This window comes from Coenobita brevimanus, chromosome 96 (assembly GCF_032717465.1).
Source record: "Coenobita brevimanus isolate Jiangsu-jjx chromosome 96, ASM3271746v2, whole genome shotgun sequence".
NCBI classification, from domain to species: domain Eukaryota; kingdom Metazoa; phylum Arthropoda; class Malacostraca; order Decapoda; family Coenobitidae; genus Coenobita; species Coenobita brevimanus.
In genome coordinates this window covers 4,615,136-4,730,135 of record NC_137049.1, presented here as the reverse complement: position 1 = coordinate 4,730,135, position 115,000 = coordinate 4,615,136, and the positions used below count along the sequence as shown (strand labels likewise).

At 42.1% G+C, this 115,000-nt stretch overlaps 2 protein-coding genes across 2 annotated transcripts; one reads left to right on the top strand and one right to left on the bottom strand.

Moving 5' to 3' along the window:
* Positions 1-20,638: 20,638 nt before the first annotated feature.
* On the bottom strand, positions 20,639-21,253 carry LOC145413387 (ADP-ribosylation factor-like protein 4C). Its single transcript, XM_080283075.1, has one exon. It carries the CDS (start codon positions 21,251-21,253, stop codon positions 20,639-20,641), a length of 615 nt encoding a protein of 204 aa, XP_080139201.1.
* A 23,462-nt stretch (positions 21,254-44,715) lies between these two features.
* On the top strand, positions 44,716-102,528 carry LOC145413366 (leucine-rich PPR motif-containing protein, mitochondrial-like). The gene is made up of 16 exons (XM_080283045.1): positions 44,716-44,778; positions 52,636-52,826; positions 53,647-53,890; positions 62,761-62,958; positions 74,278-74,482; positions 76,865-77,083; positions 77,531-77,652; positions 78,046-78,168; positions 82,991-83,158; positions 87,507-87,668; positions 87,866-88,061; positions 89,965-90,199; positions 90,624-90,740; positions 91,353-91,500; positions 97,786-97,948; positions 101,966-102,528. Exons 2-16 carry the CDS (start codon positions 52,717-52,719, stop codon positions 102,106-102,108), a joined length of 2,553 nt encoding a protein of 850 aa, XP_080139171.1. The 5' UTR covers positions 44,716-44,778; positions 52,636-52,716; the 3' UTR covers positions 102,109-102,528.
* The last annotated feature ends 12,472 nt before the right edge of the window (positions 102,529-115,000 follow it).

The following is a 115,000-nucleotide window of genomic DNA, read 5'->3' as shown; positions in this document are numbered from 1 at the left end:
TTGGGATTAGAAAATGATGCTTGCGAGTATATAGGTTTAAGTGGTAGGTATTAGTGGTGTCTTGGTTTTCAATGAACGTGCAATGAGAAGGATTGTGTCTAAGATAAAAGGAACTATAGGTAAACAGGTGTGTTCAACTACCTGGGCCTTGAGACGTGCCGGTAAGAACAATCACCAGTATCAAGGTCTAATCATACTTTACGATCTTTAGACAATGAACCGTATAACCAAAGCCGACATGATCATCTGCTAACACAACAGTCATAAAAATAAGTCAGAATGGATGATGATTTTCCAGTGTGACCTGAAAACAAACTGGTCCAATAATCAAATCAGGTTTTATAAGATAACAGTTACATCGCTTCTTTGAGGTCATCAGAGCAGTCACGCCAAGTTTTTATTACTCCAAGTCTAATCAGCTTAATTTTTATGCATTAAGCTCAGTACAAGTCCGTCAAAGACTTACTGGGTTCATCTGTGTCAGGTGTGGTTCACTAAGGTAGGTTAAGGGACGTCCAGGTTCTGTTGGGTTCATTCAGGTCGTCATGTTCATCCAGGTCTTTCATATTCAAGCATACTGGGTCAGATAAGGTTCAGAGTCATTCAGGAATAACTACATCCATTTAGATTTAAGAGCACATCAGCTGCTCTATAGGGTTTTAGGTTACTTCAGGTCTGTCAGGCAATTTAGGTCGACGATGATCGAGTCGGGCCATTGCTCGTGAAGGTGTGTGCCAAATGCAGTAGGTGTAATATTAGTGCTGGTGTTCTTGAGATACGAGTCTTCAAGCCTTTAATTTCCCGTTAGATCCATCAGTTTAATTCATAGGTCATGCTTATGGATGTGTGTGTGCCTAATATCAGTCCCACCAGTGCAATGGGTCTTGGGGTAGAGTGTCAGTTCAGGTCTTTCAGTGTAGGTGGAGTGGATGGAGAAGAGTGGGCAAAATGGGTCGGGATGATGGTATGTAGTTTGGTATGCTGGGGGAAATAATTTGTTTTGAAGATGGGTGTTGTAGGTAGTCTGGCAGGGTGCAAGTCAAAGGTGTGGGTGGGAGAAAAGTGGGTGGGAGAGGCGGAAAGGAGTGGGTGAGGTGGGTGGGATGGGCTAAAATGGGGTGGGTGGTTTAACGACGGAATGACGGTACCCGGAATGGGCATTGTATGAGCAGTGGTGTTGGTGGTGGAAACAGACTTCTTTCAATGGAATGATGTGGAGGAGAAGGGAAGGGTGAAGTGGGTGGAATGGAAAGGGTAAAAAGGGTGAAATAGGAAAAATGAGGTGTGTTGAATGAGAAGGGTGAGATGGGTGGAAAGAGAAGGGTGGGATAGGTGGAAATAAAGATGGAGGGGACGAACTCAGCCTGTAAAGATGGACGTTATGTAAGGGGTAGCTTTGGCGATGAGGGTGGGATGGGTGGAGGGTGGTGAAGGGTGGGTGGAATGGGTGGAGGGTGGAGAGAGGTTGATGGAGATGATGAAAAGAGAGGAGGGATTAATACAAGAAGCTAAGCACGCGTAGCTCTCACACTCCTGGCTTTTTACAATGCAGGTAAAATCAATAACGCTACCGGCACACTCTGAATGAATACTTGTGGATTGTTATTTTTTTACTGGGTGATAAACTTGACTGAGAGGCACCTGCTCTTCTCCTGCACCTGAGCTTTGACTTCAATACCCAAGTCAACTAGAAGATCGTAAAATATCGATGGAAAATGACAGTGACGTTGAAGGACTAAAATGGTTATGCCATTTTTTTTTTTTAACTTTTCACTAGCTGTTGTAGTTACGTATATTTTTCTGCTTGCATGCCAGTATACAACGAAGCTCCTTTGGCCAGTTCACATTAGTTTCTCACAAAATTTTATCTGTGTTAATGAATCAAGCTGTATGGTCACGAGGTGTTATTTATTCCCGCCAAAAATAAAACTGAGAATCGGAGCAAACGCAAGATATAAACCCCACTGAAAAGACGGTTTCCAAATATACATCATTTATCATTAATTAAAATCTCACGGTGTCTGAAATGGATGTATTAAAACCCATAACCCTCGAAGTATAATAGGAAAGAGCAAGCATTACGAAAACAGCTGAAAAAAAATTAATGTCTTTCATGAAATTAAGTTCACTGTGTCTACTCATATTAAGCGATGCAATACCACCTTTCAGTAAAGATTTGTATGAATAATTAATTTCTAAAATGCTTAACAAATACATATATACACCTTATGGGAAGATTCTTAGGAAATTAATGGAACGAAATCGTCTTAATCGATGTTTCTACGTCATAGCGAAGAAACTCTGAGATTATCTTGCCTAGCGATTAACTGAAGTTCCTATTGCCCCGTCACCTCTAGAGACTGACCAAATTGGTGTGCGAGTTGGTGCGAGCGAGGATAACAGAAACTCGCAATTCCTGTAAAATATCTGTCCTTTACTTCTAGTCACTGTTTCACTTGTATTATGAGTTACGTGATAAAATTAATTTCCCCTAAACACCGTGCCAATGTAAGTGTCGGTAGTTGAGGTGGGAGGATAGGAGGGTAGTGAGGCGGGTGGCAATGGTTCAAGGGTGAGGTGACGGGACAAGCCCGACACAGGAAGACACAACACAGGTATGAGGAGATTTAACACCTTCAGAAAGAGGAAGTTGTTTACTGTTTCTTCCTGCTGGTGCTAGAGGTTTCATTCAGTTTCAAAAGAGCACCAAAGGAGGGGAATTAATGAAGATGACACCAAAACCCTTTAATTCGAAAACAAAAATAAAATAATAATAATAATAATAATAATAATAATAATAATGATAATAATAATAATAAATATAATAATAATAATAATAATAATAATAATAATAATTATAATAATGAAAATACTACTACTACTAGACTAAGCTGAATAGATTTGTCAGGTGGTAGCAAGAAAAAAAAAAAGATCATTCTGAAGGAAAGGTTATAGAGAAAGATGGAAGGAAGAGAGATGAAGATGGGAAAATTGTGAAGGAATTATAGAGAGGAGAGAGAAGAGAGAAGAGGAAAAGGGAGAAGAAAAGAGGCTGACAGAATTTAAGGGGGGGGGAGAGAGAGAGAGAGAGAGAGAGAGAGAGAGAGGAGGGAGTTAGGGAGTGAGAATGGAAAGAGGGTAGGAGGGGGAGGGAAGGAGAAGGAGGGGAGTATGGAGGGGGAGGAAAGGAGGGGGAGGTAAGAGCCGTGACAGAACCAGCACCGGAAAAACAAAAGACTAGCGCCCCCTCCCTCCCCCTACCTCTACTTCTTCCCTCCCCTCCCCCTCCCTCACCTTACCTCTACCCACCTCCCTCCCTTCTCCCTTCATACCCCTTCCCCTCCCCTCCCCCTCCCCCCTCTCCCTCCCGCTTTGCGTTCCCCATGACCCTCCCTCACACACCCCCTCCCTTCATGCTGGTACGCTCCCTTCCCCCCTCCCCATCTCACATGCCGGGAGGAGAAGGAGAAGGGAGAAAATGGGGGGAAGAGGGTTAGAAAAAAAAGAGAGAGAGAGAGAAATATAAAGAAACATGAAGTAAAAGAAGAGAGCAAAAAGGAAGAAGAAGAAGAAGAAGAAGATGTAAGAAGGAAAGAGGAAGATGGGAAGGAGAAGAAAATACGAGAAAGGAAGAGGAAGAAGGGAAGGAGAAGATGAGAAGAGAGGAAAAACAGAGAAAAAGGAAGGAAATAGAGAGGAAATGAAGAGAAGGCAGGAAGGACAGGAAGAAGGAAGAGTGAAGAAAAGAAGGAAGAGGAGGACAGAGAAGAGTGGAGGGCAAGAAGATGAGCTCAAAGGGGAAGAAAAGAAAACAAGAAAGAAGAGAGGAAAGAAGAAGAGGAGGAAACAGATGAGGTGCGGAAAGAAGAGGAGGCGAAAGAAGAGTGATTAAAGGAAGAGAGGAAAAATGAGGAGGTGACAGAGGAGACAAGATTGAAGAAGAGGAAGAGGATTAGAGGAGAGAGGAAGAGGAAACACGAAGGAAGAGGAAGGGAAGGGGAATGGAGAGAGAAAAGCATGGAGGAATGGAAGAGAGGATTGGAAAGATGACACACGAAGAAGAGAAAGTACAATGGAGAGGAGAAGAGCAAGGAAAAGAGGTGAAAAGAGAGATGAGAGGAGGAAGGAGGAGAAAGGAAGAGAGAGAGAGGGAGGGGGGGGATAAGAAATATGAGGAGGAAGGAAAACAATGGAGAAATGCTGTTCCTGTTGCCTTATTTAATACGCTGAGGGTTTCTCTCTCTCTCTCTCTCTCTCTCTCTCTCTCCCTCTCTCTTTCTCTCTCTCTCTCTCTCTCTCTCTCTCTCTCTCTCTTCTACTTTGCTGTATAAATCTAACTTCTGGGAATGAGATCATCAGGTCTGCATGGTCTATGTATCTCGCTCTTTCTCTCCCCCCCCCTCTCTCTCTCTCTCTCTCTCTCTCTCTCAGACTAGGAAGGGAAGAGAGCAATCAGAGAGCTAAAAGGGTGAGGGGGTCAGAGGGTTGGGTTAGGGAGCAAGGTGAGAAGAAAAGGAAGGTGAGAGGGGAAGGGAGAGGGAGGAGAGAGAGGAGGGAGGAGGAAAAAGAGGGAATGAGGTTGGAAAAGGAGGAAAAAAGGAAGGAGTAAGATGGAAGGAAGAAAAGGAAAAAGGAAAGAAAGAGGAGGAAAAGGGGTGAAATGAATGGAAAGTGAGGAGCAGGAGGGATAGAGATGGAAGGAAAATGAAGGAAAAAGGAAGGAGTGGGATGGAAAGGAGGGTGAGAAAAAAGACGGAAGAGAGACGGAAGGAGAAGGTGAGAGAGAGACGGAAGGAAAATGGAGGGAAAAAAAGGAGCGAGAGAGAAGAAAGAGGGATGAGAAAAATGGGAGGTATGGAAGGAAAGATGAAGCAAAAATTGGGAGAGATGGAAGTAGGATGAAAAACAAAGGAAACAATACGAGAAGAGAGATGAAGGAAGTAAGGATAAAGGAGGGAGGGTGATGGAAGAGAGAAGAAAAATGGAGGGAGCGAGAAGGAAGGAAGGGGAAGGGAAAAGAAGGGAGCGAGGTGGAAGGAAAAAAAGAGTAAAAAAAGAACGGAATTACTGTATATCAGAGGAAGAAAGGAAAGTAAGAGAGAGTGAGATAGCAGGGGAGGGAGGAATATGAGACGCTGGAGACAATGAAAGGAGATGGAGAAAAGGGAGGGAAGAGGGAGGGGATGGAGGGAGAATAACGGGACAGAAGGATGAAGGAAGATAGACAGAGGGAGAAAGGAAGGTGATATATATGGAGATAGGGAGGGTGAGATGATGGAAAGTTTAAAGAGAAATGAAGGGGAGGAAGACGATAGAGGAGAAAGAGGAGATGGAATGAGAAGGAAAGGAGAGGAAAGGTGAGGAGGTGAAGTAGAAGGGAGTCAGGGAGGGTAAAGGGCGCAAGGGAAAGGGGAGGGGGATAGGGAGAGGGGGGAGACAGGTGAAGGGAAGGGGAGGGAGAAGAGGGAAGGTAAAGGTCACGGAAGGGTAGAGTTGAGGAAGGTACGAAGATGGAAAGGAAAGAATGATGAGAGGGAGAGAGAAGCAGATGAGCAACTGACAAGAAAAAAAAAAAAAACTAGAAGGACTGCAAAGATAAAACAAAATTAGGTGAAGAAGGAAGGAGGGTGTGAGGGAGGTAATGAAGCGAGAAATATGAAAAGAAAATAAACTTAGGGGGTTCAAGTCGGGCTGAAACAGTTGCATTCTCACAATAAGCACTTCTTCAAAATATTTAAATTTTTTTTTTAATAGACAGACAGAAGAAAGACTGAAAAATATTAACGAAAGGAAAAAAAAATGTTAGAACGAGAGGGAAGGCAAAATTAGATAGGAGCAAAAAAAATCTAGAGATAATAAAACGGTATAAATTGGTCAATATGGGAAGAAAAATAATTACCTTGGATAAGACAAAGAGGGAGAGAGAGAGAGAGAGAGAGAGAGAGAGAAACATAACCTTTATCCCATTTGTACACGAGGTCTCTGCTAAATTAAGTAACATCGTCTACACATACCAAGATTAGATTAAAATACATCATCGGACGGAAGGGGCTAGTCTCTCTCTCTCTCTCTCTCTCTCTCTCTCTCTCTCTCGCTCTCTCTCTCATCCAGTGACGTGTTCTGCCCTAGCGGTCTTCCTATCTCCAGAAAATTTTGGCGATTTTGGCGATTTTTTACAGTTTACAAGAGACAGCGTGGAGGAAAAGAGGTAATGGGGGCTGGCCCTAATTCCTATCGCTCAAAATGTCTCTCCTTTGTTTAATAAAATAATGTGGCAGAAAAAATAATCGGACTGAAGGGGTTAAGTGTCCGCAGCTATCAATACCAACCCCAATTTAGTTGTGGCCAAAGTAGGGTCAATGAAGAACCAAGAACCAGTGAAAATATTTGCTCCTTCCAACTCCAGTACGTCATTTATGTAATATACTTGCCATCTCCTACAGATTTTACTAAGCTCAGACTAGATTCCTTAAACTATATGGGTTATATTCAGCCTTCATTAACTCCTTCACCAACAGGGGTCTTCCTCGAGTTGAAGAAATGGTGAGGTAGTTGCACTGATAAACAAAAATGAAAGTAGTTTGATTTGAATGGTGAAGATCTGATTTCGTAATGTGATCTGCTTTCGTCCTGTGATCCGCTTTCGTACTGCCCGTTATGGCCGTAAGAGATGACACATTGCGGTAAGTTTTCGCTTTGTTATGGGTAAGTTCACATGTTTGGCCAAAGACTGCAAAAAGCAAGTTTTGAGAAATGGTCCCAAAGGCGGCATTTCTGTGGGACAGTGGGGTGCTCTTCTGGCACTGGAGGCGCTGCGGACGAAGGAGTTTTAGTGGAGTGCAGTGTCTCTTGGTGATAGGTTACGATTACGGCCAAACTTTTCTTCCTGTAATCTGGTGGACAATCAAGAGGCGCAGTATTTTTCGAAGATTTGGAAACCCGGCTGCCGTGCGAGGCTTTACCGCCATCGGGGTGGGGGTGGTGTGAGGTGAAACAGTCTTTATTGTAGATGTTTAACTTTTGTCGTTATTACATTTGCTTGGCCATAGTTTTTTTTTTTTTTTTTTTTCAATATTGAAAGGAAAAAGAAAAAGAAAAAACGTTTTCGCAAGGGCTTACTGCTCACGACGAAGGTATCATCTGCTGAAGGCTCGGCTGGCCTCGGGGAGATCGTACCTTGGCAGTAGCGTAGCCAAGCTTCCATAAATGGTGAGCCAAGCCATACTGGAGAGTCTGCTGGGGGGGAAGGGGAGGGGCCTCCCCATGACCACGCCAGTGAACCTTGTATTTCTTTTTTCCTCTGACTAATGTCATCGTCGACATGGGACGGCCGTGCTGTAAATTTCTCCATCCCTTGTACATGGAGGAAATAATTATAAGTTATGATGGTGACGACGGTGCAGGGGACTGGTGCAGCAGAGGAGACGGTACTGAGGGGTTCTCTCCACTGCAACTCCTGCTTGTAAATGACAGAGCGGGTGCCGAGTGCCCCAGCCTACTCAGTTTTATTCCACTCACAGCCTCCCTACACCAGTCCATATTATTCTGTCTTACCCTATCTTACTCCATCCTATACCCTCCCTTATATTATGTTCCACCCTATCCTATCCCACTCTATCCTCTCTCATCCCACTCTGTCCTATCCCATTCCCTACTGTTCTCGCTTACCCTATCTTACCCCAACCCATACCATCCCTCACACTAAGTCCCATTATATCTTGTACTATCCTATCCCAGACTATCCCACTCTATTGCACCTAACCCCACCTATTCCCGTCCTACGTTACCCCCATCCAGTCCTGTCCCGTCCCAATCTATTTAATCCCATCCCATCATAACAGACAGGGCAGTTTCCTAGAGAATATGTGGTCGCAGGTTCGATTCCGACTGCTGCAGGGAACAGATAGTAGGTATATTTTCCATATCACTCTGTTCATTTTTCATATGACCACACGGACAAAAAAAAAAAAAAAAAAATATTATATATATATATATATAGAGAGAGAGAGAGAGAGAGAGAGAGAGATGGGGAGGTATGGCTTAGAGGAAAGTGAAGGTGAGGACATTGAGTGAGAGTGATGAAGAGAGACTGGAGGGAGGGGTGATGGAGGGAGGGATGATGGAGGAAGAGGTGAAGAAGGGAGGGGTGATGGAGGGAAGGGTGATGGAGGGAGGGATGATGGAGGGAGAGGAGAAGAAGGGAGGGGTGATGGAGGGAAGGGTGATGGAGGGATTGATGTAGAAGGGAGGGTGATAGAGGGAGGGGTGATGGAGAGAGGGGTGAAAGAGGGAGGGGTGATGGAGGGAGGGGTGATGGAGGGAGGGGTGAAGGAGGGAGGGGTGATGGAGGGAGGGGTGATGGAGGGAGGGGTGAAGAAGGGAGGGGTGATGGAGGGACGGGTGATGGAGGGAGGGGTGGAGGAGGGAGGGGTGATGGAGGGAGGGGTGGAGGAAGCAGAGATGATAGAGGAAGAGATAATGCAGGGAGAGAGGAGGAGGGAGGGAGGGAGGAGGGAGGGAAGGGACAGGTAATGGTGTTGAGAGGGAGGACCATGATAAAAGGTAAACAAAAAGGATAACGAGAGAGAGAGAGAGAGAGAGAGAGAGAGAGAGAGAGAGAGAGAGAGAGAGAGAGAGAGAGAGAGAGAGAGAGAGAGAGAGAGAGAGAGAGAGAGAGAGGGGAAAGATGAGAGGTAGGAGAGAAGCTGAGAAGTGGAGATGGAGGTAGAGAAGACATGTACGTGTGGAGGAAGGAAACAGGTGTGGATGTAATTGTGGGAACGACTCGTAAAAACTGACACACACACACACACACACACACACACACACACACACACACACGCACACACACATGACTACATCCTCTGTGACTCTACTATACTGTGACTCTACATCCTCTTCTGCAGCACTTCTTCGTGACTAGCAAAATACTCCAGGCTTAATCTAATGCTACAGCTCAATATTCAAGATAGAGATGAGAATTTGAGAAGAAATTAGATTATAAGGAATACAGTAATTAGTATAGCAATTAAGGCATTTTAATTGGTATAAACTGTATCGTTTATTACTGTAATTGTCTGAGGCCCGTTTTCTCTTCAGGTAAGGAAGTCCCTAGCACCGTTTCCTTAGCGATTTATTTTTGGAGGTGGCTGGTTAATATCCTTTTGTACGATATTTGTGAGAGTATGGTGATATTGGGAGGATTTGCGTAACACAGAAGAAGCCAGTAAAATGTAATAAACAAAATAAATCGCTTAGGAATAGGTGTTAGGGAGCTTCCTTTACCGACGAGAATACCGGCCTAAGTTATTTTCAGGACTAGGGAGACTTTTTAAACTGGAGGGATCAAGGAAGCTCCGTAACACCTTTTCCTAATCGATTTATTCTGTTTATAATACCTTACTCTCCTTCTTCGTGTTACATAAATCCTTCTAATATCACTATACTCTGCACTGACAACGTACAAAAGGATATTATCTAGCAGTATCCAGAAATAAATAGCTAAGGAAGAAGTGTTAGGGAGCTTCCTTATCTGACGAGATTACGGACCATAGTCTTAATTATCCCCATCATTGCAAAGAAATCTGCTTCAAGGTGAGAAAAATTGTCTGAAGAAAGCAATATTTATTTATCTATCTGTCTGTCTATCTATCTATCTGTCAATCTGTCTACCTGTCTATTTATCTATCCATCTATCTATGTTTATTTATCCATCTATCTATCTATCTATCTATCTTTCTGTCTATCTGTCTGTCCACCTATCCATCTGTCTATCTATCCATCAGTCAATCTATCCATCCACATATCTATCTATCTATCAATCAATCTGTCCATCCATCTATCTATCTATCCATCCATCTATCTGTCTAAACTTCCTCTGAGTGACCGAATTAATATTGTAAATGCTTTTAAATGCTGAATGGCATGTATCGTTCTCTTTGGTGCAGTCATGGTTGAAGACAATAGTTTGCCCTGTCGAACCCCCCCCCCAAAAAAAAAAAAAAAATATGGTAGCGATACTGAATTTGATGATGATGATGATGATGGTGGTGGTGGTGGTGGTGGTGGTGGTGGTGGTGGTGATGATGATGATGATGATGATGGTGGTGATGGCGATGGTTATGATGATGATGATGATGATAATGACGATGTAGTTGTGAGTGATGTGATTATGATGATGATATTGTGGTTATGAATGATGATGATGATGATAATGATGATGATGATGATGATGATGATGATGATGACGATAATGGTGATGATGATGCAGTTACTGTCATTGTGGTGTGTGATATTTTTTTCTGTGGTCGCGTGTGAGATGTTATTGTGGTAATGAATGATGCTGTTGTTGTTGTTGTTGTTGCAGTGCCAGCCCTATTGTTGCTAAATTGCACTGATTGTTGCACTGTTATTGCTCTCAGTGTTTTGCCTGTCGGGAGTTCAGTGTCGCTGTGTCCTTGTCTGAGTTTTTGCCCGGGATGCTTTGTTGCTCAAGGTTTATTGCGTAAGGTGTGCAGAGTAGCAGAGAGAGAGAGAGAGAGAGAATGTGATGAGGTGACAAGTGAAATGAAGTAAACGAGAAAAATGAAAAAAAAGGGTTAATAGAAAGAATGGAGAGAGAAAGTGAGGAAAGGAAGAAATAAGTGAAGTGAAGACGAAGTGGGGAGGCTGGAAGTGAAAAGAGGAAAGGAAAGGAAAGGAAAGGAAAGGAAAGGAGAGGAAAGGTAGAAAGGAGGGACACGGAAGGTAAGGGAAGGAGACAAAACAAGTGAACTATCACGAGGAAAGATGTGAAAAGGGGTGAACAGAAGTGAAAAATGACAGAGGAAGAGGGAGAGATGAGGTGAGGAGGAAAGTGAAATACGGAAGTGATGAAGGGAGAAAGGGGAGATGAGGTGACAGAAATGGAGAAGTGAAAGTGGAAACAAAGGAAGTGAAAGAGGTAGAGAAAGTGGAGGTGAGATAGAGAGGAGAGGAAAAGATTAAGTGAAGAGAAGAGAGAGGTTAAATGAAGCAATGAAAGAGAGAGGAAGGGAACTGGAAGAAGTGAAGGAAGGGAAAGTAGGACTGATAAATGAAAAGAGAAAGAGGTGAGAAAAATAGATAGATACTGATAAGGCTGAAAAAAGCGATAGTGAATGGAGAAGAGTAAAGGAGAGATGAAGAAGGAGAGAAGAGAAAAGTGGAATAAAGAATATGAGAAGAGAGAGGAGAGGAAAGGAGCAAAGAGAAATGGGAGAGAGGAGAAGCGATGGGAAAGGAGAAGAGGAGAGAAGATTGATAGTGGAGAGAATAGAAAAGACTGATGGAGGGGTGAGGGAGAGAAAGGAGGAGAGAGAAGAAAGACGTGAAGTGGAACAGCTAAAGAAGTGGATGTGAGAGGAGAGTGAAAGAGGAGCTTAAAAGGACGGGAGACAGAGGAGAGAGGGAGAGGAGTGAGAATTGGAGAGAAACGAAGTGTGGAAAGAGGTTGAATTGAGAGAGAGAGAGAGAGAGAGAGAGAGAGAGAGAGAGAGAGAGAGAGAGAGAGAGAGAGAGAGAGAGAGAGAGAGAGAGAGAGAACCACCTGCTCAGTAAGGATTTTCAGCCTAAACACCCAAAACTCGATACACCATAACACACCTCTGAACACTGTCTACATAAAACGGTGCTTGAACATTTCTGAACACATCTATTCCCAGGCATGCGAGGCCTTGAAGTGCTCTCTAACGCCATACACACAAAACCTCAGTCATTCATTTCGTCCCGTGACCTATTCTTCATTTATTCAGGTTACGACCAGACGATTTTACTTAGCTGCAAGGGGATGGCTTTTGGAGAAGGGGTAATGGAGAATGCACATAACCTCCCCACCACGAAAAATATCCCCTAAACGGAGTAATATTGACTGCAAATAGAAAGAATTAAATGAAAATAAAAATAAGAATTAAATGAAAATTAAAAAAGGCACAGGATTGAAATAGGTTGATGGTAAAAATGAAGTGGAAATAATACGACATATGTTGAAATTTGGTGAAAAAAAGGACAGATGGTGAAAATTAAATGAAAAAAATACGACAGATGGTAAAAATTAAGAAAAAAATACGACAGATGGTGAAAATTAATTGAAAAAAATACGACAGATGGTGAAATTGTGAAAAATACAACAGATGGTAAAAACTGAGTGAAAAAAATAAGTTGATGAAAATTAAGTGAAAAAAAAAACGACAGATGGTGAGTATGAAGTGAAAAAATACAACAGATCGTAAATACTGAGTGAAAAAATACGACAGATGGTGAAAATTAAGTGAAAAACTACGACAGAGGGTGAAAATTAAGTGGAAATAACGCGGCATTAGACTGAAATGAGTTGATGGTGAAAATGAAAGGGAAAAACAAAATACATGGTGAAAAAGAAGTGGAAAAAATATGCACAGGACTGAAGAGGTTAATAGTGGAAATCTTACTTGCCATAAAAAACGACTAACGATAGCTTTTTTTTTTTTTTTTCATTAACCTGGCCTAAAACTGCAGTCACTCCATCTTAAATACTGAGCTTTAATAGCAGATAAACACTAGAGTATGGTGCTAGTCACGATGAAGTGCTACGTAAAGGATGTAAGGTCTTGGTATTGTCTTATTCTGCCAATGAGATGCCTGAAATATGCTACAAAGGGACGAAAAATCTGGGTCAAGTTAACGTAAAAATCCCAATACTTGTTATAAATTGATAGACGAAATTACAATGGTAATTCTTTAAGACGAAGTGAGACACACTTCAGTTGTATTTTGGCTTAGCAGTGAAAGGGGTCAGTGCTTTTCCCTGTCAACCCCCTCACGTAATCATCATCTTTTTCGTGCTGATGAGAGTCGATTTTATGTAGCCTAGGAGAGAATTTCTGAAGTGGAGGGGAGTACTACTGAGAGCTACATCTAACCTCCAATGATTTTAAGTCTCCCGAGGTTGAATGAACTGTTTGATGGTAGGAAATAAAGGTAACAGCCTAGTAGGAGTTAAGAGATTTGTCAAGTTATTACATTTTCTATACTCTGTCATCATCATCATTTTGGCAAGTTATCAACTGAATTCTTATATCAGTTATTATTATCTTCATCATCATCATCATTTTGTCGAGTTTTTAATTAAATTTTATATAGACTATCATCATTATCATCATCCTAACCCAATTTCCCACGTTCGTTTGGGGTGGGAAGATCCAAATCACGGCTCTTTCATCTTAATGGGGACGTGACTTAGCGGGTGCCTCACACGCAGCCTTTCTCCCTCCTCCAGTGTAATATCATCAAACTTAAGGTCTAATGAATAGCCAGAACGAGGCACAAAGAAATTGAGTTTTCTTCTTCAAACTTTTAATTCTATCTACAACCCCCTCCACTTCCAAGCAGTACATGGATGACGTAGCAGAGGTCTTTGGTGTCACAAATGTACAGTCGGCATCAAAAGTTCTGTCGCCAGTCCTGACTTTCTACCCTTGAACTTTAAAAATCAATTTGGTGAAATCGCAGCAATGGACACTGATCTGTGGCCGAATAAAACCATCACTGTCAGTTGCTGCGGATTACCCACACTGATTTTCAAAGTCCAAGGAGGAGAAAGCAGGAGAGGCGGCAGGAATTTTGATGTTGAGTACGTTTTATATTTACTGTGTTGGAAGAAGCCTGCTATGGCAATCGGATCACAGCTGTTGTAAGACGTAAACAAATACACTGGTGCCACGTAGACTCACAACACACCACCCCCTGTACTACAAAGAAGTGGAGGCGACTGGACAGTTTACGTTCGAGTGTGTCCGATTTCGTTCTCAGTGTGGCACGGCTCTGAGAGACATGAGGCTCCGTGCAACATAAGTGCTGGGAGGTGAAGTCGGCCACTTCCCTACGCCAGTATAAAGAGGTCAGGTTTTCAGTCCTAACCCCATGCAACCTTATATTTTATTTTTACGAACAGCAGGGAATACGTGGGTAGCATGCATCCCTTGCCCCTAGGGATATCATAAACAACCCTTTTATCCTTATGACGTATATCTGATTTATTCCCTCAATTTGCAGACGATTACATTCATTTTAAGTCTGGGCGTTTGGAGCTGGGGGGTTAAATATAGCCTCCCCTGACGTCAGCAGTTTAATAAGTCTCTCCTGGGGTGAATATAATTGTTTATTGGTAAGAATAATTGACTGAAAAATACGTCCTGGGATTACAGAGGCAAAACACAATTAGGAGTTAATGACCATCGCCTCCAATTATGTTCTCTCTTCGATATTCCATTTTTACAATATATAAACAAAACACACACACACACACACACACACACACACACACACACACACACACACACACACACACACACACACACCGATCAAAGGAGGTTAATGATCTTGGCAAACAGTAAAAAAGAAAAAAAAAATAATAACACTTCCTTAAATTTTTCCTTGTCCATCAGCCATTTTCACACATCTTATAACATCCTCACTATGGGTCGTATTCTGAGTGATGGAAGATATTTATTCCTGAGCTATTTATTCTGTACATTACGTCGTCGTCATCATCATCATCATCATCATCACCCAGGACTCCTTTCCAAGATAAAATGGGGGTGAGGTAGGGTCAATAAAGAAAAAGAAAAAAATAAAAAGAAATGAAATAAAAAGATTAAAAAATTGATGTAAAATTATATCGAGGCTAAAATGATATAAAGAAAATACAAGAGAATGCTATGGTGTAATAAACAAAAATAAATCGCTAAGGATGAAGAGCAAAGAAACCTCCCCTGACACTTAGAAAACGGATGTACACAGGCATGAGCAAAAGTCCCCCGGCACTTCCCTGCATTATTTTTTTTTTCCTTAATGTGATAACAATAAGAGGCGCAGAGAGAGAGAGAGAGAGAGAGAGAGAGAGAGAGAGAGAGAGAGAGAGAGAGAGAGAGAGAGAGAAAGAGAGAGAGAGAGAGAGTCGATAAGATTTTGCACCTGTAACTGGTCAGGAAGAAGTTATGCTTGGGATCATCGTCGTCTTGTAAGCTATTGTCAACTTCTTTGTCTCTCTGTTTATTTATGTATTTATTTATTTATATATTTATTTATTTATATTTTTTGCAAACAGGGATAATCGTATGTAAAACTTTTGCGACCCTAATGTATAGTACAATGAATAATAAGTCGAAAATATATATACAGTACAATATCCCTGTTAACGATGACACACAGTAAGTAAAAGTTTGAGGTGTGTGATATACATCCCTGGGAGAGCGAGAGGCACATGGCCAGTATATATGAAAGTTCTCTCGCCAGCACATAATATAAATCACTTCTACTATAACTTATTACTCCTATTTCCTACACATTGTTCTGATGAACTAAGCATAAAATTGACATCTCTCCGTCTTGACTGCTGAGATATAACATGGGATTAACGCTACAGTATGATATCCTACTAGTGACGAAGAAGTGCAGTGGAAAAGATGTAGAGCCGTAGTATTGTCTTATTCTGCTGTTTATCTACGGAAATAAATTACAAAATGAAAATCGCCTTCAAGTTAAGATGAAACAAGCATTTATTCATTAACTGTGTATTTCAAAGTTAAATATACCTTTGACCTCAAGAAAAGTGGGCAAGGGTATGAAATGGAGAGAAGTTTTGGAGTTAACACCTTCAGTATGTTGACGGCTTTTGTAGTTTATGATTACCTACATACGATTTGCTTTAATTGGAAACATCCCTGGTACAGAAGGGGTATTGAAGGTTGTATAAATCACCTCAGTTGCCTATGTTAAGCTGCTTAGAATCCTGTGAAAGTAGACAGAATTGAATAAGAGCTTGTGATAGTACAGTAGTAGTAGTTGTTGTTGTAGCACCAGGTTCTTCTGAAATGTAAACCCAGTAGACTGCAGGCTGAAGCTGCTTCTTTCATCCAGTTCACAATTCTCCTTGTGGGGGATAGGGAAGTGGATGCAGGTCGTTTGTATAACCAGGCAGTTGTGCCAGCCGGTTTATCAGTGCCACCACATGAAGGCGTCCCTCTCCAGTACAGGTTATCATAGAGAAATGGTTAAATTAATAAAACCATGATAACAGACAACCAAAGATGTTACCCAAACCAAATTCAAACGGTCCTACTGCTAACCACGAGAACCACATCCTTCGGGGTCTCGGCCTGTAACAGTCTTGGCAATCAGGCCACACTCCTGGTGGTTTCGCAAATTCCACAGCGCCTTCTCTCCAGCGATTTGTTTTGCATATCACACCTTGATAAATCCTCTTGTATGTTACTGATGCCAAGGGTATCTACGTAAATTTCTTCAATCTGATGACGTGCTTTACATTCCTGTCATCTCCAGACGATTTTATTCAATTTCGGAAGGAATTGCCAGACGCCTTAATCCCGTAAGGGGTGGCCACAAACAAATCGCCTCTATGTCGCCCTGTCCCCTGTCATTTCACTGCCTTCCTCCCAGCTCACCCCCCCCCCCTGTCATATACCTCTCCACTTCATCCCTCCATTTCATCCTCGGCCTCCCCCTCCTTCTCCCCCGCTCCACCTCCCTCTCTCTCTCTCTCTCTCTCTCATTAAGAGGGGTAGTTTAGGCTTTCTTTCATCTCTCGTTCGAAAAGCCTCTCCAGCAATTATTATAACCGACTTGAGTTGGCTGGAAAAACAGGGTCAGCTGAGTGAACTGAACTGAAAAATAAACTCTTGGTCCCAGACAAGACCATATGGCACACACAAAAAAAGAGACATAAATATGAAACGGCAATAAAATAAAGAAAAGAAATAGCAGTAAGAGGAACTGTATAAAAGGGAAGCAGTGGTAGAAAGAGAGAGAGAGAGAGAGAGAGAGAGAGAGAGAGAGAGAGAGAGAGAGAGAGAGAGAGAGAGAGAGAGAGAGACACGGGACTAAAAAGATAAAATGAACAAGAGAAAAAGTTACAAATCAGGAAGAAGCTGGATGGAGGCAAGAATCATGGGACTGAAGCGGTTAAATAAATACATGTTATACCAGTACAAGAGAAAGTATGGTGTGAGGTAGAAAATAAGTCGCTGATTAAATGTCATCACGAAGTTTCCTGTAAAAGTGAAAACACGACCATCATTCCCCGTGGATATAAAACTGTGGTCTGTTTCAACTTTATCTATTATTATTATTATTATTATTATTATTATTTTATTCTATTTTTTAGGGGAGTCTTTTACTGTTTCCTGTATGGTCCCCTTCTTCAACTTGCAATCCATATTTTCGTTGGCATAACTGACTTCGTTGCATTTCTTTCTATGAGATTTATTTTGCATACTACACCTCGATATTCCCATGCCTATTACTTGTATCTTCTTATTGTCGACATAGTTTGCATCAGTCCCATACTAAGAAATCTTTAGGTGCGATATGCAAACTTTATCTCCAGGGAAGGAGTACTGCCAAATCTGCTGTGGCAACGAGAATGTGAATGCATTAATCACAAACTTGAAGAAAAATAAGAAATGAGGGATACAGGACGTGAAGAGTGGTTTCACAGACTTACGGATTTCTTATAATCACTCTGACCTCTTTCCCACCTAAGGATGGGGCGCCGAAGGTTATTTCCTAGATGAGCAGCGCCTTTTCTTACACTTTCCTCTTCCTTATAATCAGGTTTACTCTTGGGTTAAGATGGGTTGGGTTGGTTAGGACAGGTTTGGCTGGGTTGGGTTGGGTTGGTTAGGTTAGGTCACAGCCGGTCAGGGCAGGTTTGTTTTGATGATATTTTATTACTTTTACATCAAACGTATGCATAGGAAAACAAATAGGCCTACAGTATAGCACCTAGTTTTCTAAGCAACGTTTCTTTTATAAGCATCCGTCGCAGGTCAGTTTTGATTTTCTTCGATTATAGTGTTTGTTTACAATGAGAACTGCATCTCACACAGAAGCCACCAAAGCTGTGTCAATCTGACCCCTTGGAAATTTGACCGTCAGATCACTTTTTTTTTTAATCCCGTAAGGGGTGGCCACAAACAAATCGCCTCTATGTCGCCCTGTCCCCTGTCATTTCACTGCCTTCCTCCCAGCTCACCCCCCCCCCTGTCATATACCTCTCCACTTCATCCCTCCATTTCATCCTCGGCCTCCCCCTCCTTCTCCCCCGCTCCACCTCCCTCTCTCTCTCTCTCTCTCTCTCATTAAGAGGGGTAGTTTAGGCTTTCTTTCATCTCTCGTTCGAAAAGCCTCTCCAGCAATTATTATAACCGACTTGAGTTGGCTGGAAAAACAGGGTCAGCTGAGTGAACTGAACTGAAAAATAAACTCTTGGTCCCAGACAAGACCATATGGCACACACAAAAAAAGAGACATAAATATGAAACGGCAATAAAATAAAGAAAAGAAATAGCAGTAAGAGGAACTGTATAAAAGGGAAGCAGTGGTAGAAAGAGAGAGAGAGAGAGAGAGAGAGAGAGAGAGAGAGAGAGAGAGAGAGAGAGAGAGAGAGAGAGAGACACGGGACTAAAAAGATAAAATGAACAAGAGAAAAAGTTACAAATCAGGAAGAAGCTGGATGGAGGCAAGAATCATGGGACTGAAGCGGTTAAATAAATACATGTTATACCAGTACAAGAGAAAGTATGGTGTGAGGTAGAAAATAAGTCGCTGATTAAATGTCATCACGAAGTTTCCTGTAAAAGTGAAAACACGACCATCATTCCCCGTGGATATAAAACTGTGGTCTGTTTCAACTTTATCTATTATTATTATTATTATTATTATTATTATTTTATTCTATTTTTTAGGGGAGTCTTTTACTGTTTCCTGTATGGTCCCCTTCTTCAACTTGCAATCCATATTTTCGTTGGCATAACTGACTTCGTTGCATTTCTTTCTATGAGATTTATTTTGCATACTACACCTCGATATTCCCATGCCTATTACTTGTATCTTCTTATTGTCGACATAGTTTGCATCAGTCCCATACTAAGAAATCTTTAGGTGCGATATGCAAACTTTATCTCCAGGGAAGGAGTACTGCCAAATCTGCTGTGGCAACGAGAATGTGAATGCATTAATCACAAACTTGAAGAAAAATAAGAAATGAGGGATACAGGACGTGAAGAGTGGTTTCACAGACTTACGGATTTCTTATAATCACTCTGACCTCTTTCCCACCTAAGGATGGGGCGCCGAAGGTTATTTCCTAGATGAGCAGCGCCTTTTCTTACACTTTCCTCTTCCTTATAATCAGGTTTACTCTTGGGTTAAGATGGGTTGGGTTGGTTAGGACAGGTTTGGCTGGGTTGGGTTGGGTTGGTTAGGTTAGGTCACAGCCGGTCAGGGCAGGTTTGTTTTGATGATATTTTATTACTTTTACATCAAACGTATGCATAGGAAAACAAATAGGCCTACAGTATAGCACCTAGTTTTCTAAGCAACGTTTCTTTTATAAGCATCCGTCGCAGGTCAGTTTTGATTTTCTTCGATTATAGTGTTTGTTTACAATGAGAACTGCATCTCACACAGAAGCCACCAAAGCTGTGCCAATCTGACCCCTTGGAAATTTGACCGTCAGATCACTTTTTTTTTTTTTTTTTTAGCTGACGCACTGGACAGAAAATTGACCCCTCATGTAAGCATTTCAGACCTGAAGTTAGGTTAGGCAAGGCTAGGCTAGATTAGGTAGGTCACTTAAGGAGGATCAGTACAGGCTGATGTTAGGTTAGGTTTAGATTTACATATGTATTGCGGCGGAAATGGATGTCAGAATCTCATGCATAGCATAAATGAAAAATAGTGAAACAACTTTAATCCTGGAAGGGAGTTTGGTGTACAGGTAAATGTTTGCCGATTTGGTTTGTTTAGGCTAAGCTTGACTGGGTCATTATTTTACCTCCACAGTTTATTTTCATCAACGCTGCCCCTTTCCATGTAGTACAGATGAAATAAACAGCTTCATAATCGAGCTACCCAACTCAAATCCATATAAACAGAGGTCAATGCCTTTTACACTGAAACCAATATGCACATCCATTAACCTCTGTTTGGTATTGTTATAATAGGAGTTATTATTATTTATAATTTATTATTATATAACTCCCACCATCTTGTCTGTAATAATTTATCTACTTCGTTTTTCCTTTTTTTTTCCTAGCACGATGACTGGCATGTATCATGGTTTTAAGTACTGTGCCTGTTTTGGCTTATCAACTTTGTCCTCAGGAAATGAGTACCGGTATTACCAACATGTAGATGAAAAACTTGTCCGGGCTGGTATTATTAGAATGCAATTTTCGTGACATCTTCTCCATCATTATGCTATAACGCTGACATCATAAGCATAAAAAAATGCAGAACAAGTCACTTGTGATACTAATTAATAGTATGTTATCTTTTATCAGAAAGACAAACAAACTTCATCAAACAAATATGAAACTGAAGACTACTTAGAGACAGACCTTTTGTGTACATCGTGGCGAGCAGCAGCACTTGACCTGAAGCTGCGGCAGCGTCACCATCATATACAGGCAGCAGGAGTCAGGTGAGGCGAGGACAGGTGAAGGGTGAGACTAGCGTGTCGTGCCGGGGTGAGGCAGGAGTGAGGGTGAGGGTGTGGGTGCGAGTGTGTCCTGGGGTGCCACTGTGTGATGTGATGTGGGTGATGCTGGGGGTGGTTTCATTACTGGCGGTGTCCCTGGCGCTGCTTGTCCAGCAGCGCCTTTAGGGTGGCCATGGCCTCCTCCAGGCCCTCGCCCGTTACAGCGCACGCAGGTGCCACGGCCCAGGGCTGGGCTTCAGGGAGGTCCGGGAGGCCGAGCGCCTTGGCGAGGTGGGCGGGGTCGCGTGCGGCGGGCAGGTCCTGTTTGTTGGCCACCACCAGCAGGGGTGGGCGGGGACGGCGCAGGGCCAGGCTGGAGGCACCACTCTCTCGGCACACCCTGGCCATCTCCACTCGAGCCTCCTCTACCCGTTCCTCGCCCGCGCTGGCGTCCACCACGAAGACAAGGGCGTCCGTGGCGCGTGTGTAGGAGCGCCACAGCGGCCTCACGCGCTCCGCCCCGCCCACATCCCACACCACCCACCGCCCACCGCCCGCCACCACCCGCTCAGTGTTGAAGCCTGCGGTGGGCACGGCGTTGACGTAGTGGCCGTAGCGCAGCCGCAGCAGGAGTGTGGTCTTACCTGCGGAGTCCAGCCCCACCACCACCACGTGTGCCGCGGGTCGCACCAGAGTGGCCGCCGCCCACATTACCTCCTGCACCGCCCCCGCCATGCCCTCCCAGCACCAGCACATACCGCTGGCGGGCGGGGTACGCGCCCCCCGCCCTGCCAGCCAACACTCCTGCCCAAGATCACTATCTCACCCCCTGTACAGCTCACCCTGCCGCCCACTATGCTCTACGCCTCACGCCCACACGACGCCCTCATGTCCTTACACACCGCCCTGCCAGGCTGCCGCAGTGCTGCCACGCACACTCCTTTTGTCCCTCACCTTCTCGTTACTGACTTGCACCACACCCTGCCACACCAACAGTGTCAACGTGCACAACACAGGCCCCGGAGCAGCACTTCCACACCCAACCTCAACGACAGCCAGGCACACACTGAGCCTGGCCCTGGGCCTGGGGGCCTGGGTCCAGGAGGACGAGGGACGGAAGGGAGTGAGGGACGAGCAGGGCCGGGGATGGTCGGGTGGGGGTGGGGGACGGGGAGGAAACAACACCTTGCCACACGCAACCATACCTTTATTTACCCAGTCCACATTCTCTTGCCCAAAATTACACTTGCCCATGCCACCTGATACCAGTGCTTGCAGACGACCCTCTCTTCTGCATTAAATCATCCATATTTACAGAACATAACAATGGAGGCAAAGTAAGAAAGAGTGAACAAGGACAGGTATCAATGATTAAGTTTCCAAGTGCCAATTTTCTCAGGGGCTTTTATCATAACTGTTTTAATTGCGTTATATTCTGTTAAATGAGTGTGAGGGAGGAGGCGCGAAGAGAGAGAAGGAAGGAAGAAGGAACACAAGACGCCAATTTCACGCTCGTCAGATACGGAAGGAGGTAATTACGCGAAATATCGAAAGCGCGAAATGAAGTCCTGAAAAGTTTCCCCCGCCACCCCGGAAATTCAGAATGATATCGGCAAATTGGCTTTATTTTCCCTCCAAATCGGCCAGCTGTCCCTGATTCCCAACGCCAAGTCTTAATTAGAACCGCATTAGTTTGGGAAATTTGCTATAGCTTTAGATAATGAAACCTCCTCTAATCTAACCGACATTGAGGGGATTGACAGAGATCGAGCTGGTGGGGTGAATTAAGTAAGAAGTAACACATGATAAGAGCTTGTTATTCTTTTCTTTTTTCTTGATAGTAGACCAGTTGACTATTTAGTAGGTAATCTGAAGCGAAATCTGTAAGGAAAAATCATCAAAAATAATGCTGATGGTTGGCTTTGTGAGGTAGATTCTGGATGTCGAAGGCATGAATGATGAGTGAATGGTGTCTGGTCCACGTCATTGGCTGTATTTTATATTGTTCTCTCTCTCTCTCTCTCTCTCTCATTATTATTATTATTATTATTATTTGCTGTTGTTGTTATACTTCTTTTGTTATCATCATTTCTGCAAAAATAATAATAATAATAACAATAATAAACATTTCTTCAAATTCTTCTTCTTCATCCTTTTTTATTGTCATCATTATTATTATTATTATTATTATTATTATTATACGTCTGGAGTCCCGTTAAAAAGCCCATCCAGATCTTTCTAAATTGTACTGGCCTGTGCCTACTCCTTACCGTTTTTCTTATTCACGGCAAACGAGGGTATTTTACAACACATTCCTTCGTCAGTATGATCTTTGTAAATTTATGAGTAAGAAACAAGACCCCAAACTAAATTCTCTTGTTCTTTTTTGCACCATTCATCCAGTCTGATTCTTTCCCGCTAAATGCGACTCTTTCTTTACATTCCGTTAGCCAATTATCGATCCACCTGAGAGCTTTGCCACTGAACCTATGGCCTTTAGGTTTACCAAGAAGTTGTTTATTGGGAATTATATAAAACGCTTCCTGGAAATCAAGATGGGAAAGGAAAGAGAAATTGCAGGAGAAGAGGGAAAGAAAATGGAAGCGAAAACGGGAAGAGGTGTGAAAGAAGTAGGGGAAAACGATGAAGGGGAGGGAAAAATAAGATGTGGAAGGGCGAGGAAAAATGAGGCCAAGAGATGCAAATAAGAAAAAGAAATGAGTGGAGATCGGAAAGAGACGAAGAAGGAAACACACACACACACACACACACACACACACACACACACACACACACACACACACACACACACACACACACGCACGCACGCACGCGCGCGCAGTGGTAACGTTCGCTTGCCATCTGGTAGACGGGAGTTCGCGCCTCGCTCAGGTTGCGAAAAGTTTCACTGAAGAAGTAGGTGGTTACTGTCCCCCTTAAGCAAGGGGACGGGTGTGTGGGTGTGTGAAGGTCACAGTCTTGCCCTTAGATCGGACTATATGAGCTCTCAGCTCCCTTCTGGGAGGGTAAAATGCTGACGATCACAACCATCAAGTGATCCTGACCGACCCGGTGAATTACCCGGTGAATTACACACACACACACACACACACACACACACACACACACACAGGCGGGATGCTGGGACGGGTATGAAATGAGAAAGGAAGTGAGTGGATGGAGGGGAAGAACACAGCACCTCAGTGATGGAACTACCGATGAAAACTTTGAAGGAGAAAATGATTAACTCCTTGGCAACGATGACGAAGTGCAGGAGAGGGATGCCTTCATGCGGTGGCATTGATATATACAGCACAAACATCCCTCAACTCCCTCCCAGTCCCCGCAAAGGAAGATGGTGGTCTTTAGGAGGAGGTGACTTCAGCCTGCAGTCCACCGGGGTCACGTTCAGATTAGCTCAAGGCCACAGCAATGGCAAAACTACCACGGCATATTTTGTCATTTACTTCTACTAATCCTACACAATTTCACCAAGCTTAAGCCATTACCACCGCGACTTTTTCGAGCCATTCTTGCCTCCCGAGCTGTTACTACATTATATATGGGAGAATTTCAGAGTTTTAGGACAATTATTCAGGCAATAATTCAAGATGATTGTGTACGTCCTCACACTGAAGATTTCATGCAATATTCGAGGATGAAATGCATCCTGGTGTTGTATAAATTATAAAGTGAAACGAAATTTTTTGGAAAAGTATTACATTTTATGTTATTATTATTATTATTATTATTATTATTATTATTATTATTATTATTATTGATAAAATATTCAAGATATTTCAAAAGCGCAGGGGTAGCACACAGTGGATGTTGGGCCACCTTTTGTTTACCGACAAGCAACCCAGAGATCAAAGCCCATCCACCAAGATCAAGCCAGTTCAACGAAGACACGCGTGCCATGTAAAGGCAGCCATGAACGAAGATGAAAGGTCAAAAGCCAAAAGGGAAGCAGCCTCATCAGTCTTTTTCTTCACTTTTGTTATTGTTATGGTAGTCTAGCGTGTATTATACCTATTTTACTCTAACTTGGCCTAAAATTGCTGTCTCTCCACCGTGAATGTTAAGCTGTAACAATAGATTAACAGTAGAATATGATGCTAGTTACGAAGAAGGGTTATGGGAAACATGAAGGGCTGTACCATTGTCTTACTCCACTACTGAGCTACGGGAAGTAAGCTGCAAAAGGACGAAGATCTGGGGCAAGCTGAGGTGAAAGAACTACATAGAGATTCACTTCTTTTTCTCTTGCTGGGAAATACAGGACGAAATGACTAGTGTGACCAGCTTTGTAAGAATTTCACTGCTTTTCGGAATGACCCTTGACTGGTACTGCTCAAAAATGCCCTAGTTGCATGGCTTCAGGGCGGGGACAATTCTAGAGCTGGAGGCTTTAAACTGAGCCTTCATTAACCCTTTCACGACCAAAGCGATTTCCCAAGCTAAATTTATTCGTGTGGCAGACGGAGGAATTAAAATATATAAAAGTACGTTATTGTAATGGGGTCCCTCTTTACCTGGAATTATATGACGGGAGAAGAGAGAGTGAGAAGAAAAAAGTTCTTATCGTATGGATTGGCCTTATGGAAATCTCTGTCAACCCCTTCACTACGAGGCCTCTCCTAGTATAAAAAAATAATCTAGTTGCAATATAAAAAAATAATCTAGTTGCAGTATAAAAAAATAAAGAACTGGACAATTAAGCTGAATAATGGATTTCTAGAGCCAGATATCAAAGACCATATGGCGCTAATTAAGGGTAAAGATATATAATTAGCAACGGAACAGAAATGGGGAAGGAGATACAGAAGCGTGGAGTTGGCGTTGAAGTGGTGTTGGCGTTGAAGTGGTGTTGGCGTTGAAGTGGTGTTGGCGTTGAAGTGGTGTTGGCGTTGAAGTGGTGTTGGCGTTGAAGTGGTGTTGACGTTGAAGTGGTGTTGACGTTGAAGTGGTGTTGGCGTTGAAGTGGTGTTGGCGTTGAAGTGGTGTTGACGTTGAAGTGGTGTTGGCGTTGAAGTGGTGTTGGCGTTGAAGTGGTGTTGGCGTTGAAGTGGTGTTGGCGTTGAAGTGGTGTTGGCGTTGAGGTGGCGTTGGCGTTGAAGTGGTGTTGGCGTTGAAGTGGTGTTGACGTTGAAGTGGTGTTGGCGTTGAAGTGGTGTTGGCGTTGAAGTAGTGTTGGTGTTGAAGTGGTTTTGACGTTGAAGTGGTGTTGGCGTTGAAGTGGTGTTGGCGTTGAGGTGGCGTTGGCGTTGAGGTGGCGTTGGCGTTGAAGTGGTGTTGGCGTTGAAGTGGTGTTGGCGTTGAAGTGGTGTTGGCGTTGAAGTGGTGTTGGCGTTGAAGTAGTGTTGGCGTTGAAGTGGTTTTGACGTTGAAGTGGTCAGGGGTTGGCCATGTTATTGATCCCTTGACTCCGACGGTATTATTACAGTATCATTATTATTATTATTATTATTATTATTATTATCATTATTATTATTATTATTATTATTCTAACTGGAGGGATTAGAAATAATCCTCATCAACACCCTCCATTACAAGGATTTTTTTTTTTAAGCCGAATAAAATCGTCTGATAATAGGCATGAAGCACAACATTATGTCCAAGGGCTGAAAGGGTCAATAGTCAAAATATATAGCCACAGAGAGGGTGTTAAGAGCTCTAAGCGGGCGGGAATACGGCCAGCAAATCTTTGTTTACACTGGAACACCAACTGAGCTTTGGCGTATGACTCACCATCCAGGGAGAGAGGGAGAGAGAGAGAGAGAGAGAGAGAGAGAGAGAGAGAGAGAGAGAGAGAGAGAGAGAGAACAGGTTAAAGGGAAGAGAGTAAGAAAGAGTGAATGGGGGAGGGGAGGAATGGAAAGTGAGAGTAAGGGAGGGAATGAAGGGAAGGGGAGAGGAGAGGAAGAACTAGGAGGGGAGGGAAAGGAAGGAGAGGGAAGGGAAAGGAAGGAGAGGGAAGGGAAAGGAAGTGGAGGGAAAGGGAAGGAAGGGGAGGGGAAGAATTCCGGGAAGAGTGCGGGAGTTTGTGGTAGAGTGGAGAAATCTGAGAGAGGGGTAACAGAGGAATTCTGGTTACTGCCAATACAGGGAAGAAAAATATTACACGCGTGTAGATAACAGTGTCTGAGTTACGTATGGAGAGCTGAGTGTAGAAAAGCAGGAAGCGGCGAATAAAGGAAAGGAAAAAAAGTTAAGGAAGAAGTGACGAATGAAAATGCAAGGAAAAAAATCATATTTATCAAAAAGGAAAGAAAATACAAGCGACGATAGCAACAGTATTGACATCAGTAGAAAAAAAACAATAGCAGCAACAACAGCAGAAAAGCTTTAGGAAACAAAGTATGCATAATGAAGAAAAATAATAGAGAAAATGGAGTAATGAACAGCAAAAGGACGAAGGAAAACTGAAAAGAAGAAAACAAACAAGGAGGGAAGAAAGGCAAAGAGAAGGCGGGAAACGGGATTGCTTGCGTGTCTGTAGGTCATTCTGTTTTCCACTCTCTGTCTCTGCTACACGTATATCTCATCCTTGTTCACTCTTCGTCTGTTATTTACTCTCTTCATGCCATTCCTTCTCCTTTCACCCTTTTCTCTTATCGTCCTTCTCCTGCTCTCTCTAGCTGACTTTCATAACACAAAACATTTCTTTCCTACTGACAGTGTGAAGGAATGGAACAAGACCCTAGATGATGTTTGTAGTTCAAAGGCAGGTTACTCTCTTTCGTCACTTGTCCGTTCTTAAAATTATATAATCATTCTCTCTCAAAACAGCTGGTACAGAAAAAGTCAAAATCAATGTAATGAAGTTGACATATGCAAAATACATGATGTCAGCTTCAGGTTATTTGAAAAGGAAGAGCGAAACAACAAACTGGATATAAAAAAACACACACACACAAGAGGAACAGAGTTGACATGAAAATACATACTACTAATTTTGAGCTATCTGAGAAGGCAAAAAAAAAAAAAAAAAAAAAAAAACCCTAACAAAATCGTAAACATTAAAAGTATATTCATTCTAATAAATTTCTCCTTAGTTTAACCGTGCATGGACTCATACTTATTTCGCTTTTTTTTTTTTTTTTTTTTTTAGCGTTAATATGGAATTCCCTCTGGATATTTTTACCCTTTTTCTTTTTCCTCTATAGTTTAAGACCGGAGGGTGTGGAGGCTGAGGAAGAGCTGTATTGTTTGCTATCCTTTTCATTTACCTCTGTGAATAGAGTAAGACCATATATTAAAGCCGGACCACCTCGCTGGGACCATAAAGTCTCTCTCTCTCTCTCTCTCTCTTTCTCTCTCTCTCTCTCTCTCTCTCTCTCTCTCTCTCTCTCTCAAGTGCTGTATGAGTGAGCGAAACGAGCAAGAACATTAAGCTGATAGTAGGATGCGAATGGGTAAATCACAAACAGCATCAAACGTATGTAATTTCTGATACCATTAAAGCTACAGTGGATTTATGCCCACCAGAGGAAAGTTTATGTAAAAAAGTAATGGGTGTTACATACTGTACGTGACTTTCAACACAATTTGCCACCAATACTGATATAAAAATCCAAAAAGCGAGAAACCTGAGTACTAGAACTGTTTTATTTCGGGGACTTTATTAAACTTCGGAATTAATCACATTGTTGAAAACCTAAAAAAATTATAATAGTTTTTTCCTTCTCTTCTTTTACCAAAATTCGCCACCATGATGCTCATAAAAGTTCCTCCCCGTTAAAAAAAAAAAATAAAAAATCATCAGACCTGTATTATCTCGGAAAATTTTAAAGCTTCATAGGACCTACAGACGCTCTCAGAAACCCCATGAAAAATAATCGGTGTTACTGAAGTAGCTTTTGTCAAATTTCGCCACCATAGTGCTGCTGAGTTCAACAACGCTAAATTGAACGCCAAGACCATATATAAAAAATAAAATTCATAAGATACAGTGGACCTACGCTCATCGATGGAAAGCGTATGAAAGACTAAGAGGTGTTACTTGAGTGTCTTCTAGAAATTCGCCAATGTAATGGTGAAAAGCGTTAGACTGTGCATAAGTATTAGTAGATATTTAAGCGTGAGACTCCGCAGGTATCTAAGCATGAGACTGAGCATTAGTATTGGCAGGTATCTAAGCGTCAGAATAAGTACTTATATGTATCTAAGTCACTCTGCTTCGGTAAGAGCAAGTTCAAGGCCACTGATAATATGCACATTGTGTAATAAGACCGATAATTTCAAAATGTGTAATAATATCAGGGAAATGGGATGGCACGCTTTTTTTCATTTTCTTTCATTTCTCTCTCTCTCTCTCTCTCTCCGCAGTTTTCCTGCCGTTATTATATTTTTTCTTTCTTTCATCCCCCTACATATTTTTTAAACTTTTTTCCTGCTACCCCCATTTCCCCTTTCTCCTTTTTTTCCTTCCTAACCCCTCCCCCCCCTCTCTCTCTCTCTCCTATTATCAGTGGAGCCCCGCTTTTGAAGTTTCCTTCCTTTGTCTGAGAGAGAGAGAGAGAGAGAGAGAGAGAGAGAGAGAGAGAAACTTCTCCCTTCAGGTTATTCTCCCCTCTCCCCTCTCTTCTCTTCCCCTCCCCTTCCTCTCTCTTTTTCCTCCACGCATCACCAGCTGCAACACGAGCTGGCATGAAACTGGTTGTGGTAGCTGTGGTTGTGTCTGGTAGTTGTGGTTATGGTTGAGATGGCTGCTGTGGTAGTTGTGGTAGCGACGGTTACTGCAGTTGTGGTAGTTATGGCTAATGTGGTAGTTGTGGTAGCGATGATGGTAGTGATTGTGTTATCAGTGTATGTAGAATGCATGGAGGTGATGGTAGTGCTTTGTGTGTTAATGGTGGACGTGGTAGTGGTGGTAGCGATGGTGTTGGGAATGGTAGCACTGATACTGGTGCGTATGGTAGTGGTGGTAGTCTTAGTGACGGTGGTGGGAGTGGTAGGGAAGCTGCTTGTGTGGTGGTTATGGTGGTGGTGGAAGTGGTAGGGATGATGGTAGTAGAGGAAATGGTGGTGGTGGTAATGATGGTAGTTGTGTGGAGGTGATGGTGGTGGTAGTGATAGTGATGGTGTTTATGTAGTGGTGATGACGAGGTAGTAGTGGTAATGATGATGATGGTGGTGGTAGTGGTGGTGATTGTGGTTGTGTGGTGATGGTAGTGGTAGTGATAATGATAGTGATGACAATAGTAGTGATGATGATGGTAGTGACAGAAAAAAGCAATACTACGGCTCTTCATCCTTCCCACAGCACTTCTTCGTGACTGGCATCATATTCTAGAGTTAATCTATTGTTACAGCTCAGCAGTCAAGATGGAGGGATGGCAAGTTTAGGCCAAGTTAGAGTAAAAAGAGTATAGCTAATTAGAGGCGAGTGTTAGGACAAGGTGTGAATGCACGAACAAGTTAGGTGGCGCGAAGGGAGGAAGGTGGATAGTTGTGGTCATAGTCCTTTCACCTCAACTTGGCCCAGATTTTCCTATTTTTTTAACGGCTTATTTCATACAACTCAGTGGCAGAAAAAGACAATGCTATGGTCCTGCGATCTTTCCATAGCAGTTCTTCGTGACCAACATGATATTCTTGCGTTAATCTCTCGCTAAAACTCAGCGTTCTAGATGGAGATGATAATTTTAGGCCGGTTTAAGGAAAATGGGGTACAGTTGTGGTGACTGTGGTAGAGATGGTTGCAGGGATGATGGTGGTGACTGTGGTGGTGGTAGGGATGATGGTGGTGACTGTGGTGGTGGTAAGGATGATGGTGGTGACTGTGGTGGTGGTAGGGATGATGGTGGTGACTGTGGTGGTGGTAGGGATGATTGTGGTGGCTGTGGTGGTGGTAAGAATGATGGTGGTGACTGTGGTGGTGGAAAGGATGATTGTAGTGATTGTGGTGGTGGTAAAGATGATGATGGAGACTGGTGGTGGTAAGGATGATGGTGGTGACTGTGGTGGTAGGGATGATGGTGGTGACTGTGGTGGTGGTAAGGATGATGGTAGTAATGATATTAATGGTGGTGGTAATGATGCTGGTGGTAAAGTGGTGGTGGTGATCCTTTGTTTGGTAGTAAGAGGACTGATGGTACCTTAATTCGTAGTGGTAGTAGTAATGATGGTGACAATGGCAGTAGTACAGATGGTGACAGTGGCAGTAGTACAGATGGTGACAGTGGCAGTAGTACAGATGGTGACAATGGCAGTAGTACAGATGGTGACAGTGGCAGTAGTACAGATGGTGACAATGGCAGTAGTACAGATGGTGACAGTGGCAGTAGTACAGATGGTGACAGTGGCAGTAGTACAGATGGTGACAGTGGCAGTAGTACAGATGGTGACAGTGGCAGTAGTACAGATGGTGACAATGGCAGTAGAACAGACGGTGGCAGTGGTAGTGGTGGTGGTTATAACGGTGCTTGTTTAAGTTTTCCTTCTGCGGGTTTTTTTTAATAGCTTCATTACTGGCCCATGCCATTAATTAGATCGTTATCCTTAACTATTTTTAACAGAAAAATTTCCACTAGATTAACCTAAACCCTCATAATGACCAACTGATTTCTTTTTCTTTTTCTTTTTCTTCCTTCATTTCCCTTGTAAACTTCCACAGTAAAATAAATTTGTCCGATAAACAAAGACTATACATAAATCAGCCACAGAAGATTTTCTGTAAGTATATGCATGCAACAGAATGCTAATGAAATAATCATCACTGTAGCAATGAGACATCCTAGGGAGTCACTGAGGCGGCAAAGGGAGATCAAGCTGGGATGAGTAGTAGTAGTAGTAATAGTAGTAGTAGTAGTAGTAGTAGCAGCAGCAGTAGTAGCAGTAGTAGTAGTAGTAGTAGCAGTAGTAGTAGTAGTAGTAGTATTAGTAGTAGTAGTAGTAGTAGTAGTAGTAGTAGAAGGTGTTGTAGCCCGAGGCTCAAATGAAAAGCGAACTTGTTGGACTGTAGGCCGAAGTTACCCGCCTGCCGCAGTCCACCATCCTCCTCTCAGGGGAATAGGGAGGGGAGGTGAGGGATGTTTGTTTAGCGGGGCAGAGGAGTCGTTCAATCATACCAGTACCACTACATGAAGGCGTCTCTCTTCAATATCGGCAGGGTAAAGTAAAACAGATTTGCTCTACCTTCCTTTTTCATTTTCTTTCCATGGAGTTAATATGGCGGGTGATTTTGCGTATGACAAGTTAGGATTATGCTAAAAAGTCATGTTCAAATGTATAGTTAAAATGGTTAGTTTGGTAATTAGCTTAAAGTTAATAATTACTTTTAGGTCACGTTCATGGGATCTGATTAACTAAGACTATGTTAGGCCATGTTAGGGTGTTGGCACTGCAGGTGGGTAGGCCTGAATAAAGGACTAGGACCTAGGAGAAATTTTTGACTTACATAAGGCTTATATTATGTTAGAATATATGAATTAAATCAAGTGGTTAGGGTAATTGTTAGGTGATGATTTTGTGTTTAAGTCAGAGTTACAAAATATAGGCCACGGTAAGTTTGGTTAGAAAGTTAAACACAATAATGAGGCTGGGAATATAAGTAATGGAAGGGGAAGGGGTAATTTCCTCTGGGAGAATATTTTACTTCTTCACCTCTCTCCTTACCTCCCTACTCCCTGCCTTCCATTCCCCTTCATACCCCTCCATCCCTCTGCTTACCTCCCCACTTTCCTACTCCAACTCCTCCCCTGCTTCCTACTCTGCTCCTCACCTCTCCGGTCTTCTTACTTCCCCCTCTCTCCCCTTTTCTCACTCCCTTCCCAGTCTCCCTCATCTCTCCCAGCTACCCTCTCTCCTCCCAGCCTCCCTCTTCCTTCCTTCTCTTCCCTTCCCTCCTCACGCTTCCTGCGCCCACCACTCCCCTCCCTGCCTCTCCTTTCCCTCCTTATCCCTCTGCCCCTCACTTCTCTCCCTCCCCCTCCAGCTCCCTGTCTCCCCAGCCCGCCTCCCCAGCTGGTGTAGGAGTGACAGGGTTGTGGCTTAGGGGTATTGATGTTCCAAGAGTTTCTGTCTCAGGATCAATGTCTCATGAGGATTTTCACAGTACTCATCTCTCTTAAATACGACATTATATGTGTTTCCATCTCGGTCTGCCCTTTTCATCATCATCATCATCATCATCACCATCATAATCATCATCATAATCATCATCATCATCATCTTCCTCATCATCACCATCACCTTTTACTCCCTCGTTAGAACTTGCCGTATCCGTATAACGTTTTCTTAAAAATCCATAACTGACACACCTTCAGAACTCACCAGTCACACATACTGCACATCGGAACTCATTTACTGGTTTCTGGGACTTCCCCTTCTAACAACTAGAGCAATTTTAGTAAACTATTAATTGTATATTTGATTCTGGCCGTCTCAGGAAAGTCTGATCGTATGAATATTGTTAAATTAGGACTTCTTAACACTCTTGTTTCTTTTGTGAAATTAGTGCCAATAATTTTCCATAATGCCTACTGAAATGTCAAAGAACTTTCCCTCTAAAATCATTATACACTATTCCTCCATGAGACAACTGAGAATATTCAATTTCCAATACGGACTTAAAAAAAAAAAAAAATCAACAGTCCACGCCCATGTAAATTATAAACTAGGCATCCTTGACACAGTGGCCGCTAAGTGGTGTAAAGGTTGCAAAGCTTAAAATTAATCTATACTCAATAAACTTGTGTGAAATTAACAAGTAGGAACGTCCGGTCAAAGAAACAACCATCTTCGCAGTTCCGTCTGAAGAAAACTTACAACTGGAGAAATACATAGAAAATCTTACCTCTGCTAAGTCCATGTTTCATATGGCTCCATTCTTCCGCTATCTAATCATCAGACTTTGGGAAGATAGTTGTACAGTGTATCTGTCTGTACATACTTTTCACATAATAAATTGCACCCTTCACATGATTCAGTGTCATACATACTAACACATAAGCCAGTTTCCATCTACAGTACATCTCCTAGGGTTTTCTTCCCACTCACCTGTTATCCCCACGGTCCTATTTCACTCCTTGGATCCATGTTATGCTGTGGAACTACTGTATTTTCCTCCATGGACTTATTTTCGCCCTTGACCCAATTTTCCTCAATGGACCTATTATCATACAATGGCCTATTTCCCTCCTGAACCTACTTTACCCATGGACTTTTTTTTTTTTTTAACCCCATGGATGTATTTTTTCTTTCCTATGGACTTATTCTCCCCTCGTGGAACCGTAATCCCAAATCGAAGTAATATCCTCAGGGTCGTATTTTCCTCAATATTCTATTTATCCAATGGACCTATTTTCCCACCATGGACCCAATTTCCCCAAGTTACCTATTTTCCCATGGACCTATTTCTCTTCCATGAACCTTCTCTCTCCATGGACCTATTCTCACCATGGAACTATTCTTTCCAATGGACTTTTCTTCTCATGGGGAAACACCGAAATGCCTACATGAACTTTTTTTTTTTTTTTTTTTTTTTTTATGGACCTGCTCCTCATGGACCTTTGCTTCCACTTAGGCCAATTTTCTCCAATGTATCAGTTCCATCCAAAGATCTACATATCCCATGGAGTTATTTATCAGTGGACATATTTTCCCGCATCCATCCACTTACCCTATGTAGTAAGCCGGTCTCCTGCCTTGTCCTCCGGGAAGCCACACATCAACCCACACACCCACAAAGCCCTCCCACGAACCCACAAAGCTCTCCTCACCTACACAACTAGCCCACCCACCTACCTATTCAACTTGCCCACCCACCCACCAAAGCTAACCTCTGCTCACCAAACCCACCTATCCACCCACTCACCCATCCCACTTGCCCACTAACCCACTCACCCTTCCCAGCCCTCCCTCCCCACCGGCACCACTCACAAAAGTTCTAAGCAATCAGTACATATTTATACCCCCAGCAGAGTACCTATATGGTAGTAGGCCGAGGATGAGGTGGAGGGCTGGGGTGAAGTATATGAGCGAGGTGTAAGTTGGAGAGACGGCAGTCTGACAGCAGAGGAAAGAATGACGACGTTCTTCGTTTGTGGCCACTCCTTCTAGGATAAGGCGTCTCGCTATAAGACAGGCAGGTAGAGAAATCATGAATTAAAACAATAATATTGCATTTCATACGTATTTGCTGTTACATATATTCAACATAACTTACTCTACTGTACTATACATTAATAGGCTAGGAAGCAAGTCAACGTTTAGGAAATTTTTCTGACGGAGAAGAATATTCATAGAGAAATGTCCCCCAAAAGATACTTGCTGGGGGTCCCGGGTGTTATTTAGGATGTTATTATCACTTTGGACCGGGAGATAAAATATTGGTGTTTATGATGCGGTATTTCCACGGATATTAATTTCAGGTGTGGAGCTGTGCAAGATGGTGACACCTTCACAGTTGTTACAGGCAACTGTATAGTTGCTTCTACATGATAATATCTAATAGCTTTTGGATTAGGCTGGAGAGGCTGGAGTAAGTTAACACTCATGCTGTTGTTTATATTAACTTTAACCGGGTCATATACATTAAAGAGGCATGATTTCTTCATCAGTTTTATGTAGGCTATTATATTTAAGTTACTTTTAGAAATTACAGTTAATTAGTTGATGTTAATGTATGCGGTGAAACTTCAGGAGGGCTCCCATGCATAAATTTTAGTATTGTATTTTTTTTCTTAATAAATTATGAAATAATTATCATTGAAATAGCTTCAGAAAGTTGCAGAAAGTCGTAATTTTGAAGATAGCAAAAAACCCATTTTGATACGCAAATCATGGCAAATGACCACTTTTGTGTCGCAACTCTACTGTCAACCTTCACACCTCTCACTTTCCACAGCCAGTTGTTATTTCATAGACAGAATAATACAGTGTGATGTTAGCCAGACTATAAGTAGATGTCATCGTACTGAAGAAGTTAATAGGTATTTTTCCCCATCCTTTCAGTCAGGCAGATCTCTCCTGAGCGCAAGTAAATCATCTGGCTAACTGTCATTGTGCTGAAAAGGTAAACTTGTGGCAGTGATAGAGCAGTGATTAGAGATAAAAGAGTCCTAAATAAATTTCTTGGTAAATTTTTAGAAGTAACCAACATTTTCTTTTATTATTATTTTTATGTTTTCCAATGCAGAATACTGTGTTTTAATTAGTTTTTACCTTCATTTTGGGGGGAAAATCCCCCTTTTGGAATTTTGAGTAAGATTTCCAAAAGAGGGTTTATCCCCCAAAATCAAGATCAAAAATTAATTAAAAACACACTATTTTGCATTAAATGAACCCAAACTAACAACCTAACCTAGGCCTAACCTAGGGCCTGACATAAGACCGAGTGCACACGCCTGCACCAGCCAATATGGCGCGACATTCATCCACTACTGAGCGATAGCCTAACCTAAGTTACTACATGAGTACCCCTACAGAATTTGCTCCCCCAACTCAAACTAGGCTTAAAAGGTATGTCTTAGTTAGAATAGTTCAGGGATGTATTATAATGAAAATTGGTAACATTTGTTACTTCTAAAGTTATACCAATTCCTTTAGACTACTACTCATGATTATGGTCTTTGCCTGTAATTTTTGTAGTAGCTGAAGTTATTTATTTACCTTTTTTTTTTTTTTTTTTTTCAGACATTCTCACCATTAGCAGCTTACTACAGGAGCAGCCATGGAATCATGGGTCAGGCTTTTAAAAGTCACTAACAAATTTGCAAAGTATTCTGTCCTTGCAATGGCTTCAGCCACTGTGGTGGAAAGCAGCAATAACGTTCACCATGTATGTTGTTCAAGGAGCCTCACAAGGTCAGTATAGAAAGACAACCATTTTTTTAATACTAAGACTGAGGAGTAGTCTTAAATTAAAATCCATTTTTCTTCTGAAAGAAGGCCATGATTTCACCTGACTTGCACATTTAATGCCCATTACATTATGGTGAAGCTACAGTTTGTTTCACTGTCATCTGTTTATCAGGTAACTAACAGAACTAAGATAAAGTGAACTCATCAGAGCCTTAGCTTAATATACTGTCTTTTTAGATCATACAGTATTCCACTTGATCTTGTAGGTTTATGGCTTATATACTGTACAGTATATATAACAATTAATTTTATATTGTATATTTTCAGATTGTGTCATATGGGATCTGTATTTACAGTAGAGAAAAGGCCAGAAAGGAGATTACTTAGGGTGAATATAACAAGCGAATTCACTGGTAGTTCCTTGTTATTACCCTGTCTTGCCATACCCTGCTACATCTCTGCCTTTGCTAACCCATACTGCTCTGTAACACCTATCCAGTCCTCAGTAGACAAAACCCTAAACAATTTAATGTTAAAACATGAACGCCTGGGTCAGCTGAACCGGAATGATTTGAGCAGAGCTGTGAGCAAATTGGAGCAACAGAGGGACCATTTGAGTGATGACCACTGTTGTCAGCTGTTAGAAGCTGGGGTGAGGGTTGCTCAAATGGACTTCAGACCCTGCAGCAAGCTTATCCAACGCATTTGGCACCTGACCATAAACAGACCTTGTAAGTGATTCATGTATATGGTACAGGCATTAGCAGGTCATATTTAGCCAAATTTCTGAGTAGATGAATTAGTGGGAGACTGGCTGCCCCTCACCCTGGCAGATACTACATTAGAAGTGGTATTTAACTACAGAGATACTGTAACTAAATAGTCACATATTCTGCCACCATTATGCAGGGAATGCAACCAGAAATGTTCAGTTTAGCATCCCAAAGTCACATTTTTCCAAACAGAAATGAACATTTGCAAGGCATACCAGATGTTTCTTATTCAGAATTGATAGCTCTCTTCTGGTTTTGTCATTGTACAATGAATGGGACATTACTATGTTGATATTGGTAACTGACACTTCATTTGACTGTGCCATCAGAATCAACAAATTCCACCCTGAATCTATGGACACTCTCTTCTGCAGCTGATTTATGCAAATTGCAGATTATGTTAACAAGCAGCACTTGATTTTGGCCAGCCATTTCATTAGTTGAATAATTATTGATGAAGCTTTGATACCTACAGATAGAATTGACATTAAATCCTACAGTATTTAAACATAAATGTGCACGGTTGCATAGGTTTATGTACTACAATACTGGAAATGCTAGACAAGTGGTGTGTGTCATTAAGTTAAACAATACTGGATATGAGAGCTTAAGGTACCGTACATAGAAATGATAATTTGCTAAGTGGGAGCATGTGCCATCGGCTCAACTGATGTAGTACTACCTATAAGTGATGCTGTATAAACTGAGTGACAATGGAAGTGATTTTTCTGTATGTCAGGAAACAACTTTATGGATGGTCATCATGTCTTTTTTTTTTTTTTTTTTTTTTTTTTTTTTTAATGCGAGAAGAAGGAACCAAAGGCAAGGAGCCCACATTACAGTTCCTTCCAAGAAAATCAAAAAAACAAAAACAAAAAAGAGCCAAATTCAAGATTTGTTCATTTCAAGATGCCTGGACACTGCATTTGAAAGACTGGAGGTCATAGGAAGTAGGAAATACAGACAGAGGGAGACAGTTCCAGAGTTGACCTGTTGAATAAATGAAGGACTGGGAGTAATGGTTAACTCTTGCTTTAGAGAGCTGGACAGAAAAGGGATGAGAGTTTGTTTCTAGGCGGGTGTTACGCACCCATTGAAGAGGTGGAGGGATGCAAGCAAACAGTTCAGAGGAACAGTGACCATGGAAGTAATGATAGGAAAGAGATAAAGATGCAACAGTGTGGCAAAGAGACAAAGGTTGAAGGGAGCTAGTAAGAGGAGGAGAGTTAATGAGACAAAAAGCCTTTGACTCCACCCCATTGAGAAGAGCTGTATGTGGGGAGCCTCCCCACACATGAGAGTTGTACTCCACACAGGGGTGAATAAAACTTGTGTATGAAGTCAACAACTGTGCAGGGGTAAAGAAGGTACAGAGTCGGCTTAGCACACCCAGTCTCTTGGAAGCAGATTTTACAAGAGATGTAATATGATCTTTCCAAGATAAATCCCGAGTGAATGAAACCCTAAGCATGTTGAAGGATGATGCAGGATTGAGCTGGATATTATTAAAGATTAGAGGGTACTCCTGTGGAAGATTTTGTCGGGTTGATTGGTGTAAGAACTGAGTCTTTGATGCATTAAAAACAACAAGATTACTTTTACCCCAGTTAGAGATATGAGCCAAGTCAGACATTAGGTGTGTCATAGCCTCATCCCTTGTTTGTTGAAGTAACTGCTGAGCTGAACATTGTGGGAACTGAATGAAAAGGTGAAGGGTGGACTCATCAGCGTACGAGTGGATAGGGTTAGAAGTACAGCTTAGAAGATCATTGATGAATAAAAGGAAGAGAGCTGGTGATAGGACAGAGCTCTGAGGACTGTTGATAGATCTAGGAGGAGAATGATGGCTGTCTACAACAGCAGCTATAGAATGACCAGAAAGGAAGCTGTAGATGAAGGCACAGAGAGAAGGATAGAAACTGTAAGATGGCAATTTGGAAATTAAAGATTTATGCCAGCCTCGATCGAAAGCCTTTGTGTTGTCAAGTGCAATGGCAAAGCTTTCATCAAAGTCCCGGAAGGAGGATGACCAGGTGTCTGAAAGGTAGATGAGAATATCACCAGTGGAGCGTCCCTGACGGAATCTATACTGACGATCAGAAAGAAGGTTGTGATAGGAAAGATGCTTTAAAATTTTTCTGTTAAGAATAGACTCGAAAACTTTTGAGATACAGGATGTTAGAGCAGTTGGACGATAGTTAGAGGGGTGGGGATGGTCACAGTTCTTTGGGACCGGCTGAATGAGAGCAAACTTCCAGCAAGAAGGAAAGGTACAAGTTGATAGACAAAGGCGAAAGAGTTTGCCTAGGCAGGGTGTAAGCACAGAAGCACAGTTCTTGAGAACAACAGGAGGGACTCCATCAGGCCCATATACCTTGTTAGTATTAAGGCCAGTGATGGCAGAAAATACATCAGCTGAGGAAATTTTAATGTCAGCCATGACGAAGTCAGAGGGGGGAAATGATGGAGGAACAGCACCGGAATCGTCTAAGGTGGAATTGGAGGAGAAAGTCTGTGCGAAGAGATCTGCTTTATCAGTAGAAGAAATAGCTACAGAGCCATCAGAGTAGAAAAGAGGTGGGAAGGATGATGAGGTAAAGTTGTTAGAAAGATTTTTGGCAAGGTGCCAGAAGGAGCGGGAAGAATTCGAGCTGGAGAGTAGAGAGCATTTAGTACGGATGAAATTATTTTTAGCAGAGCGAAGAACAGACTTAGCTCGATTCTGGGCAGAAACATAAAAAAGATGTGATTCAGGGGTGGGTTGGCTCCGGTATATTTTACAGGCCCCCTCCTTGTTGTGGACAGCATTAGAACAAGCGTGATTAAACCAAGGCTTTCTTGCATTAGTCAGAGGATATGAGAAAGGATTGTATGCCTCCGTACCAGAGAGAATAACCTCTGTAATGCACAAGGCACACTCAGATGGCTCCCGGCCATGGAAGCAATAATCATTCCAGGGAAAATCAAAGAAGTACTGCCAGAGGGCCTCCCAATCCACGGCTCCAAAGTGCCACAGACGACGTTTCTTTGGAGGGTCCACAGGCCGTACTGGAGTGATAGGACAGGTTAAGGTAATAAGGTTGTGATCAGAGGAGCCCAACGGGGAGAAAAGATTAAGAGTGAAAGTAGAAGGATTGGTTGTAAGGAAGAGGTTAAGTATGTTGGAGCTCTCTCTAAGGTGGTCAGGGATATGGGTACGGTGTTGTACAAGCTGCCCTAGGTCATTAGGGATAGAAAAGATGTAGGCTTGTTCACCAGGTGGATCAGTGAAAGGAGAGGAGAGCCAAAGGTGGTGGTGAACATTGAAATCTCGTAGAATGGAGATTTCAGAGAATGGAGAAATGGATAGAATGTGTTCCATCATAGAAGTAAGATAGTTGAAGAATTTTTGATAGTAGACTTAGGGGATAAGTAAACAGCACAGATATATTTAGTCAGAGAATGACAGGAGAGCCGAAGCCAGAGTGTAGAGAATTCAGAAGAAACAAGTTCAGGAACACGAGAGCAAGATAAGTCGTTGTATACGTATACACAACAGTCACCTTTTGCTTATTATAACCATTAATTAGCTTTCTGATGGTCTAGTAAGTTAAATTGCTCCTTTAGGATGTAGCTCAAGGACTATATCTGATTGGGCCAATAGACAGCCACTGTAGTCGAGGATTGATAACCTAAATCTCTTGATACTGAGTACCTCTAATCATGTACCATCTTGAAATAAGGAGTGTATAAATATAAGTCAACAGTGGCAAGTCTAAAGCCTTTGTGTGACATTACAGTATTTGAACAACACACCCCAGTCCTAACAAGGCCATTGACCGTTTCGGTCACATCTGGTTGGAGCAACACCCCTCTACACCTCCAGGCCACAAGTTAATGGATAAATAGTTACCATCCCACGTGCAGCATTACTGTAAGTGATTTTTTGAAGCACAAGAAATGATTTGGCATGTTACTCACTGTAGTCATCTGAAGATAGTACAATACTGCATGTAGTGAGTGAATAGTGGATGCTCCCACTTACGAATTTGTCATATTCTGTGTGTACCATGAGCTCTCATATTTAGTATTATGTAACCTACTGACAAACACCATTCATCATGCATATCATATATTGTAATACATAAACTTATGCCAACTTACATTTAAATAATGTTGAAATTCATGTTAGTTCCATTTGCAAGTGCTGAAGCTCCAATTATAATTATTCAGTTGATGAGATGCCTTGCTGAAATAATTCTCCAGCCATTGACATCTGCAATTTGTCTAAACTAATTGCAGAAGTGGTGGTTTATATAGCCTGTGTGGGCTTCATTGAGTTTCATTGCATAAAGTCAAATCAAGTGCAGTTGTCAATATCTGAATGGAGCTATGTTGCAGTTGTTGCACAGTGATGAAACCTGAGGAAAACTATTGATACTGAATGAAAAATATCTATTGTGTCATACAATTTGTCATTTTTGTGTGGAAAAAATGTAATTTTAAGATGGAAAATGGTGTACAGTATTTTCCTTGTTTCTGAATCCTATTTCAGATAGGAGAATGGGTAAGGATGATGATGATGATGATGATGATGATGATGATGATAAGTGAGGAATGGGACTTCTAGGACATGTGTGGAAGTTGTGTAGGCATGAATCATTCCGTCTTTCTGTTTATTCTGTATCTGTCTATCTGTGTTTATCTATCTCTCTGTCTATCAGTGTATAGCTAGATGCACTCTGTCTATAAGGGGTGGCCACAAATAAATTGTCTCCATGTCACCCTGTTCTTAGCCATTTGGCTGACTTTCCTCCAACTCACACCCGACTCACATTTATTTCCCTACTTCATTCTTCCATTTCACCCCCAGTCCCTCCCTCCCCTCTTCCCCTTCACCTCACTTGCATTCACCTTTCTTGTCAGTCTTTTATTTTCCGTCCTCTCAACATGGTCAGCCATCTCAAAGCATTTCTTCTGTTGCTTTCTGTCAAATCAACATCAACACCGCAATGCTTCTTCAGTTCCTTATTTGTTTTTCTCTCCATATAACTTCACATGCCCCTCTCGGATAACTCCATTCTTCTGCATTTGGCCTAAATAATCAGTGATTGGGAAGACAGGAGGAAACAGCTCCTGTGAGAAGAGTGGAGAATTTGCAAGATAGTGTGAAAATGGCAGAATATAAGAGCATAGTGGAAGAAAGATTGGGAAGGTATGAGCTAGAGCAGATGGAAGGGGTGGAAGACGTATGTAAGATATTTACGGAAGAGATAGGCGCAGCGTGTGAGGTGGTTTGTGGAGTGAGGAGGAGGTGCAAGGGAGTGCAAGAGACAGCATGGTGGAATGATGAGGTGAAATGAGCTGTGGAACAAAAGAAGAAGGCATATAGTGAATGGCTAGTGAGTAGAGGTAGGGGAGAAGCTGAGAGAGAGAAGAGAGAGGTTTATGTGAGTAGGAGAAGGGAGGAGAAAAGACTGGTGATGGAGAGTAAGAAGAAAGTGGATGAAGAGTTTGGGAGGAATCTGAGCATGAAATGGAAGGAGAGTAAGAAATTGTTTTGGAAGGAGGTAAAGAAAGTAAGGCAGTGTGAAAGGGGAAATAGCAGGGGGGTGAAAGGAATAATAGATTGTTGGTGGAGAAGAGAGAAAAATTGAAGAGATGGAAGGAGCACTTTGAGGATTTGTTGAATATAGAGAGTGACAGCAGTGCAAGTATAAGTGGTTGGGGAATGGCTGGGAGAAGAAGAGATGAGAGGAGGGAGGAAGAGATCAGTAGGATGGAAGTAATGGAAGCAATGAAAAAGATCAAGTTGGGAAAGGCCCCAGGAATTGATGGAGTGTGTGGTGAAATGCTGAGGTATGGGGGTGAGATTGTTGTGGAGTGGATATGGAAGTTGTGTAGATTGGCTTGGGAAGAGGGAAGAGTTCCAGAGGACTGGAAATAAGATATAATTGTTACTTTATACAAAGGAAAAGGGGAGAGAGAAGTATGTGGTAACCATAGGGGTATTTGCCTTCTTAGTGTGACTGGTAAAATATAAGGTAGAATACTCATTGATAGGGTTAGGCATATGACAGAGGAGCTAGTTGGAGAAGAACAAGGGGGAATTAGGAAGGGAAAAAGGTGTGTAGATCAGATATTTGTTCTAAGATGTTTAGTGGAGAAGTATCTAGAGAAGGTAAAGAAAGTGTATGCTGCCTTCATGGACTTGGAGAAAGCTTATGACATAATAGATAGGCAAGGTATGTGGAAGGTATTAAGAATATATGGGGTGGATGGGAAATTGTTGAATGCTGTGGAGAGTATGTACGAAGGAGCTAGGGCTACGGTGCGAGTGGATGGTGAGCTGAGTGAGTTCTTGATCTCATTGTGGGACTGAAAGAGGTTTGTGTGATATCTCCATGGCTGTTTAATATATACATGGATGGGGTTGTAAAGAGGTGCAAGGTAAGGCAGTGGATGTGGGGGTGGCTCTAATGAATGAGAGTGAGATTTGGAAGATTCTGTTGTTGCTGTTTGCAGATGATACAGTATTGTTGAGTGAAGATGAATGGGAGTTGCAAGGTTTAGTGAATGAATTTGGGACAGTGTGTAGGAAGAGGAAGCTGAAAGTTAATGTAAACAAGAGTAAAGTTATGGTGTTTGAGAGGAATGAAGTCATAGAATGTACAGTGAGGTTGGATGGTGAGGATATGGAGAATGTGAGTGCATTCAAGTACTTGGGTAGTGTGATGAGTAAGGATGGAACTTTGTGGGATGAAGTGCGTGAAAGGGTACAGCAGGGAAGGAAGGTTGTTGGTTCACTGAAAGCAGTGATGAGAAATAGGGAGGTGAGTATGGAAGTTAAGAAGTCACTGCATAATAGTATTGTGATCCCAACCCTGACGTATGGAAGCGAGACATGGACCTTGCAAGAGGGGAACAAGTCAAGAGTGAGAGCAGTGGAAATGAGTTACTTGAGAGGAGCAAGTGGAGTGACATGGAGGGACAGGTTGACGAATGAAGAAGTGAAGGAACGTTGTGGGGTGGATGTGGATGTGGTTGAGATGATTAGGAGAAACACACTGAGGTGGTTTGGACATGTGGAGAATGAAAGACTGACTAAGAGGGTGTATGTAGGTGAGGTGGAGGGAGGGAGAGGGAGGGGTAGACTGAGGATGAGGTGGAGGGATGGAGTTGAGAGGTATATGAGGGAGGGGGGGGTGAGCTGGGGGGAGGGTAGTCAAATGGTGGGTGACAGAGCAACTTGGAGGCATTTTGTCTGCAGCTACCCTTTGCGGGATTAGGGCGTCGGGTTATAGATAGATAGATAGATAGGATTGTGGCTTATTTGACAGTTGACGAATCTACTACTGTATATTATCTCCTGCCTTTTTTTGTGGATCCTACTCCTCCGTATTCATATATATATTACAAAATGGATGTCATAGTCAGATTACTTATGTTGGCACCTTACCTGGAAAGTTTTTAAACATCCAGTCCCCTGTTTTGCAGTTCAGGTACAAAACATGGGAGTAATAATATGTTGCCATAATTTTAAGCCTTCTGGTTAACAAAGTTAATAATATGTTGCATTAATGTCTTACTGCAAAGTGTTCATGTTCACTATTGTAGGAGTAACTTACATGTTTTCTTTCAGATACAAAGCTCACACTTAAGCATTTTGAGCTTTATCTTGAGGCCTGCCTACTCACAGAAACCCCATGTACCATAGAGGTGAGCCGGTGTTACTTCGTTTCCCCCCTGAATTACTGGTATCCCTTATTTAATGCTTGTTGAAAATATGGTCAGTTAATTTTAACACTTTCTGTATTCCTGGGTTGCTGTTCCTGAACGCAGCGCCGATTCATCCTGGTTGTCATTTTGGAACACACATTTTTCCCCAGCATAATTTGAAAGCCAATATATGCTCTTTGTGATTCACTGTTGCTGTAATGCCGCATACCATATGCAGGTAGCATGAATGATACAGGCTACACTCAGTTGGTACTGTATTTTCCTTTGTAATTCTTGCTTACTTACTGCCTAAGGATAGGCTGAATGGCCGGTGTCATTTTCCTTACTTCTTTTTCATTATACAGTAATCCCTGTACTTTCCGGACGCCTACTTTCCGGACACCCCACTTACCGGACATGGGGGGCCTGGACCTTCAGATCCCAAAAATGGCCAAAAAAAGAAGAAAATCCCCCCCAAAAACGATTTTTTTTCCCTCCCATAATTTGAAATTGCCGTTCAGCGCTGAACAGCTGTTTACACCATGGCCCCTTCACCCCTTCCTTCCTCCCCCCTCCCCTGTCAAGGTTGCCAGTTGGTATTTTTCATTACCAAATGTGGGCCAATTTGGTAATGAAAAATTCATTTGGTAATGAATCAGAATAATGCATTACCAGATGGATTTATCACATGTATGAGGATACACAGGATGGAGATGGTGGATTGTCTGCTCTCTCTGATTATTATGCTAGCCTACATAGCGTGAAAATAATCAACATGCTGTTAATTATAAGGAGAGTACATGTATTTCCACTTGTACAGTATATATAATTAGTGAAGAATAAATGCTAGCTTTATGAATTTGGTAATGAAAAGTTAAATTTGGTAACGAAAATTGAGAACTTTGGTAATGTGGCTGTTGCGATCTGGCAACTCTGTTTCCCCATCACCAACACCAACAGTTACTGCTTAACTTCTATCACGAGTGGATGCTTATCGCAGTGGATGCCACACTTGCTCGTTTTTTTGTGAATAAACAGTGAATAAACTGCAATACCTCGCCAGTAGACCACACAGGAATTTACAGTGTTGTGCAGTGTTAAGAAATTAGAATTGAGAGTGTAAAGGATTAACTGTGGAGTGCAAACTGGTGGTTGAAACTGGCGGTTGAAACTGGCATTGTACAATGAATAACATGCAGTGTTAAACAATTATAACTCACAGTGCAAAGAATTACTGTAAGTGCAGCACAACACTGCATTACTGTACGTGGTTCAAGAGCATTTTCACCACTGCCTAAGCCTTAAGAAGGCTGCCACAGACATGCTGAAAGTACCCTGGCTGAGGTACAATCACTTCTAATTTCTCATTCTTTGGTTCCTTTTCATTTATTTCATGCTTTATGTCCATTATTGGTGTGAATAGGGGCTTAAATAGGTTTAAATAGGTACTATGCATGTCTGGTATGGAGTTATTTAGGTGGCTTTCAAAGTTAGGTTGGGTTAGGGCCTTAAGTACCAGTCCAGCAGGCAGGTGTCCACTTTCCGGACATGCCTTTGGCTCTATTACATCGGATAGTGGAGGGATTACTGTATTTTATTATTTTACAAGGTTAGAAATTTATTATTCCCATATGGAGGGAGGGATGTCACTCACTCCATAGCACGGAGCGTACATGTCAACTGCATTTTTACCCATTTTTATTTTGGTACCTTTCTGGTACCCTCCCTGGGGGTAGGGGATCCCCTGGGGGTAGGGTTTTTTTTCAAGAATACTCCCCCAGTATCCCTGCTTGTCGTAAAAGGCGACTAAAAGGGTTGGCGGAGGGTTAGTGCCCCTCCCCGGAAAACAACTAACTAAAAAAACAAACAAGAAGCCTCGGACAAGGACTGACCAAATGATGACGACCCAGGACCGGACAAAGGACTTGGTAATGGGTGCATGGAATGTAAAAGGAGTGAATGATGAGGTGAAAGAGAGAGAGATTGTCCAGGTGCTTGAGGGTGCGAAAGTGGATGTATGTGGAATAACTGAAACAAAATGGAGAGGAGAAAGTGTGAGAGAATGGGAGTATGGATGGGGTATATGTGCAGGAGTAGGTGAGAATGAGAGGGCAAAGGAAGGAGTATGTATAGTTGTGAGTAAAAGATGGAAGAAGAGCATAAGACAGTATGGATCAGTTGGGTCAAGGATTGTGTGGGTAAAGTTGAAAGTTGGAATACAAATGTGGGTGATTGTGTGTGTGTGTATGCGCCAACACAAGATCGTGCTAGAAGAGTGAGAGAAGAGTTCTGGACAAATGTAAAAGTGTGCATGGAAAAGTTTGGAAGGAATGAGAGAGTGTTTTTGATTGGTGATGTGAATGGTAAAGTTGGGAATGTGAAGGTGGATGGAATAGTTGGTGAGTGGGGTGTGCCTGCTGAGATAGATGAGAATGGGAGTGCATTAGTGGACATTTGTGCTGGGAGGGGGTTGGTGATAGCCAATACCCTCTTCAGGCATAAAATGATCCACAGGTATACATGGCGAGTGATGAGAAGGGTGGGTGGTGAACTGAATGAAAGGAAGGCAATGATTGATTATGTGTGTGTGGATGAAAGGATGCGAAGATGTGTAATGGATGCAAGAGCTTATAGAGGTTGGGGGAGTGGACTTTCTGACCACTACTTGGTGGTGGCCAGAATTAGGATTCAAGTAAGATGGAGGAATAGAAGAAGGGAAAGATGAGAGGAAGGAGTAGTTGCAAGGAGAGTGGAAGGTTAGAAGAGGATGAGAAAAAGGCAGAGTATAAGAGAGAAGTGGAGGAACGATTGGGCAAATATGAATTGGAGCAGATGGGAGACGTGGAAGGTGTGTGTAGGATATTTACAGAAGAAATATGTGCAGCATGTGATGTGGTGTGTGGAAGGAAGAGAAGACGGAGGGGGATGCAAGGAACAGCATGGTGGACTGAAGAGGTGAGACAGGCTGTGGCACAAAAGAAGAAAGCATACAATGAATGGATGAGAAATAGGGGCGTGGTAGAAGTTGAGAGGTGGAAGAGAGAGTTATATGTAGAAAGGAAGAGAGAGGTGAAAAGATTAGTAAGAGAGAGTAAGAAGAGAGTGGATGAGGGATTTGGAAGGAATTTGAGTGTAAAGTGGAGGTACTGTAAGAAAATGTTCTGGAAAGAGGTGAAAAGAGTAAGACAGGGTGGATGTGAAGTTAGCAGGGGAGTGAAAGATAAAAATGGTAGATTACTAGTGGAGAAGGGAGAAAAAGTGAGCAGATGGAGAGAACGCTTTAAGGAATTGTTGAACATAGAGGATGGAAGTAATGCGAATATAAGTGGCTGGGAGAAGGAGGGAGGCGAGAAGACAGGAAGAAATCGGTAGGATAGAAGTTGTGGAAGCAATGAAGAAAGTTAAATCCGGGAAAGCCCCAGGAATTGATGGAGTGTGTGGTGATATGCTGAAGCATGGGGGAGAGATAGTAGTAGAATGGATGTGGAAGATGTGCAGATTGGCCTGGGAGGAAGGTAGAGTCCCGGAGGATTTGAAGTCAGGTATAATTATTCCCTTGTACAAAGGAAAAGGGGGAAAAAGAAATGTGTGGTAATCACAGGGGCATTTGTCTTCTTAGTATAATAGGAAAAGTGTATGGTAGGATACTTATTGACAGAGTTAGAGAAAGAACAGAGAAATTAGTTGGAGAAGAACAGGGAGGCTTTAGGAAGGGAAGAGGTTGTGTAGATCAGATATTCATTCTTAGATCTTTAGTGGAAAAGTTTCTAGAGAAGGGAAAGAAGTTGTATGCAGCTTTCATGGATTTGGAGGAAGCATATGACAGGGTGGATAGACAAGGATTGTGGAAAGTATTAAGAATATATGGAGTAGATGGGAAGTTGTTGAATGCTGTGAAGAGTATGTACGATGGTGCGAAGGCTGCGGTGCGTGTGGGTGGTGAACTAAGTGAATTTTTCTCTTTGAAAGTTGGGTTGAAACAGGGATGTGACATGTTTCCATGGTTGTCCAATCTGTACATGGATGGGGTAATAAAAGAGGTACAAGGTAGGGTAGTGGATGTTGGAGTGGCCCTGGTGAGAGAGGATAGTGTTTGGAAACTCCCTGTACTGTTGTTTGCAGATGATACTGTGTTGTTGAGTGAAGACGAAGGGGAGCTGCAAGGCTTGGTGGATGAGTTTGGGAGAGTGTGTAAGAAACGGTATCCAAAGGTGAATTTAGGGAAGAGTAAAGACTTGATGGTCTTTGAGAGCTTTGAGAGAGGTGAAGTCAGTGAATGTACAACGAGGTTGGATGGTGAGGAATTGGAAAATGTGAGTACGTTTAAGTACTTGGGTAGTGTGATGAGTAAGGATGGAGGTTTGGAGGGTGAAGTGCTTGAAAGGGTACAGCAGGGAAGAAAGGTTGCTGGTTCCTTGAAAGCAGTGATAAGAAACAGGGAAGTGAGCATGGAAGTGAAAAAGTTACTACATGACAGTATTGTGATACCAACTCTAACATATGGAAGTGAAGCTTGGACGTTGTTGGAAGGACACAAGTCAAGAGTGAGAGCAGTGGAAATGAGTTATTTAAGAGGAGCCTGTGAAGTCATATGGAGAGACAGGCTGACGAATGAAGATGTAAAGGAGCGTTGTGGTGTGGATGTGGATGTGATGGGAAGCGTTATGAGGAACACACTGAGGTGGTTTGGCCATGTGGAGAGGATGGAGGGTGAAAGACTGACGAAGAGAGTGTATGTGAGTGAGGTGGAGGGAGGAAGAGGGAGGGGGAGGCCGAGGATGAGATGTAGGGATCGGGTGGAGAGGTATATGAGAGAGGGGTATGTGAGTTGGGAGCAGGGCAGTGAAATGGCGGGGGACAGGGCGACTTGGAGGAGATTTGTTTGTGGCCATCCCAAACGGGATTGAGGCATCTGGCAATAGATAGATAGATAGATAGAGTTTTCCTCCAATGCAGAAACTTATGAAGATCATTTCTTTCTGAGAAGCACTTATTGTTTCAGTGATATTATAGAAGACAGTAGTTACAAAGACTTAATGGTATTAATGATTACAATGGTATCAGTTGTATCGTATCTTATTGTTTGTAAAGGCTCCAACATGCATGCATTGGCCTTGGTCACCTAGTGGTGACTTTCCTCGCTGCTAATCTCTGGCAGCCTCCTTATTCAGTCCCTTATCCCTGAGACCACACTCTATGACATTGTCCCAAGTCTTATTCAGTCTGCCTCCCACAACCCTACCCTTCGAAGTTCGAAGTCTTATTCAGTCTGCCTCTCACAACCCTACCCTTCGAATTTCGCACTTCTCACTTTCCATACCCAATTGTTATCCTCCATCCTCTCCACATGCCCATACCATCTCAGTCTACCTCTCCTCATCAGACCACCAGTACACACTAGTCCTGTCCTTCTCACCTTAACTCCTCCGGGCCTCACATTCAAGGATGCACACATCCACCGAATCATTGTCATTTCTGTACATTTAAGCATATGAATATTTCTTCCTTTACTGCCCAAGTCTCGCCACTGTACAGCATTACACTCCTAACACATGCTGCATACGAAGATCCCTTAGCACTGAGGGAGAGCCCTTTCACTGTCAGGAGTGGCAACAGATCAGTGAACTAATTTGCCCAGAGTAGTAAAATAATCCCAAGCAGTTTACATATTGAGAAACGGAATCTAAAGGTGAATGTAGAGAAGAGTAAAGTGATGGTCTTTGAGAGAGGTGAAGTCAGTGAATGTACAGCGAGGGTGGATGGTGAGGAATTGGAAAATGTGAGTACGTTTAAGTACCTGGGTAGTGTGATGAGTAAGGATGGAGGTTTGGAGGGTGAAGTGCTTGAAAGGGTACAGCAGGGAAGAAAGGTTGCTGGTTCTTTGAAAGCAGTGATAAGAAACAGGGAAGTGAGCATGGAAGTGAAAAAGTTGCTACATGACAGTATTGTGATACCAGCTCTAAAGTACGGAAGTGAAGCTTGGACGTTGTTGGAAGGACACAAGTCAAGAGTGAGAGCAGTGGAAATGAGTTATTTAAGAGGAGCCTGTGGAGTCACATGGAGAGACAGGCTGACGAATGAGGATATAAAGGAGCGTTGTGGTGTGGATGTGGATGTGATAGGAAGCGTTATGAGGAACACATTGAGGTGGTTTGGCCATGTGGAGAGGATGGAGGGTGAGAGACTGACGAAGAGAGTGTATGTGAGTGAGGTGGAGGGGGGAAGAGAGAGGGGGAGGCCGAGGATGAGATGGAGGGATGGGGTGGAGAGGTATATGAGAGAGGGGGGTGTGAGTTGGGAGCAGGGGAGTGAAATGGCGGGGGACAGGGCGACTTGGAGGCGATTTGTTTGTGGCCATCCCAAACGGGATTGAGGCGTCTGGCAATAGATAGATAGATAGATAGTTAACATATTACAGTAAAAGTCCATTAATCCGAACGGGTGTGGACCGAGAATCATTTGGATTATCAGATTTTTCAGATTTTTGGGTGGGGCCCCTAAGACAATTTCATGTTTAAACTGAAATTTTACTGAATGGATCACTTTTCGTTCATTCATAATACAATATGGCACATATTAACATTATGTATTACACAAATTTTTTACTTAGTAATGTATTACTGAAGACACGAACTGTAATTGGTAAATTAAGAGATGTTATGGGTTGTTTACCTCACCAGTAATGCGTAGTGTTGAAAACAGCAGTTATAGGCAGGTAAATCCAATTAGAGAGAGCAAGTCCAGGGTTAATAATAATATGCACATATTGTAAAAGCACAATTTGCCGTCAGACAATTCGCCGTCAAAATATGGACAATTCCCTGTCAGGACGATTCCCCGTTGTTTATTTATATATCAATTTATTTAGCAAGTACACTAGTTTTTGAATACTTGTACCTCTTCAAAGTCATTTTAGAATATACCCAGGATGTTGTAGTACCAATGGAATTTAATGAAGACAGCTATGGGTGATGCTAGAATATAATTCAAAGTCCACTACAGCGAGGTAGAAGCAAGTTAATAATTGTCTAAGAGTACAACTTATAAATGATATCCAAAGCCTACGCTATTCAATGAACATAGACTTTGATAGATCCCCCTGAAAATTAGTTATTAAAGTACCATTTATATAATCAATAATGAGCATATTTAAAGAATGACGGGGAATCGTCCAGGGTGCGAAGTGTCCTGACGGCGAATTGTCTTGTTATTGTTGTGACGGCGAATTGACTTGATAGCGAATTGTCCTGAACCCATCAGTGGATATACCTACCTGGTTGCTCATGCACTTCAGGCAATCAAGGATATCAGCCTGCCTGACAGCCTGCGTATGTTTCTTGTAGAACACGTTTCGCAAGATATGGAAATTGATCACCTCAGCCCCACTGTAATGATTATTTTGTTCAACGAAATGCACCAGTTTATCAAAGTATACAGAAGCTTCCTTCCATGAAACTTCCATGACCACACTGCTCGGCACTTCGCCGCATTTGGCGCCCAGTTTGAATTTTTGAATTTTGATTTTTTTTTACTTTTGGAGATTTTGTCAGCCTTCTTAAAAAATTTGGATTGTTGGGGTTTTTGGATTATCAGAGTTCGGATTAATGGGCTTTTACTGTATATTACTGTAATGACAATATTGTGCAGTACATCAGTTATAAAGTACAGTAAGACAACAAAAATCTTTTGTCACGTGGTTAGTCACTTCGTCAACTTCATTCACTGTATAATAGGCCGACATACCATGTTTGGTGTATAGGGAGATTATTTGGTTGGCTTGGAGACTTTAAGCTGAAATTCAGAAAATTATGGTTCATTATGAGGAGGATTTACACTGTGTTCATTCTTTATCACCAGGACATTACTCCAATACTGAAAAAGCATGGACTTGTGGCAGATGGCCGGTTGTTTGGTTTGGTGTTGGGTGTAGCAGGTGTTATGAGGGATACTGATGCTGCTGTTGCCACTGTGATCACCATGAAGGAGAAGGGGATTCCTGCCACTCAAGATACCTTTGCTTCATTATTGATGGCATATGCAGCCTCAAGGTTAGTTGGGCTCAGCCACCTGAGGAGCATCCATATATACTCATTTTGCCCTTACTTGGCCAAAAATTGCCATCGCCTCATCGTGTATATGGACTTTTAACAATATATTAGCACTAGAAAATGATGAACAGAAGAACCTTGAAAATCATAAGATAATGTTTAAATTCTATTCCAGTTTTTACTGGCAACCAAGTTTCTTGGCGAGAGAGAGACCAAAAATGTGCCTTGTTGCCCTATTTAACACAGACTGAACCAATGTTAAGAGTTAACATCTGTTCAGAAATTGTGCAACTGAGAAGTGAGGTAGTAGGGTTCTTAGAGAGAGACCAGAGATATAACTTGCTGCCCTGTTTAACACAGACTGAGCCTTCTTTAATAGACTGCTGCATTTGCAAGGCCAATGCACAACACATTACAATCATCATTCTGAGACAAGACCATTGTGTGAACCAGTGTTGAGAGGCAACTTCTTTTCAGATATTGTTTCATGGAGCACTGGTTTCTGGTATTTAGGTTATGTGATTTTATGGTCTGATTAATGTGCTCCTTGTAATTATGTACTGATACATAAATTGAGCATTAGTAACGTAGCACAGTATATGCAAATACTGTACATGTATTACAAAAATAAGCAGTGAGGATACAAAGGAACAAATGGGTGCCCATGCATGAACAGTGTATGCTCCACAGAGTTACTCCACTACATTGTGTTATAATTTGTATCGTTGACACAACTGTGTTTCTTCATGCAGTACATACGTCATGCAGTATATATATATAGTGATTATATATTTATTAATGTTAATTGTTGATTTTCCAGTGACAAAGTTGGTGTAGAATCAGTAGAGGAGGCTATGAAGAATGCTAAGGTATCAGATAGTAGCAGTACACTTGCAGCTCTCATTATCGGGTATGCGTGGGCAGGCCAGATTGCAGCCATGAAGCAAGTGGCTGCTAGGGCCAGGCAATTAGGAGTGACTATCCCTCAGGCTCAACTGTCAGTCGTCTTACTGGCACTAGCCAGGGCGGGACACACAGGCCAGAATTACTGCCATCTTAACTGGGTTAGTAGCTTCAAATTGTTTTATACATAATAGTATGATCAAATGATCACAGTGATTATCCTCAATAAGTTTAATTTGTACTTTTGCCACAAGAACAGTTGAGTTTGCAACAAAATAAATGTCTCTGGAGCAAGTTTGATCTACTTCATAAGTACCATGTAGTAAGCATAGTATAAGGTGGTTATAAATAATTACAGACAACTTCGATTAAAAAAAAACTTTTTTAGATCTTAAGTAGTTCGTGGGGTCAAAGGTCAAACCATACTAACATACATATTTAGTGATGTATAGCAACACAGTTTCATAGAGTTTATCATCTTTTTTGAGGAAGTGTGGAGATGGTCATCTCTTTGAGTGGTAGAGATTTTTTTTCCCAGAGACTATCCCACATTCCCTTGGAAATGCTGTCAGTCTCTAATTTTTTAATGGTTTTACTACCTCATTGTGCACTGTATGTTATGATGTTGAGCTATATCCTCCATTGACTTGACACTGGTGTTTCATATAATCTGAATCTTCTTATGTTAATAACAACAATAAATGTACATTGATATACTGGTATAATTTTTGTCAGTTGGGCCTCTGAATTGCATGAATTTGGGTCAAGATTCACATGCATTTGTGAAATTGGCAAATGTTGTGTCATTACAATGTATGTAAGTTGGCAGTTTTGATTCAGATCTGTCCGTCAAAATTCACCATTAATCCACTAGTGCCATTTACCCCACACTTATTATAGACATATATGGTACTACACATAATTACACATCCTCACACACTATGTGCATCTCATAGACACTCTCTACAAGAACTGAGTGCTCTAGAAATCATTAAGCACTTGTTTGGAAGAGTGCATGACAAAGGTTTTAGTACCCTTTTTTTTTTACCTGACAGTCATCAGGTTGCCTCTGACTGATAGATAATATGAAGTAGATTTGTGCAGAAAGATGTGACTGTAAGGCAGGACTCTGGAGGCTTGAATGGTGAGTGAAAGTGCGTGACCCATGTTTTCGGCCGATCTGTTGATTAGTTCTCCCAATATCGTGTTTTTTCTTCTCCTTTGCTCTCTGGACTCTATGTCACCCCACCTGTGAGTTGGAAAAAGAGATGGGATGGTGTTTGATGTCTGCTGGTGGTGATGATGATGATGTTAATGGTGATGATGATGATCTGTCCAGCAGTCAGTATCGCCTCATCAGGACCATAGAAGCCTGGGGCCAGGCTGTGTAGTCTAGACACTGAAGGGGAGAATGACCAATTAAGTTGCCTCTTAGTGACATTACATGAATAATAAACCCCAATTACTTGATGGAATAATACCCTTATAGGTCACATTTGATTGGAACACCTTATCTTACAAGATTGCCAAGCTTCTAACAAGTGTTAAGAGGAATGGAATTAATGCTTAACTGTACTGTACAGTCAGCACCAAAAGTCTTGTCACTTATCTAGCTTTCCTCACCATGAACCTGCATTATCAGGCTTGTAAAACTCCAGCTATCTACTCTAATGACTTAGATCCATTGCTGAATAAAGTTAACAGTATCGATTGCTGCGGACTTGCTTGACTAATTTTTCAGTCCAAGGAGAAAGAAGCAGGAGAGGCAACAAGACTTTTGATGCTGACTGTACTATGGGTCACAAAAGTATTTTTGCACAATATGTGTGAAACATTTGGGAACACAGAATGAAGGTCACTGAAATCTTACAGTAGTGTCTGACCTACCACACATTGGTAGCCCTGATGTCGTGAGGTGTCATATATCACCAACTAACAATATCCTTTTGCAAACATATAGCAAATGTTATGTTTATGTAAGCAGCCATTTTTCATACAGAATGAGACGTTGGTATTGTACAGTGGTTGTTTGAATGTTTTCGGTAGGCATCGGACCCCCTGTGCACCGATACTTTTGTGACCCATAGTGCATCAGTACACAGCATGAAGACCAACACTTGATATCGCTATATGCAACAGAGAACTGTCTTGTAAAGGGGAAGTTACTCAAGAGTGAAAGGAGCAGACTGTTATTATTATTAATTATTATTTGGCACTTAGTGGTTTAGTGGGTAATTACGGCTCTCCAGTCGGATTGGAGAGGTAAAGGTTTATATCCAAGGGGTGATTGGGGTTTATTGCTCACGTAATGCCACTCAGGGATGAGTTGTTGTTGTTGCTGTTCGCTAGGCAGTCTGGCCGAACAGCCCCAAGTCCCTAAGGAAGGCCTTGGCCGAGACTGGGCTTTCCCACAGAGCTCTCAAGGAGTGTATGTTGTGTTGTTGGCATAGTTGATTGTGTGCAATGCAGTCTTCCAAAATGTGCTTAATCGTATGGGGTGCTGTGTTACATTCTGGACAGGCATCAGCGACGGAGTCGTCCAGCCTCTTCTGTTAACTTAAGAGGGCTGGATGATGCCCACATCTCAGCCTGGCCAGGTGGACCCTGTCCTTATGAGGGTGATAGGATTCAGAAGGGTAGATATCCAGAGGCTGTGCATGCAGCTGTGTGTTGTCTTTGAGTAACTGAATGGAGCGATGAGAGATTTGAGTGTGGATATGCTCCTGGAAGCTGGGCTAAAGGGGGCGAGGGAGGAGAGATGACAGTATTTGTGTATGATATCATGTGCTGGGTGTTGTTTTGATGGTTCTTGGTGTGTGTGGATGTGCTGTCATGTAGTGTAGTGGATGTTGTGGGTTTGTGAAGGCTGTAGCGAGAATTTAGGTGCTTCTCATGTCTAGGTGATCCTTGACTTTTAGGACTTTGGTTTCTTGATGTAGGTGGTCTTTGGGTGTAGTAGCTGTGCAGCCTGTCGTTATTTTTAGGGCCTCTTTCTGTGTGGTCTGTAGAGTGTTGTAGTGTGTTTTAGTGAGGTTAGAAGCCCAAGCAGGGCTTGCATAATTCATCACTGAACGTATATATTGTTCGTATACTGTGGTGGTGGTTTCTTTGTTGTGTCCAAATGTTTTATGGGCAAGTGACCTTAAGGCATTGAGTCTTGGTGTCATTTTATTTTTAATGTTTGTGATGTGTTGTTTAAATGACATTGATGTATTGTATGTTACACCAAGGATTTTGTGTGTGTGTGTGTGTGTGTGTGTGTGTGTGTGTGTGTGTGTGTGTGTGTGTGTGTGTGGTAGGGGAGTGTTATTTATTGTGAGGTGTGGAATGTGACTGTGTTCTGCTGTCCAGTTTGTGAGAAGGGTCACTGTGGATTTGGCTTGGGCTATTTTGAGCCTGTTTGTGGTGAACCATTTGTGTAGTGTGTTGAGGTAAGGTTGGAGGATGTGTGCAGCTGTGTTTGCATTTTGGTGTGTACATGTAAGTGTTATGTCATCTGCATAGGAAGCTATGTGTATCTGTGGTGTGTGGGGTGTGGGCATGTCATGCATGTATAGGTTAAAGAGTGTAGGGGACAAAACAGATCCTTGGGGGACACCATTAGTGAAGTTTCTGATGTTCGAAGACTGACCGGCAAATGTTACATGTGCACATCTGCCTGTTAAGTAGTTTGCCAGCCATCCTTTTGTGTTATTGTGTATGTTTGTGTTGAATATTTTGTTTGTGAGGTTATGGCGGGGAATGGCATCAAAAGCTTTGCTGATGTCTAGTGTGACTAGGAGTGTTCTGTGTGGTGGCCTCGCTGAATTCGTGCCATCAAAAATTCTCTGTGTAAGGTCTGTAAGAAGAGTGTTTGCGGAGTGTAGTGGCCTAAATCCATGTTGTGATTGGGCGAGGGGTGTGTGATGTGTAACTGTTTGTAGTACCATTCGTTCAGTGACTTTAGAGGGGGTGCAGAGGAGTATGATGGGGCGGTGTGAGGAAGGTAATGTGGGGTCTTTGTTGGGTTTAGGGATAGTGATGATAATGCCATTCTTCCAGATGTTGGGTATTATGTGTGAGTAGCTGTAGTTTGGTATGTTGGTGAGTGCTTGTATGCCTTGTGATCCGGGGTATTTAAGGTGAATGTTGCTTATGTTGTCTGGTCCACAGGCAGATGGGTGTTTAAGGTTGCTGGTGATGTGCTTCGTCTGGTTGTAAGTGAAAGGTGCGTAGTCTAGGTCTGTGGGGAACTGTCTCTTACATCAGATGATACGTCGGTCATTGTGATGGGGGTTTAGATGGCTGACGTGTGAAAAGTGATTGATGAGAGAGTTTGCTTGTTGTTTGTTTGAAGGTATGGTGTCTGTTGTTGTGATGGCAGTGTGTGATTGTGTAGTGTTGCTGTTGGAGAGTGTGATGCTGTTTAGTGTTTTGTAGAGTTTGCTGGTATTTGTTTTGTGGAGCCTTTAAAAACGTCAAGTGTTTGGAGATAATTATTCCAGTTTAGTGTTTGCTGTTCTGATATTTTATTGTTTATTTGAGTGTTGAGTTCTTGTATTTGTTGTACGGTGTCTTGTGTATGGGGTGTTGGGGAGTGTCGTAGTGTGTCCAATTGTCTGATGAGGCCTTGAATTTCTGGTGTGAAGTTGGGGTTGTGTCTCTTTCTGTTGCCTCTAGGGATGTGCCTTTTGTCTGCATTTTGTATAATTGAATTGAAAGTGTGCACAGCGGTGTAGATGTTTGTGATGGGTGTACTGTTTAATGTTTCGAAGTGTTGTTCTGTTTCAGTTGTGAAGGCCTCCCAGTTGGCTCTCTTATAATTAGTGTATGTGTGTCTTTGGGCAGCTGGGGTGATTATGGTTTTAGTAGTGATGATGATTGGGAGGTGATCAGATCCAAGGGTTTTGACCACTCTCCAGGATGTTGTGAGGGTGAGGTTTGGGGAGCAGAAGGTGATGTCTGGGGATGATGGGAGGAAGAGGGCTTGGTGTGGGATATGGGTATGTTGATGGAGATTGTTCAGTATGAAAAGATGATCTGTTTGGGATTGTAGTACCAGCCCTCTGTCTGTGTCAGGGTTGTTGATATGCCAGGCCGACCCCTTGACATTGAAATCACCACCCAGGATGATGTTGGGTATGTTAGTGATGTGGTGTATTTGTGGAGAGTAATTGTGTGGTACTGTGGGGGACAATTGGAGGGGAATGTATGTGTTGGCGATTTTATATGTGTTTTGTTACCAGTGCGTATTTTAATTGATTGTATTTCTGTTGTGGTGCCATGTGGGGGGAGAGGTGACTTTGTGTATGTACTGGTATCTGAGTAGTTGATGGATTTGTGTACCAGGGTGATGAGTCCACCGCCACCGCCGTCAGCCCGGTCTTGTCGAATGGTGGTGAAATTATGAAATGTAGGTGTTTTTTGTGTTCTGGAAGAGAGGAAAGGGCAGACACCCAAAGCAGCACTACATCGAGTGAGTGGATGGTGAGTGTCCCCCACCAACCACTAAATAAAAATAATCCATCCATCCATCCATCCATCCATCCATCCATCCATCATCTATAATAATAATAATAATAATAATAATAATATTAACAACAACAACAACAATAATCTATCTGTCTCTATCTATCTGTATCCCAATGCCCTAATCCCGCAAAGGGTGGCCACAGACAAAACGCCTCCAAATCGCTGTCACCCACCATTTGCCTACCCCCCCCAACTCACTCCCCCCTCCTTCATATACCTCTCAACTCCATCTCTCCACCTCATCCTCAGTCTTCCTCTCCCTCTCCCTCCCTACACATCACCTACATACACCTTCTTAGTCAATCTTTCATTCTCCATTCTCTCCACATGTCCAAACCACCTCAGTGTTTTCATCTAATCTTCTCAACCACATCCACGTCCACCCCACAATGTTCCTTCACTTCTTCATTTGTCAACTTGTCCCTCCATGTCACTCCACATGCTCCTCTCAGGTAACTCATTTCCACTGCTCTCACTCTTGTCTTGTTCCCCTCTTGCAAGGTCCATGCCTTGCTTCCATACGTCAGGGTAGGGATCACAATACTATCATGCAGTGACTTCTTAACTTCCATACTCACCTCCCTATTTCTCATCACTGCTTTCAGTGAACCAACAACCTTCCTTCCCTGCTGTACCCTTTCAAGCACTTCATCCCCAAAAGTTCCATCCTTACTCATCACACTATCCAAGTACTTGAGTGCACTCACATTCTCCATATCCTTACCATCCAACCTCACTGTGCATTCTGTGACTTCATTCCTCTCAAACACCATAACTTTACTCTTGTTTACATTACTTTTCAGATTCCTCCTCCTACACACTGTCCCAAATTCATTCACCAAACCTTTCAACTCCCATTCATCTTCACTCAGCAATACAGTATCATCAGCATACTGCAGCACTGGAATCTTCCACAGCTCACCCTCATTCATTAGAGCCATCCCCACATCCACTGCCCTACCTTGCACCTCCTTTACAACCCCATCCATGTATATATTAAATAACCATGGAGACATCACACAACCCTGTTTCAGTCCCTCATTGAGATCAAAGAACTCACTCAGTTCACCATCCATTCGCACCGTAGCCGTAGCTTCTTCGTACATACTCTTCAAAGCACTCAACAATTTCCCCTCCACTCCATGTATTCTTAATACCTTCCACATACCTTGCCTATCTATTCTGTCATAAGCTTTCTCCAAGTCTATGAAGGCAGCATACACTTTCTTTCCCTTCTCTAAATACTTCTCCACTAAACATCTTAGGATAAATATCTGATCTACACACCCCCTTCCCTTCCTAAATCTGCCTTGTTCTTCTCTAACTAGCTCCTCTGTTATATGCCTAACCCTGTCAGTGAGTCTTCTACCATATATTTTTCCAGTCACACTAAGAAGGCAAATACCCCTATTGTTACCACATACTTCTCTCTCCCCTTTTCCTTTGTATAAAGGAATTATTATACCTGATTTCCAGTCCTCTGGAACCCTTCCCTCTTCCCAAACCAATCTACACAACTTCCATATCCACTCCACAACAATCTCACCTCCATACCTCAGCATTTCACCACACACTTAATCAATTCCTGGCGCCTTTCCCATCTTCATCTTTTTCATTTCTTCTATTACTTCCGCCCTACTGATCTTTTTCTCCCTTCTTTCATCTCTTCTTCTCCCAGCCATTCCCCAACCACTTATACTCGCACTGCCCTCACTCTGTACATTCAACAAATCCTCAAAGTGCTCCTTCCATCTCCTCTATTTCTCTCTCTTCTCCACCAACAATGTATTATTCTTGTCTTTCACTCCCCTACTATTTCCCCTTTCACACTGCCTTACTTTCTTTACCTCCTTCGAAAACAGTTTTTTTACTCTCCCTCCACTTCACACTCAGATTCCTCCCAAACTCTTCATCCACTTTCTTCTTACTCTCCTTCACCAGTCTCTTCACCTCCCATCTCTGGCTCACATATACCTCTCTCTTCTCTCTCTCATCTCCCCTACCTCTACTCACTAGCCATTCACTATATGCCTTCTTCTTTTGTTCCACAGCTTTTTTCACCTCATCATTCCACCATGTTGTCCCTTGCACACCCCTGCATCTCCTCCTCACTCCACAAACCACCTCACACGTTGTGCCTATCTCTTCTGTGAATATCTTACATACGTCTTCCACCCCTTCCATCTGCTCTAAATCATACCTTCCCAATCTTTCTTCCATTATGCTCTTATACTCTGCCATTTTCTCACCATCTTGCAACTTCACTCTTCTCACAGGAGCTGTTTCCTCCTGTCTTCCCCTTCGTCTCCTCACCCACCTTCTTTGCAGCCTTATCTTGGCCATCACTAATTGATGGTCTGAGATTCCATTCCCCCACCCTCTCCACACTCTTTCATTCAACACTTGTCTTCTCATTCGCTTATCCACATACACGTAGTCTGTCATTGCCTTTCGTTCCACTAGTTCACCATCCATCCTCCCCATGACTCCATGTATACCTGTGGATCATCTTATGGCGAAAGTAGGTGTTGGTTATTGCCAATGCCATACCAGCACAGATATCCACCAAAGCACTACCATTCCCATCTACTTCAGCTGGCACACCCCACTGACCAACCACTCCATCCACTCGTACATTTCCCACTTTGCCATTCATGTCTCCAATCAAAAATAATATCTTGCTCCTCTCAAACGTGTCCATACATGCTTCTACACTCGCCCAAAACTCATCTTTCACTCTTGCCACTTAGTCCTCTGTCGACGCATACGCACATACAATCACCCACGCTTGTAGGCCTACTTTTATCCTCTCCCATACAGTCCTTGCACCCACTGTTCCATACTGTCTTATATTCTCTTTCCACTTTTTGCTTATCATCAGACATACTCCCTCTCTTGCCCTTTCATTCTCATTAACTCCCGCACATATTCCTAAACCATATTTCCACTCTCTCACCCTTTCACCTTTCCATTTAGTTACATTCAGTCCACATATATCCACTCTTGCATTCTCAAGCACCTGAACAATCTCTCTCTCTCTTTCACTTCATCATTCACTCCTCTCACATTCCATATCCCCACCCTCAGAATGTCCTTTGTCCGTTATTATTATTATTATTATTATTATTTAGTGGTAGGTGGGGCACCAGGAAACCATTTGCTACACTGGGTTGTATCCATATAACTAAATTATGGTGCCTGGTGGTTTAGTGGGTAAGTAAGGTACTCCAATCAGATTGAGCCTGTGTAGGTTTATATCCAGGGGATATTGCTCACGTAAGGCCACTCGGATGATTGAGGCTGGTCACTCTCATCTTAAATGTCAGGACCAACTTGGTTAGCCCTGGGTTCCTACGCTGCTCTGTGAGGCGACATAGGATTGGATGATGGATGGATGGATGGATGGATTATTATCATTATTATTATTATTATCATCTTTATTATTTTCATCATGGCATTATATCTGCCTGGCAAAAATTTCATATCCCTACTTAGTGGTTTTTATATTTTTTTCTGGCAGGTTATTGAGGTAATGGATGAAGTTGGTAGTGGAGAGAATGCTGAAGTAGAATTGTCCCATGCAGCACTGAAGATGATCCATGCAGATTGTATGAAGGAGGCATTTCACCTTGTCTGCCACTTTCCCACTCTCACCACCTCCTCGCACCTGTACTCAAATGCTGCTGTATATGTCCAAGAGGCAGTCAGGGCTTGTAAGGTCAGCCATACTTACTCGTAGCGCATAGTGTGTGTACATTCTCTTCACATAAATGCAAATGCTTGTATGTGTGTATGCCTGCAACAATGTTCAGGCACACACATATGCATTAATGTACACACAGCCATTAGAGTAAACTGTAGATAGTATTAATAGGAAAAAAAACTGCATCAGGGACCATTGAGGCTTCTCCTTGCTTTAAGTATACAGGTACATAACCTATAGCTGTCTGGGAAAATTTGGTATACTGTAATCCTGGTTGGGGAAGATCCTGGATTTTGAGATTTGCAGCCATAGTACAGTATATGATGTTATTAAAACAGATAATGTCAGAATGTAGGCAAGCTAGTTCCTGCCATTCATTATGAAACGCTATGGGAAAAGTGAAGCATATTAGGCTTCTCGACTTGTCTTTTGCCTGTTGTCTGTAATCGGTAGAAAAAAGTTACCATTCCAGGTTCTACCATTCATACTGCACCTCCCAGTAACAAGCCCATCTTCCTCGTTTTTGACTCTTAACATGTTTATTAGATAATGATTGTATACTTATTTTTTTCCCTTGTCAGTTATTGTTCTATCTATCTATGTATAGCCCGACGCCCTAATCCCGCAAAGGGTGGCCGCAGACAAAACACCTCCAAGTCGCTCTGTCATCCACCATTTGACTACCCTCTCCCCAACTCACTCCCCCCTCCCTCATAAACCTCTCAACTCCATCCCTCCACCTCATCGTCGGTCTACCCCTCCCTTTCCCTCCCTCCACCTCACCTACATACACCCTCTTATAGTCTCACCAATCTAAAACCAAGGTTTGGGTGGGGTCTGGCGCTGGGTGCAGCCATGCCATACTTCCTAAACGAGCGATGAGTAGATTCTGTTATATTTGTAATTAGGCATCACAGATAGGTCCACATGTCAGGACTACATATTATAATTACAAATCATAATAGATAGATAGATAAATAGATAGATAGAGAGACAGATAGAAGCAGGGAGTCAGATGATGAGAAGGTATTGTGTCTGCGAGAATCGAGCAATGCTAAACATGCTTACACACTCTTAACGCAAGGAATGCTTGGTAGGCACATGACAGCACCTAGTGACCATACACACACATACACACATACTCACACACAGGCTGCTAGAACTTTCCATCCACGAGGAACACACGTGACACACCCCTGCTACACCAGAATTTAGGAAAGAGAGCTCAGACGGAGGTTAGCCACAGAACAGGCAGGAGAGAAGGAGACAGGCCTTAGAAGAGACAGGTCACAGTGAGAAGGGCTTGGCAATTTGAGATAGAGAGAGACAGAGAGATAGATAGCGGGACGGGACTCTATACTTACGCTCTGTGTGAGAGACTTGTTAATATTTCCAAGACAAATAAAAATAGTCCCATACTATTCTTTACCTCTCCTGTCACTACATGACAAATGGGAAGCTACTCCAAGATATAAAAACCGCTCATCCACAAATCTAAAATATATATATAACTCAACCACAAAGGAACCTACACAGTCTTTTATGACACAAAGTCATTTATGACATTTGGTGGCAGCGGTGGGATACGAACCTCGTCTACGAATCAACATTGAATTCCTACAAAATATCAAGATTGAAAACAAAAAGAATACTTCTCACAACCAGCTCCTGACAGTATTCTCTCCACCCAGCCCCCTCCGCCTCCCCGATCATCATGCTGATGCAGAGGTGAATAGATCACACGACGCCTTGCAAGTAGTTTAACAAAATATTGATACGATCTTGCAACTTCTACGACAAACCAGCGAATCTACGGACATCGTCTCCGAATTAAAAGCAAATTTCTACAAAAGCAGGCGAGACTCTACAAGATTAGCTTCAGTCTACAGTGAATCCCTACAAAATACAGCCTACAATGCAAATAGTCTACAAGTGTACAAAACAACTCTATAATCTTCACGTGACTTCAAGCAACAACAAGAAGAATATAAAACAAATCAAGTAAAGAAGAGGAAACACCGAATCAACAAGCACACAAGCCCCCACCACTCTCTCCCGCCTATGCTGACCCAGAGGTCAAGTCACGCAGCAAAACACCAAGTCCATATTCACAACTCGTCTTACTCATCCGTCTTCACTCAAGTTACTCATCGCTACTCATTCACTTACCACAGCTACCAGTGTGGGAAGCCGACGTCACCATGTGCTGAGACGACAACACGCCAATCAACCCGTGAAGAACAACGCTATCACCACGTGCAACACCACTCACACCATTTCCTCCACGGTAAAAATTAGTGAGTTACATAGTTACTTCATTTATACAATGCACAGTGATAGACAATAAGCTTCTGCACAAACATATAAAACGTGCTGTATAGTTACAGCTTAAATACACATACTTACTTCAGTTATCTGCATAACTCAAACACTAAATAATCACCAACAATAAATATTCTACACTGTATATATTCATTCATTTATTATAACATTTATTTACTACCAACGAGTGTTACCATTTATACCTACATAAAATACGTGTTGCATACATACAGCTGTACATTATTACATCTAAAAAGTAATAAAGAAAATATACCATCACAGTTACTCAGTGAGCAATTAAAAGAACTGTATTTAACATTTATTAATTAAAGCTACCTAGTGGAAACAGATAAATTAAGTTACAAGGTAAACTAGAAAAAAAAAAAAAAAATGGCCAACACAAATGACGTTAGCAAGAGTGAACATCTTCAACACAATCGTGAAGACAATGATTTCCACACAGTGCTGACACACATATTACTCACGATAGGTACAAGTGAACAACAAGTCAGTGTATATAGTTAATACTGTATATATGTATATATTTTTTATATAAAATAACAAAATATGGGACTACCGGGTATATAATATCATTTTCAGTAATATCTGTGCAATATAAACTAAACTTTAAAAAAGTATCCCAAGGAAATTAGCCAGTAATTATGCAGCCATGAACAACATGGAAAAAGCATACACAAGCGAAGAAAAACAAACTATAGAAAATCAATACATACAAAAAAAAAAAAGAAAAAGAAGGAAAGAAAGAAAAGTAAAACAGAAAAGAGAGAAATAGAGTAAGATCACATAACAAACAAATGAAAATAAGTGTAAGTGTTACTACATATGTCAAAATACCACATAAACTACAAACAAAAAAGCAAATTGTTGTCTCCACAAACAAGTGGCATGGCACATCATCACTATCATCGACCGCAGCATATGTTAGGACTGCAATTATTACAATTATGTAACTCCATATTATAATTATGTAATGACAAACGATTACATTATGTTACACTTGCTACAATTATGTAACTACAAACAATATGTACCAATTTATGTGACAGTTGCATTAACAAGATGTAACTTTTATGTAACTTTAACTACAATTGTGTAACTACAAACAATACTACAAACAATATGTACCATTTCTGTGACAGTTGCGTTAACAAGATGTAACTTTTATGTAACTTTAACTACAATAATGCAACTACAAACGATATGTAACAATTATGTAATGACAAACAATTGCATTATGTTACACTTTGCCAATTAACAGTTGCATTAACAAGATGTAACTTTTATGTAACTTTAACTACAATTATAAGGCCAAGACACTTATATAAGGCCAACACAATTATGCATTAACACAATATAAGTCATACAATTATAGCACAATTCTGTATTACCAGTATCATCATACAAGTTAGGTGAAATATTAGACATTACTAAAGCGATAACTCTGTGTAATGTATAACCTAGCAGTATTACCATTGCACAATTATATGCGCACGTCTGTTGTACATGCACGTCTTACAGAGTGTTATACAACAACCATTGCATTTATTCAAATATGTATACAACTTGTTTAAAATGTAATATTACTGAATAATCACTATTTACTATAAATATTATATGTATACAATGTTCATACAATTATGTTACTTTTACAATATTATGTATTTCACTTAATTAGCTTTTAAGTTCATTATAATGTGTATATAATATATATTAATATGTTAGGACTATTAACTGTCGATGGTACGCCATTTTCGCGCGGCCGAGCAGATGTCAGGACTACATATTATAATTACAAATCATAATAGATAGATAGATAAATAGATAGATAGAGAGACAGATAGAAGCAGGGAGTCAGATGATGAGAAGGTATTGTGTCTGCGAGAATCGAGCAATGCTAAACATGCTTACACACTCTTAACGCAAGGAATGCTTGATAGGCACACGACAGCGCCTAGTGACCATACACACACATACACACATACTCACACACAGGCTGCTAGAACTTTCCATCCACGAGGAACACACGTGACACACCCCTGCTACACCAGAATTTAGGAAAGAGAGCTCAGACGGAGGTTAGCCACAGAACAGGCAGGAGAGAAGGAGACAGGCCTTAGAAGAGACAGGTCACAGCGAGAAGGGCTTGGCAATTTGAGAGAGAGAGAGACAGAGAGATAGATAGCGGGACGGGACTCTATACCTACGCTCTGTGTGAGAGACTTGTTAATATTTCCAAGACAAATAAAAATAGTCCCATACTATTCTTTACCTCTCCTGTCACTACATGACAAATGGGAAGCTACTCCAAGATATAAAAACCGCTCGTCCACAAATCTAAATACAATATAAACGTAAGTGTTCTAGCATATCAAAGGAAGGTAAACTTGTAATGCATATGGCTCTTGTACGTCAATAAAGAAACGTGGCATACATATTTTACAGTGTTGCTGAAAAAAATGTAGTTACTTTTACCGACTTTCACGGTAGTTGGGTAAGTAATGTAACAATTACGTTTATAATATAATTTGAAGGAATCAGTAGAACATACGCTATTTTCTTAATAGAAATAAATAAGTTAAAACACTCACGAGCGGCAACATCCAGGCCCATACTGGGAATTGACCCATTAGAGGGAGATTTAAGCTTCTGTCACGTGCTTCCACTGTTCACTTTGTTATAAATATAACTTAAATTATATTTATAACTTAAATTAGTTTGTCTTTACACACACACACATACACAAACACACACACACAGAAGTGGGTGCAGTCATGTCAGGCCAGGTGGCGAGATGTGAGCGGACGAACTCTAACGGTGTCAGGTCAGCCACTAGCCAATCAGAGTATAGGAAACAAGGCAGCGCTGTACGCCGGGAAATCCCCGGCTGGTCTCCACCCAAACCTTGGTTTTAGATTGGTGAGACTATAGTCAATCTTTCATTCTCCATTCTCTCCACATGTCCAAAGCACCTCAGTGTATTTCTCCTAATCTTCTCAACCACATCCACATCCACCCCACAACGTTCCTTCACTTCTTCATTCGTCAACCTGTCCCTCCATGTCACCCCACATGCTCCTCTCAAGTAACTCATTTCCACTGCTCTCACTCTTGACTTGTTCCCCTCTTGCAAGGTCCATGCCTCGCTTCCATACGTCAGGGTAGGGATCACAATACTATCATGCAGTGTCTTCTTAACTTCCATACTCACCTCCCTATTTCTCATCACTGCTTTCAGTGACCAACAACCTTCCTTCCCTGCTGTACCCTTTCACACACTTCATCCCCCAATGTTCCATCATTACTCATCACACTACCCAAGTACTTGAATGCACTCACATTCTCCATATCCTCACCATCCAACCTCACTATACATTTTGTGACTTCATTCCTCTCAAGCACCATAACTTTACTCTTGTTTACATTAACTTTCAGATTCCTCTTCCTACACACTGTCCCAAATTCATTCACTAAACCTTGCAACTCCCATTCATCTTCACTCAACAATACTGTACCATCAGCAAACAGCAGCACCGGAATCTTCCAAATCTCACCCTCATTCATTAGAGCCACCCCCACATCCACTGCCCTACCTTGCAACTCCTTTACAACTCCATCCATGTATATATTAAACAACCATGGAGACATCACACAACCCTGTTTCAGTCCCACACTGAGATCAAAGAGCTCACTCAGCTCACCATCCATTCGCACCTTAGCCTTTGCTCCTTCGTACATACTCTTCACAGCACTCAACAGTTTCCCCTCCACTCCATGTATTCTTAATACCTTCCACATACCTTGCCAAATCTCTTCTGTCATAAGCTTTCTCCAAGTCCATGAAGGCAGCATACACTTTCTTTCCCCTCTCTAGATACATCTCCACTAAACATCTTAGAACAAATATCTGATCTACTGTACACACCCTTTTCCCTTTCTAAATCCCCCTTGTTTTTCTCCAACTAGCACCTCTGTCATATGCCTAACCCTATCAATGAGTATTCTGCCATATATTTTTCCAGTCACACTAAGAAGGCAAATACCCCTATGGTTACCACATACTTCTCTCTCCCCTTTTCCTTTGTATAAAGGAACAATTATACCTGATTTCCAGTCCTCTGGAACCCTTCCCTCTTCCCAAGCCAATCTAGACAGCTTCCATATCCACTCCACAACAATCTCACCCCCATACTTCAGCATTTCACCACACACTTCACCAATTCCTGGGGCCTTTCCCATCTTGATCTTCTGCATTGCTTCCACTACTTTCGCCCTACTGATCGCTTCCTCCCTCCACTCGTCTCTTCTTCTCCCAGCCATTCCCCAACCACTTATACTCGCACTACTCTCACTCTGTACATTCAACAAACCCTCAAAGTGCTCCTTCCATCTCCTCAGTTTCTCTCTCTTCTCCACCAACAATCTATTATTCCTATCTTTCACCCCCCTGCTATTTTCCCTTTCACATTGCCTTACTTTCTTTACCTCCTTCGAAAACAGTTTCATACTCTTCCTTCATTTCACACTCAGATTCTTCCCAAATTCTTCATCCACTTTTTTCTTACTCTCCATCACCAGTCTCTTCACCTCCCTTCTCCTGCTCACATATACTTCTCTCTTCTCTCTCTCATCTTCTCCCCTACCTCTACTCGCTTGCCATTCTCTATATGCCTTCTTCTTTTGTTCCACAGCTTGTTTCACATCATCATTCCACCATGCTGTCCCTTGCACACCCTTGCATCTCCTCCTCACTCCACAAACTACCTCACACGCTGCGTCTATCTCTTCCGTGAATATCTTACATACGTCTTCCACTCCTTCCATCTGCTCTAACTCATACCTTCCCAATCTTTCCTCCACTATGCTCTTATACTCTGCCATTTTCTCACTACCTTGCAACTTCTTCACTCTTCTCACAGGAGCTGTTTCCTCCTGTCTTCCCTTTTGTCTTTTCAACCATTTTCTTTGCAGCTTTACCTTTGCCATTGCTAAGTGATGGTCCGAGACTCCATGCCCCCACCCTCTCCACACTCTTGCATCCAACACTTGTCTTCTCATTCGCTCATCCACACACACATAGTCTATTATTGCCTTTCATTCCACAAGTTCACCATCCATCCTCCTCATTACTCTCCATGTATACCTGTGGATCAAACTTATGCTGAAAGTAGGTGTTGGCTATTGCCAACCCCTTACCAGCACAGATGTCCACCAAAGCACTACCATTCCCATCTACTTCAGGTGGCACACCCTACTGACCAACCACTCCATCCACTCGTACATTCCCAACTTTGCCATTCATGTCTCCAATCAAAAGCACTCTCTCTATCTATCTATCTATCTATTGCCAGACGCCTCAGTCCCGTTTGGGGTGGCCATAAACAAATCGCCTCCAAGTCGCCCTGTCCCCCACCATTTCACTCCCCTGCTCCCAACTCACACCCCCCTTTCTCATATACCTCTCCACCCCATCCCTCCATCTCATCCTCGGCCTCCCCCTCCCTCTTTCCCCCTCCACCTCACTCACATACACTCTCTTCGTCAGTCTTTCACCCTCCATCCTCTCGACATGGCCAAACCACCTCAGTATGTTCCTCATAATGCTTCCTATCACATCCACATCAACACCACAACGCTCCTTTATATCCTCATTCATCAGCCTGTCTCTCCATGTGACTCCACAGGCTCCTCTTAAATAACTCATTTCCACGGCTCTCACTCTTGACTTGTGTCCTTCCAACAACGTCCAAGCTTCACTTCCGTACGTTAGAGTTGGTATCACAATACCGTCATGTAGTAACTTTTTCACTTCCATGCTCACTTCCCTGTTTCTTATCACTGCTTTCAAAGAACCAGCAACCTTTCTTCCCTGCTGTACCCTTTCAAGCACTTCACCCTCCAAACCTCCATCCTTACTGATCACACTACCCAAGTACTTAAACGTACTCACATTTTCCAATTCCTCATCATCCAACCTCGCTGTACATTCACTGACTTCACCTCTCTCAAAGACCATCACTTTACTCTTCCCTACATTCACCTTTAGATTCCGTTTCCTACACACTCTCCCAAACTCATCCACCAAGCCTTGCAGCTCCCCTTCGTCTTCACTCAACAACACAGTATCATCTGCAAACAACAGCACAGGGAGTTTCCAAACACTATCCTCTCTCACCAGGGCCACTCCAACATCCACTACCCTACCTTGTACCTCTTTTATTACCCCATCCATGTACAGATTGAACAACCATGGAGACATGACACATCCCTGTTTCAACCCAACTTTCAAAGAGAAAAATTCACTTAGTTCACCATCCACACGCACTGCAGCCTTCGCACCATCGTACATACTCTTCACAGCATTCAACAACTTCCCATCTACTCCATATATTCTTAACACTTTCCACAATCCTTATCTATCCACCCTGTCATATGCTTTCTCCAAATCCATGAAAGCCGCATACAACTTCTTTCCCTTCTCTAGAAACTTTTCCACTAAAGATCTGAGAATGAATATCTGATCTACACAACCTTTTCCCTTCCTAAAGCCTCCCTGTTCTTCTCCAACTAATTCCTCTGTTCTTTCTCTAACTCTGTCAATAAGTATCCTACCATACACTTTTCCTATTATACTAAGAAGACAAATGCCCCTATGATTACCACACACTTCTTTTTCCCCTTTTCCTTTGTACAAGGGAATAATTATACCTGACTTCCAATCCTCCGGGACTCTACCTTCCTCCCAGGCCAATCTGCACATCTTCCACATCCATTCTACTACTATCTCTCCCCCATGCTTCAGCATATCACCACACACTCCATCAATTCCTGGGGCTTTCCCTGATTTAATTTTCTTCATTGCTTCCACAACTTCTATCCTACTGATTTCTTCCTGTCTTCTCACCTCCCTCCTTCTCCCAGCCATTCCCCAGCCACTTATACTCGCATTACTTCCATCCTCCACGTTCAACAATTCCTTAAAGTGTTCTCTCCATCTGCTCACTTTTTCTCCCTTCTCCACTAGTAATCTACCATTTTTATCTTTCACTCCCCTGCTAACTTCACTTCCACCCTGTCTTACTCTTTTCACCTCTCTCCAGAACATTTTCTTACAGTCCCTCCACTTTACACTCAAATTCCTTCCAAATTCCTCATCCACACTCTTCTTACTCTCTCTTACTAATCTTTTCACCTCTCTCTTTCTTTCTACATATAACTCTCTCTTCCGCCTCTCAACCTCTTCCACGCCCCTATTCCTCATCCATTCATTGTATGCTTTCTTCTTTTGTGCCACAGCCTGTTTCACCTCTTCAGTCCACCACGCTGTTCCTTGGACCCCCCTCCGTCTTCTCTTCCTTCCACACACCACATCACATGCTGCACATATTTCTTCTGTAAATATTCTACACACACCTTCCACGTCCCCCATCTGCTCCAATTCATATTTTCCCAATCGTTCCTCCACTTCTCTCTTATACTCTGCCTTTTTCTCATCCTCTTGTAACCTTTCCACTCTCCTTGCAACTACTCCTTCCTCTCGTCTTTCCCTTCTTCTGTTCCTCCATCTTACTTGGACTTTAATTCTGGCCACCACCAAGTAGTGGTCAGAAAGTCCACTCCCCCAACCTCTATAAACTCTTGCATCCAATATACATCTTCGCATCCTTTCATCCACACACACATAATCAATCATTGCCTTCTTTTCATTCAGTTCACCACCCACCCTTCTCATCACTCGCCATGTATACCTGTGGATCATTTTATGCCTGAAGAGGGTATTGGCTATCACCAACCCCCTCCCAGCACAAATGTCCTCTAACGCACTGCCATTCTCATCTATCTCAGCAGGCACACCCCACTCACCAACTATTCCATCCACCTTCACATTCCCAACTTTACCATTCATATTACCAATCAAAAACACTCTCTCATTCCTTCCAAACTTTTCCATGCACACTTCTACATTTGTCCAGAACTCTTCTCTCACTCTTCTAGCACGATCTTGCGTTGGTGCATACACACACACAATCGCCCACATTTGTATTCCAACTTTCAACTTTACCCACACAATCCTTGATCCAACTGATCCATACTGTCTTATGCTCCTCTTCCATCTTTTACTCACAACTATACAAACTCCTTCCTTTGCCCTCTCATTCTCACCTACTCCTGCACATATACCCCATCCATACTCCCATTCTCTCACACTTTCTCCTCTCCATTTTGTTTCAGTTATTTCACATACATCCACTTTCGCATCCTCAAGCACCTGGACAATCTCTCTCTCTTTCACCTCATCATTCGCTCCCCTTACATTCCACGTTCCAATTGCAATGTCCTTTGTCCGGTCCTTGGTCGTCAACGTTTGGTCAGTCCTTGTCCGAGGCTTATTGTTTGTTTTTTTAGTTAGTTGTTTTCCAGGGAGGGGCACTAACCCTCCGCCAACCCTTTTAGTCGCCTTTTACGACAAGCAGGGATACTGGGGGAGTATTCTTGAAAAACCCCCCTACCCCCAGGGTGCTCTGAAATTTGTCCATACATGCTTCTACACTCGCCCAAAACTCATCTTTCACTCTTGCCACTCAGTCGTCTGTCGGCGCATATGCATTGTAGAACTTCATATTTCTTTCTCTTCTTTTTTATCTCCTTATTCAGCAAATGTCTAGCAGTAGCAGGAAATTAGAATATGGTGCTAGTCACAAAAAAAGTGTGATGGAAAGGTTGCAGGGTAAAAGTATTGACATATTCTGCCATTGAGCCATGGAAAATCATGTATCCTGCAAAAGGATGAAAATCACCTGTTTACAAGGTGAATGGACTGTAAACATTATGGACACATGCCAGAATATTGTGCAGAAAGGGTTATTACCACATCTTCCGCCTGCAGCCTCAGACAAGTACTGTGGTGCAGTATTTTCAACTGGAACAAATTGAACATTATATTTTATTAAAAGTTTGTTGCCTAACATTCATTTCTGTCTTCTACTCCTGCAGGATCTTGAGATTATAGTTGAGGTGTGTAGTAAGCTGGCAGAAGAGGGGATCACTCAGTATGGTCTTTATGTGGCCTTAGAGTGTGCCTTGCGTGAGAAACGTGAAGAACCAGCATGGGTGTTCCTGCATGCACTGAAGCAAAGTGGGCGGGTGCTGAGGGAGCACTATGTCTGGCCTCTCCTTGCTGGTGCCACCAGTGCTCAGCGTAAGATCATCAGTTTCTGTTAAGGCACGGGGGCTTTATCAACTTTTTCTTACATATATGCCTGGAAACAGAGGAAGCACAAGCATCCACATCATTTATGGTATTATTTAGAATAACTTTATGGGATTTTCTTATGATTAAAAGAATAATTCATTTATATGTAAAGACTGTAATTGTAGCATTTCATATGAGGTCCACTGCAGGACCATGGCCTCTCTGTTGTCTTTCTTATGGTAATTAGCAGGCCTGCACGTCTAAAACTACCAAAACCTCACTGATCATCAGTCACCAGATATTCTGATATGTTCCTTACTTTCTCATTAGTTATTCAGAATGTCTCCTACAGCACTAGATAGACTTATCCCACAGTACCTACTGTACTGTACTTTCTTCAGTCACCATTACTCTTCATCCAGTCATTTGGTATAACTCCACTCATTCAAACTTCTTGGAATATTTTTCGTGAACATTTCATTTCACTTGCATCAATACAGTTAATCATATCCATAAAGTATATAATGTACGTCATTAAACACCTGCTGCCCTCCAGCATTCTTCACTTCGGTCATTGTCATACTCTCAGGTACCACATTCCTTCTTTGTGCACTGCAAAATTCAGTTGTTTGCCCACACTCCAATGTCATCATTCCCATTCATCAGCTTTTTTTAATACTTTCAATTCAATTCTTGTTTTCAGGTCATTTGTTAGTAGCCTCCTACTCTCATCTCTAACATTTTCATATTTTGTTAGCACAATCATTCCTACATTTTGGCACCTCTTTCTAGTATAGTTTCCTTTAAGTGTAGTTTTTCATTTTCATTCCCAAATTACAGTAGTATTTTTTTTTTCTATAAACTGTATCAATAATTTGACATGCTTCTTATTTTCATTACTGTACTGGGTATACAGTAATCCCTCCTTCTGTCATTAGAACTTCTCTCTTTCATCCATCCCAACCACTTCTCTGTCTATTTTTCCATTGCCCATTCAGCCTTATCCCAGCAAACTGTACCTTTCTTACTAGTCAGTACCCTTACAACACCACACAGCTTGAGCATTCCTTGCCTAACACTGCTTGTATGCAGTCCAAAATTTTTTCCATATCCATTTACTCCCAGTTCACTGACTCTACTTCTGTACAGTATTATCTTTTGCTCATAACCATCCACCATTGCTTTTGTTTCCCAATGTCACCTTCAGTCTTGCAGTCAGAGTACTTCTCTTACCCCACATTCTCCATCCTGCTGTCAGTTTCATCTCGTATATTTCATTCACTCGGCCAGATACACCTCTCTGCCATTTTCCACTGCCCTCTTATCAACTCTCCCAAGCTTTTTACACTCTGCAGGCACATAATCAAGCAGGCCCTTGCCAGTCTTCTCTCCAGTCTTTTGATTGAGCGTGTGCACACATGTGCTCACATTATGTTGGAAACAGTAAAGAAAATTTGTGCAATATTTTTCATCATCAGCAAAAACTGCGCACTCACTCACATTAAGCTGTTTCCTGTGCTTCCCTTCCTTCAGTCTTTTGGGAGAAACTTTCTGCTTTCCAAGTGTCTAGATATATGGAGAGAGAGAGAGAGAGAGAGAGAGAGAGAGAGAGAGAGAGAGAATGACCTTTCAGTCGAGGGGGCATGGAAGGCCCCAGCAAAGCTGAGTGTGGGAATGGTTGAACAAAGCTTGTCACAGTGTAATGATCTTTGTATTGCTCAAGCACTGTCATGTGAGTGGTTTCCTCCTGGGGTGGCAATGGAAAACCACTTCTAATTTTCACTTTCATCAAATTCTGCTTGCCTTTCAGATGAATGTAACAGCCACTTGTACAAATTTTTCATTTTTTCCCTTGAAAAACATTGAAATAAATAATAATTTTGCCTAGGTTGCTCTGAGTGACTTTAGATCATGTAGATGCATTAACCTGGTATCATATACCACATGGATTTATATTTTTTTTGTTTGAAAAATGAATTACTAATGCTTTATCAGGCTTTGGCTGCCATCCATTGTCATTTTTCCATGGCATTCCAAAACATTTCATAATTTACTCTACAGGTCCATTGTCAGTTTTCGCATTCAGGTCTCCCATCACAAACACTACACTGTAATACGAGGGCATTTGTCCTACCACGCTGTCCAGTTATTCTCAAAATCTGTCCTTTTCTTCCACACCTTTCATTACAAGATGCATACACAGTGAGTGGTACCACTTTCTAAAAGAAAACGGAATCTATAGGACACTACAGTTTTGACAGTGGTCAAAGATATGAAACTGTATTATTGCTTTGAACTCGGTATATTAGAAAGACCTCAGTAATCTTTTGCATTAAAATTTAGATCTGCTGCTCTAGCTAATATTATAAAATAATAATTTTATTCCAGAGATATTGATGGTTGTGAAAGGGATGTTGGACCTTGATGTGAAACCTGGCATAGAAACACTGAAAGACTATATTCTACCTGGATTACTGTCAGGTTCTACTGCTCCAAGCATGGTGTCTCAACAGCTGCAGCATGTGGGACTCCCAGAGCAAGTCACTGCCACTCCTATCCTCCTCACACTCATACGCAAGAATGCTTTTGATTGTGCTGCCAAGTTTGGTACGTGCTGAATGTATGTAGATATTAGTGTACATATGTACTTGTGTAAATGCTTGCAGTTGCAGGCAGTGCCATACTTGTACTCTGACATCCTTTATTTTGGCCTCTGTACTGTATAATCTAGCTCACTCTTATGCCATTTTTGGCTCCACCAAAATGATGTCTTATAATTTCCCTAATAAAATGAAAAATGTTTTATTAGCATACAGTAAAGCCTTAATATATTGAATGCATTGATATTATGATAAGGGTATTTGATGCAATATAAGGTTGAAATCTCTAATACATTTGCTTACTAAAAGGTATGTTAGTATATATTTCTTTAATATCCATATCTAACATGGATTTTTTTTTTCATTATGAGGATATCATTAGTGATTTGTGCAGTCTGTGTTATGCATTCCTCTGTTATGCCATTGTAAATGTTGGCATTTGCTATATATGCAGTTGCTGAGGCTAAGGTGAACTTATCCCTTCGTGACCTTGTACCCACTCTGGCATCATCCTGGCCAAGCAGACCTCGGGCTGTCACTGCTTTGTTGGCAGTTCTGATTAAGAAACATGCTCAGGTACTGTGTTGTTACTTCTTATTCTGGATCAGTCCTAGCCTGAGGTAGATATGTACCACACGTGTAGTTATAGTTCAACTTCATATACAAGTATGTTAAATTTTGTAGGGTCATTGCTACATGCTTTCAACAAAGGCTTCTGTATAGAGGCAGTGCCATAGCTTGTCAGACATAGTAAAGTTTTGCAGGAAAGTTCTTCAGTTCTGACAAGACTCAGGTTATCAGAATAAACACAGAAGTTACTGGCAGGCTCTTTGATTCAATTACTGAAATAGTGATTGCAGGAATACAGTAATATATTATAGTGTTATAATGTATACTGAAGGTAAAAGTAAGACTCTGCAAACATACCAGAAGTGGTAGATAAAGCTAAACAATGGTTGGTATTGACAGAGGCAACAGCAGGTTAACAGTAAGGAAAGCAATGGAGAGGAGGACTGGGGGGGACAGTTTGTGCTTGACCTAGCATCCACCAGACAGAGCATCGGTGCCCACCAGATTCAGCCACTGTTTGAGGTAGGTATTTTATGTTACATTGTTAGAGGAAAAGTAGGTTGTTCTGTTGTTCAAGTCCCTGGGTAACGTTCATGGAATTACCATAGCTTTTTTTTATTTATTTATTTATTTATTTTTTTGGCCAGTATCACCTGCACTACAAGGAGTCTTCCTCAGCCTGAATGGAATAATGGGCAGGAACCAGAATGTAATATAAAAATAATTATTCACATTGAATGGATCTCTGCAAACTGAATGAGTTGATAATAACCAGAATTAAAAAAAAAGAGTCATCATACAGCAAAGGCTGCAAGATTTGACTGCAAAAGGCATTGGGAGCCATTTGACAAAGAACAGATGTGACAGAACTAACTCCAAGTTGCTTTGATATGCCCACATGCATGCATGCAGGCAGGCAAGCAGGCACACCTTCATGCACACACACCTGCACAGTCAGTACGTATAAGGTGAGAGTGACCAGTTGTTCATCCTTGAGTGGCATCACTTGTGCAATAGTCCTCAGCTGCCCCTTGGATATGGACCGATAAGGACCACATCTGGTAGAATGCATAACTCAGTTGACCACTGGGTATCTCCTTGTTGGCTATATGGCTACCACTCAACATACAGTATGAAAAGGTTTTCTGGATTACAGGAGACTACTGTATTTACTGTAGCTTGCACTCAATGTAGAGACTCCTGAAGGTAGTAGTATATCAAGTGAGTGAATGGTGGGTGCCTCCACCTACCCCACCAGTTACTTTTTTTTTTTTTTTTTTTTTTTTTAGTGGGGAACAACAGCACCATCTATTTGGGTAGTCCTTTGGCAAGTAAAACCTGATTAATATCATTATCAGCATCAGATCAAAATCAGATAAACCTAATGGACTATATTCATCAAAGGTGAACTCTAAACTCAGAGAAGTGTGTTAATGGAAACATTAAGTGGCAAAGGCACTGAAGGGAGGGGATGACGGAGACATTATCTAAAAGAAGATTTGATGTGTTGTTTACATGAAGTAAGGTGGAGAAGCTTCAGCCAGATATATAATAGGGAAGTCTGCCATATGTTACATTCTTCTGGAGCAGTAAGGAGACTGGAGTGAATGGATGGGGATAATGATTATTGAACTCATGGTGGATAAGGTGTTGGAGGTGAGCAGAGTGAGTGATTATGTTAGTTGTGAAGATCTTGGTTATTAGCCACATCTTCATTGCTGTATCAGGATGTACCCCCCAGGCTTGGCTGTGTAAGGAGGTGGGGGATAATGATTTGTTACGTGTGGTGTCAGAATTAGGTAAGAAAGAGGTTGTGGTGTTGAGTTGTAGATTTGATATATAGGTGGATAAACTCATGGGTATGAGGAAGTGCATGGTGTGTTGGGCTGTGATATGGCACAAGATCAAAGAACTTTAGTTGTGTGTTGCTTACAAGATAAAGATTTCTTCACTTTCTGTAAAATGAGATTGCCCAGTTACCCTACAGGCTATAAACATTGGCTGAATTATCCTGTGGTTTGCAACATGAGTTGTAACTGTGCTAAATAAGCAGACTGCTATTTTCCTCTTCTCCTGAGATGATCATCTAGAAGACTATCTTTCTCATGAGTGATTATCACTGGTACAGTAATTCCCCATTTACTATCAGAATATAACTGTCATAAAACCCAATACAGGTCTTCCTCATTATTGAGAGGGGTCACATTATACAATTCTTACACAGCCACTCATATGGTATGTTAATGTACTTTTAATGGTTAAAAGTGCTTTACCTTTATACATGTTCCACCCTGTGCCTGGCGCATCTCCACTGAATGCTTCTTCAGTTACAGGCACTAAGAATATTGTTATAAAAAAAATGGGAGCAAGATGCATAGATGGAAATGAGCTGAGTCAAAAGCAGGCGACCCGCTCATTATGTTACATAATACAGTACAAAGGAGACAGACTGGTGCCACCTGCATGCATATTTACTTAATCATTTAAGGAGCTACAGGAACTAAGAATGGTTTGTTATATATTAAAAGTGAGAGTGAGGTATGTAGATGGATATGAGCAGAATAGAATGCAGGTGAATAGCTACATAAGTTACGTAACACAGAGGAGAGAAACTGGTGTTGCCTGCAAGCATATTTATGTTAACATTTTACCATTGTCCACAGAAGGAGCTACAGGCACTAAGACTATTCAGTTATTTATTAAAAGTGAGGGTGAGATGCATAGATGGATATGAGTAGAACTGAAAGCACGTGACTAGCTACGGTCATGCCTCGGTATGTGATGGGTTATGTCAAGTGAAAACTTGTCATATAGCAATTTATTGTGTACCAAGGTCAATATAACATAGGTTCAATGGGGATATATTGGAGGTCAAGGTCCACTTAACCTAAAATTTCAAAATAGCTTACCTTTTTAGGCTTGACCTCAGCACCCTTCAGTAGCTCTACATTTTTCAGTTTGGTTCATCCTTACCAGACATGATTTCAGAGTCACAAATTTCAGTATTTTACACACAAGAAGTTATCACTCCACTTAATATCACACACTACACTATTCACTATGCACCTACACTGTTATTTGATTGCAGCAGTGGTGTTTCAGTGGCCTCGCATGCATGAAACGGAATGAAAAGGAGACGATCACACTGCCTGTAAACACTGGGCGGCCCTCTTAACTCAAACATCTAACTGTCAGCTTGTGTGGGAGGCATCGCGTATGCATGGGATTGTGATACGTGGCTACCACAACTATTGTATAAGTGAATTTCGTCATTGTTATCGCAAACTGGGCGTAACATTTAGTTCATTATTCTGTTGATTTACTGCGTACCAAACCGACATATGCTGAGGTCTGACTGTGTGTGACTTACTTAGCACAAAATGAGAAGCTGGAACTTCCCGCATGCATATTTACGTAAACATGATAAAGTATTATTGTCCACACAAGGAGCTACAGACTTGCACATACTTGCCAACACAAAGATAAGCAATCTGAGCCCCTGCAAAAGCTCTGGTACAGCAGCAAAAACACAAACTCCGTGACAAACTTAATGCTCACCAACACTGGATGGCTTACACTCTGTGAATGAGGTGGGACGGACAGTGGCCTTTGCTTTGGTGGGCATCATCAGTGGTGAGAATGTTGTGGGGAATAGCAGGTGTTTTGAAAAGTTTGGTTTCATTGTGTGCTGTTGGCTAATGCAGTAAAAATGGTATTGTTTTAACTCAGCTTTTTTTTTTTTTTTTTTTTTCCCCCCCCATCAGATAATGATGTATGTCAGTTAATATAGTGTTGGATAATTGGGGGATTATTGTGTGAGAATAAATGACCTACCTTCCATCTGCTGCTACCTGGAGCTGCTTCTTTCAGTTGGCTGTGTCCTGTGGTGACCATCTTTCCCACCCAAGTTATGTACAGAAGAATAAGATGAAGTACCTTAGAGCAGCCCAACACAAGATGCTGGAATGGTAGACATATAGGACTGCCAACCTGCTTTATTATGTGATTACTTTCTAGGTATACCTCCACCTCAGCAGAACCATGTGACTGAGGTTCATATTCCTGTTGACCCAAGTTTAGGTAAAGAGGTTCTTATCAGAGATGTGTGTTGCTTTGTTTCAGTAGGTCATGCCAGTGGCTGACCCACAGGTGACAGTTTTTTCCTGTGACATGCGAAAGTACTAAGTTACTCTGGAACTGCATCACATATCCCCAGAGAATATAAAAGAAATGAGATTCTTGAAGTACCCGAGAATGTAGATGGCTAGATGTCAATAAAGAAGTCAGCCATAATTGTATTCCTTTTTCCCATCTTTCTGACTGCAGTTCATACCATAATGATGGGAAGGAGAGAAATGAGGGGAGGCTGTAATGTCAAGCACTATGCACCCATAGAGGGTGCTGTAAAGACACCTCTGTGTGTGTGCCAGGATCACGTGAGCTTCTTATTATTTTAACAGTTAATAACTTCCTCAACAGAGGATAAAATGGTTAGCTAGAATGGTCATGTCGTGAGTTCTTGCATGATTCCTCAGGTGTCTGATGTGGCAAGTTTTAGGATAACATTCCATTTATTGGCTAAATGGATGTTGTGCCTGCTGAAGCTGTGTAATCATGCTGTGCTTAGATGATGCTCTCTGTACTGTACTCTGTATTGCGTTAGTAGAAAAAATCAGTGTTGCTAAAATTATATACCAAATTTTTTTCCTCAGTCTGTTTTAGAAGTTCCCCACCTGACCCTTCTTGCCTCCCATGGTCTCCTGTATGTTGGTTAGGAGCTTTTGTTTGCCTAAATGGAGATGCTGGCTTCTGATTTAGAGTATGTACTTAGCTACTCTTAAAAAATCTAAAGAAACTTTGTGTAAGGTATCCTGAATTTTCCTGAAAATGATTTGTGGTGATGTAAGCTCATATTTCACCTCAATTTCCTGGAGCTGGAATGTTCCATTATTTGAATATGAACATGGTGTGAACTTGGAGTGAGGGATCACGTTTGGCAAACACATATTGAGTTCCTCAGATGCATTGATGGCTACCCACAAGTGTAACCTTGGTGACCCCCCACAAGTGGTGTAAAATAGGTTGTCTGCTGTGCAGTCAGTTATTCCATGGGTTCCCAACAGAGTTTTTGGTTGCACAAAATCTGTGGTTGCTAATTGTGAAACAAGTATTGAATGAATACCAGTTCATTATAAAGAACTTAAAGCTATCAAGGGCTGTTGATGGTTGCAGTCCAGGAAAGGTAATATTAGTCTTGAACTTTGCAACTAGCCTGATAGTGTCCCTGCATTTTTAGTCATTTGGTAATCTTGCAGGTCATACATAGATTCTTATCATATTTCAGGAGCTGAAGAGAAATGAAATTGGTATTTCTGAATACTCTGTGGAGCTACTTTTGGCACGATCCAATCTTGGCATCCAGGAAGCAATCAAGAGGAGTGCCAGCCTTATTGTTGATCCCACTCTTGGTCACCCACCCCTGGAAAAGGATAGCAACTTACTTCCACATCCAGTTAGTAACCCAAGGTTTTGTAATAGAAATATTTATAATGAATCAAATTATGTAATACTGTGTCTGATAGATATTTATGGACAAGGCAAGAAAAAGAAGTCTATAGATCACCCATATAAGTGACTTAGCCACAGGCCTCCACACTTCTGATGAAGCAATAAGGGACTGGATGATGAATGGATGGAATTTTATGAATTACCATAAAATTAGTTAATATGTGTTGCATTTAATGTCTACAAAAGCTTAAATACAGCACAAACCAACTGATGTGTGTGAGAGTTTTGAAATTCAAATTCATTAATAAAGCAAAACATATGTTTTGAAATTGCTAGAATTTCATTAAACTTGCAAAATTTTTAAAAAAGAAAAAAGTATTAGACCCTTTAAAATATTGCCGAAACTGTAAAAAAGAAAAAAAAGGAAAAGACTGTACTCTCTGACACTAGATATTAAACTTTCTTGTTAAACAGAAACATGTATTGGTAGTGTATGATGTGATGGTGAATTTGGTGACCATATATTGGTTACTGGTAACTTGTTACTTACCGTATCTCTTCCCCATTTTCATTATTTAACTGATGCTTAATTGGCATTTGTTCAGTGTTCCAGTTAATGCTTTATCATGTCTGGGTGATGAGTTGAAAAAGTTCTGGTTCCTGATTCTCAATAACAATTTATTACCGGGGAATTACTGGCAGGCAACAGCTGATTTCAGTCCAGGTTAGCCAAGACCAAGGTTAAGCTCATAGAAAGGACTTACACTACTGTATTTATATTTAGGGATCACTCAGCAAAATTAATGTATCTTGGCACTGGGAAATTTTTGGTGTGGTTATGATGTGGATAATGTGGGGGAGTAGACTGTAGCACCAGTTGAGCAGGGCAGTACTCCCAAGGTGGATGGAAAGCTGATGACAGGGAGAGCTGGAGCTCCCATTTTATCAGCCCTCGGGACTAGTTCCTGACCATCCCCCTTTGCTGAACTTTTTCAGTGTCTCAGTAACACAGAGAGTAGGCCAGCGTGCTCTCCAATACAAGTTTCTCTAACTGTCAACACCATATTACTGTACATGCACAATAGACACTACACTTCCTTTTTCAAAAAAAAAAAAAAAAAAAAAAAAAATCATGGCAGCTCAACACGAGGCCTCGGAGTCCCTAGGGGGGGACCATAAATGCCCCCCCCTTCCGCCCCTCTCCCAGTGACGACTCGAGCTACCTGGAACCACTGTCTGACTCTCTTCTTCATTTCTGCAACATTTGCGGCCTTTCCTCTAACTTTTGCACTGTTGAGCACCAGCTCTCCTTCTCTAAACCTCACCTTCTTTTTCTAACTGAGACTCAGCTGTCAGAGGCAACTGACAGCAAACCCTTTTCTGTATCCTCCTACTTTCTCTATACTCATTTCAAAGCCAAAGGTGGCTGTTGTGTATATATATGCAACGACTTATCTTGCTCTCGTGTTCCTGAACTTTATTCTTCTGAATTCTCTACACTCTGGCTTTGGCTTTCCTGTCATTCTCTGACTAAATATATCTGTGCTGTTTACTTATCTCCTGATTCTACTGACTATCAAAAATTCTTTGACTATCTTACTTCTACGATGGAACACATTCTATCCATTTCTCCTTTCTCTGAAATCTCCATTCTAGGAGATTTCAGTGTTCACCATCACCTTTGGCTCTCCTCTCCTTTCACTGATCCACCTGGTGAACAAGCCTACACATTTTCTATCCTTAATGACCTAGAGCAGCTTGTACAGCACTCTGCCCGTATCCCTGACTGCCTTGGAGAGAGCTCCAACATACCCTGACCTCTTCCTTACAACCAATCCTTCTGCTTACACTGTTAATCTTTTCTCTCCGTTGGGCTCCACTGATCACAACCTTGTCACCTTAACCTGTCCTATCACTCTGGTATGGCCTGTGGACTCTCCAAAGAAACGTCGTCTGTGGCACTTTGGAGCTGCGGATTGGGAGGCCCTCAGGCAGTACTTCTTTGATTTTCCCTGGAATGATTATTGCTTCCATGGCCGGGAGCCATCTGAGTGTGCCTTGTGCATTACAGAGGTTATTCTCTCGGGCATGGAAGCATACATTCCTTTCTCATGTCCTTTGACTAATGCAAGAAAGCCTGGTTTAATCACTCTTGTTCTAATGCTGTCCACAACAAGGAGAGGGCCTATAAAAGGTACCAGAGCCAATCCACCCCTGAATCGCATCTTTTATGTGTTTCTGCCCGGAATCGTGCTAAGTTTATTCTTCGCTCTGCTAAAAATAATTTCACCCATACTAAATGCTCTCAAGTCTCCAACTCGAATTCTTCCCGCTCCTTCTGGCACCTTGCCAAAAACCTTTCTAACAACTTTACCTCATCATTCTTCCCTCCCCTTTTCTACTCTGATGGCTCTGTAGCTATTTCTTTTACTGATAAAGTAGATCTCTATGCGCAGACTCTCTCCTCCAATTCCACCTTAGACAATTCTGGTGCAGTTCCTCCATCACTTCCCCCCTCTAACTTCCTCATGGCTGACACAAAAATTTCTTCAGCTGATGTATTTTCTGCCATCACTGGCCTCAATACTAATAAGGCATATGGGCCTGATGGAGTCCCTCCTGTTGTTCTCAAGAATTGTGCTTCTGGGCTTACACCCAGTGTAGGCAAACTCTTTCGCCTTTGTCTGTCAACTTGTACCTTTCCTTCTTGCTTGAAATTAGCTCTCATTCAGCCAGTCCCAAAGAAGGGTGACCATTCCCAACCCTGTAACTATCGTCCAATTGCTTTAACATCCTGTATCTCAAAAGTTTTCGAATCGGTTCATAATAGAAAAATTTTAAAGCATCTTTCCTATCACAACCTTCTCTCTGATCGTCAGTATGGATTCCATTAGGGATGCTCCACTGGCAGTCTTCTCACCTACCTTTCAGACTCCTGGTCATCCTCCTTTTGGGACTTTGGCTAAAGCTTTGCCATTGCACTTGACATCTCAAAGGCTTTCGATCGAGTCAGGCATAAATCTTTAATTTCCAAACTGCCCTCTTACGGTTTCTGTCCTTTTATCTCTGCCTTCATCTCTAGCTTCCTTTCTGGTCGTTCAATAGCCGCTGTTGTAGACAGCCATCATTCTCCTCCAAGATCTATCAACAGTGGTGTTTCTCAGGGCTCTGTCCTATCACCAACTCTCTTCCTTTTATTCATCAATGACCTTCTAAGCTGTACATCTAACCCTATCCACTCATATGCTGATGACTCCACCCTTCATGTTTCCATTCGGTTTCCGCAACGTCTGTCTCAGCAGTTACTTCAACAAACAAGGGATGAGGCTATGGCACATGTATGTCTGACGTGGCCTCATATCTCTGATTGGGGTAAAAATAATCTGGTTGTTTTTAATGCATCAGAGACTCAGTTTTTACACCTCAACCTGACAAAATCTTCCACAGGTATACCCACTAATGTTTAATAATATTCAGCTTAGTCCTGCATCATCCTTGAACATGCTTGGGGTTTCATTCACTCGGGACTTATCTTGGAAAGATCATATTACAGTACATCCCTTGTAAAATCTGCTTCTAAGAGATTAGGTGTGCTAAGCCGACTCCGTTCCTTCTTTACCCCTGCACAATTGTTGACTCTATACAGGGGTTTTATCTGCCCCTGTGTGGAGTACAACTCTCATGTGTGGGGAGGCTCTCTACATACAGCTCTTCTCAATAGGGTGGAGTCAAAGGCTTTTCATCTCATTAACTCTCCTCCTCTTACTGACTCCCTTCAACCTCTGTCTCTTCGTCGCACTGTTGCATCTTTATCTCTTTTCTGTCGCTACTTCAATGGTCACTGCTCCTCTGAACTGTTTGCAAGCATTCCTCCCCCTCTATGACGGGTGCATAGCACCCGTCCAGCAGCAAACTCTCGTCCCTTTTCTGTCCAACTCTCTAATGCAAGAGTTAACGGTTACTCCCAGTCCTTCATGTATGGAACAGGCCATCTCTGGAACTGTCTTCCTCTGTGTGTGTTTCCTGCTACCTATGATCTCCAGTCTTGCAAATGCTGTGTGTCCAGGCATCTTGAAATGATCGGATCTTGAATTTGGCTCTCTCTTGTATTTTGTTTTTCTCTTGGAAGGAACAATAATTGCAGGCTCATGGCCTTTGGTTCCTTCTTCTTCTTATAAAAAAAAAAGGGGGTGGGGGGGAATGGGGAACTTTGGGCTGGGGATCTGATCAAAATACCCTTTTCATATATTTTAATGTAAATACTAACACAAAAAAGTCCATTGCATTGCTTTTCCATGTTGTGTTGGATGCAGCATGTCTGCAGTTTTACTGACATGTTTTGTTGGGTGCAGAAAACAATGAATGTTGAAGAGCTGGATGGTCACCTGGTTGAACTTAAAGCTAAGGGACTCAACAAGCGTGGTACACTTAGAAAACTGATGCTAGCTCAGGCTTCCTTACCACCCACGGCACCTGCCAATACCACTGCTACCAGTGTTCTTGATTTGCAAAAGGTAAGATTAGGTAAGATTAATTTTTGTGTCAAGTATAAATTCATCACACACATTCTCTGCCTCCAGTGTAAGTTTTGTTACTACTGTAGGTAAATACTTTGTCTCATTCATGTTTAGATATTTCCACTGTTACAGAGGCACTGAAGCATGTCTGTTGTTTGGGTTGTGTACTAAGTTTTTATCATCTCCCTGAACAGCAAGTCAGTGAAGAAGGAATGAAGATGAGTGCAGGCATGTTGGCCAGTGTTCTAAAGGCACAGGTAAAGAATGGTGAAGCAGACGCTGCCCTACAGACTCTGGCTACCCTACGGGCTCACCATCAGACTTTCCATCTTGACCATTACAAGGTGATCGACCTCTGCACACTCCTGATCAAGGAGCATCGTGGACATGGTTAGTCAGAAATACAAGGAGGAACAAAGTAACTTGGAGGGAAGAGGGTGAGAGAAGTACTTAGAGTCAAAGTAAAAGATTTCAACTGGAGAAGCTGACACAAAACAATGGCAGATGAATATGAACAAAAGATAGTGAAGGAGTTAAGAGTTAGATATATTTGGGAAATTGGTTGAGTGCATGCAAAGAGTGTGTGGCTAGGAATGCTAAAATTGAATGATGTTGTAAGTGTGTTATGCAATAAGAAAGGTACATCTTGTTGGAATGTGAAGTTTGAATAACGAGTGAGAGATTGAGGTAGATGTCAGAAAGGAATTCTGACGAAGTAAGAAGCATAGTGAGAGTAGGAGATGTGTTAAGAGGTTAGCAGAAAATGAAGAAAAAGGTAAATGATGATTTTAGAAGAAAAAGGAATGTAAACTAATTTTTTTTTTTTTTTTTATGTCCAGAACATAGGAATGAGTGTGGAAGGAAGTGTGAAAGGATGACAGAGGGAGAGTGCTAAATAGTGAAAGAGAAAATACGGGGCAGATGGAAAAAGCATTGTAAAAGACTGGTGAATGTAAATGATAAGAACACAGTAGTGATAAGTAAGATTGGTTTTGGTGATGTACAGGGGAGGAAAGTGATGCCACAGAATGTGAAAGTGGCAAAGTGAAGAAAGCAATGATGAGGATGAAGAAAGAGAAGGTAGCAGGTGTTGATGAGATGTACTGGCCATGCATAGGTGATAATATGTAGTGGAGAGAGTGGAATGAATTGTTTGTTGGAATAATGCCAGAGAGTTTGGATGAGTGGAATGAAGGAAGGTTATAATTATGCTATTGTGCCAAAACAAAGATGATCATAGCAAGGGCAAGATGTATTGTGGGATAAGTCAGCTAAATGGTATAGGGATAGTGTAGGATATGAAAGAATTATTTTAGAAAGGTAAGTAATATAACAGATTGACTGGCGAATTACAAACAGGGTGGTATTAGGAGTGGTAGGGGATGTGTGGATCAAATATCAACAGTAAGACAGACAGTGGAGAAGATGTGTGAGAATGACTTAACATATTTATGGCATTTGTGGATCTGAAAAAAGTTTATGACAAGATGTACAGAGAGGATTATGGGAGGTGTTATGTATGTTTGTTTCAGACAGAAAACTTTTGAATGCTGGAAAGGGTTTCATGATAGTAAAGTACTATAGTTCAGTATCTGTGTTGAAATGTGACAGAGGAGTGTGATGTTCCATGGGCCATTCATGTATAGTGGCAGGTCTTAGAATAAAACCCTTCATTTTCTGGCCTAGAGGATTTAGTGCATGATTAGTGGACTATTCCTATCTGGGCCTAAACTAGACTCCCCCATTTACTAATCACTGTGGCAGAAATGACAATTACATCACTATTGTAAAACATTCCCAGCACTCCTTTGCTTCCTCCTCCTTAACTATGTCTTTTAAGTATAAGCTGTATTGGTGCACTCATTGTTGTAACTCTTTGATACCCAAGTTACTTCTAAGAAAGAAAAGAAAGGATGTAAAGAAAGAACTGAAGCCAAAAGGCAGGACAGCCAATAAATTAATAGGTTTTAGGATGGCCAAAGCATTCCATTGGCTGATCCAAAGGTTTAGTGCCTTCCACAGCCCTCCTGCCTTTTTATTTGCCTTCCATCCTTCATTTTCATGTCCTATTTTCAAAGGCCACTTGGGTGTTAAGGATGAAAAAGAAAACGGTGACTTCTTGCATTTTGTGGGAACTGCTTTTTAAAGACACAGAAGACTGAGAGGAGGATTTGGTCAGAGGGTTTCTGAGTGCCATACTGATGTTTCTTCAGCACTGATGTGATTTTTATTTCTGATGAAGAGATTAGGCAACTGGGGAACCTACAGCTTAAAAATCCTTTCATTGTACCAGAGGCAGTGGAGACCTTACGTCAACAGTTGATTGAGGAAGTAAAAAATGGAAATCGGGCAGAGGCAAAGACTAACCCAAAGAGAGTGAGACGTAACTGCTGGGCATTGTTAATGGCATCGGCAGAAACCTGTGACTATGACCTGACTCGGAACCTGCTGAACCTGCTGCTGACTCGTGGCCTTGTCTTCCCTGACACCCTTGTCCTTGGATGCCTTGTCAGATGCAGACTTGCAAGGTTAATCTTAACTGAGTCACTTTGTGCATAGCATAATAGCAAGTTGTGCAAATTATGTGAATTTACTAGATAAAATCAGTTCATTAATCAGTTATTTCTCCAGTGTTCTCTCTTATGAAAACTGTAAACTAGATATGGCTGTGAAAGATGTTTCCTGGATGTTTTAGCTTTGTGTTCTGCATTTCTTCTCTCCCTCTTTTGTATCTTAAGAATGTTTAATAAGTAGACAACATAGGTACCATAAATTACTCGAAAAATTAGTTGTTCTACCAATGACCTGTGTTCACTTTAGCAGAAAGAAGCACTATACTGTATTTTCTGAAGTATGAAATAATTATCATTAATTTGTTTCAGGAAACAGATGCAGTAACAAAAACTTGGTGAAATCTGTTTTTAATATAATGCTGTCTGTGGTGAACTTCAGTGGTGACCTGGCTGGGGCTGTGGAGGAAACAGAGGACATAATGGAACAGTACAAGTGCCTCCCCATGAGGATTGAGACTCTCATTCACCTCATTCATAGTTGTGGAGAGGATGGCAGGTTAGTATTTTTTTTTTTTTTTTTGAAGGAGTAGTTTCACTCCTGTGTGAAAGTTCTCTTCTTAAGTGGACTAAAATTGTCTGGTTGCAGCTAGATCAAGAAAAGATAAAACTTCATTTGATATGGTTAAGTATGACTTGTATGTATTTCACAATCATAGCAAAAACCATGTCATTACATCTGAAGTCATGTCCTGGTGTGTAAACTTGTGATGCAGAATGTAAATCATTGTAAAGGAATTCGCATTTTGAAGTAGCTACAACACTGATCTAAATTATGTTCTCTCTTCTCTTCATGGGTCTGCTTAGAGGAAAAGAAAATCACACAAGCACATTTGCCTAGGCATTTAAAATACCTTGAAGTGAAATTCCTCACTCCAGTTTGTCCTCTCGTGCTAGACTCTCATTTATAAAGTGTGCATCATTTGTCTCAGGTGTCATTCATTTGTCACCACGAGAAAGAGAGAGAGAGAAAGAGAGAGAGAGAGAGAGAGAGAGAGAGAGAGAGAGAGAGAGAGAGAGAGCGTATTATGCATTTATACAATGAGTAATAGTATATAGATGATACACAGCATTATTATTGTTTGGTGATAAATTTAAAACAATTTTTCAGAAGTACTGCGATAAGTGGAGGATGGAGTTTGATTCATCGCCTGGTGAGTCTCATCGCCCATCACTACGGTTCATCCCAGGCTCACCATGACCTGTGTTTTGCTTGTCTTGAGGCTGACAGACCCACAGTTGCTGCTGAGGTTCTCAAAGTTGGTGTTGTGAATTTCTTCCTTGCTTTCTATTTTATATCATCCTTTTGATACTCCAGGCTTAATTTGGTTTTCTTTTGTCACCATCCTACCATGTCAAGTCTTCATTCTACCTCTCTTTCCTGACCAGTACAGTACTGTATCTTGGTTTTATGCCTCGTTCACCTTCTTATCCTCACCATCACCATTACTGTCACCATTACCAGCACTTTCATTGTTGCTGTCACCATGAAGCCTGGGCTGATTCCCATTGCTACTGATTAAGTGGGCAGGATCCAGATATGGGAAAGCATAAAGGCTGGATAAATTGCCATCTGAGTGCCCAATAAAATGTACCATACTGCATGGACCAATCTTAAGAGGCACCGTCTATTCAGGAATTTTCTCACAGTACAGATTTTGTGATATGCAAGTTACACCCTCTGACAACCTGATTAATATGTTCTTTGTAATTTAACTTTGACTTAAAATAAACACCCAGATTTCGAAGAGAACTGACTGGATGAAGCTGTGACATGCCAATGTTCAAAGCCAGGGCATTATCAGTGTCATCACCCCTTCTGTTTCCTCTGATGATGATGATCTCAGTTTTACCATCATTCAGCGTAAGTGTCCTCTTAGCCATCCAGATCTTAATATCAGACATTAGAGATTCAAGTTTTGTCTTAGTATTGTTGATATCTGACATCTTAACGTAGAGCTGGGTGTCATCAGCATGAAAATGATAGGACACGTCGTGAGCATCAAGTAGAGATAATAAACTACTTGTGTAGATAGTAAGGACTCCAAATAAAAGTGGAGCAGAATCAGAGCTTGCATAATCAACAACCACTCCCTGAGATCTGTCTGACAGATACGACTTAAGGAGCAAAAGGGCAGTATCACGAACGCCATAAAAATACAGATCATCCAACAATAGTTTATGATCTACTGTATCAAAAGCTGCAGACAGAGCCAACAGAACTAGGAGAGAGGACATCCCACCACAAGTGTTTGCCACCAAGTCACTATGAATCCTTGTTAGTGCAGTTTCAGTTGAGCCAACAGACCTAAGAGAGAGGACATCCCACTACAAATGTTTGCCACCAATCAATATGAATCCTTGTTAGTGCAGTTTCAGTTGGATGGTATTTGCTGTATGCTGATTGAACAACAGTACAACTCTGTTGTGTTCCAGTAGTGGTACGAGTTGATCGAGTATGGTCTGCTCAATAATCTTGGATAAAAAAAGACAGGTTAGAGACGGGACGATAATTTGTCATGCTCTCGACATCAAGGCCAGGTTTCTTAATTAGGGGCCTAAGCAAAGCACGTTTCTCAAACTGCTCAAAATTACTTTCTAAGAAGCATCTATTTATTATGTTGCATTATTATATTAGTATAAATATTATTATATTAGTATAAATGTTATTATATATTAGTATAAATGTTATTATATTAGTATACTACACCCACCGCAAATTGACTTAGGACCCACACACAGAATTGCTATGGGAGAGTTGTCTGTCATTGCAGTGTGTATCCACATCTTCCAAGTGAATTTTTTGGGCAAGAAGTAACTGGCAACTCCTCTGGTGTTGGCGGGAGGTGGTGAAACACTCTGCACATTAGTGCTTGCCTAGAAGCGAGAGTGGAAGTATATGTTCCCTCGCTCCGAGCTTGCACCTCCTTCTTTTTTCGTATGTATTACTGTTTGCCCTGTTATTTTCCTAGAGTTGGGTTGTCATGCCTGGAAAGTACTGCTCAAGGGATGAGAGGGTCTGTATCATTGCATGGAGGCAGGATAACGTCCCTATCAACATGATTTGTGAATGCACTGGATGCGCAAAGTCGACCATCATGAAGATTCTTGCTGCAGCGCGTGGCCTGCCACCTGATTTCGTACCAGGGCACAAGCATGGCGGTGGAAAGAAGAGGACGACTTTCATAGGTACAGATACGCTTCTGGAGAGAGAAGTAATCAAGAATCCTCGACTGACAACAGCAGAATTGAAGAGAATGTATCCCCAGCTGTTACAAGACATCTCAATTCGAACTATCCAACACCCCTTGAAGAAGGAGCTGGGTTTGCCAAGCCACACTGCAGCCAAGAAACCGCTTCTCAGTGACCGCATGAAGAAGCAGCGCATTCAGTTTGCCAAGAAGTGTGCACACTTGACATTGGATGAATGAAGAAAAGTTATGTTGTCCAATGAAAGCACATTGCAAGTGTTCCAGGTGCGTTCTGCCAAGGTTCGTTGCCCTGCCTCCCATAGTCAATATGACCCTGCTTACACGGTGCTGACTATTAACCCCTACACTGCGGTCATGTTTTTGCGCTCCTTGCACGTCCTGCTGGGATATTTGCGTTCCGACTGACTTTTAAAAAATATTTGCCAAAAATCAGTTATTAGTCCTAGAATATTATAATTTTATGTGCTTATGGCACATACCTTAAGCTTTCTCCTGGAATGTTTGTTGAGCCTTCGTCGAGTACCGTAGGACTTGTGGAGACTTCTGAAGTTGGGTAATGAATTCTCCACTTTACACTTCCCAACACCCCATAATATGACTACCACAACCTGATATTATCACTAGAATCACCATTCTATGATTTTCAAGTAGTTTTGAATCCATACACCAAAAAAAAAAAAAAACTGTGAAAGCAATGAAAATTACGAGCGTGTACAAGCTTCCCACTTGCGCTCGTTCCCCGCTGGTATTCTGTCATTTATTATTCATAAACACACTTACATTTTATATTCCTATTACTTTATTACACTTATTTATATATATATATATATATATATATATATATATATATATACAGTATTTATCCATAAGTTTCCTTCAGTAATAGTAGCTTATTTTCATTTTCGTTCAGTAAACTAGTGTAGAGAGCAAAGCTTTGACTGTCATTACTCCAAGTATTTGTACTCATATTCTTATATTAGTAATTATTTACATTTCTATTTTATTTACACTATATTATACACTGTCACTTCCAGTAAATAAGGGCTCCTTTCCCTTGGAGCCAGGATGAAGTTGGGACACTGAAGCACTCATAGTTTATCACCATTTCCTCCACTGGCTCATCACATGATTCACCAGAAAGATTGTAGTCACTGTCCATCATTATCATGGATAAATTAGCCAGTTCACGCTCCACAGCAGAGTCATTTAGTCCTTTACCCCTTCCCACACGAGGTTTAGTTGGGGTAAAGGTCACAGGGCCCTCTAGAAGCGGCGGAAATGGAGGGGCGCGAGTGCTATGTGCTTTCATCTCAAGAGACAGCACTGAACTAAATGACGAGGCGGATATGGGGCCGCCAAGGGTTGACAGCGTCAGCGAGGTGACAGCTGCTAATTTATATGCTGTGAAATGATTGGCAGGAAATTAGGTAGTTCCAGGTGACTGTAAATATCAATTAGGCGTCTTCCTTCCTTTCTTATATATATTTTTATTACGAGAATAGATTATACAGCATATTTCGAGGGGAAATTACCAGGGAAAATTAGCGAACAAGTGCATGTGGGGTATTGCCGGGTGATAATTAGCCAACTCCAGGTGTATGGCACTATCAGTTACCTTATTTTTTTTTGGTATATGTTATTTTGGATAAGAATAAGGCATATGGCTTATTTCAATGGATGAAATCAGTGGAAAATTCTGGGGAAGCTATGCTTAGTGCAGTGTGGCCGGGCAGGCGAAAGGAGAGGGTAATGGAGGGGAGGTAGGGAGGGGAGTCAAGAATGGGGATAAATAGCTAAATTGTCAGCAATGGATGGGAGTACAGATGACATTAGCAGTGCTGATTATTGTTGGACACTGGCAGTACTGATAGATGATACAAGCCACCACTTGAAAGCCCGGGAGAATTCAAAATAACACAGAATCGCAATTGTGACGCCCCGCGGTATGATCCATTGCGCTTGAGTGTCACGAAAGTGATGCCCCATGGTTAAGGGGTTAAGCACCCACAGTCAGTAATGGTGTGGGGGTGTTTCTCAGGTGAAATGGGAAGGGGAGGCCTCTACTTTCTTCCTAAGAACTTGATGATGAATGGTGGCTGGTACATTCAAGTTCTGAAAGATCATTTGTTAAACTTTTTTGCCTATTTGTGGGTGTGACTTTTTCATGCATGATTCAGTTTCACGTCACAAGTCAAGAAAGGTGACAAAATGGCTTCAGGATAATCGGATTGAGGTCCTCGACTGGCCTGGCAACAGTCCGGATCTAAATCTGATAGAAAACTCCTGGGCAAAGATGATGAAAATCATTGCAGAGAAGAAGACTCCCAGTCTGGACAACCTCAAGACTGAACTGACAAATGTTTGGTGCAAAGAAATGTCCTTAGGTTACTTTAGAGATCTAAGTGATTCCATGCCAAAACGCATCCAACTCTTCCTGAAAAACAAGGGAAGGATGATTTCATATTAATGAATGGCATTTCATGAACAAACATTGTGATATACTATGATTTCTGTGTTTTTTAATACCTTGTGGGGGAGGTCCTAAGTCAATTTGCGGTAGCTGTAGAATGTTTTTACGACACAACAAGGGTGAATCATTCACTATTGTAGGTAAATGAATTAAATTATTACACTTCACAGCTCACACTTGATGAGTTGACGTACCAGTCCACCTCTATTCCTCGGCTCTAACCTCCTCAGTCCACACTCCTCAAAAGCTGTCACACTCCTCCAACAACTGAGACAACTCCATGTTGCCCTTCATAAAAACAAACTACTGAAAGTTCTCAGAGGTCAGGCCGGCCTGTGGGCAGGTTTGTGTTTGCGGAAGTACCTGTGGAAACGCCAAACCACAAATTTGCGTAAAATTTGTTGCAAACAGAAATCTGGGGATGAAATCACACTTCCACAATTGCGTAATTTGCGGTGGGGTGATTGCGGAAGTGCCCAGCTCTGCTTATAATGCACATATACCAGTGCGCTTTCCACCACACAGAGGCTAATTACTTACAGTAGTTTGGCAGTATGCTTAAAAGAATTAAGATGAAGAGGCTAATCCATTCAGTACATCTTTTACTTCATTCTGGCCATGTAAAGATGATTTGATTCAGTTTGTGAAGGATCACTTGTAGTGAAAGGGTTAAAGATGTCTGTTTATCATCTCTGATTGCATGTGAACTTGTGAGACCTACTGGTCATGCTATTTTCAGTGACCTTAATTTCTTTCAGTATTACAGTACGTCATTGACAGTACAATGGTAGATTTGTCTTCAGAGAAAGTTGTGCACAGTACTAGTACCACAGTTCAGATCCAAAAGGAGGTAAGAGGTGTTCATCATCATCATCATCATCATCATCATCATCATCATCATCATCATCATCATCACTGCCTCTACCACCATCCATCCTCTTCTTTCCACTCAAGAATGAGATGAGGTCGAGTCCAAAGAGTAAGAAAAAAAATGGACAGAGTGAAAACTATCAACAGCTTGGCATATTTAATGGGCCGCACTCTCATTCACTCACTACTCAGGCCCTTGGTATCCTGACTCCACATCACAGGCATAACCATCCACACTTTGCACTGCAGATCAGCAGGAGTTATTATGTCACTGGGTAAAAACAGGGATTGAAAGCCATGTCATACACTCCTTAGTACAGAATTGTTCTGGCCAGATTGATCTGCTGCTTCCTAGCCTTATCATCCTCCATACCATGTTTTCTCACTCATTTTCCATATCTATCCACCTACTTCTAGGTCTACCACACCTCTTACTGTCATACTCAAGAGACCGACCTGGATGGATGAATTTTTGTGCAGAGAATCGCATAACTGGGGATTTGGCACCCCTTTTAATGTGACAGAATTTTGGATTGGCTCTGTCAGATAGGTATATATGAAGCTACAGAACGTGGTGAAATTTTTTTTGGCCTATCTGATGGAGCCAGGATTTCGAGGGCTACAATGCTGAGCAAATGGAAGTGTGACCCATTGAATTGGGCAAACTTTGGCTGTCTGGATGTTGCTACTTCTCACCCTGCCCTAGAGTGGGAAAGGAGGTCCAGATGATGATGATGATGATGATTTTTATTTTTATTATTGTTGTATTGATGCACAGTATGCAAACACAAGATTTCATCCCTTACCTGCTGGACGGCAAGTGTCATCATCTCGACTCATCTCTGAGGGACATAGGATGGTCTTCTGCTTAAATTATCTGGATTGTGGTAGTGCATGTATGACCCTCCTATGCCTTAGGATCCCTGGGGCCCCCACAGACCCCCAGAGGCAATAAGGGGTTGGCTGTTGCCTTACCATTTTATTTCTTTCAGAAACTTGGGGACGATGTAGATATGTGGAGGATAAAGAAGCAGGTAGAATATTATGCCAAAACTCAGCGAGATCTTCCCATGCTTCACCTCCTAACTGCCACCTCTCGGACCACTCAGGCCATAGACCGTTACTACATATATTCTACCCTTCTGGACTTATACAGTAAGTTGAGCATTTCCTGGGGGAGACATGAATAGCTTTTTCTTGATTATTGAACAGGACCTGATATATTCAGTATTAATATATAACATGCAGTGTAGGGAAGAGTTAAGTTACAGTGCCATTGAAAATTACCTCAAGGCATTCTGTCCATCACCATATTCCCCCCCTTCCCAAAGCCACTGTATTTGCATGTATGTCCCTCAAGGTAGTTGTCATTTTTGTTGTGACCCCAAGCTCATCTGAACATGAACCAGGTAGACTACAGGCTTAAGTTTCCCTTCCGCAGTCCATCATCCATCTTTTGGGCGATAGGGAGGTAATTTAGGGACTTTTGTGTAACTAGGCATTTGAGCTAACTAGTTCATCAGTGCCACCACATGAAAGTGTTCCTTTCTAGCACACCTTAGGGAGTAAAAGTACCATATATAATGTGTGGTTATTAATAGTATTCACGTCCTTAGATCATTCACTACTGATCACGAAGGTATTACCATGTATACACATGATCCAAAAAATATTTTTACACAGGTGATCAGAGGTTTCACAATGAGTGTAGCTGCTGTTCACATTTTCTTTTTAAGGGAAACAGTTCTGAATGATACATTGTTTTATATGTTGTACTAACATCACGCTTTGTGAGGTTTTGATGATAACAGTAAGCATACACATAAATGAGAAGTGACTGATTATCTTCAAATCATTCACCAGTGTTTTAGAATATAAAGACTGGAAAGTGTAAAGATACTTTTATTACTGTGTTTACAGTACCTTTGTTCGTTTATCCATCCATCCGTCATCTAGTCCTACAGTGCCCCATGAGGAGCGTTGGAGCCCGGGGCTAGGCAGTTGGTCCCAACATTTAAGATGAGAGTGACCAGCTGCACTCATCTGTCATCCAGTCCTACAGTGCCCCATGAGGAGCGTTGGAGCCCGGGGCTAGGCAGTTGGTCCCAACATTTAAGATGAGAGTGACCAGCCGCACTCATCCCCGAGTGGCGTTACATGAGCAATCAACCCCAACCACCCCTTGGATATTGTTATTGACACAAAATATCCATCCATCCATCCATCCATCATCCAATCCTACGCTGCCCCATGAGGACCGTAGGAGCCCGGGGCTAGACAAGTTGTTCCTGACATTTAACCCGTACAGCGTCAGCCGATTTGGCTTATATGTACACGCCCAGCATCGGGACTATGGAAAAAAATTTTATTGGCTAGATGGGTCAGAAATGCTGAAAAAACATGAGTTTCATTCATGAAAACGTTTGTTTTCAACTCGAAGATTGTTTTTTTTTCCCATGTCGGGCATTGCCGAAAATTACGTTTTTCCCCCCATAGAGTTTTACAGCCCTTACGTAATTCGGTCGCGGCTAGTCAACAACGATTTTCGTAAGCCTTATCCATTTACTACACATGTCTAAGATACCAAAATACTTACAATAGACTAAACTATTCACAAAATATACATATCTTGATATATTATATATTGTAGGCATAAAAATGTAACATATAATGCAGATGAAAGGTATAGAAATTAGAGAAAAGTTACTGTAACAGAAAAGTAAGGTATTTGGAAAAAAGGAATACTAATAAATAGGTAAAAAAAACAAAAAAAACATGAGTTTCACAGATCAAGTCACTCAAATCCACAAGGAAATACTTTTTTTTTTCTTATATAAGAATGCTTACTTTTCATTCCCATCCCGTAGACTTCAGAGATTTTACATATATTTGGTGGGGGAAAATAAAAATGCAGTTATGACAATTCTAGGCTTACATTTTCGTATTCAATGCTTACATAAACAACCAAAATGCTTGAAGTACAGTATACTATTCAAAAAATGTACTTATTGTTATTAGGAGGTAAATACTCATCCTCACTATCACTATCCACTAATGATGCATCGCTATCAGCATATACCACACTTTCACTCATCTTAGACGATACAGTATCGTCTAGAGCTTTGTCTATTTCTTCTTGGGAGAGACCGGAACGACGAGCTTGAGACATCTTGACAGCGTAAAAGCTCATCTCAGAGTGATGGCCTAGGTAGGCCAAGGAGGGGGTAAGGGAGGCCTGGAGGGGTCAGGTTGTACAGTGAGACAGTGGAATGAAACAATGGTGTTCATAGAAGGTCGCGTTCACACTGTCACGACATGTAAAGACTTCCTACAAGTGCGCGAATATGAGGTGGTATATATACCACCGCGACGCTCTAGTCACTGGGAGCTCAGGTGGTATATATACCACCGCGACGCTGTACGGGTTAAGATGAGAGTGACCAGCCTCACTCATCCCTGAGTAGCATTACGTGAGCAGTAACCCCAACCACCCCTTGGATATAAACCTTCACTGGCACTGGCTCAATCCAATTGGAGTGCCATAATTACCCACTAAACCACCAGGCACCATAATTTGGTTATATGGTTACCTCCCAGTATAGTAAATGGTTTCTTGGTGTACAGGAAACCATTCGGCTTGTCTGCAGGAAACCATTCGGCTTGTCAGTGAGTGTTGAGTCACCCATAGGCAGAAGGAAGAGGAAGGAATGAAGGACAGAAAGACAAAAGAGGGAGTGTAAAGTCACCCATAGGTAGAAGGATGTGGAAAGAATGAAGTAAAGAAAGACAGAAGAGGAAGGAAGGAATGGAGGGAGGAGAGGAAAGGGCAGACACCTGAGAACAGCACTACATTGAGTGAGTGGATGGTGGGTGCCCCCACCTACCGCAGAGACACAAAATATCTACCTATCTATCTATCTATAGCCCGACATCCTAATCCCACAAAGGGTGGCCACAGACGAAACGCCTCCAAGTCGCTCTGTCACCCACCATATGACTACCCTCCCCCCAGCTCACTCCCCCCTCTCTCATATACCTCTCAACTCCATCCCTCGGTCTGCCACTCCCTCCACCTCACCTACATACACCCTCATAGTCAGTCTTTCATTTTCCATTCTCTCCACATGTCCAAACCACCTCAGTGTATTTCTCCTAATCTTCTCAACCACATCCACATCCACCCCACAATGTTCCTTCACCTCTTCATGCATCAACCTGTCCCTCCATGTCACTCCACATGCTCCTCTCAAGTAACTCATTTCCACTTGACTTGTTCCCCTCTTGCAAGGTCCACGTCTCGCATCCATATGTCAGGGTAGAGATCACAATACTGTACTATCATGCAGTGTCTTCTTAACTTCCATACTCAGCTCCCTATTTCTCATCACTGCTTTCAGTGACCAACAACCTTCCTTCCCTGCTGTACCCTTTCACGCACTTCATCCCCCAACGTTCCATCCTTACTCATCCCACTACCCAGGTAATTGAATGCACTCACATTCTTCATATCCTCACCATCCAACCTCACTGTACGTTCTGTGACTTCATTCCTCTCAAACACCATAACTTTACTCTTGTTTACATTAACTTTCAGATTCCTCTTCCTACCTACTGTCCCAAATTTATTCACCAAACCTTTCAACTCCCATTCATTTTCACTCAACAATACTGTATCATCAGCAAACAGCAACACCGGAATCTTCCAAATCTCATCCTCATTCATTAGAGCCATCCCCTCATCCACTGTCCTACCTTGCACAAAATATACAGTACCTTGAAAAAATAATAGGTTCATGAATATCTCCCTCCTCAAAGATATTGAGCTGGTACTGCCAGTATTTGCTTATTTGTTGAGACTGTCTGCCTTCACCCCTTCCTTATGGTGAACTGTGTTTGTAGTTGGTGACAGTGATACAATAGAAAGCACACTGTCTCATGCCCTCAGCTTGGTTTATTGATTCTTGGTTGGTCATGAGACCTTGAGCAAGACCTACTTTACTCTAGACTGATCATACATAAATTTAAAATAGTGACCCGGATTGTAAATTCAATGGTTGTGTGTTGTAGCATGGGGAGATTGGGATTGATCATACTGTATATTGTCTGCTTCTTAGTGACCCTCATGTAGCTGATAGATATTAATTCTAAGCTTTCTTCCCATTTCTGCTGCAGGTGTGATGAATGATGCAGACAGAGGCTTGGCTTTATGGACAAGGATGCAAGAGGAAGGCACAGTTCCAACACAAGCCTTTCTCACCACTCTCGCTGCCCTCCTCACCAATCACCAGCGCCAAATACCCTTCACACTTCATTAAGTCACAATTTTGTTAAATTATAGTAAAAACTTCAGTTACTAGTTTTCGTGCAGTCATTCAGTCCAGATAAAAAAAATTCTCAGTTACGGTTGAAATTTAGAATAAATTTTGCTGACTTTTTTTAAAGTTACATCCATATCAGGTTATTGTATAACAGTCATCAGGACCATGTTCAGTTTTTGTGTAACATCATTTTTATGTGTAGCCCCTTTATGGCAAGATCTCACTCTACCAAAAGTAATCTGAATGATATCAAGATCAGGTTGGTGCAGTGCTATAGCTCCAAGTAAGAGAAAAACGAAGCATAGCACACTTGAACCAGTGTACATTTTCTTTACCAAACGAACCAGTAACCCCTCCAGCCTCAGCTAATGTACTGTATCTCATTGTTTACTGTAGGACCATTCTGGTCACCCTATTTAGCACATTCTGCAAGTCCACAAAACAATAAAGTTTTCTCCATTTTCCTAGGAACTTGTCTTGTAATGCCTGACTGTAAAAATTCCATCTGTTTTACCAGTAACAGGCATAGACCAGACTCCATCTTATCAGTTTTTACTGTCACCCAATCATATTTTGTTTAACTTCTTCTCAGGAGCTTTCATTGTGAGGTCTGGCAAAGTCAGGCCACATCAATTTAACTTCAGCAAAATATCTCAAAGAACGACCAGTTGAAGTGGTTAGTTTCCTGTGGTCAACTGGTTTTGCTTCCAGTTGTGCCTGGGGTTGTGATAATAATAACAACAAAAACCATAAAAAAATTAGTGACCTCGCTGAAAGTAAATTATTTTGACTGCTTGATTGAATCATGTATCTCATCTCTTCTTAGTAATACCAGTGATGTATTTGTAACTGAAAGTGATGACTGATATAAGAAAAAGTGTAAAAATTAGATCATATTACCTCTTTTGTAAATGATGGTGGTGGTAGGTGGTGGTGACCATCGTCCACTCACTTGATGTAGTGTTGCCTGCTTCTTCCTTCACCTTTTTCATTCTGTTTTTGTCAGCCCTCCTCTCTTCTTAGTTCTCCCAACTTTCCTGTCACTTTTTATTACTCTTCTTTTCTTGTGAGATAGCATTACATTGAGTGACAAGCCTAATGGTTTTCTGTAAGACCAGTTATAACACTGGGTGGTAACCATTTAACCAGTTCATATGTGCTTCCTCTATGTCAGCAGGTGGGTTGATGAAGAGTTAGTGCCCCTCCCCTTTTGTACGCTATTTAGAGTATGGCCACATTGGATCTATGTAACACAGGACAGTAAGATGTAATAAGCAAAATAAATCATGTAGGAAAAGGTGTTAGAGTCCTTAACCAATAACAATAGCAGTCCTTGAACCTCAGGTTTCTTGTTTGTATTTTTAGTTAGTCGTTTTTTGGGGAGGGGCATTAACTCTCCGCCAACCCACCAGTTGACAAATAGGGAACATGTGTTGGTTGGTTATAAGGTTACCACTGAGCGTATTAAATGATTCCTGGTTTACAGGAAATAATTTGGCTTGTACTCAATGTAGAGTTACCCTAAATAGAATGCCACTACACAGTGAGTGGATGATGGGCGCCCCCACCGAACACACAGATAGAAAGCATTAGGAGAAATCCAATTAGGTGGTATGACCATGTTGAGAGAATGGAGAGTGAGAGACTAATGAGGAGAGTGTATGTGAGTGAGGTGGAGGAGGGGAGAGGGAAGGGGAGGGTGAGGATGAGATGGGGGGAATGGAATGGAGAGGTATATGAGAGAGTGGGGGTGTGAGCTGGGTGTAGGGCAATGAAATGGTGGGGGACAGGGTGACATGGAGGTGATTTGTTTGTGGCCACCCCTTATGGGATTAAGGCATCTGGCAAGAGATAGATAGACAGAGTCCCAGATCCTGTTTACTGCCATGTTAAATGACTAGCCTCATATTGGCTGGACTTTATTGTCGTCCATAATGCTAGTTTTTTGCTACTGCTAGGCTATTTCCTACTACTGCCAGGCTATTTCTTGCTGCTTCCAGGGTATTTCTTGCTACTGCCAGGCTATTCCATACACCATAGGGAATATACTGGTAATGCTTCTGTAGACTAGTCCTCCAGGTCATTTTTTATCTCTTACTTTTATCTCCTTTTTTTGTCTCTTACTTAGGTTTATGCTTTATATAACAGTACTATTGTATCTGTTTATAGCCACAAACAAATTACCTCCATGTCACCCTGTCCCCCACCATTTAATTGTCCTACCCCCAGCTCACACCTCTCTCTCTCATATACCTCGCCATTCCATTCCCCCATCTCCTCCTCGGTCTCCTCCTCCCTCTCCCCTCCCCTACATCACACACATACATTCTCCTCATTAATCTTTCAATCTCCATCCTCTCAACATGGCCAAACCACCTCAATACATTTCTCCTAACACTTTCTATCTCTATGTTCGGTGGGGGCGCCCATCATTCACTCACTCAGTGTAGTGGTATTCCATTTAGGGTAACTCTACATTGAGTGACAAGCCAAATGATTTCCTGTAAACCAGGAATTATTTAATACGCTCAGTGGTAACCTTATAACCAACCAACACATGTTCCCTATGTGTCAACAAGTGGGTTGGCGGCGAGTTAATGCCCCTCCCCAGAAAATGACTAACTAAAAATACAAACAAGAAACCTGAGGTTCAAGGACTGGTATTCTTGTTGGTTAAGGACTCTAACACCTTTTCCTACATGATTTATTTTGCTTATTACACCTTCCTGTCCTGTGTTACATAGATCCAATGTGGCCATACTCTAAATAGCGTACAAAAAGGGAGGGGCACTAACTCTTCATCAACCCACCTGCTGACACGTAGGAAGCACATATGAATTGGTTAATCCCATAGGAGGTGGCCACAAATAAATCACATCCATGTTGCCCCATCCCCTGTCATTTTGTCGCCCTTCTCCCAACTTATACCTTCCTCTCTCATATACCACTTCATACCAGCACTGTTTATACCATGCTTTATACCAGTAGTCTAGTCATCTGGATTCTTTATCAGTTTTGTAAATATTTGTCAGTGCTCTTATTCAAAGCTGTTCTGTTACCATTGTGTACAGAAAGTCCTCATAACATAGGTCTGTAGTGGAGCAAAGATATTAAAAGTTCCATTGCTTCCTATGGAACAGATTTGCCAACTTTGTGGTAGAAAGTGTTAGGAGAAATACAATGAGGTGGTTTGGCCTTGTGGAGAGGATGAAGAGTGAGAGGGTAACAAGAAGAGTGTATGTGAGTGAGGTGGAGGGGAGGAGACAGAGATGGAGGGATGAAATAGAGAGGTACATGAGAGAGAGGATGTAAGCTGGGAGGGCAGCAAAATGATGGGGGACAGGGCAGCATAAAGGCGATTTGTCTATGGCCAAGAAGACAGAGGATGAGATGGAGTGATGGAGTAGAGAGGTACATGAGAGAGAGGGGTGTTAGATGAGGAGCTCAGCAAAATGACAGGGTACAGCACGACATGGAGGCTATTTGTTTGTGGTCACCCCTTACGTAATTGAAGCATCTGGCTATAGATGGATAGAAACAGATTTACCATCTTCCCCCAGCTTAATAAGTTATATATAATGAGTGTATACGGAAAGTCTTCAAAACTTATGTCTCTAATGGAGCAAAAATACCATTAATGCTACCTATGGAGCATTGCCAGCTTTGTGATGGTAAGTATTAGGAGATACATTGAGGTGGTTTGGTCATGTGTGGCGGATGGAGTGTAAGAGACTAACTAGGAAAGTGTATGAGAGTGAGGTGGAGAGGAGGAGAACGAGGATGAGATGGACGGAGACATGAAGAGGGCTGCCTGTGGTAGGAGGAGGGCTGCCTATGTTAACAAACCCACTGTAGGTAGTTTACAAGTGGTACCCTTTTCCCAAGCCATTATCGGTGAAGTTGATGGTTATTCCTTTGATTTATGCCTTAAAGGAGATCCAAAAACCGATTCCTTTTGCACTGTTATCAAAACATTCTAAGTTCCAAGCATCTTTCATAGTCATCCTTGCCAAAATCCATCAGGGTTTTCTTATAAGGTAGACACTGTCCACTTATCAAAGCTTATTACCAGCTCTGAATGTTGTCCAGATACATGATACCCCACTTCTTCGTGATTAGCATTGCATTAAATTAGTCTCAAGTAGGCTATTCTAAGTGGTTCTGGAGATATCGTAACAACAGTCCATTAGCGACCTAATATATGCAATACAGTTCAGTCTCCCCTTGTTTATTACTGAGACCAAATAACTAAAATACAGTACCAGTTTCGGCCGCAACCGAAGTGGGGACATGGTGGCGGAGTGAGTAGAAAGGTGGCCTGCCACCTAGAAGACTCGGGTTCAAATCCCGGGAGAATAGAGGATAATTTAAAAATGTGGCAATGTCCATAGTGACTTGTCATTTGGACCCGGGTTCGACTCCTGGTTGACTCAGAGTACTTACGGTGCTTTGGCAGTCACCGGTGGGGTAGTGTGTGGGCAGACACCTAGTTGACCTGCCGGTGAGGGGGGAATGTAAAAGTCTACACTTACGCCCACACACAAGACATATCACATCCACACAAGACACGTGACACACACCCACAGAGAAACGTACAGAATATATGCATAAATGTAGGGCATGGAAGGCATGGGGGGTTTTGTTTCGAAGTCCAAAAAAGCCATTAGAGCTTTTTTGGACTTCGAAATAAAACCCCCTGGATCCTACCTTACACATATGTCTTCTGTATCTTAGCGAATGTATATACAGTATATATGTCCAATTGCGTGTATGGTTCGTGCTTGTATATATAGCAGGTCACCATAGACCATTCACAATGGTAATTAAATGTTCCTCTAACCACCGGGATTCGAACCCGGGACTATTAATTCAATTAGCCAAACCTATACAGACTCGGCCATGATGATCATTAATACTAAGGGCTAGAACTTCTACTGTATTTCCCTTATTTGTTATCTGCAAAAAACGAGGTAATATGAAAGTGTAACATGCATAACAAGTCACTAAGGAAGAGTTGTTACGATCTAGAACCACTTAGAATACATCAGACTGATTTAATGCTAATCACGAAAAGGTAAAGAGTATCGTGTATCTACTTACATACAGTATAGGGAGCAAATAAAAATAGGGTTTAGTATTTTTTCCTTTTTTTTTTATTTTGAATCATTTACTATACTTTCCTTACCTTTCATGTTATTTTTATTTACCGTATCTGTCAGGCTCCTGTAACACTCGGCTGGACCAAATCGCCTGTTGTCAGCTGTAAAGAAATGCTAGTTATTCCAATCATGCGGGGGTTAATGCTGACAATGTGTTATTTCTCTAAGGCTCTTATGACTCACTCTCAGTTCGGTATAATTGTCTAGTTTAACTGGAATGTCACTAGAAATGGCCCAAGCATCAAGGGGTTAATAAATGCCAAAGATAACCCTCTAATGCTCGTGCGTTCTCTGTGTCTAGCTGACGGGGGGACTGAGCTTTTCGGCTGAGAGAGATTCACAGGAGCCTGGGAGAGATAATACGATACTTTCATCACTTTGACTGGCTAAAAATGCACTTGCCAACTCCCCATCTCGATTTCTGACCTGTAGCAATACATTAACACTAGAATACGATGCTGGTCATGAAGAAATGCTATGATTTGGATGCAGGGCCGTAGTACTGTCTCACTGCCTCTGAGCTACCGGAAATAACCTACAAAAGGACAAAAAATTCCACCCAGTTAATCAATACTTACGACTCAGCATTCAAAATAAAGAGAGAAGGCAATTCTAGGCAAAGTTATTGTAAAAAGAGAGGTGTCGACTGCTCCCGTCGCAGCAATGCAGTGGTGGCGCCATCTAATGCGTGGAATGCGAGAATTCCAGGCAATTCATTACGAGGACGCATATCAGTTTTTTTTTCGAAATGGAGGGGTTATATATAAATTTCACTGAACTCTTCCATACATCAAGGCTACCCATAGCTAAATAATATTGTCTGGAAATATCAAAAATAAAATATAAAACGTCTATATGATATAAAAACATCAGTTCACCGCTGGGACTCGATCCGTGGCCTCTAGTACAGTGCATACCATCTGCTGAAGTTATTTTTTTACTCGTACTCTATGCTGGGCTTCAGACGATTTCAAGCAGCTTAAGAAAACCCTTACAAGATGATGGGAAAGAAGCAGTCTTCAATAACTCCCAGGCTGGGAACGACTTATCGGTATTTACTTTGTTCATGCTAACCCCATCTAACCCCACTTCAATCCCCTGCACCCCACCCAACCCCATTCCTACCACACCGCATCCCACCCCACCCCGCTCCAACCCCGTGCACCCCACCCAAAACCAATCCTGCCTCACTGCACCCCACCCAATCCAGATCCTATCCCATTGCACCCCACCCAACCCCGATCCTACCTCACTGCACCCCACCCAACCCCGGTCCTACCCCACTGAACCCCACCCAACTGCAATCCTGCCCTACTGCACCCCAACCAACCCCGATCCTACCCCACTGCACCCCACCCAACCCCGATCCTACCCCACTGCACCTCACCCGGATCCTACCCTACTGCACCCCACCTATCTCCGATCCTACGCCATTGCACCCCACCCAAACCGTATCCTACCCCACTGCATCCCACCCAACCCCGATTCTACCCCACTGCACCCACCCAACCCGTCTCCTACTCCACTGCACCCCACCCAACCCCGATCCTACCCCACTGCACCCCACCCAACCCCGATCCTACCCCACTGCACCCCACCCAACCCCGATCCTACCCCACTGCACCCGACCCAACCCGTATCCTACCCCACTGCACCCCACGCACCCCTATCCTACCCCACTGCACTCCACCCAACCCCGATCCTACCCCACTGCACCCCACCCAACCCCGGTCCTACCCCACTGAACCCCACACAACTGCAATCCTACCCCACTGCACCCTACCTAACCCATATCCTACCCCACTGCACCCCACCCAACCCCGATCCTACCCCACTGCACCCCACCCAACCCCGATCCTACCCCACTGCACCCCACCCAACCCCGATCCTACTCCACTGCACCCCACCACGATCTTACCCCACTGCACCCCACCACGATCTTACCCCACTGCATCCCACCCAACTTCGATCCTACGCCATTGCACCCCACCCAACTCGTATCCTACCCCACTGCACCCCATCCAACCCCGTTCCTACCCCACTGCACCCCACCTAACCCCGATTCTACCCCACTGCCCCCACCCAACCCCGATCCTACCCCACTGCACCCCACCCAACCCCACTGCACCCCACCCAAACCGTATCCTACCCCACTGCACCCCACCCAACCCTGATCCTACCCCACTGCACCCCACCCAACCCGTATCCTACCCCACTGCACCCTACCCATCCCAATCCTACTCTACTGCACTCCACCCAACCCCGATCCTACCCCAGTGCACTCCACCCAACTCCGATCCTACCTCATTCCACCCAACCCCGATCGTTCCCCACTGCACCCCACCCAACCTCGATCCTATCCCACTGCACCCCACCCAACCCTGAACCTACCCCACTGCACCCCACCCAACCCATATCCTACCCCACTGCACCCCACCCAACCCCCATCCTACCCCACTGCACCTCACTCAATCCCGATCCTACCTCACTGCACCCCGCCTAACCCCGATCCTACCCCACTGCACCCCGCCTAACTCCGATCCTACCTCACTGCACTACATATGTTGGAAAAATCTTAAAACAGTGTAATTCAAAAGTGTTACCCCTTGCATAGGTTATAAAGTGTTTGGGGATACAGTGTTGGGTAGGTTTCATACTGTGTATGAAGTAAGGTAGGGTAAGTTGTGAGGTAGGTAGCTTGAGTAGGGTAGGTTGTGAGGTAGGTAGCTTTAGTAGGGTCCGGTAGGGTGGGGTAGAGGACAATAAAGTAGGGTAGGGTAGGGTAGGGTAAAGTAGTCAGGCAAGGTAGGTTATGTCCGGTAAGGTAGAATCAGATAGGGTAGAATATATTGTGGAGGGTGGGGTAGTCACACAAGGTAGGTTTGGTTTGTTAGGGCAGTGTAGGGTAGAATAGGCAGGGTATAGTCAGACAAGGTAGGTTAGGTAGGATACAGTAGGGAAGGGGAGTCAGTAAAGATAGATTAATCTTGGCATGGTAGGTTAAGTTCGGGTAGTATAGTTTATTTTTCGAACTGGAGGGGTTAGATATAAATTTCACTGAACTCACCTGTAAGATAAGTCTACCCATAGCTGAATAAAATCGTCTGAAGGTAGTAATGATAAAATATAAAAGCGTCTACATGGTATAAAAGCATCTGGCCTCCTCCGGGACGCGAACCTTGGCTAGTAGGACACAGCGCTCTCAATCTGCTTACAACACTTTTTTTTTTTACTCCTCCCCTTTGCTGGCTTCAGACGATTTCCTGCACCTTAAACAACCCTTTCAGAATGATGCGATAAACATATTAACCCCTTCAAACTGATGGGAACAGGTGTTATGGAACCTAATTAACCTTACCATGACACCTGCATTCATTATTTTATCACCTGGGGATATAATTCATGACGACAGGAAATCTACCCTAAGTTCAATAAACTCGTCTCGTGTGTGTGTGTGTGTGTGTGTGTGTGTGTGTGTGTGTGTGTGTGTGTGTGTGTGTGTGTGTGTCAGTATGAAGTGTTATAATGCATGGTAGTGGCAGTGTGAAGTGTTAGTGTGAAATGTGGCTGTGTTAAGTTGCCTATCTGTCTATCTGTTCATCCATCCACCCACCCATCTATCCATCTATCTATCTATTTATCTATCTGCCTGTCTCTTTATCTATCTAGCTATTTAATCTAAATCTAATATAACAGGCGAATTATCTTATGAAGGGAAATATGACTTAGCTTTTAACGGAGAGAAGTGATGGCTGGCTGGCTTACCGACTGGCTTTCTAACTTGCTTTCTTCTTGGCTTTCTTTCTGTCTTTTTCCTGGTTTTCTTCCTGGTCTTTCCTGGTATTTTCCCTGGCCTTCTTCCTGGCTTTCCCTGGCTTTCTTCCTGACCTTCTTCCCTGTTCTTTTCCTGTTTTTCTTCCTGGCTTTCTTTCTGGCTTTCTTCCTGGCTTGCTGTGGATTTCCTGAAGTTCTGTACGTCTGTTTTGACAAAAATCATCATCATGATCATCATTATGAACATCATCATCGACACATCATCACCATCATCATGAACATCATCATCGTCATTATCATCATCATTCATTCAATCATTCATTCATCATCTAATCCTGTGTTGTCCCATGAGGAGTGTAGAAGGTCGGGGCAAAGCAGAGTTGGTCCTGACATTTAAGATGAGAGTGACCAGCCTCATTCATCCCTGAGTGGCATTACGTGAGCAATAAACCCCAACCATCCCTTGGATATAAACCTTCACCGGCTCAGTCCGATTGGAGCGCCTTCATTACTCACTAAACCAGGGGTGGGGAACCTTTCTCCTATTAAGGGCCAGTAAAATACATCATTCGCTGGCCATGCAAAATTAACTTAAAATCAACTGTAGCCCAATATATATATATATATATATATATGTGTGTGTGTGTGTGTGTGTGTGGTAACCATATAACCAAATTTTGGCGCCTTTTTTTTTTTTTTATGTGTCCGACTCTGAGCATAGGCTTCACAGCCTGCTCTCAAGGCCCAGTAGTCCTCCTACATACCATACACCTCTCCACATGTCAACACTTCGGCGCTAACACCCACCGTCCATATTGAATCATGCTAGGACTGTCTCATACAGGACTGGTGTATTGGTATTAGCGGGGGTACTTTTATGACATGTCGGCGGGTCTTCTGGTAGATCAAGAAAGTCTGCTTTTATGAAATTCAAATCCTTAAACTGTTCCCTGCCCCAGCCAGGATTCGAACCTGGGTCCATCAGGACTGCAGGCCGCCTCTCTACCGATTCAGCCACCGCCTCCCCCTGGTGGTTTAATGGGTAAGTATTGCGCTCCAATCGGATTGAGCCGGTGCAGGTTCATATCTAAGGGATGGTTGGGGTTGATTGCTCATGTAATGCCACTCAGGGATGAGTGAGGCTGGTCACTCTCATCTTAACCCATCACGTCCCGAGGTTTTCCGCCTCACCGACATCCCCCAGTCCCGAGCCTTTTTGAAAAAATTTTTTTTTGGCTCAAACTTCCGCTTAGGTTGAGAAACGAAGGAAAATCACCAAGAAAGGGCTTACCGTGGTCTATAAGTGGTCAGAACAGGTGAGGTCCCCCGAGCCAGGTATCGTATTCTGTAATGGACGTGCCAGGCGCTCACGTTTTCTATGGTAAGGAGTACTGGGAGAAACAACACACAACACCTCTATATTTATTGAATTTGAACTAATAAACAATAACAGTAACAATATAATGGATTTCAGACACACACACACACACACACATATATATATATATATATATATATATATATATATATAGATATATATATATATATATATGAAAAATAAGCATTGTACCATCGCGCGAGCATAGCGAGTTAGGTCCGAGTCGTAACATGCTATATGCTAAGTTTCTTGTATCAGTCAACATATCATTTTTTCTACTTGTATACTTCTGTTTCAATGACATTTTACCAATTACAACTGTTTGTAAGTGTTTTCAGATGTTTTTATTCATTATGATGACATGCAGCATAAGTCTAGCATACATCTGCTTAGTAAGCGCACTCGCTATGACTCGTATTTCAACATACCCAATTGTTTTATCACTTTCCTATTATTTTTCCCTTTACATAGAACCTTTCCTCCACCACTGTAAATGTTTTCAATTATTTTCATTCATTACGAGGGCATTTAGCGATATGCTAGCGCATATTCACGTAGCAACCACGATCTCAAACACTCGTGTTTCATCTTCTACTTTATTTATTCACTCCAATTATAATTTCCCACTTACATTACACACGTTTACACCCCTATACTGCACTTTACATACTTACTGGCATTATTTATTCAAGTGAGCGTGAGAATATCGCATGAAAATACCATCGCAATGAATGTTTCGACCAACATGATACTCACACACTTATATACTAATTCTTCACATATATTACACACTTTACCACTTGTTGACTTCTATTTTCACTATTACGTGCCTTATTCATTCAACTGAGCGTTAGGATATCGCATCTCTATACACACGCTATGAATATTTGACTTAGAATATATTTCAGCACTTACAATAATATGAACTTATATTATACCCGTAAGCATTTCCAATAATAATAATTATATAATTACGGGCCGTATTTATTGCACTGAGCGACAGAATATCGCATCATAAAACCCTCGCTATGTATGTTTCCACTTACAGCATATTTATACACTTTACATACAATTTTTGCACTTATGTTATACCCGTATGCACTTTATACTAATATTTGGAGATCAACATGACTGATAATTTCACTGAGCGTCTGTCTGTCGCATTTACTTCATAGTTTCAGCGTCCTGTCGCATTCACACCATATTAGAATTGCATCAACGTGTGATATTCGCTGAAACATGGGTGAATACAGAGACCCACGTCACACTCCACGCACTCATAGCGGGTGTCCTTCCTCTGTGTCGTGAGTCTCACCCGGGAATTGCTACACACGTGACACCTGCTTTGGGGCCTAGGTCTGTTTGGCTGGGGAGGGATAGGAGTGGGGAAATGGCGGCCGGATATTCTCAGGGGAGTTTGTGCAATAGGGGCAGTGCGGGTGCGATGTTGGGGCCTTTCTACAGCATACCGTGCAAACATCTCTCTTGTGAGCTCCCTCACAAACCCTTCAAAGGTTTCCTGAACTCCTCTTGTCATGGCGTGAAGGTGGAGGCAATTCAGAGCAGTGATGTCTAGCAAGTGAAAGAACAGTTTCTTATACCACTTCATCGTGGTCCTGGCACACTCTACCGTCGATATCTTGGAGTCTGACTGGTCCACGAGGCGCATGTTTATGTTATAGTCCATGACACACTCAGGTTTCCAAATATGACGCCTGTTCTCGCTACGGTAATCAACTGAATCAGTAAGGTGCATCAAGGGGCGGTGAACCGTTGACAATAGGCTTACCTCTCTATTGTGGTTCTACACAGTTGCAAGGATGTTGTTGGCTTTGAAGAAGACAACCTCATTCCTTGCAAGTTTCCGCCCTACCTTGGCCATGTGACGCCGGTTCACCTTCACGGTTCCACAGACTCCAGTTCCATGTGTGTGAAAATAACGAGCGAGAAGAGGGCTAGTGTACCAATTGTCCAGGTAGAGGACGTGACCACGATGAAGGTAGTCTTCTATCATCGTCTTTACCACTGCTCCCGACAGTCCAATACTTCGATCTTCTATTATGTCTGTCTGTGCACCGGTGTACAAGACTATGTCTTGCACGTATCCAATCCTACAGTCGCACATAACAAAGATCTTGAACCCAAAACGGTGCCTTTTGCTGGGTATATACTGCCTAAATGAAATACTGCCTCTCCACAACACGAGACTCTCGTCTATGACGAGGTCTCTATAGGGATAGAATGAGGAACGAAAGGTTTGCCTCAGGTGATCAAAGACCAACCTAATTCGCCTAATTTTATCAGTGTCGTTCGCATTTGCAGGATCATGAGCATCATAGAAATGGAGGCGACTTAGAATTTGTTGAAACCGATTACGGCTAATCACTTGCCCAAATATTGGGGTAAACATAACAGGGTCCCTAGTCCAGTAAGCAGGAATTCTGTTCTTTCGTATAATACCCATCAAAAGGACCAGGGCAAAAAATAGGAACATTTCTGAAAGGGAGACAGGTTAATCATACTATATATGATAGAATGCCTACTCCTTGTTCCCAATCTTTCACTCTCAAGGCGCTGG

What these genes read in the sequence shown, in the direction of transcription:
- LOC145413387 (XM_080283075.1), bottom strand. Translation starts at nt 21,253, where the DNA reads ATGTGCTGGTGCTGGGAGGGCATGGCGGGGGCGGTGCAGGAGGTAATG.
- LOC145413366 (XM_080283045.1), top strand. Translation starts at nt 52,717, where the DNA reads ATGAGGGATACTGATGCTGCTGTTGCCACTGTGATCACCATGAAGGAG. An exon ending in ATGGCATATGCAGCCTCAAG is followed by an intron (nt 52,827 to 53,646) that starts GTTAGTTGGGCT and finishes TTGATTTTCCAG; the next exon opens with TGACAAAGTTGGTGTAGAAT. An exon ending in TACCCTTCTGGACTTATACA is followed by an intron (nt 97,949 to 101,965) that starts GTAAGTTGAGCA and finishes TTTCTGCTGCAG; the next exon opens with GTGTGATGAATGATGCAGAC.